The 119,244-nt window shown below is 38.9% G+C and overlaps 4 protein-coding genes across 6 annotated transcripts; 2 read left to right on the plus strand and 2 right to left on the minus strand.

Moving 5' to 3' along the window:
- Window positions 1-3,082: 3,082 nt before the first annotated feature.
- LOC145987170 (uncharacterized) lies at window positions 3,083-9,944 on the minus strand. The gene is made up of 4 exons (XM_083121680.1): window positions 9,865-9,944; window positions 8,677-8,711; window positions 7,337-7,502; window positions 3,083-4,301 (listed from the first exon to the last, which is right to left on the minus strand). Exons 1-4 carry the CDS (start codon window positions 9,886-9,888, stop codon window positions 3,564-3,566), a joined length of 963 nt encoding a protein of 320 aa, XP_082977806.1. The 5' UTR covers window positions 9,889-9,944; the 3' UTR covers window positions 3,083-3,563.
- Window positions 9,945-31,494: 21,550 nt separating this feature from the next.
- On the plus strand, window positions 31,495-34,347 carry LOC145987171 (uncharacterized). The gene is made up of 2 exons (XM_083121681.1): window positions 31,495-31,579; window positions 33,510-34,347. The coding sequence occupies exons 1-2, from the start codon at window positions 31,541-31,543 to the stop codon at window positions 34,074-34,076; spliced, it is 606 nt and encodes a 201-aa protein (XP_082977807.1). The 5' UTR covers window positions 31,495-31,540; the 3' UTR covers window positions 34,077-34,347.
- Window positions 34,348-54,866: 20,519 nt separating this feature from the next.
- LOC145986493 (cationic amino acid transporter 4) lies at window positions 54,867-101,385 on the minus strand. Of its 2 annotated transcripts, none has more exons than XM_083120567.1 (7): window positions 101,125-101,385; window positions 96,968-97,139; window positions 95,329-95,577; window positions 92,368-93,296; window positions 62,609-62,828; window positions 59,281-59,442; window positions 54,867-57,154 (listed from the first exon to the last, which is right to left on the minus strand). In XM_083120567.1, exons 2-7 carry the CDS (start codon window positions 97,107-97,109, stop codon window positions 56,925-56,927), a joined length of 1,932 nt encoding a protein of 643 aa, XP_082976693.1. In that variant the 5' UTR covers window positions 97,110-97,139; window positions 101,125-101,385; the 3' UTR covers window positions 54,867-56,924. The 2 variants fall into 2 exon arrangements, with proteins under 2 accessions (XP_082976693.1, XP_082976694.1); XM_083120568.1 differs by lacking the exon at window positions 101,125-101,385 and adding an exon at window positions 100,941-100,964.
- Window positions 101,166-118,575, plus strand: Pym (partner of Y14 and mago). Of its 2 annotated transcripts, none has more exons than XM_083120569.1 (4): window positions 101,166-101,434; window positions 107,875-107,971; window positions 114,833-114,975; window positions 118,240-118,575. In XM_083120569.1, the coding sequence occupies exons 1-4, from the start codon at window positions 101,353-101,355 to the stop codon at window positions 118,560-118,562; spliced, it is 645 nt and encodes a 214-aa protein (XP_082976695.1). In that variant the 5' UTR covers window positions 101,166-101,352; the 3' UTR covers window positions 118,563-118,575. The 2 variants fall into 2 exon arrangements, with proteins under 2 accessions (XP_082976695.1, XP_082976696.1); XM_083120570.1 differs by lacking the exon at window positions 101,166-101,434 and adding an exon at window positions 107,436-107,472.
- The last annotated feature ends 669 nt before the right edge of the window (window positions 118,576-119,244 follow it).

Raw genomic sequence — 119,244 nt, forward strand, 5'->3', positions numbered from 1 at the left:
AAGAGTGACTGAACAATTTTAGATACAAGAAAAAAAAATTGGATAATTCTATAAAAATTACACTGACCTTAGATCCAAACATACTTCACACATAAAAAAAAATCACTATACTAAGGAAATTTATGACAATACTGAGTAGTGCCAACTTCTATTTGTAGGTTAGCTTCGCCTTTGAAATATCATATGGTGAAATTTTTGTGGAGTAAGTTGGCAACACTGCGAGCCCCTCCCACTGTGGGCACCCTCCAAAAGTAGTAGTGGGGGCATTGAACCAAGGCCGCGACATACATCGTGAAAAGGGGGCGTAGCCGTTTACGCTGAGGGCCCGTAGGCGTTTACGTTGAGGGCCCCCACCACCTTACAAAAAAGGTCCCAAAATAAGATTGAGCAAAAAATAGGGCTAGAACATCGTCAAATGCTATAAAATTCTTAAAAAAAATCATCAAAATCATCAAAATATGTCACAACTGAGGTTAAATACTAGGTCCACCTACAAGGGTTGCGTAGAAACAATCATTTTACACTTTGTAGGTTATTTTAACCCGTAAAAGGCAGTAAAAAAAGTGAATAGGTTAAGTTATATCACGTAAGATCATGGCATACCTACAAAGAAGAGGCTCCAAAAATGAGATTGAGCAAAAAATAGGGCTAGAACATCGTCGAACGCAATAAAATCCATAAAAAAATCATCAAAATATGTCACAACTGAGGCTAAATACTAGGCATACCTACAAGGAGGGTCGGTGAAACAATAGGTTTCCACTACTTTTTATATTTTACATATCTGTCATTTTCAAATATCTACATGGTATACAAAATAAAAACTTTGTATTCGTTCTACTAATAAATACTAATTGTTCCAGAACTACTTTCTAATAGTCTGGAGTGGAGTATTTTTGTTTATATACATCATCCTGTTGTGTACCTTGTTACATTTGTACTTGGTACAGAGTTTGAAGAAGACCTTGCTAGAAGGTTGTTTAGTTTATGTTATATTTTATAATTAAATAAATTTCTGCCTTGGTCAGCATATTGAGTTTTTCATAAATTGGGAGTATTTGAATTTTAGATCCTTAGGAAAATATTTGGACCTGAAAGGGATGAGGAAACAGGTGAGTGGAGAAGGTTACATAATGTAGAACTACATAATTTGTATTCATGTCTAGATATTATTAGAATGATTAAATCAAGAAGACTTAGGTGGGCAGGCCATGTAGCATGAATGGGAGAGGAAAGAAGAGTTTACAGGATTCTTGTTGGAAAACCTGGTGGAAAGAGACCTATAGGAAGGCCAAGACGAAGATGGAGGGATAACGTTGAGATGGACCTAAAGGAAATCGGTAGGGATGGAAAAGAGTATATAGATCTTGCTCAGAATAGGGACAGATGGAAGGCCTGTGTTGCTGCAGCCATGAACCTTCGGGTTTAAGAAGGCTAGAGAGTTAGTTAGTTAAAATTGAAACTACCATCTCAACTTTCGAAGTGGTATGAACTAATAAAACTCCACTTTTGAAAAAGTAAGTTGTTGCTGATTGGACTGATTTGTTTTATGTGAAGTCATTTTTCTGCTAGTCGTGGCTAATGACGACAATGAGGTTCAATTGTGATTAGATGAATGCGACGAAGGGGGGAAAACAAATGCACGCAGAGATTGAAAATCCCCCCCACAAATTATTATTTTGACTGTGATTCCAGGCGGCAGAGACTCGTTCGCCTGCAAGATTAAAGTTTGCAGGCTATACTGCGCAGGGTAGATGTTGACATTTGAGCCCTTTCGAAAAGGTTACGCCATACAACCCAAGTCGTCCGTGAAAAAGGGATGAATTACCGGGTATAGTGATAAATTTCGATGAATTACTTGTGTCCAAATTCACATTCTACAAAATGTAAATTATTTGTTACATTTGTTACCTCAGTGCATGTGTTAATCATACGTGTATCACATCTCCCGCATGAGTAACGAAGACTTACTTCAGAAAACGAATAACAACTTAGCTAACAGATTTTTCAATGTTACTTGATTATTACTTTTGGGCGATATTTTGTCAAAATTGCCTTTCATAAGCCTGGGGATGCTTTATGCAGAATGAACAAAGAATTTGTTTTTCCGTGTGTGTGTGTTTACATTCCCAACAAGACATTAATTTTTATCCAACTTTCCAGTGGCGATGATTAGGAGGAGTGAGGAAGGAGCTACCTCCCGCCACATTTTGCCACTTGTTCCACCCGCACTATGGCCTCTTAATACAAAGACTTTTCTACCAAAAAAGTAAACTGTCCTTGCCCCCAAGTTTTGGCACCCGATAGCCGTTACTGCAAACGTTCAGATACATTTGTCAGTTGTATAGAGCGACCACCAATAAACCTTGGGCGAAAAGTCCCCGTGCAGCTTTCCCTTCTTCCGTTCAGCTCGGGTCATAAAGAAGCATGCTCCACTTTCCCCTTCCCCTCCTCGCGGGAATACGGTGCACAGGAGTTGCGGGTCTGCGCAGGTTTCTTTGCTTATGGTTCCACAAGTGGAACAAGATGCGAGAATAGATTAGAAAATGAAGAGGAAAGACACCAACACACACAGACATACATGGGATGTGTGTGTGCATGGCAGTTAAGAGAAACATTTGAAGAATGGATCGAGAGAAAGTGGTAACAAGCTGAGAAAGAAAGATATAAGATGGCATTAGGGAGAAAAGATGAAAAGGAAAAGGAAATTGTAATAATAAATTTAAGTAGGTTAGGCTAGCTAGTACGGTTTGGTGCTCTTATGACTCTCACTGTCACGTGATAGATGGAAGGACTGGGATAACAAAATTTGGCTAAGTGTGTGTAAAAAGTCAGATTTACTGAAATCTTCTGTCTGTTATTTTCTCGTGTGAAGATCCTGAAATAAAACTTCCGGAACAATGAAGCGGACGATGCTGTTGATTAGAATATATGAAGTATCATACACAAACTTTAAGTTCAGACACATAAGCATAACAGGTACTTTTTAAATAAAAAATTATTCAAAACTTGTTTTATTTACTTTATTCTATTTGTTTAAGTGATGGTAAAACAATACAATAAAACTTTCTCTTCATTCTATAATTCGGTGTTCGTTTTTAAAACAATCTCGCTAATATTATCAACATACGGAATCTTATAAACGCTTTATAAAATTTGATATCCAAACAAAGCGAACTATATTTTTATCTATATCTATTAGAACCATGAAAGTATAGTACATTTAAGTTATGAAGTCGAATAATAAGTAGATAATAAAGCCTTTATCAGAGTGATTCTAAGCTCCAATCAGGATTACATGATTCTAATTCGACGCTATGAAACCCCTGCAATTTGATTTGATTTACAATAAAATGGTGAACTAGATCTGGTTGAGAAGTAAGGTGATCAATTAGATGTCGATTCAAAGGATTTTTCTAATTCTATGTACAAAGAGGTCAATTTCGTTCCTGCTAAACTTGCCAGATAGGTACGAGGCTATATTGCAGACTATGATTCTGATTATGAAGTGATCTTTGATCTAATAATGGGTGCTTGACATATTTTCTTATCAGTATTTTTTTTTAATCTTCTCCGCCGGAGGAGGGGGTGGTGCTGGATGTGGAGGTGGAGGTGGAAGTGGAGGTGGAGGTGGAGGTGGAAGTGGGGGTGGAGGTGGGATTGGGGGTGGTGCTGGAGGTGGAGGTGGAGGTGGGATTGGGGGTGGAGGTGGAGATGGAGGTGGGATTGGGGGTGGTGCCATCAGCACATCCATTACCAGCAGTGTATACTTGACCATCCGGGCAGTGATACAGATTTGGGCAAAGAGTGTAACCACTCTGAACGCATATGTAGTAGATGTTGGCGTTTTCATTTAATGGGGCGTTATCCGTTATACTTGTACAGTATGGAACCGGATAATTCGTACACTTGGCTTGTCTGCCGCAGAGTAGGGTAGCTGGATTGAACACACCTCCGTTCTCACATCTGTCTGTCACCTTGCTACCGTTACTGCTGCAAAAGTGATGAACGTGGCAGTCGTTCAAATCGGGGAAATGTCCCGAACCTTTACACGCGAATTCGCAATAAGTGCATACACTACTACAAGTGTAACCATTGTCGTTGCAGTGCGTTGACCCACTGCAAGTCTGGATTGGAATTTCAGCGAGGCCACTGCCTGTCTGTACGCAGTCTACCACGGTGCTGCAGTCCTTGCATATGTAGCCAGGCTCCACGCAGGTTCTCGCTCTTAGGGAAATGTCTCTTTTCTTCTGATTTCTCTTATGTTCAATCCACTCCTCTTCGCTCCAACACGACTTTACCTAGTGGCAAAATAAGAATATGCATAATTATAGATATTGCAAACATATTAATAAAGCTGCAAATTACAGTTAAAGTGGTGTGTTGAGAGTAGAATTTTGCCACTCTGCTATTTTATTCCTTTGCATTAAACCTTAGGCTTTAATTTTAAAAATCTCAATGCTCGATAAATCATCATAAGTTATAGACTTTGTAACCACAATTTAACAAATTTCAGTGAATTGATTGGTCCAAAAATAAACATTGAAGTTTATGCCAGGGACAGGTCTTGTTATATGAATGGACTAGCAGCATAAAAGGGTAAATGCTGCTAGTAGTCGTTCAGAGTAATACATGTTTGGTTCGTGCAGACACTTTTTTGTACATCTTATAGAGAGTGATCGTCGCTCTCCAATATTTGGAAAGCTAGTAATAACTCCCCTGGTGGATATCCCAGAATAATCTATATAATATATATAGTATATATAATATAATAATATCTATCACGAAAACGTGAAGACGTAAGTACCCTATTCTTGTGATGAAAATCAGTTATGAGGTGTGTCAATCAATAAATCCGGGTTCGATACCCGGTGGAGGCACAAGTGGTTCGGATCCCACTTTGAACTGTAGGTCCAGTCCCGATTAGCTTTACTGTGCATAAAGTGGACTTAAAACACCAAATCAATCAATCAAGTCAATCAATAAATGAATAATGAGTAGATCCACATGAAATGAGCACATGTTATGTTTTTGTAGAAGCTTCTCGTGTGAGCGGCTTCTCAGTTTGGTCAACGAAACCGGAGGGAGCAGACTCAAGTCCCCCAAATTATGTTTGGACCTCCTTATAATGACCATAATGTAATGTATAACTCTCAACATTATTTCATGTTGCAACAAAATATTAATTGTGCGATGAAAATTTCATCAAATAATTGAATATTCTGTATTAGAACATTTTAGGCCCTTATTTTTCGTCAAAATTATAAATCGAATTATTTATTTTATTTAAAATTACACAGGAACTTTGCATACAAAGACGAGGTAAATCACACAGAATTCTCTTCTGAAATGGGTATATCAACAATGTGGAATCTATCACCAAGTTGAGTCTTTACAGTGTCCACCTTTCTGTGCGTTTAACCTACTTCAGTATTTCTTCTTTCGAACACACAGTGAATTAAGAATTAAGAAAAACGCATAGTAGAACTTTAACTAGAGGATATATAATCCTCTTCTTGTTTTGACCCTCCTTCTAATATTAAACCTCTTTGCCCAGTAAGATATCTGGCTCTAGTCTCACCAATGTAATTGACAGTACAGCTTTTTCCCCCTGCTTTTGAACTTATGAAGTAGAAGACAGGAGAGCCTATGAAAATGTTTCACAAAAGGAAATACTGTTCTTGGCCTGCAAATTGCTTTTGAGGTTTTCAGGGCTTTGGGAAATCTTAACCGGAGTCTGCAAAGTAAGCAGCAAAGCAACGCAGATGCATTTTCAGCTATTGAAGCTGTACAGTTATTGTTTCAAGATAAAGAAAAAGATAATTTTGAGCACATCTTTCATGAAGCTGAGAGATGTTGAAGCGATATCATCTCCTCGAAAAAAAAGAACTATGAAAGAGATCTACAGGTAATGCTGACTGTTTCTTTCAAAAAGAGTGTTTCTTTTATTGTGCCACGTAGTTCAGTTCTATTATACAATTACAACCGAATTTTAATTGAGGGTAATATTTTTGCACTTGTGCCAAAATGGTAATACACACACAAACAATATATATATATATATATATATATATATATATATATATATATATATATATATATATATATATATATATATATATGAGAAGGAAGGGTAAAGTGGCCACTCTAAGGTTTGATGAATTCTTATCATACCTTTTTAATCAGCACAGTTATAGAAACATAGACCAATAGTAAGTATAATAACTTTACTTCCAATTTCTATTTTATTTTTTAATTCTTGTTATTTAGAAATGTACACGTTACATTTCTTTTAAAAAAAGTGGCCACTTTGTCCGCCTAGGTTGGGTAAAGTGGCCAGTAAATGAACAAATCACATTGATTCAGAGTGTGTATTTAATCAACACAAGCTGAAGTAATACACATTAAGAATAAGTATTATGCTTTTTAAGTGTTATCTTAAGTATGAAATCTTTACAAGATAAAGTAAATAGTAATTCGTAATCAATAGTCTATCAATAAAGGATTAGGTGTAGGCCTATTTGCAAAATTCGCACTGAAACTAATCATCTTCTTCGTCACAACCGGTGCACTCTTCATATGCCCACTTCTTACATTTTAAACATCTAATCTATCCTTCATTGCCTTTCGAGTCTGTCTGTTTCGTGGCCAATTTGCCCGGAATGACGCCATTACAAAAACTGTGGTTTGATCTTACACTTGTAATAGAAAAACTAAAACCCATTGATTTAATAACTTCGATGTTCCAACCATTCCTGATCATACACCGAAAATTAAATATATTGTACCAGTATCTTTGTGTACCCTACATGACTTAGCGTTTTCAAACACATCATTTAAAAGGTTATTTCACGCTGATCAAACAGCACAAGAGCATATAATTATAACACTTACTATTATTTAGCTATAATCAACAATTTGTACCACTTAGCTAAAATCAGACTTGCGAAAAAACAATAAAATGAGTTCACATCTAGAAAAGTGAAGCCTCCCGCTTCAAAGTCACGGACAACACTGACAGCATCCGTGGCGACTGTTTTGCCCGGCTCCCGCGTAGCGGAAGCGCAATACAGCGAAGCAAACTCACATGGCCACTTTGCCCGCACTGGCCACTTTACCCTTCCTCCCCTATATATATATATATATGGTGTGTGTGACAGTGTGTATGTATAATATCTTGCATATGTCGAATATAAAAGAATATAACACAGTTTGTTTTACGCTTTCTGTATGATAAGTTATCTTATTTTTACCTTTTATTGCGTACAAGCCTAATAAAACTATTTCTGAAATAACTGAGGTAATAATATCGGAAAATTATCACAAAAAGACTCACGTATTCCTTTCCCAAACACCGTTTCTCGGATTCCAGGAACCCTTCGGCTTCTCCACAGGGAAGAATCACCTTCTTCATTTCACCTTGAGCATCTGTACAGAGAATAAATTTCCCACAGTCTGTTGGGTGAGCAAACAATCCAGGGCTCTTACATGTGAACTCGTCACTATAAAGAATCCATTATACACATTGCAATTTATATTTTTTTAAGTAAGTCAAGCACAATTATATATTAAAGTTATAAATTACACTAAAAACTAATGCACAGAAGAAATATAATTAATCGATAAGAATAGAAAGTTCCACTACACAAATTTATTCTTTTGGGAAGACACTAACGAAAAACATGTGAAGTAATTGGAGAGAGATTGAAGTTATAGTACCAGTGGCGGCGATTACGGCAGCGGGGGGCATTTGCTCCCCACTTTTTGCCACCTTTGTTCCCACAGTATGGTGATTCTTATCTACCAAGGAAAAGTAAACTGTCCTTGCCCCCCAAATTTGGAACCCTATCACCGCTACTGTATAGTATATGTCATGAAAGTAAGTTTGTTGTGTCAGGTAGCTATGGGAATAAGTAACCAATATTTCCTCCTACTTCCCATGTGATTATATGATTACTGTTAAGGTATTACATCCAGAATTAACGAACAATTAAGTGAATTTATCAAATTTAATTGGAATATGGTAAAAAAAGATATCTTAGGGTTAGCTGTTGCTTGATATGCAGCGGCATGTTGTGGTAAATATAATTTAGTTCCACTACCGAAGATTTGGCGTTCTATAGTTCCGTGTATTCACATCAAATGACTTAATTTTCATTCCACTGCCATGTATTGAACGATCGGGTAGGTACAATGTAAGTGCACGAAGTAAAACCTGCTAGCCGCGAGAAAGAATGGAGGGAGGAGGAAAATGAACGTCATGCAGTCATTTTGGAGTCCAGCACTCAAGAAATAAATGAATAAGGATTAAGGAATGTTTCTAAAGATTAATAGTGATGAAAGATGATATTTGCAATTGGAAGGCGTGATAGTTCCATTGCGAAGTTGATGGGAAGGACGTTAACGAAAAATGGTGGTGCCCTGTACTTTTTTTTGGTGCCCAGGCGGTTGCATTTCTCACCCGGCCCTTCCATCGCCCTGAGAAGGAAGGGTCAGCCCTTTGAGGGTGTTTGTCGTCTACTTTCTTGGTTCCCGGGTCGATATCCGGGTACTCGGTGCTTTGCCGAGTTAGGGTACCGACAAACTTGGCTGGCGAGACGAGTACTAAACATTAACTTTGTAACACTGTGATAAAGTCACATCTCTATAAACTAGAAACTGTGCATATATTCTTACCTCGCTCTTGCTGTGGTTAGGCACAAGAATGCCGCCTGCAATGAAACAATAAAGAAATATCAGCACAAATAGTTACTATTCATTCGCAGATAAGAGTATGATCATCTTGCTAGACCACATTATTGAACAACATTAAAAATTCCACGGACAAAACACTAAAAGGACCCAATTTCGCAACTTGAAAATTTACAAAACTTCACCTGACGCAATGGATTAGCAAGTGGTGCCTGATAACGTGGCATGTGATTAGCAGTGAGCCAATGGATCTTGATTTATATATATCTTTTCCTAACTTTAGAGTAGGAGTATATCATTTTTCGGTTGTTGTATTTATGTGCTGTTCTTTTGTAATCTCAGAATATATTCCCCAAAATTTTCTTTTAAACTGTGGTTTACTAAGTTCACTAACGTAAACATATGTATTACTTCTTCAGCCTCCTCGGTGGCCTAGCAGTTGAGTGGTCGCTTTCAATCTCGATACCGAAGCTTTCAGCTTCGAGTCTAGACCTGGGTATGCTCTCTTGCCTCACGTTCCATTCCAGTATGCCCCTGGCCTACTGTATTTCACGGCTGCTGCTACATATTGTTGGAATTCGCTCTTTTACTGCATACAGCAACTTTAAAAGGCAATGACAAAAGTTGCCTACATCTGAATGCCAGGGACAGAGTGTCAGCATGCGTGACTAAATTCGAAATGCTTGCATCGGGATATTGAATAAATGAAACAAAATTCATTAGCAGTTTGGATTAGTAACAAATATTTTTCGAATTTTGTGCGACTACTGTCTGTAGAATTTTTGTATAAATAACTTTGGAATATTTAGGAATAGTACGAACATATAATTGAGCACTTCTATATCTAACATTGCAGTATTTTAGTGTAAGGTTCTGTGTTTTGTAAGGTAAGTGGTGAAACAATCACATTCTGAACTTCGGCCAAGAATAAAAACATTTTTGATAATAGTGTTCTATATCTTATTTTCGAAACAAAGGAAACGTAATCAAATTGAATTCGTAGGATACATTTTTTGAAAAATTTCAGTTGTTTTTGACCATCTCTGTTTTTGGTCGTCTATTAATTTTAATAATTACAGAAAACACACTATCATACACATGAAGTATATATGTTAGAACGATAACTATTAACAATATTATACCGATATTTTGAATATATTAACATGGACTTACTATTGCAAATGCAGAGATGTTCATATTGATTAGAACCAAAACAAGGTGGATACTTAATGCACTCTTGTCCAATTTATCATCTCTTACCAACAATTGTTCTTTTATACATGGTACATACTGTACGCATTTCTCTCACATCAATCGCACAAGGTTATCTTATCTGACAGATTGGCAATTGTTAGCTCTCTTATCATATGGGTCACTATATTTTTGAAGATATTTTCAAAGAATTGCTGTCCATGCTCTTCACAGGAAGGCGAGGATGAAGAAATACTTGAATTTATCTGACTGTGTGGTAGTTTTTTGTTCTTATCTAACAAATCTGATACGTAGAAGTGAAAGTAACTTTGTTAAACCTGTTCAAAATCGAAGTTCTGTATTGTATTGGTCAATATTAAATTGAAAGTAACATATACTTTTACTGTGTCTCTACCCGTCTATGGACCAACGGCACGCATAACGGTAGAGAAGGGGCGAAACTAAGTGAGTAGTGTAAGCAGCCCGGTTCAACGCCCTCTTTTTGGGCACAGTGGGCTCGCAGTGTTGCCAACCCACAAAAATTTCACCATATGATATTTCACAACTGCAACTAGTGAGTTGGCAACACTGATACGACTATACTGTGTTCTCCATATGATATTTCACAGGCGACCTGCAACTAGTGAGTTGGCAACACTGATACGACTATACTGTGTTGACGGGTATGCAGTTTTATGTTTTTTTTCTCTTTGACCCCTGGCGACCACGATCATGTTAAGCAAACTTGAGTCCCGGGCAGAGCACTTCTATTCTGTTCCATGTTAATTAAATTTTTTTTTTTTATTCCAGTACAATTTTTCAAACTCATCATAAGTATGAAGGACGATGTATTTTTTCATGTTCTCGATGTTTAAACATCTCTTCCAATCTCTTGTGTTAAGCTAATTATATATTTTTTTAGAAAATCCCTGGCCCCCTCCAAAGAAAAAAAATATTATCCCGCCAGGGGTGCGTGGTGCCCAACACAGTTCTATTGGCCATGGCTATCCAAGCCATGCCTCTGTAGAGTTTCATGGGTTCTTTTTTTTAAAAAAAAAACCACGACTCCCAACAGAGGACCTCCGTTTGTGTGTGTTTTGCATGCAATGTGTGTAGCTAACGACTCTAGTGTGATGGATGTTTTTTTGTTACAGGTAATGGTAATATGGAAAAAATAGAACCTATCTTAATGAAAAATTGGTATTGGTAGTTGTATGTGTGATTTCGACACCTGTAAAAATAAGAGAAAATTACAATTAAAAAAAATCATAAACATGATATTGGTACAATTTTTTTTGAAGGTGTCAAAAATGCTACTTGTATTTTAGTGCAAATTTACAATTTTCTTGATTGATATGAACAAAATCTTGTCACTAGTATTTTTTTATGAATGGTGCAAGATGTTACTTGTATTATTTTTTTGTGTGGATGGTGCAAGATAAAGAAAATTTTGTTACTTTTTTTTGTTTAGAACTGTTCCGTCATCCTTTCGTTCTTCACATCTTGTACGAAGGACTTCTAGGCGACCAGGATGACGCTGCACACAGTGTCCTCGGGCAATGGACTGTGGAACTCGCAGACGATCTTGATGTTGGTGCGATCGTTGATCACCACCTGCTTCCTCTTCGACGAGTTGATCACGAACATGGGTCTGTGTGCTTTGAATTCGCTGGGTGTGTAGTATATGTCCTCGTTTCCCTCGGTCACGCGCTTGTAAGCGGAGTAAGCTTCGTACAATTTGAGAGAATCGTCGTCGAGGTTGTAATTCTCGCGCGGGAACACTTCGTTCCTGCCGTTCTTCAGATAAACATTTTTGATCTTGCAGTCATCGAACTTGCTGGAATCTTTTTCCTGATCGTTATCGCGTCCGGTCTGAAAGAGTACTACGACGAAATCTGGCAAGTCGAACTGTATGTTGTTGAATTGCGTCGTGACGTCGAATTCGTAATGGTTGCCGGAAGCTGCTTTCTGCACGCACTGGTAAGTGTAAAATTGAATGTGTACTTGTGGATTTTTCAAAATGTCCCCCTTGTACTTGAGAGCGTAGTTGGTTTCGTATTCCACCACCGGAATTCTCAGCTCCATGCTGCGGATTATGCATTTTGCTGCTTCGGGCAGAGTGTTTGGTAATGTCGTGATCCCGTCCGGACCCAAGTTGCTGTATCGCATCAAAACGTTGTTGTCGTTCGAGGCTCTGCGAAAGGTGATTCTCAGTCCCCCCTTCCACATGATCTCCTTATAGTCGGAGAAGAAACCCGGAGGCAGACGCATGGGATAGAGCACCGTGTGACTTTTCGTCGATATTTTCGTTCCCGCTTCTAATCCTCCCACCTGTTAGTATGCTGCGTCCGTCTTCGATATTTTCAATGTTCCTACTGCCGTTGACGTAATACCTGGATAATCGATTCTGTCGATGACCGTTCCATGTTTCCTGACTTCGACCTGCTAGAACAGGTGAGGCACGAAGTTGTCTACGAGTTTTAAATTTGCTAAGGTTGGGAAAACTTCTCCGCTATTTTTTTCACCACGTCGAATTGAAAGTAAAGGTCCGCTCTGTGAGGAAGAACGAATCCGTCGCCTACGTCCACGTCGTACTCGATTTCCCGGTTCGCTTCGTTGAGATTGGCGAACGTGCGACGGTTGGGAGGGAAAGATTGCAACTCGTAACTTTCAATCTGTTCCATGATGTATGGTTATTTATTATATGTTGATCTCGACGATGGCCGTAGTTGTGGAACCTGCAAGATCCACCGTCTCTTTTCTCGTTCGTGACCACTAACTCTAACTGATCTATCCTGTTGCGACATACTGGAAAATAAATCGGCGAAGAGGGTGTGTAGATGATCGGTTCCATGAACTCGGAACTGGGTTTGAACGTGGCGATGATTCCCGTCTGCTTGTGACTTCCTAACAACCCTTCAGATTTCGTGATCATGCCTTCAGCAACGTTGCAGTGAATGTGTTAACGTCTGGATGACTAGAAATTTAGGAATGTTTGCTCCTGTGTGCTTGATGCCAGCTTCGAGTTTGGTGTTGTTCTCGAAACCGAATAGTTCTCCTATCGTGCGCAGATCCACGGTCTCCGTCGCGGACACAATTTCAACTCTATGCGTGACGGAATTTTGAGAAAGGAATGTGCCTCAAGGTAACTCAGCTTGCAAAGTAGAAAGATTGTACTGACCTGGTGTGATGATATTTTCACTTCCGATGCTAATTTTGTTATTGTGCTCTGTGACGTTAGGTATGAGGTACATGCTGTAGAATGAGCGCAAAGCTATGGATTTAGGATAGACGATGTCGTCGTGCAACGTGAGTTTCAAGACCGAAGTCTCACTCGTGAGATGGAACACGCCCATGTTTCAGGTTCCACAGTGCTTTCTGGAAATTTTCGATCGTAGGGTTATTTATTTTAGACAGAAACATGAGCATGGAGAGACAGAGATGACCGCAGTTCACTTCGTCGAAACCTTGAATTCTCTCGTCGTTGTAGAAGACGTTGGAAGCTTTGAAATATTTTACTAAAGTCGACGGTGGAACGCCTCCGAATGAATCGAAAACGAAAGTGTTTGCATTTTTGAGATAGCATATCCAGTGCGTGCCTGGATTTTCGTAATTGTCCAAGTTGACGACCCCACACTCTTTTTTCGTTACGGTGGAGGGTAAAGAATCTGACATGAAAACGCCTCTGAAGTGTTTGATTTGTAATAATTTGATTAAAGATTCCATGTCGCGATTACTGAGCGCTTCTTCTTTTTTTTTAACTTGCTCATGACGCCCTTCCCTTTTTCTCCATGGCCAGATTGTGACGTTTCTGTTCTTCCAATTCCGCCTTGTTCTTTTTCGAGTCGATGACGGTTTTCGCGACTTCCACTTCCACCCGCCAAACTTCCCACAGCACCCAAAGCCGCTAAAATTACCGGAATGCTGAATATGAAACCACCAACGTGGTGTGTCTTTTTCCTAGAACGCTGCAATCTTTTTAATTGAGTAGTGCTGAGCAGCAATTTCATTCCGTGATCTTTCGTCAAGCAAGAACGTTTCTTCTCGCGTTGTTTTCTGGTGAGTAATCCATCCAGGGCACCCAGATTTTTTAGATTCCAGTACGGTACTTGGTACACGACACCCTTGGGCTTCATCGTGGGGAAAAGAAATTGTCTCTCGTAGAGAGACGGTTTTTCACGGTATGTATATATATATATATACATATTTATATACAGGGTGTTGCAAAATACCTGTTACAACGCTTGGGAGGTGATTCGACAAGTAAAAACAAGGAAAAAATGCCATGTGAAGGAATGTCGAAATCGGCACCGTTTTCGAGTGACAGGCGTGCGAAAATCGCCTCACACCATGTTTATGGCACAATAACTCAAGAAGGAAGAAAGATATCAATGTCGGAATAAAATAATACAAACAAAATCGTACCTGGCGAATACAATGGTGCATCAATTGAGGCCCAGTGTAAATTGCGCAAGGGGACTCTCAAAGAAAGTGGAGAATCCCCTGATTGAAAATACAAGAAATTTACTACTATCTTCAACATAATGTTGAGATCGGAATATAGACAGTAAAAAATGACGACGTATGTCCACATGTCCCACCACTGCTGGGACACCGTCCCACACCCGGGAAATAGGAAAATAACCGCAAATCTCCTGTTGTACACGGTCCACATTGCGGTACGAAGAAGAAAAGAAACCAATTTGTCGCATGTCTCACTACTGCTGGGACACCATCCCAAATGGAAAAAAATACGGGAAAATCATAAAAAAACGTTTTCAATCCCTTAATGTTGACACACTACTTTGCAGTACGAAAAACAAAAGTTAAACAATGGCCACATGTCGTCAGGCTGTACATACGTATACTACAAGAGAGCTCCCCAATGAAAGTGGGTAATCCTCGAAGGAATGAAGACGGAGAATGGCGAGAAAACGCACACAATGGCATGTAACATTTCCAGCCACAGCACATCTGGAAGGGATTACACTGAGAAGCGCACAACCTCCGCACATGCAGATCGACGGTATGACGTACAGCGATATCCAGCATCTTCACTCGCACCTTTCACTAAAGGACACTATGCGGTGCTGATACGGGCTCACAAACACCGGTATACTCAGAGACTTTGTTGAAAATGTCCACCATTGACTTCAAGACAAAGATGACATCGGCGAAGCACTGATTGCCGCGCAAATTCCTCTTTCATGTCCTTATTTCTATTTTGATCATTAGCACATGAAACATTTGCTACTCTAGCCTTATTCTTTGGATTATAATTATTTCTGTTCATGTCAACAATTGTCCCAGCAGCGGCACTAACACGAGCAACGAGATCCTCAGCACTTTCCAAGGGGGTTTCATACACTAGCCTTTTCATTTCTCCCTACACTAAGAAATCCAGTGGTGTGAGGTCGGGGGAACGAGGTGGCCACTGTAAGGGTCCACCCCTGCCAATCCAACGATCGCCGAAAATATCGTTGAGTAAGGCCCTGACTACCCTGTCGAAATGTGCGGGGTCGCCGTCGTGTTGAAACCAGATACGTTGTCTACCTGCCAGAGGCACGTTTTCCAAAAGTTCAGGCAATACGTCATGTAGAAACACCCGATAATTCCCACCACACAAAGTAGAGGGCAAAATGTACGGGCCTATCAAGTGGTCACCTACTATGCCACACCACACATTCACTGCGAACCTATGTTGATGATGGCGCACAATGATTGCATGCGGATTGTCCATATCCCAGACGTGGCTGTTGTGGCTATTGGACATGCCGTCCCTGGTGAATATTGCCTCATCGGTCCACAAAACTCTTGTTGGGAAATCTGGAATGGCAAGAGTTTGTTGCACGTACCATTGGCAGAAATCCAAGCGTAGGGGAAAGTCCGTGGGCAGTATGTGGTGCACCTTATGCAATTTGTATGGGTGCAATCCCTCCTCCTGAAGAACGCGGAACACATTGCTATGGTGGGTTTGTTGAGTACGAGCAATGGCACGTGCGCTGGAGTCAGGACGGTCTCGTATCGCGTCCAACACGTCCTCTTCAAATTGCATAGTGCGCACAGTGTGGGGTCTTCCACAATCCCACCTACGGGGTAGTAGAGATCCAGTTTCACGCAGTCGAGCATCAAGTCTTTGAAAGAGTGCATGTGCTGGTAACCGCCTATTGGGAAAACGTTCGTGATACGAACGCCGTGCTTCACGGCTGTTTCGGTTTGCCTCTCCATAAACGAGAGGCTCGTGGGTAGAGTACTCCACCATTGTCCTGTTCGAGAACTGCCCAGCAATAGGGGCACTGTCCCTCCGAGTGACGGATCACAACTACCGTGATTAGCATCCACGTAATGTCACACAGGTATCCACGCAGTTGTTGCAAACCGAGAAAGAACACGAGAATACGTACTCTACGTACAATATTCCTTGGCGCAATTCAACCATACACACACGCCAGACTAAACTCCACGCTGCGAGACGAAGAACAAGACAGGAAAAACAACGGTCGACTACACTCTCTACGTAGCATCCACCAACACTAATACGTAACAGGTGACCTACACTCTAGTGGGGCTTTCTCTATGAATTAGCTGAAATCAATCTGAGCGTAATTTGATGGCATAGCGTCATTTTCGAGTGAATTTCCTATTTCTCGAGTGTGGGACGGTGTCCCAGCAGTAGTGGGACATGTGGACATACGTCGTCATTTTTTACTGTCTATATTCCGATCTCAACATTATGTAGAAAATAGTAGTAAATTTCTTGTATTTTCCATCAGGGGATTCCCCACTTTCTTTGAGAGTCCCCTTGCGCAATTTACACTGGGCCTCAATTGATGCACCATTGTATTCGTCAGGCACGACTTTCTTTGTATTCTTTTAATCCGACATTGATATCTTTCTTCCTTCTTGAGTTATTGTACTTTACACATGGTGTGAGGCGATTTTCGCACGCCTGTCACTCGCAAACGGTGCCGATTTCGACATTTTTTCACATGGCATTTTTTACTTGTTTTTACTTGTCGAATCACCTCCCAAGCGTTGTAACAGGTATTTTGCAACACCCTGTATATATGTTCTGAGATTTTTTGTTTTTGTCTCGTATATGTTTTCTCCTTTCTATGATTTTTTTACTGCAGCTGTTAAACAAATTCTATTACGTGCTTCGTTTTGTTACCAGGAAGTTCCTTTGTCCCCTTGTACACGATTCGAGTTTTGTTCTCGATTTAAAAAAATAGCTTCTGGTCAGATAACATGTTAGCGTATCGATCTGGTAAAAATAGGTTGTATTGACCGTCGAGCAACAAACGTACTTTGGGACCATACTGGGTTCTGGCAATTTCACCGGAAGTTATCGTGTAAGGTTTATACACTTCCAATTCCTGAATTTTCATGTACTCGACTGACAAATTTAGCATTTGTTTTAATGCTCGAGCTTCATCCATTTTTTTTCACGGTGTGTTATTTATATATCGAAAATTTTTTATTTGTTTCGTAGATTTTTTTCCAGGGTGTTATTTATATATCGAGATTTTTTTGTCTCGTAGATTTTTTTCAGGGTATGTTATTTATATATCGAAGAAATTTTTATTTTGTCTGGTAGATCTTTTTTGCGTCGTAGATTTTTTCACGGTGTGTTATTTATATATATCGAGTTTTTTTGTCTCGTAGATTTTTTCACGGTGTGTTATTTATATATCGAGAATTCTTTTTTTGTCTCGTAGATATTTTCACGGTGTTATTTACATATCGAAGATTTTTTGTCTTGTAACTTTTCTTCGACATGTATATTTTTTTGTCTCGTAGATTTTTTCCAGGGTGTTATTTATATATCGAGATTTTTTTGTCTCGTAGATTTTTTCAGGGTATGTTATTTATATATCGAAGAAATTTTTATTTTGTATGGTAGATCTTTTTTGGGTCGTAGATTTTTTCACGGTGTGTTATTTATATATCGAGTTTTTTTGTCTCGTAAATTTTTTCACGGTGTGTTATTTATATATCGAGAATTCTATTTTTGTCTCGTAGATATTTTCACGGTGTTATTTACATATCGAAGATTTTTTGTCTTGTAACTTTTCTTTGACATGTATATTTTTTTGTCTCATACATTTTTTTTGACATGTACATTTTTTTGACACGTATTTTCTTTTGACACTTACATTTTTTTGACATGTACATTTTTTGACACGCATTTTTTTGACACGTACATTTTTTTGACACATTATTTTTTGACGATGTAAATTTTTCCGACTTTTTTTTGACGATGCAAATTTTTCCACGATTTTTTTGACGATACATCATTATTTAACGATACAAATTTTTTACGATAAGGAAACTTTTTTTGACGTAAATTTTTCCAACGACAACTTTTTTTGACGATGCAAATTTTTCCACGACTTTTTTTTGACGATACATCATTTTTTAACGATGCAAATTTTTTACGTTAAGGCAACTATTTCTGACGTAAATTTTTCCGACCTTTTTTTGGACGATGAAAATTTTTCCAAGACTTTTTTTGACGATACATCATTTTTTAACGATGCAATTTTTTTACGATAAGGTAACTTTTTTCTGACGATGTCCACAACGTTTTTTGACGATGCAAATTTTTCCGATAACTTTTTTTGACGATACATCTTTGTTAACGATGCAATTTTTTACCATAAGGCAACTTTTTTCTGACGATGACCACGACAACTTTTTTGACGATGTCCACGACAACATTTTTTTGACGATACATCATTTTTTAACGATGCAATTTATTTTACGATAAGAATTTTTTTCTCCAGTTATTTTTTTTATAGACCCCATCCCAATTTTCTTTTCGTGTTCATGGTGATGGTCGTACCCAAAGCTGCGACCCGTTCTCCCGAAGAAGCATCCCTGCTGATGAATCTCCCGAAGGCTGCATGTTCCAATTTTTATCTGCTTTGTGACGTTCTAGATCGGTGTGTACGTTGTAAGCGATGTCGTGATCTTTGCATGCTGCATCCAACGGATTCACTCCCTTGTTTCCTTTTTCCAAACGTCGCTTGAGTTTGGTACCGGGACCGCAGTACTGATAACCTGGGATGTGCATTTCGAAAGGTAATTTATTGATGATGTCGTTCACTAGTCCCTTGCTCTCGGCCACGTTCCAAAATTTCGGCGGAAGCGTGTTGATAATTTTGAACAGGTAACCTATTCCTTTGCTGTCGTTCACGATGAAGTTGGAGAGTTTCGTGCTGATCATGTCGACAATTCCTATTTTCTCGTTGTAAAAATTACGATTGCCTGCATTCTCTTCGCCTGCGATGACGAGTAAACGATCCACGATTTTCCTAACGTCGTCCACCCAAACGAATTCTTTCGGTAAAGTGTTGTAGCGTTTGACACCGCTTCCACTTATGATATCGTGCCAAATGGGTTTGATGAGATTCCTGTATTTCTCTCCGCTTCTAGATTTCACCCTATTCTGTGTGGCATCATTGTTTTGGTACATGGCATCCGTCATGATTATAATTTCCCTGTAACTCTGGTAATCTTCATCGGTGTAATCTTTTGGATATTTTTTGGCAACGAGATCCCACAATTCCACTGCACCTGGATACCTGGACCAACTATGTTTTTCACCTAAATTAACATTAATGTCGTTGCCTTTTAAAGTAACTTTCGATTTTCCAATTTTCCACACGACACCTTCGTTGGTTTCCATGCTCGGGTACAATCCGAACACCTCGTCCTTGTCGAATTTCTCCGTGGTCAGGTAGTTTTGTGCCAACGGACCCAACTCGATCTTCTCCGAAGAAGTGCTGCCTATGGCTTGACGTCTTGGCGGTTTTCTAAGTTCCTGAGGAGTGTGAATGCTGGAGAGACGCGTCGGAGGAAGATCTTCATAATTTCGAGCGGCAAGAGGTACGAGTTCCGTGCTCAGATCCTTGTTCTGTTCCGTGACATTTTTAATTTCCTTGCTGAGACCGCTGATGGCGTCGATGATAGGTTGACCTTCGCGCTTGTTCTCTTCGTAGAATCAGCGATTCTCGGATTTCCAACCTTTGAAGCGTTTCGCGAGGTAATCGCGCAGCTTAAGATTGTCGTATTCGATTTTTCGTTTCTTCATCACGTTATTTATACGTTTAAAAAGCCGTTGATTTTGTTTCTGTATTTTCCGTCGTTGGGTTTCCTCGTCATGTCGATCGTCGCGAATCCGAAATCGTCACTGTTCCAGGAAGAAGAGCAGCATTCCGAAAATTGATTGTAGTTCATGTCTCCGCCTACGTAGTCATCGTACGCGTGCTTGAGGTTGGTGTGATCTTGACGAAACAAAGAAATGAAATTAGCGTTGTCGCGTAGTAACTGTTTTGGAATTTTGAAAAACGTTTGAGCTAGGTAAAAGCAATCTATTCCTTTGTGACGACCTTGAGTGAAAAAGTTGCGAATTGCATCCTGGTTTTCCAGGATGACGTCGTCAAACACCACGACAGAATTTTCGTGACAATCGCCGAGTGGTTTTATTTCCGAAGCGAACGTTGCAATGTCCAGTCCATCATACAGTTTCATCAGTTGCTGGTATTTAGTATGCTCCAAACTTTTTTGAGAACACGTACAGGTGCCTGTTCTTCCAATCTAACCAATTCGGCGCGAGGAGAAAATTGTCCACCAGCATCGTGGTTTTCCCACAATCAGAAGGACCTACGATTAGACAACGGATGCTGTCGGGGAGCAACTCGCCGTTTCTTTTAGTTTGACGTTCCGAATCGGGTAGACGCTTCACCACGTTCCACGTACTCACAAGATCACTTCGTTCGCGTCGATCCAACTCTTTTCCGGAAGTCCCAGCCATTTGACAAACAGTTTGTTATCTTTCCTACCCAATACTTTCTCGATGAGGTACGTGTCGGCGTGTTTCGTTTTAGAGAGTTCCTCTTGGTAAAACCTTCCTTTCAAAATTACACCGCTACTATCTTTTATTATATACGTGTGACGGTTTCCGGGTAAAACTCGAATCACGGTAAAAAGTTCCGTGCTCCAATTTTTGGTGAATCCTTTCTCGAAGGTGCGTTTGAATTTGCTGATCCTCACCTGATCTCCAACTTTGAATTTTGATTTCTTGGTCGTGGGACTGTATTTTGGACAATAAACCGTAGAAATTAATCGCTGTTCGTCGGATTGTTTAACGTCCGCTGGTTTTATGCGTATCGTACTGTGAACGGTGTGATTGTAATCGTCAACGAGTTCCGGCAGGATGTCGACCCACTTGTAATTTCCCCGAAGCGTGAATCGTTTCCACATGTGCGTTTTCAAGGTTCAATTAAATCTGTCCACGATGCTGGCTTTGATGTGACTGAAGGTCGAATAATGTCGAATGTCATGTTTTTGAATGAACTGCCTGAACGTCGAATTGTAGAATTCTTTTCCGTTGTCCGTTTGGAGAAATGGAGGACATCTGTCATCGAAAATGGTTTTGAATGCTTTCACCACGCATGTTCCCGTTTTGGCTTTCAACGGCAGAGCCCATGCGAATTTTGAAAACGTGTCTATGACGGTGAGGAGATACTTGCGACCGTTGTTCAATTTATGTACATTTTTCAAATTACCGCTGCTCATTTCCATGAGGTCCGCCTGCCATAGGTCGTCGATACCCTTTGTTACTACAGCTAAACGTTCGTAGTTGCGACGTGTAGGTTTGTACAACTCTTCAACTATTGCTTGCCTAGACATTGAGTGCGAGATTTCGCTTGAAGAGAATAACCAACATGATGGGATTCAAAGAGGGTGGTACCTCACTTGTGTTTTGAATGATAAGTTTATCACCTGCACTCACATCGAACACAGTAAGATCTTCGTCTTGGTGTATTTCATATATGATGTGTGTTTCGTTCCAATGTGCCAAAGGAATGTTTCCTGCTTTCTGGACACCACGATTCGATATTAAGGTCAAGGTGGGAACACTAGCTTTTCTGCCGTGAGACCAATACGAAAATTCGTGTATCTGAATAGTGCCATCGATGAGAAACTTGTAATACGGATGATAAGGATGCAACATGTAAAGTTTGTTACCTACAACGAACGTGGAAATTCTCTGCTGATTCTGTACGCTGTTGATTTCGATGGAATCCAGAGAATGCAGTTTGGCAAATTTAGTATCGACACTAACGAGGTTAGTGAAGCTGTCCCAGTGTACTTTGTATGGGCAACAAATGTTCGACGATGGTATCCATGACGGAAGAAAACAACGGTTTAATTTTTACTTCGACGTTCAACTGTTTGTAGTTTTTGTTCAGTTCTTGCAACTTTACACCGAAAGCGGCCAGCGTCGATTCCCGAGTGGCGGCATTGGTCTCGAGAGCGCCAACTTGTTCTCTGACTCCGACGACGATCTGCTGAAGATTTTCCAGCAGATGAAATTTGGAACTTTTCTCGCTAAGATCGTTTATGATGCTTCTCATATCGGTGAACTGAGCATGGAAATCGTTCACACTCTGCGATGTCGGCAACGTGGACACCATGTCTCGAAGCGAAGCAATTTCATCTCGAATCTGTTCCGTGTTCGTCTCTTCGCTTTCTAATCGTTTCAGTATGCGCGAAATGCTTCTTTTAACGGCGTGAAGTTCTTTCGACGTGGGAAGATTGCCTACCGTGTTTTCGAGTGCTGTCAAAGAATTTTTTATGTCGCTAGATTCGGACAACGTGGACACCGCCGTTTTAAATTTGTCCAAATCTTATTTCGAAGGCACGCTCGTCTGCAAAGTTTCGAGATCACGCTGTATATTGTCCAGTATGTGATGAAAATGATTGAGATTTGATTCGACGTTCAAATTTTCTAAATAATCGATCTTATGCTGAACCGTGGTTAACGTGTCTTAAATGCTTGTCAATGCGCTTGCATGAGCGTGAATCTCTTCGTTGATCAACTCCAAAGACGCCTGGAGCGTAGCGATTGTAGTTTGAATGTGTTCGAAATCTTGGTACACTTCCAATTGAATCTTGATGTTCGCTACGCTCTTGCTGATCACTTGCAATTCTTCGGAGGAAGGTAAATTCGTGATGGTGTCTTCCAAAATCTGCAATTTATTTTTAATTTCTTCGAGCGTCTTGTGAATTTCTTCCTCTTCGATCGCGTAATTTGGAGATGGCATCGATCGAGTTTTGAAGTTCGGACAATTTTTTTCTATGTTGGAAGTTCGCTCTTCGATTTCAAGTTTTAATTTTTCCAAATCTTTAGTTTGAAACTGTTGCAATTTAGCTAAATCGTTCTGAAGCGAATCCAAGCTCAACTGTATATTTTGAACGTTATCAAATGAAGAAAAGTCGATGTAATTGTAAATGTAACAGAGATTTCAGTTCGGAATCGATTTTGAGAATGGGATCCAAACATTGTGACTGAAGACTGGCTATTTCCGACTGCAGACTGGTGTTGAGTGTATTTTGCAAAGCAACCAGGTTGCTTCTCAACTTTTTAACTCGAACGTCCAGCATGAGAATTTCGTCTGCATGGTCCACTCGCTTCGTGTGTCCGAAAATGTCCTTAGGCATTATGGTTATTTATTATCGAATACTGATGTTCAATTCCACGAACAGAGGAATGAGGTTGTCGTAATCTCCCAGAAGTTCAACGTAAAGATAATCTCCTGCAGAAACATCGTACGTGGTTGCGGAATCCATCTTGATTCGATACATATTACTCCCTGGTGAAATTTTGATTTCGCCTGCATTCTTCGGATTCACGTTGATCCGAAGTTTCCCGCTAATCGGAATTTCGTAGAAATTTAAATTGTTGTTGAAGACATAAAAAGTTTTGCTGACGTCGTCGTCGAATTTCGTCCAAATGCTGTTCAGGTGAATGATCAACAGACCGTTGAGTTTAGGTAACATTGAAGGTAAGAGGTTATTGGAATTTGGTGGTGCAGTTTCCATGATGGTCTGCTTTCTGTATTCGAACAAATTCATAGGCATGGTTATTTATTTTTTGTACGTGCAAAATTTTTTTGTCATTTCCAAATTTTTGGTTTGATGTTAGGTTTACTTTTTTCAAATTTGTAATTTTCAATTTATTTTTTTTGGTTTGATGTTAGGTTTTTTTTTGCTTATGGACATTTTTAACATTTTTTTGCATCTCTCAAACGGTTGTGTCCCCATGGGAGTTTGTGGATTCCATATTGGAGAACGCACCTCTTGTCGTCGTTGGGATCCAAGGCGATCTTTCTCACCTCGTTGGTGGTCAACACATGGTCGACGCTCTGGATGCGCTGTTCTGCTCTTAGAACCGACAACCTGGTCTTGAGGCAATCGACGAAGTCCTCGAATGTGAGATGCTCCCGGACCACCTGTCTGCCGACACCCTTGGCCTTCTTGGTAACGCTGCCCTCGGCTTTGATGGCATAGGCCTTGGCGCGAAGACCTGCAAACTCAAGAATCACGTCTCCGTCCTTCTCATCTTTGAGTTTGCCAGGCACCTTCTTGTTGCGGGCCAGGATTCCGTACTTGTTTTGCTGGGGATAGCCCGAGGTGTCGAAGAGGTTAACCAAAGATGAAACTCTGGCTATATCCCTGTATGTATCGGCTGTGCGGACGTGGTACACCAAGCTGTCCATGTCTGTGTAGAGGAGCGAGATATTGTGGCTGTAGTGTGGACGTAATATGTCGTAGTACGTCTCGAACATGTGTAGCTTGCTCAGATCCAGAACCATGGCTCCAACGTAGATGGGCTTGGTGAGCCTCACCTCACCTTGCTTCATGTGAATCAGAGCCAGCTGCTCGTTGTAGATTGTTCGAGACTTGAACAATGGACTCGCGACAAGCTGACGACATCGCTCTTTCCTCGTCACCAATTTTATGTCCACACGATTCCGCACATTCTCCATGGTCTTGACAAACACCGCATTATTCATGAGCTTGAAGAAATCCTTATCAAGCTCGGACGTGGCTGCGGTGCGGTGTTTAGTGTTGACTTCAATATATGGACGCAACCATGGAGAATGGTTGAACTTGAGGATGCGGTGAACTGTGTGGACCGTGACCCCTCGCTGCATCAACCACCGGAGATTCTGGTAGTGCAGGACGAAATCCATGACGAGCTTCGTCTGGTTCGAATCGGGTGGACACTTGAACTCAGGTACTGGGGGAAGATCGCAAAATACATGTTGTAGCTTCTCGGAGAATTGCAGTTCAACCTCGGCGAAGAACCCATGTTCCGAATCGTCGAAGCAGTAGAGCTTGTGGCGAGCGAACTTCTTGGCAGCGATGTTGGAGCCTCGAACATGTTGGTAACTGCGTTGATCCCGTCCGTCGAACATTGACAAGCACCTGCGACACACCTCGACGTGGTGACTATCACTGCTCCGTTGGCTCGAAACAAGTCGGGAGAGAGAGCGAATAAGAGTGTAGTGATGGTGAACTTCATCCTTGATGAGTAGGAGATGGATTTCTCGAGCATCATTGGTGTCTACGTCGCTTACCCGAATAGGGTATACTTTGTTTTTCTCCTCTGTGAGGCCATAAACATTGAAAGCCAACTGCGGGTTGTGTGTACGGGCCTCGAACTTGCGAACATCCGAGACCTCCACAGGGTAGTCGATCCCAACCATCGCATCTTTCAGCTCCGACTCGTACTGCTTGTAGTGGCCAACACGGCGTGGATGGTCTCTACTGTTCACAGGGTGCAATGCTGCAAGCACCGACCAGAGGAAGCACTTGGTGTCTCTGTTCTGAATATTCAGAACAGCCTTTTTTGCCACAATCTTGAATGGCAGGGGAACATAGCTGGACCCCGAGAGTGGCATGAACTTGGTAAGTTTGACGCAGAGTTTGTGCGGGGTGCCACACAGCGAGCCACCTGAGCCTTTAGCCTCGTGCTCCTCCTGTTTGGCCAGCAGCTCTTCGACAAACATGTCGTAAATATTTGTAAGGCTGTCGCCATCCGCCAGATGCAGCGTCTTCGCCTTGGTGTTGTGGCAGAAGCTGTACGTTTCATTGGTTGGTTTCTTATACTGGCAACATAGCGAGGCATAGAACTTAGTAGAATGCGTGGCAAATGCATCGCGAAGGATGGAAATTATCCTGGCCTGTTCGCAATCTAAAAAGCTTCGCACGTTGCATGAGCTATCCGAAGTGAGAACAAAGTCTTCCAATATACTCTCGAAAGCGGTTTGATCTGCTTTTGCCACAGGCTTCATGCGTTTGGCAGATAGTGCGTTGATGGGAGCTGCTTCTGATTTCCTCTTGGTCGAGGTGGACGATTGTGGAACTGGGGCTCCGTCTTCCAAGTCGATGCCTTTTTATGTTATTTATAGTAATGTGTCTGCCACATCCGGAACACTGTTCGGTAGCAGCCACATGTTTACCAGGCACACAGGTACGACAATGTTGTGTGTAATATTTACTTGAAATATTTTTCTCGCACACAGAGCAAGTCTTCATGGAGCGCATGTCGGTGAAATATTTTTTACGGTATGTTATTTTATATGTGTTGTTTGGTTGGTGAAGTGTGTATGTTCACAAAAAAAATCCTTACAAAACAAAATGTTGTGAGGCTAATTCGCAATACTGCTAGTTTGGTTTTTTTTATTTATGTATATGTTATTGTTGGGTGATGTTGTCTTCCACAAATATGCTTCTTAATTAACCCTGTAAATAAATTTTAAAAATATATATATATAAGAAAATTTGTTTGCGGATCGAATGTGTACATAATTCTATTTAACTTGTTCTACCAAACAATCTGTTTCTAACCCTCAATCCTCTTGGCGTATGAAATATAAATTATAATTCCAGAAAACAGTTATTCCCAGTAGCTATTTTTTAAAAAATCAAACAATAAGCATTACACTAGATTCTCGCTAATTCAGCACTTTCGCGAATTCGGAATGGCCAGATTAGCGAGAGGGTCAATAGCAATGGCTTTCTGCGAAGAGCCTCGGTTCAACTTATCTAAAATTTCGAATTTCTGCTTGAGGTCAAGCGTATAGAAGCCATAGTATGTACTGAACTTTACTGTAAGAAAGTCACAATTTCAAATACTGTACCTATGTATAGCATTGTTTAACATTCTTTTTAACTAACAACATTGTTGAACACAATAATTTATTGTTGCGCGCTTGAGTAACTACAGGTCGGATGTGGTTCGGACTACTGAGAGGGGCAGACTATTGAGGGCCAGATTAGCGAGAGTCTAGTGTATTTATGTTTATACTATTTGTCGAGCAATATCAGATAAAACAAGAATGGGTTTTCTACAACCCATAGTTTATGAATTACAAAACATCTTGGAAATTACATCTTGAAATTTTAATCCAAAATAACTCGAAAACAGCAAGCACTAATCATCATCTCTCCAATAGGTTGTAGAATACTTCTAATTTTTTTTATCGAATGCTATTAAAATTTTCGAATTAGAGTAGAAACTAAGCCAGCAAATCAACTTTCTCAAAAAAAAAATGTCTGTATTTCCGAAACTTGAGGGGGTAGATTCGATTTTATTTGCTAGTCGAATAGTTCTCGTCGAATCCTATCCAACAAACCTAAAATCATCATCCTAGCTCAATTAGGAGCCAACAAAATCAATGTCTTGGAAAACGTCTTAAGATATTTGTCTTAAGAAAATTTTCTTGACAAACCGGAAGTCAACTTTCTTAAGGATTAAGATATTTTTCTTAAGACATTTTACAAGACTTTGATTATCTCGACTCCTATGGGACCTAGAACCATGTAACTTTGGTCTATGTATATACTAGTGCTTGGCCTTCCCGATGGCGCAGTGGTAGCGTCTAATCAAGGGGTCCCGGGTTCGATAGTGGCTGGGATCCTACTGTAGGTCCAGTACCGATTAGCCTTACTGTGCATAAAGTGGACTTAAAACACCAACTCAAAAACAAATATACTAGTGCTTCTCCCACCTTAGAACCTTCACAGACAAAAAAAAGGTTAATTGTCCCCTTGTGCACATGTATAATTTAAGACTCCAACCCAGAGTTCCCGGCGGAGGTGGTTCGAATCCCACTGTAGGTCCAGTCCCGATTAGCCTTACTGTACATAAAGTAGACTTAAAACAACAAATCCAACCCAGAGTACACGCGTCAATACCATCCACCATGAGTAAACTAACATGATCATAATCATCGTCCCTCCGATTGTTACCTCGCTTTTATGTTATTCGCTATAATGTGTTTTTTCGAGCGCACGTTATCTATGCTCATATTTTGTTTAGATGTTTAAGCAAAATACTTCGTGTTCACTAACACCACTCGCAATTATTAGTATTAACACACACGCAAGAGAAATAACAAGAAAAAAAACTTACCTACAAAAGCTGCTAGCAATTTAACACACACAAACGGTATCGCATATATAACTTTTAAGCACAGTTGCAAAATAAGAACTGGTTCGACAGCCACAAATACACAAAACTATGTTGGCACAAACGGTATCGCGTATATAACTTTTAAGCACAGTTGCAAAAACGTTACTCTTCTGTACAGAAGCTTTCACACTACTGTGTTTGATCTGACCTACATCGACACCACAAAACGAAAGTCATCTCCCCCACCCGTCGATTGCGATGTAAGCAAACTAGGTCGTATCAGTGTTGCCAACTCACTAGGTCGTATCAGTGTTGCCAACTCACTAGTTGCAGCAGTGAAATATCATATGGTGAAATATTCGTGGGTTGGCAACACTGCGATCCCACTGTGGCCAAAAAGAGGGCGTTGAACCGGGCTGCTTAAACTACTAAAGTGTGCGAAGCAAATCAGTGCGCGCTTCTGCAAACGGCTGTCAGCCATGTAATCCTTTACCTCTCGCGCGTTCATTGGTTGAGCTCTCTCTTGCGCAGAGGACTTGTTTTCGTTCGCTTCCCCCACAACAGAATCCTGGTTCAGAATATTTATTAACACAGTTAGTTTTTTTTTTTTCAAGTAATGGGGCAGAAAAGCCAATTTTGAAGTTGCCGTCATTTTGTTATGCGAGTTATTTCACATTCTTTTTCCTGTGTTATTTCTTACGGTTTTATGATGAGGCTGAATAATACTTATATTCGGGTTTTAAAAAATATTTTTGGCAAATTATGCAAACAGACCCTATGAAGCATATAGACTCTATAAAATCTTACATTATGGAAATTTAAGGATTTACAAATACGAAAATAAAATATATGTAAGTGTATGTGTGTGGGGGTGCAATGTTTCATTACAGTCAGCATAAAAACTGTTTCTATGAACTTTAAATCTACTGTATTCACAGGTGAGCTAATCGGGACTGGACGTACAGCTTAAAGTGGGATCCGAACTACTAAGTGCCTCCATTGGGTATCAAACCACTCTAATTACATGAGTATAGTTAGTATTTTATAATATATATTTAAAGGAAATACTGGATTTTTACAAATTTTGATAATAACTAGCTGCGAGTAAAAAACCAAAACTTTGGTGTCGGAACAAGAAAAATATTTCATCCCTATCCTGACTTCCGAAAAAAATTGCTTCATTTTCGAAATTTCCGAACAGTCAGTATAATGTTCGAATGCTTGTGAAGTCAGAACTCAGGAAACGGTTAGACAATACAACGGTGCCTGGGGCATGATATTTTATTATTTGAACATAAAATGACTGTGTGCTAATTAGTCTGACAAAGACGCATAAACTATGGTTTAAATATTAGACCTACCTATGTTTAGAAATAATTCCACACAAACCATTTCTAGTTGATCTACTCGCGCAATAATGCATTTGAAGTTGACAGTTTCAATAATTTATAATTAGTCTATATTTTTTTTTATTTTTAAAAGTGAGGTTTTACATGAACACAAATAGTTTTTTACTTCTCTACATATCATAATGAAAAAATAAATATGCTGACCAAGGCAGTAATTTATTTTTATTAAAAACATAAACTAAACGTAACGTTTCAACCTTCTAGCAAGGTCTTCTTCAGACTCTGTATCAAGTACAAAAGTAACAAGATACAAAAACCGGGCATTATATATACACAAACATTACTCTCTCCAGACTATTAGAAAGTTGTTATGGAACTTTCTAGCAGGTGGCTTCCCTTGTCAACTGTACTTTCACCTAAAAGGCTAAACATATTTACTTCCATATAGAATGTGGTTGGGCTTTATATCTCACGCTCTTTTTCCTTTATTTTTCTTCCTTCTCCTTTCCTCTCCTCTTTCTCTCTTGTCCTTTTCACTCTGTCTAACACCTTCTTCCATTCTTTGTTTAACTTCAGTCCCCCATTCCAGTTCATTGTGTCTTCTTCACCTTTCTTCTCTATTTCCTTGGCTTCCTTCCATTTTCTCACTAGCATTCTCTTCTCCCTTCCTATCTGCTTAGCCTCATCCCACTCTATGTCATGTCCTGTTTCTCTCGTGTGTTTAAATATCGCATTTCTCTCTCTCTTAAGTCGTACATCATCCCTATGTTGTTTCAACCTGTCTTTCAGTCTCTTTTTCGTTTCTCCTATGTACACACTCTGACATTCTTTACATTTTACTTCGTAGATACTTCGAAGAAGGTGTCAGAAAGAGTGGAAAGGACAAGAGAGAAAGAGGAGACACCGTCAACTCTCAGATTTAACACTACTCTTCAGAATCATTAATGGACAACTTTTCACCAGCGAACTCTTGCCACTTCTTAATATCAGAATCCCACGTCCCAACAGTAAATGCAACAACTTCTTTTACATTAAATCTTCAAGGCTATCCTTAGAACAAAGATCACTTCTCTACAGGCTACAAACCATTTACAACTCATTAAAAGACGCTCCGGGCTTCCATTTATCAAAGCAGACTTACAGAACGGCGTGCATAAAGCAGCTGAAGTATAAATAATATTATTTTTGATCTAGTTGTTATTATTCTTGTTATATATGTATATGTGTGTGTATGTGTCCATCTTATTATTTTGTTTATTTCTTTTCCGGTTGATATCCTGATGTAAAAGGGATTTTTCTGTATTCAGGACTTTTCAAATAAATAAATAAATAAATAAATATAGGTAATTATACGTATTTGTCCGATGTCCGGCGATTACCCGAGCTACACTAATATTTCGATATTTTTAAAGGTCTATTCAGTTATGTCGAATCTTTGAAACTGTCAATTATTTCGACCGTGAATTTCGTTATAACCTCCCACATAACAAATATCGAAATTAGACACTAAAAATTGATAGCAGATATGACTATATTTTCCTGTTTCGTGTCTCACTATTCCATCATGACTTACGTGACTTTAGTTCACTATGACTTTGTTAAAATTAAACATGAGTACATCTCTACATGCAATTACTCAATACCAAGTTCCTACCTGCAATGTTTACTTGACATTCGTCACTCACTTTCTGTTGACTTCTCTAATTCCGAATACCTGAATTTCTCTTATCATTGAACCGTCAACACAATAATCATCTTAATCTTCTAAGTGCGTACAACCACTACATGGTTCCGTATAATCTTTCCCCCTGGGCTATTAGCTCTAATGGAGTATTTATCAAACACGCCGTTTATGCAAACGTATTAATGGAAAACCATTAATTGTGTAAATAAAGGCAGAACCTTTACGATAAAGGTGGGTATCGATTGGTGTGAGTGCTTGCCTATTGTATAAATAGAAGCGGATACTAAATTCTGAAGTTTCTGGCTATCATTTTTCATCGGGAACTTTTCGATACAGCTTTAGTTACCAAGGATGAAGCTAGTAGTGTTTCTTTTCGTCTTGGCTGCTTCAGTAAGTAGAGAATCTGGTTTATTTTAAGCGTCAAATTGGTTTATAAAGTTTATTTTCTCTATTCACAATGCATGTTTGAAATTTAATTTATTAATTTTAATGATACTTTTTCGGTATTTCACTATTTCCATTTCAAAATCGCTGGGTTTTTTCGTAACCCTGAATTTCTATATTATACACCAGAAACGAATAGTGAAAGATAATATCAAAATGCTAATAGCCGATCGTCTAACATTGACAAGGCAGTCGCAATAACCTTGATGTACTTAACACCAATACATTTCTGCCACTTTTGCCTAATTATGACGATAAGAATGAATGATGATGGGATGAAATGGATGAAGGGACATTCATGCCAAAACTGACACTCTAACAGGAACTTTCGGTGACGAGAACGTGAGGCAATCACTCGAACTTTGCAGAATACAGGAGTGTGAAAGTTTGGCCGAAACTGGATTCAATGACCATGAGCTGATGCTGATGCTGCTGCTTGTGACTTCGGAAACTCAAGTTTGGTCCGTTTCCTAGACCTGAACGCTACCCAGTATCTTACCATAACACTGAGGTACTGATCACACCATGTCTACACCCTGTTCCGGGAATCTCTGGAGCAGGCGAACGAAAGCAATTCTCTGCGCAAGTAGTGACTCGAGAGAGCTCTGCCAGTGAACTCGTGAGAGGGGAAGTGAGTGCGGTTATCAGCCATTTGCAGAAGCGCGAACTGTTTCGCTCGGCCCACTCGAAGTCTCCCCTTCTCTGCCAATATGCGACGGCCTTGCTCCATAGATTTCCGGGACAAAATATAGTCAAACGCCGCGTATATGTGGTTGGACACACCCATTTAGCTCGTTCTCGGAGTCTTGAAGGAAGCCACGTTGCCATGCCAACGGCAGCCACGTTACAAACTCCTTAGAAATCAGGTTGCTACCTCAAGAATCACGACTATCTCCATTTGAAATTAACAATTTTATTCGCAATTTCTTATCAATTTTTCTTCTGTATTTAAGTCTCTGGACTTCAGTCTTCACAGATTGACTAGCTATCCTAGAACATACGCTACCTATACTTATGTATAGTAATAGTGAAGAATATCTATCGTGCAGGCACGTATCTAGAAAAATATATTTCGGGGGGGGGGGGGTGTCCGAACCAAGTGTCCCAGAAATAATAATAATAATGTTTAAATTAAAATCATTAAATTATCCTTAAATATTAATTAAAATATGTAAATTTATTGATATTGCATTTTTATTACTACATGAATACTTAAAAAGATGGTATAAGAATATAAATATAACAACTTATATTTATTATCTACATTGCGGGCCTCCCCGATGGCGCAGTGGTAGCGTCCTCGCCTTGTAATCAAGGGGTCCCGGGTTCGATACCCGGTGGAGGCACAAGTGGTTCGGATTCTACTTTAAACTGTAGGTCCAGTCCCGATTAGCCTTACTGTGCATAAAGTGGACTTAAAACACCAACTCAAACCAACTCAACTCTACATTGCGGGTCCTTAAGATCGCCAAATTTGTATAAAAACAAGAAAATTAATTCAATTTACAATAATGAATGAATGTAGGTAATGAATTGAATATTTATTGAATAATAAAAAAGGATGTTCGTGATTAATATTTTATATAAGTAGTAGCGTGCATAAATCTTCTTTGGTACTGTCCTTCAAAGCAGTATGATACCAATATAATAATCCTTGACTTCCAAGTTCATATGTAATAAATAACCATCGATTTTAGTACAACTAATGCCAAAAAGTACCTTTTACATTATTTTATTTTAGTACTCTGTAAGGATCTGGGGGGGGGGGGGGGTTCCGGACTACTTGGACACCTCCCCCTAAATAAATCCTTGCTATCACGACACTATTTTATGGTGATGTAATTCTACTTTTAAGTATGACCAACTTTCGTTTCAGGTGGCAGTCGCCTTGGGAAGAGAGGGCTTTTGCGAGAACATCCGGCTGCCTGACAGGAGACAGTGCTACAAGCAGGGATACATCTGCACCGACTGCAACACCCTGGTGCACTGCACCCACCTAGGGGACGGCACCTTCCGGGAAGAGCCTGTGGCCAGCTGCAACGTCAACGGACAGCGCTGCTTCGACAACGGCACCTTGGCCCAATGCGTCAGCGACAAACCGTGCAACTTCGCGACGTTCACCTGCGAGGACTCCGGTTTGTATCCCGACCCCATCGACTGCAAGACTTACCACTACTGCCAGTGTTCAGGGGCTACCCCCATAAGCTCTACTTGCAACGAGGGGTACGCCTTCGACTCCACGACGCGAACTTGTAGCCTCAAGATTACCAACGGAATTTGCCCCGGCCTTCCGGTCCCGCTCTGCAGGGAGAGTCGCCAAACAGGAGCGGTTGGAAGCAACATTTTCTACTTGTGCTTGGAAAAGAACAAGCGTCTGGTTTCTACTATGCACCATTGTTCCAATGGAGCGAACTTTGATGAGGCAACCTTGTCTTGCAAGTAATGAAGATACACCTTACGTTATATAAACCAATCACTTACGGTTGTTATTACTATAAAGATTATAATATACTTATTAATAATATTACAATTGCATAAAAATAACATCACCGATTTAGTTCTCCTGACTGACCTAGTCGAATTCGAACAATAATCGCCAACCTCCGTGTCAGAGTAATTATCACTAGAGAACGGATTTTAAGGTGCAACACCTTTCCTGTTTTCATACCGATCGTTTGAGATATGTATTTTGAGCATCAAAATAAACACACTTTGTAGCACCTTTTTGCATCTTTTCCTGAATTAGAACAATTATCCCCTCCCCCCTCCATCCCTCTTTGATGCTTCAGCACATTTTCCGTTCCTTTTCTTTCATATTTTGTTAAAAAATTGGACAGCAAAATAAATTATTTTCACTCTCCCTGAGCAGCTGTATAAAATCCTACAGTCTCATTTCATTTTGTAGAGCAGAACGAGAACTATAAAATGCTATAATATAATCATTGCAGCCCCAGTAGTTCCCAATATAATGTAGCAAAACCCGCGAGAGAAAACACAAACTTCAACAAAACCTATTCGGCAGAACCGCAGTTCTCTATGCGGTCCGCGCGCATTATATACAGAAGCCGCAGAAAAAACATTGAATGAAAGCATTTTATCAGCACCTTTATTTTCACCTTTTCGAAAACATTGTCAGAACATTTTTTCCCTTTCTCGACCATAATTTTGCACCTTAAAATCCTTTCCCTAGTTATCACAGCGTGCTACGACGCCATGGGCTCAGGTCTCGAACCCCGGCTTGGGCAAGGATGTACTTTGTGAGGTCCCTTCATCAATTTCATCATACCATCACCCATCCTTATCTTCGCTATTACTCAAAAGTGGCAGAAAACAAAGTAAAGTCAATCAAATCGCTTAATACAATAATAATAATTGACTATGTTACTATTACAGTCCAAAATTATTCTCTCGCTTCGTGATTTTCCAAGATATTTTTTGATTTGAATATTTATACAAAAGACAACCATACGCAGGCCGTAGCTGCAGTCCAAATACCTACTCTTATATCATCAAGTGCCTTAAAGAAAATTTGGCCAGCTTGTACAGTCACGGACACTTCTGGGTTGTAGCAAACCCATTGACTCTCAATGGAATCATTAGAACACAGAACTATCCGTAACTGTACATGTTCATATATGCATGTGTACGTGTGTGTGTTTGCTGTCTTAAAAGACAGAAAACAGCGACGACGGAACTCGATTTGCTGACCAAGGGGCACTCAATGAAAAAGCCGCTAGTTAAGTCCTTGCCTACAGAGGGCTGTTCCGTCTGTGAGAGAAAGAGAGAGTAAAATATGTGTGTGTGTGTGTCAATGTTTAGAGGTAACTAAAGTACGGACGCGATAAGAAGCGGCGTGCAATCAGAACGCAGAACGGCAGAACGTGACCAAATTTTGTCTCCTCGTTGGCTGCCATGTGGCTGGGCGTTTCTACGTTGCCACGTTCGCACAAACACACGGAAAGGCGTCAGCTGTTGGTAAGCTCGGGAAAAAAGCGTCACGCGAAATTAAGCACGTAGTACGTATCAGTACGCTAATATATGTTATTTCCGTCGTAAAGTGATAATTTAACGAATCTAGAAGTTTGAATCTGAAGTTTCTTGTAGGTTGACTAACTTCCCGTGCGAATTTTACATTCTGGCAAGCATGAAACATTTTATCTTCCTGCTCTACACAGCAACCGAAAACCTTCACTGAAAGAACCTTTGTTGTGTTTTTATTATGGTGCATTGCAAGCATCAGCTACCGGCATCTTTTTACTTATGTTGTATCGCATCACAATTACCAACAAAAGAAAATGCGTCTTGTGTTATGAACAACACTGTGGCAAATCGTTCTCCTTTGATTTCATGCCGCCTCTCTTTGCCTTCTTTGTCACGCCGCGATTGTTGAAGCTTCAGAACGTACAAATGAAATGCATTTCTTGAAAATTAGGGCAAATTACGTATAAACAAATTACGTACAACTTCGTTTCGTTAACACGTTTTTAAATTATATTTTGAGGAACCTACAAAAATTCACCTCTAAAACAGAATTTTACAGAACTGAGTTACTGTATTACGGAGAAGAATTTATCAAGAACAAATCAATTGTGTGTGAATTGATTGATTGAGTTGGTGTTTTAAAGTCCACTTTATGCACACTACGGCTAATCTGGAATGGACCTACAGTTCGAAGTGGGATCCGAACCACTATGTGCCTCGACAGGGTATCAAACCCAGGACTACTTGATTACAAGGCGACAACACTTACCCTACCACTGTGCCATCGGGGAGGCACATGTGAGTGTGTGAAGTGAGATAATTTGGGAAGCTATATGAGAATACAGGCTCTGGCAATACAGAGTTCAATAAATTACAACGAAACGCTTGGCAATTGCTCGATTTCCTTAACATTGATGATACATTTGGTACATGTGTTATTAATGCTTTGAGCTACCTGTATGTAAAAACATAAAAAATGTACAGAACAGAAGTAGCAGTTAAAGAATCAGTTGTTTTTGCTTACCGGCTACCATTGCAGTGGCGCTATCCCAAGATCATCTTCATTGTTGGTTGGTAAAGAAACATCTTCATCTGAGCTACTACTGTCACTGCTGTCTTCCTGCCCAAGTGAAATTACAAAATCCTCCATTTGCTGCTCTTCAACTCCCTCCTTTTCCCATGCTTCGGAAATAATCTTCTTTGTGTGTTCTATAGCCGAACGCCACCTATCTGCTGTCACATCCCCGATAGCCTGTTCTGTCAATTGCAAAATTTTAGACGGTGTAAAAGGTGGCAAAGTGTTCCTCTGTGCTACCAGCCCTTTGACCTGTGCCCAAATACGTTCGATTGCATTGTACATACAATGATAAGGCGGGAGACGGACCACCGTATGTCCCGCTTCTTCTGCAAGCTTGTCTATTCGATATATGGGGAATTGGGGTTTGTGTAACATAAGGAGCTGCAGTAGTTTAGCCTTCCTCATGTTTCTGTGGGCTCGCGAAAATCCTGAAGTAGGTCAATCCGGCAACAGCGCGTCGCTACCAGAGTGGGTGGTTCCACGCCACTTGCTAGCGCGTCTCGACTTTAGTTACTTGTAATTAAGTTACAAGTAACAGTTACGTTTTGAGAAATTATAACTGTAACTAGCTACTTTCAAAAGTAAGTATCTATAACTGCAACAGAGTTACTTCTTGCACTACATCATCAACAGTTACTTTACGACACTTAAATTGTTAACTTGAAAACTTATAACGTGAAAGAACAGCTAAATTTGGCATCTGTCTCCAACTTTGTATCTTCTATGGATGCTTAGGTGAAATGGTTTTCGTAGAACCATCGATGAAAGTAAGCATGAGTGGTATTTGCGGATGATAATGAATAGATGCGTACATGCAGTGAGTATAAGACAAGCAAGTGACAATATATTAATAGACTCATATTTCAAACATCAAAGAGCTTCAGAAAAGAAAGGGTGTTGTCGCAATCAGGCTATAAAAACTCAAGATAATACCAACGTAACATATTTCCCAATGAATGTCGTTAGCGCAATCTTCTTGAACTTCGGAGATCGATAAGATAGTTTGCATAGACAATACTTTTGGTTTACATAACTAATAATTATGTTTTTATAACTAGTATTTACTGAACTCCTCGAGCAATCAAATTATTTCACCATCGTGATTTTAAATACTTATTTCCCATTGTGATATCATGGGTTTTGTTATGAAACAAGTAGATACGTAAAAAGAAACACGTGTAATGAATCAACAAATTTTATTTCACACAAGCTTATGAACAACCGTCAAACTCACAAGAAGATAAGCGTAGTACATGTTTGATTAACATATCACGAACAACATACCATTTTAATATATCTCTTTAAATAACATACAATAAAGTTACCTATTTTCATTCGGTACATAGAAACATATTCAACATTAATACTTCAGTGCATTGTCACGGTATCTAGTGACATGTGAAACGCAGTTCGAGATAAATTATTTTTGTTTATTGATTCAGGTTATGTTCAGATATAAAAGTGTAAGGTATCTTATTTTGTGGATAAACTTGTATCCGAGCCAGACGTCGGATGTTGGGAAAAGGGTTTTTCTTGAGTGACAGCGGAACTGTCTTTTCGGCTTAGGACATGACATATTTGCACCGACACGGAGATACGAAAGGAATATTTTCGTCGAGACCGGGCTTCAAGTCAGCGGGCGGTCGAGCCCATGTTCACGGATGACCAGGAAAAACCAGCTGGAGCTCAAGCTTGCAAGGATCGACGACGCGCACTTGACCGCGTTTCAAGACAATGGAGAGAGGTCATTTTCCACCCCTCAGAAAGAGAAGCGAAGCCACCTTAGCGTCATTCCCAACGGACGAATTTGAATCTCTCTTAAATACGCGGTGCTACCATCCCAGACACTGTTTTTACCCGGATTTCACAGAGAGAGCATCTCCGCGCTACACTCTCGCGTGATCATTGTTTTGTGTCCGTGGACTTTGTTTCCTTACGTACCGTGAGTGAATCGCAGATAGAGCGTTACCAGTGTGCGCCTTATTTTGGTGAAGATTACGCGGTGATTTGTTTTTGCCAAGCGTGGACTACATAATGATGGAGGGCTAGAGAAGATAGAGAAGGGAGCCGTCGCTCCCCCTGACGCCTGCAACGACGCAGAAGCCAGCCAGACGACGCCAAAGCCAAACACTGCCCAAAGCCCGAAGGACGTTTTCAGAACGACGCCGATCGAACCCGAGAGAGAGATTGAAGGACGACTCCAGAACGACGCTTCCAGAACGACGCCGAATCGAAGCCAGTCACCAGAGAGATTCCGAACCGGCGCGTGACCACGTACATCCGACGCTAGTGACAAGAGGAACGCCCGAAGTTCTGAGGAGGTGCAAGTACACCAGATCGTCGCAATTATTCTTCGTCGCGATCGACCTCGGAGGACAATTTCGCCACAAAGGAACCGTGTGCAAGTCCCGCGTCCAGGAGAGATGAATGACCACGCCATGTAGCAGAGTCTGGTACAGTATACTTCAGAGGGTCTCATGTACATGTAAACGTGCGTCGTTAGTACCAACACCGTACAGTTAACGCCGAAGTCTCACTTATTCGCAAAGTTACTCAGGAAAAACCTAAACCTAACCCCGCGTCTGATAATTTTTGGTATTGTTGTAAAAAAGGGTTATTTCATGTTCTGATATTCTAATTTAATTGTCTGCATTCAGCGTTACAAGCTCCATTTCATTTCTTTAATGTTTAGTGTAAATTGTCAAAAGGTGTGCTCCAATTTTTGTGTAACCAACCGCCCCGTCGCGCCATTCAATTTGTCAATACTTGACTGATGAGTTTTTTTTTAAGTGTGGAAAGCGTAGTTGTTTTTATTTCAAGGTCGTGTGCGTGAAATAGTATTATTTGTTGCATAGTGGTTTTTAAGGTAATTTTTGCTCGCGCCGACGATTGATTAGTGTATTCCGGCAGCTGGAGCCAATTAAGTTTTTGCATCACTATGTAATTGAGTAGTTGTTCTCATGGGACGAGAGAGGCTTGTGTGTAATACCCCCGTCCGAGAAACGATGCATACGTTCATTCGAACGAAAGATTTAACCACGCCGACCCAATTGTCTTTGTTAACCGCTTTCCCAGGGCTGGCACTTAAGTTAATTTAAAAGAGCACAGGAGCTGGCAGACAAATGCCTTAAATTCACATAAAGGTTTAAAAATTAAAAGGAATGATATGTTAATGAGATCCATGATTTGTATCCATACTTCACATGTAAAAATACCTCATGTGTGTGAAAGAGAGATAGCGTGAATGTTGTGAGAGTGAGGAGGTTTTGTAAACAGTTGTTGATTGCAATATTTTATTTGTTGTTACAATATATATTCACTTTTTTACCGTTCGTCAGTGTTGTTATTTTGACGTTTTCAGGTACCGGATATTATGCTATTAGTGTTTTATGATTGTTCGAATCTACATCTCAAAGGTAAACCAAACAGTGTAACATTTCAAGGTATTAATCTCCGCCTCGCAATAGTATGACAATAAACGACCGTCTCAGTACCGAACTTGATAACTGGACCGTGAGTCACGACCGGTTTCCCGTACACATAACGACGTTTGGCCCCGTGCCGGGGTATGATTGACACGTCATTTCGGGGGCCGTGAGTGCACTCGTTACATTTGGCGCCGCGAACATGGGACGGCAACTTTTGTCATGTCTTTCCAGGAAAGCCAGGTTGCGAGAGCGGTAGAAATTTCATTGTTGTATACGTCATGCATAAAATTCTTGTGTTAGGTTCCTGATGGTGTGTTTTTCGTTTCGTATGTCGAGGGTTATTTTCTTGTATTTGTCGTATGTTCACGTGTAAGGACACGTTTTTGGGCGTAATTGGTAACAATAGGGCAGATATTTTTTCGGCGAAAGCAGCAAGGGCAGCTGCATAGGGCATTTTTTTTATGTACTTTTTGTGTATTTTTGGTTTTTGGCGTAATTTATGGCTTCAGGCTGAGTTGCGGGATAAGGGATTCCCGACGGACCTCCTTTTTCTTTTTATGTATCGATTTGTAATTCACATTTTTTTTGAGCTCGCGTAAGTTTGCGTAACTGTTCCAAAGTGCGACAGAAGATTGAGCAGATAATTAAGGAAAGGCCTTCATGAGATTAAGAAATCGTCGCATAGACTGTTTGAACAAGAGTGACGTCATGATGGTTTGCAAGGTTTGTGGACAGGAATTTTATGATTTCGAAGTCGACAGCGAGGGAGATTCCGGACCGGTTTGTCTCCAGTGCAAGAGCCCGCCAGGAATGGAAAGGGAGATACCAAGTGCCCAGGGGGGTACATCACGTGCGGACGATGAACACAGCAAGGAACAAGGAGATGACGTAGGAAGTGGCAGTGTTGCCAACCAATTCCAGCTGGTCCTCCAGATGCTCCAAGGAATGGAAACCAGGATGCAAGCCAGCATGCAAAGAATTCGGACCAACATGCAAGAAATGAGAACCAAGGTACAAACCATCAGCCAGGAGCTGCAGACCGAGACTCAGACCAACATCCAGGGGTTGGAAACCGGGATGCAGAAAGACGTACGAGGGATGGGAGAACGCCTCCAAGGAACAGTTCGCGCCTCCGGAGAAGAAATGACGCAACAACTCCTCCCAACGATCCAAGAATCCGAGGCTCAAATCAAACCCAGGACCGCCGAGACGGACGCTCGCATCAAGGACAAAGGACCCAAGGTGGCAACACTGGCGCAGAGCGTACGTGAACAAGAAGGAGCCTTGCAACACATCGGCCAGCAAAGTGCACAGCTGGAGTTCCTTTGCAATCGGAGCAACGATGCCCTCGAGCGACAAGTGCGGCGAGCAGCGAACCCAGCGGAAGGGAATTCCGAGAAGATAAAGGGAATCCAGGAAAAACTACAACAATTGAACGTAGCCGACGTTCCGGGATCACCGCGAGAGCCGACAGCTAGGACGTCATCGCAGCCAGCTGAAGTTCCTTCGCCTTCAACGAGCACGAGTGACGTAAGACCGACTAAATGTGTCAGCCGAGGAAGCGAAGTGGAATCGGGACTACATCTTCCATCGCCGCGACCGTTCGAAGCCCAAACTTCAAGCCAGGACGACATACGGCCTGAACCACCGTCGGCGATGAGAGCTTTGTACCCGCCCGAATATGAGAAAAACTTCAAGAAGTTCTCCGGGGACGACAGGATATCGCCGTCTGCCCTCGTCGAGGAATTCGAAGCAACAGCCCGGGAGTTAGGACTGGCGGATGGAGAGCGATTGCTTGTACTGAAAGGCTGGGTGCAAGATCGAGCACAGAACAGGCTGGATCAGAATGAAAGACACTTTCATTCGTACTCGGCGTTTAGGGAAGCCTTCCTGACACACTTTCCACACTCTATGCAAGTGAGGGGAAAGATAAAGAAGCTGTTTTTTATGTACGACGGGCCGTATTTCTGTAAGAGCAAGCTAGCCACTAACATACTTGAACTGGTAGATTGCACCACCGGAAAAACGCTAGCGCCGCAACATGCAGAGAACTGCAAAAGGTGGAACTGCTCCGACGAAAAGCGCCAAGAGTGGTTAGCGCGATATAAAAGCACAAGCGAGTCTTGGGATTGAATCCTGATTAGGATGTGAGGTTTCAAGACAATGGAGAGAGGTCATTTTCCACCCCTCAGAAAGAGAAGCGAAGCCACCTTAGCGTCATTCCCAACGGACGAATTTGAATCTCTCTTAAATACGCGGTGCTACCATCCCAGACACTGTTTTTACCCGGATTTCACAGAGAGAGCATCTCCGCGCTACACTCTCGCGTGATCATTGTTTTGTGTCCGTGGACTTTGTTTCCTTACGTACCGTGAGTGAATCGCAGATAGAGCGTTACCAGTGTGCGCCTTATTTTGGTGAAGATTACGCGGTGATTTGTTTTTGCCAAGCGTGGACTACATAATGATGGAGGGCTAGAGAAGATAGAGAAGGGAGCCGTCGCTCCCCCTGACGCCTGCAACGACGCAGAAGCCAGCCAGACGACGCCAAAGCCAAACACTGCCCAAAGCCCGAAGGACGTTTTCAGAACGACGCCGATCGAACCCGAGAGAGAGATTGAAGGACGACTCCAGAACGACGCTTCCAGAACGACGCCGAATCGAAGCCAGTCACCAGAGAGATTCCGAACCGGCGCGTGACCACGTACATCCGACGCTAGTGACAAGAGGAACGCCCGAAGTTCTGAGGAGGTGCAAGTACACCAGATCGTCGCAATTATTCTTCGTCGCGATCGACCTCGGAGGACAATTTCGCCACAAAGGAACCGTGTGCAAGTCCCGCGTCCAGGAGAGATGAATGACCACGCCATGTAGCAGAGTCTGGTACAGTATACTTCAGAGGGTCTCATGTACATGTAAACGTGCGTCGTTAGTACCAACACCGTACAGTTAACGCCGAAGTCTCACTTATTCGCAAAGTTACTCAGGAAAAACCTAAACCTAACCCCGCGTCTGATAATTTTTGGTATTGTTGTAAAAAAGGGTTATTTCATGTTCTGATATTCTAATTTAATTGTCTGCATTCAGCGTTACAAGCTCCATTTCATTTCTTTAATGTTTAGTGTAAATTGTCAAAAGGTGTGCTCCAATTTTTGTGTAACCAACCGCCCCGTCGCGCCATTCAATTTGTCAATACTTGACTGATGAGTTTTTTTTTAAGTGTGGAAAGCGTAGTTGTTTTTATTTCAAGGTCGTGTGCGTGAAATAGTATTATTTGTTGCATAGTGGTTTTTAAGGTAATTTTTGCTCGCGCCGACGATTGATTAGTGTATTCCGGCAGCTGGAGCCAATTAAGTTTTTGCATCACTATGTAATTGAGTAGTTGTTCTCATGGGACGAGAGAGGCTTGTGTGTAATACCCCCGTCCGAGAAACGATGCATACGTTCATTCGAACGAAAGATTTAACCACGCCGACCCAATTGTCTTTGTTAACCGCTTTCCCAGGGCTGGCACTTAAGTTAATTTAAAAGAGCACAGGAGCTGGCAGACAAATGCCTTAAATTCACATAAAGGTTTAAAAATTAAAAGGAATGATATGTTAATGAGATCCATGATTTGTATCCATACTTCACATGTAAAAATACCTCATGTGTGTGAAAGAGAGATAGCGTGAATGTTGTGAGAGTGAGGAGGTTTTGTAAACAGTTGTTGATTGCAATATTTTATTTGTTGTTACAATATATATTCACTTTTTTACCGTTCGTCAGTGTTGTTATTTTGACGTTTTCAGGTACCGGATATTATGCTATTAGTGTTTTATGATTGTTCGAATCTACATCTCAAAGGTAAACCAAACAGTGTAACATTTCAAGGTATTAATCTCCGCCTCGCAATAGTATGACAATAAACGACCGTCTCAGTACCGAACTTGATAACTGGACCGTGAGTCACGACCGGTTTCCCGTACACATAACGACGTTTGGCCCCGTGCCGGGGTATGATTGACACGTCATTTCGGGGGCCGTGAGTGCACTCGTTACAGCATTTTGTACCTCTATACAAACATTTAAACCATAAAAAATATAGATATATATTTGTTATATGATTAAATATGTATGATATATCAAACATTCAACAATCATATATTTTTTCAAAACACAAACATTTGGCATACGCCATTGACAAAAGTACGTACAATATATATGTTTCAATAGTTACTAAAAAGCTATACAACAGATTCTTGTAGAAGAGGATCAGTACATTATACATATCTATTGAAGTTTAACATTCGTAAAATTTCGTGCATAATTATAATGAAGGACCTTAACTTCTCGCGAGTTCTGTGCGATAGCTATGTGCTAACACTATCAAGGGATCCCGGGTTTGATCCCCAGCCGAGGCCCAGTGGTATTTGGATCCCACTTTGAACTGTAGATACAGTCCCAATTAGCCTATCTGCTCATCAAATGGACTTGAAACAAACTTTGACTTTTTACTCTGACTTTTCGCGTTCGAAATAACTTAGAAACGTCTATTTTTGCCAGAATGTGAATAAGATAATGTGCTAAACACAAAAATATTTGTGGATAGTAGCTAAGTCTCGAAATAACGCGAATTTTACAACTTTTTATGTGTAAATAGCGAAAAATACAGCGAAAATCTGAAATTTTCTGCTAACAACGAGAATAGCCATGAAACTTGCAGAACAGGACGATAATAGGACCAAAGTAACAAGTTCGCAGTGTAATATTTCGCAACTGGCCGGAACGTCTTGAACTTGTTCAATAGATTTAGTGGGTGCTTCTAAAATGCGCCAACCACATATAGACATAGATAATTGCCAGAAAATTTATGCAGACAGAAAATTTATGCAGGCCAGCCAAATATGAACAGAGATATATTGTAGCATAGAATAGATATGTACACGAGGATAAGTCTACATGTTTGTCACGTGGCATGTACTCACGTCATTCAACACACTGTACTGTGAGAAGACAGTTCTGCAAACACAGATGATTTTCGCACCAGGGTAATGATAGCACTCGCATTACAGTCAGCAACATTGCTAACGTTACGCTATGTAAAATTTATTTCCAACATCATATTACGGAACTACGGTAGCCTGTTCTTCGAGGCATATTCCATTATGCAGCATAGATTGATGTTGTGGTCCACTCAGCTGATTGTATATAAAAGAATGCAACTTGAAAATAAGATTCTATCTTGTTGGTTAACGCCATGCTCCTCATTATATCGCATGTACTCTTCCATGCTCCATGCAAGCAGTTTGTTTTGGGAAAAGAAGCAGACATCAAGATGCTGGTACTTAGTTATTTGTGGCTTCAGGTGGTATGGTCCTTATATGGAAATCAACATTCCTGTTTCCAAATATCAAATTTCTGTCAGAGACGCAAGGGATAGTCCTGTTATGTCCGGTTCCAGTACTTCATGCATCCAGCACAGTACAAGCGTTGTGGTCGCTGAAGTGATATTCTGTTGTTTGGGGGCTTCCTGTGTTCCATTGCTTCGGAAACACGTTTCCAAAAATCTCCATCTGCTTCTTAAGAGCATATGCTTCGCTGGTGATTGTGTTTGTCTAAATGTGGTTGCATGCGTTATAGGCGCGCCCCAAAGTTCAAAGGGCGAACTGTCGCACTGTTCACATAACTTTGGTTCCATTATTGTCCTACGTAGTATTCTGAACGTTTCGCAGCGATTTTGGACTTTTGCTGGGGTTTATTTATTGATTCGTTTTTGGGAAATAATCATATTTATCATATTTGGTAGGGTATTGTTATTAATGTCTGTGACAGAGTATTCTGTGCTCCGATAAAGTCTGGAAATATATAACATTTTTTTGTTAAAAGACATCAATGTTCTTAAATTTCCTAACAGTTATGTTATTTTTTTTAAATTCTGGCAATCACAAACGTTCAGACTAAGAGGGGATTAAAATATTTGACCATTCCAAGTGCTGAGTACAGCGTATTTTTTGAATACGCGAACTTTAACGAAAAATGAGAAAATAACACGAATTATGACAAAATAAATAAACGAGAAAATTGAGGTCCGAGATTATAATACATAAATTCTAGGAATGTTTATTTTTTAATTGTCCTTTATCTTTTAGTCTTATATGTACTATGCAGAAAATGTCACATTTTGAACGTTAAATGGAATCAGTTCGTTTGTCATTCATAGCTTCATGAAATTCGAACTTATGTTATGCTACCATAGTTCACTCAAGATTTTTAGTTTATATCACAAGTCGAGGAGTTTTTGCGAATCACTACGGACACATTTCATAATATATTACACAATATCATAACTATTTCACAAATATAAAAACTCAAATCTAAGCAATTTTTAAGATTAATTTCACAGAATGTATAAGAGTAATACGAGTATTACGTAGTCACCGAGAAAAGTATCGTTATTTCAATCTTGAAATGTAATATGAGAAATGCAAGATTGCACACGTGTTGGTGAAAAAAGCAGTAAACATGTATTACATAAGATTTAACGATTTAGTTATTAATTATGCAGTAAGTCCAAAACAATGCATGTTTTATAAAAACTGCAATTTGGAATACAAAATAATCGTAAGCATCTAGTTCAACAGTTGAAGAGCCTAAACTATGATAAGTGTGATCCTATTGCACTTCTGTAACATCAAAAAATATAGAGGGCATTGAAATGTTGTCCTTTCATCTTAAGAAAAATATCAAATAAAGTTCCAAATTTAATGCTTCCACCCAAGAGGTTTTTAACACCGTTATTTAAATCGTAGACATGCATTTCAGATAACGATGTATTTACCCCACATGATTAAGACAGGTACAAATAGTCAGAGTGCTGACGTGATCGTAAACTTTTAATAATGCATTCTTACACTTCAAACGTTATGGATAGGTGTGTACGTTACACAGTATATGTTTGTGCGTTCATATCTATCGATGAAGGATTTCAATGAATGTTACTCTATTGATAAACCATAAACATGAAGTACGAAATTTATTCCCATTGTTAATTGTTCTCAGTACATAATTAGACTGCAAAAGTCGCTTTCACTCTTGAATACTGGATATTAGATATGCCAACGCACATAGGCCATTGTATCTGTACTTCCACATAGTGCCAAATTGCATTCATATAATTTGTTACATCTGTTTTAAAAATATCGGCGATCGATTATAAATCATAACCTTCTTCTACATCTTCTGCTCGTATTTATCAAACACAAATGTTAATAATATGCATAGCTAATAAGTTAAACTTTATGTAAATATTACGGAAAAGATCATACGATTTTATTGAGGATTCATGACGGGAAAAGAATAAAAATATCGAAAAAATTGTGATCAGCCATAAGTAATTCGAAAAGGAAAACAATTTCCAGGGTATTCCAAACGGCAGTAATTATATGCCGTCAAATTTAATACTTATATATTTTAATAATTTACCAATCATATTCTATTGTAATATTGCTTCTTCATTGCATAATGGCATTCCATTTCCACAATTCCAAGTCTGCAATCATACCTTGTCGAAATTTTGTAATAGAAACTTACACCATTTATAAGCATGAAACTTCCAAATGTGTGAATATATTCAAACGGGTGTGAATTATTTGTTCTTTACCCATAATCCATCGCACCTATACTTGCCACGCAATGGCGTGTGTTAAACTTTTCTAAATAACTTTATTTTTGTGTTTATTAGTTTATATTTGCATAAAAATATATATTTACCATACAGAGCACCTCTGGATAATCATAGTTATGTTTGTAAATACAAACATAATGTGGTATATTTTGTGAAATAATATGATGGCGTGATATGGTAATGTAAATCAAATACGAAAAGTGGTCGAAAATGTTTAAAAAGAACTTAGGATCGTTGATATAATGAACATTTCTTTATTGCTTCTCTAAGTGAATACGGCATCTTTAAGGTGACCGGAGACGTCAGACCAACATTATGAGATGTGTGTGTAATGCAAGTACATTAGAAAGCGTGCATAATAAGGAACAGCCACTTTAGTAATATTACTACCAACATGCTTATTTCCACTTGGAATACTTTTCTGGTTGTCGACGACATCACCTCCATATACTCGACAGCAATCAAGTTATAAGAATAGATTCGAATTTTTAGATTTCTTGAGAGTTCTAGCAACCCCTGGTTAAGTAAATTATCGGTATAGGGGTACATTTACAATCATTCGAAACCTGAAGAAAACTAGAAAAATATTTGGGCCGCCCGTAGCGCGCAAAGAGCGAGAAAAAGTTTAGATATATAGAGAGATATTGAAAGAGTCAGGAGGTGAGAAGAAAATAGAGAGACAGAGAGAGAGAGAGAGAGAGAGAGAGAGATAAAAACTATCATAATGTAAAGTGCAGATATAACTTTTTTCAGTATTCAGTGTTTTATATCTAATTGTGACTTCTGTTCTTAACATCAAACTTCTTTAATCTTCAATTAATTAATATTTCTTATAATAATTATAATATTGAACATTTTCCGGATGACTACAGGGCTGAAAAATTCAATTTGAAAAGATTCACATTTACAGTTGTGTGACAGTATAATTTGTGTTAATTTTATTGTCATTAGGAAACTGCAGTTACAGCTACAGTCACTTCTTATATAATATTGGCACATTAGGAGATGAATTATAAAGATGAAGGAAAATAGAATATTATAAAAACTCTATTACACAAATTTGCAGAATGTATTGCTCTATTTTCCTGCACTATTCCAACCGGTATCTTAAGATGTTATCCTATACGATGTAAATATCTTATATTTACAGTAATTATAACGATCCATGTAGATTTTAAATAACTCTGATTATATATATCATATCGTTTTCAAAAACATTCTAATTGTATGCAATCTATACTTTTCAATATTAATTATTGTCACTGTCTGCGTGCATGCTCTACAATCTGTACTGTTAATACTTTATCTCACACATTATGCAAAATATTTTGTTAATTAAAATCCTACAGTGACATCATACGTGCAAATGTAAATTAGATAGCGAATGTCTGTTCTATAATGAGGCCAAATTTTCAAAGCTGCCTCCGTTTGAGCCAGATATAAATGAGTGAAATGAAATTAGATCAAATAGTAAAATAAAGTGTGTTGCACGTTTCCGAAAACAGGAATCCTTAATTCGAACCTAGAACATGTTCCATGTATGTTATCACATTAAAAAAGGTATTAATAACTTTCTTTTTTTTAAAAAAACATGTAGTGTTAATTGATTTCGTTAATAAAATTCAAACAGTTTAAGATAATATTATTGTTCACGAGCGGAGCACTCGGTTCGGTTCTAAAGTAAAGTAAAATTGAATTAAATTACATCAAATTAAAATGAAAACTAGTGAACATTATCCAAAAGTAAATGTATTCTCGAGCGTCATTGTGTATTTATCATATACCAATAGTAAGTACATATATGCAGAGTCCTAAATACATGTTGCCCCTCAAAACAGTTCACGTTAATACACATTTGATGAAGATGAATAATAAAAAAACAAGATTCGATAAGCTAAATTCAAGTATTACTCAATCGTTTTTGAGTGCAGCCATAAGAAACCTCGACAATTGATTTTTTTAAGATAGTGGTCCAATTACTCTTCAATTGTGGTCCGCAATTCAAGGTGAAGTATCAATCAGAGGATGAGAGGCTTGTTTTCCAGAAATCTGGACCTGATAACATCCACTCGTTATATCGAGTTTTGTAGATCACATGGCAAAATTTCTTAAGATAATGATTGCATCATCTAAACATAAGTACTCTTCGTTTCATTCAGAAAATTTCTTTACATTGTTTGTAAGAGATATATCTATTTTATTTTTGTAATATCTAAGGCTTTGTTTTGTACCGGAAATTGTATGAAAAATTTAATTTCGAAATTCATTTTTACCTTGACTTTATCGTGGAAATTGAATTAGGAAAGGTTTCACTTGATCAGAGGCGTCTCGTGGGCTGCACATGCGTCAATTGTGGGGAAATGCAGGGGGTGCTCGTTGCTATGTGAAGTACGTATGCATTACGTCATCTGGGAGGATCGGGTTTGACGGTGCTCGTTGCTATGTGCAGTAAGTTTGGTGCGGGGTACATTTAGCCAAGGTTATTAGAAGTATCCAATAGAAAGATATATGGATGGTTCTCAGAAACAATTAGTGACCCTCGTTTCACTAGCATAGGAATTCCTCAAGGTGCACCTTTAAGTCCTTTATTATTTAATATTTACACAAATGAAATTCACTCCTTACCTCTTTATCCGTTCCAGTTAGTACAATACGCAGATGATTTCTGTTTTTACTGTACTACAGATGATGCAACCCAAGGTATAATTAAAACACAGAGATTAATTAACACCATTAGAGAATGGTTTCATAATGCAGGATTAACCCTTAGTGAAAATAAATCCAAAATCATTTGCTTTAATAACAAACGCACAGATAGTTATCCCAATAATATTTTACAAATTTCTGACATCCCAGTGACAGATTCTCACAAATATTTAGGTGTACATTTTGATAGACGTTTTACATGGAATACACACATTTTATATTTATTAAACAAAGGTCAAAAGTTTTTAAACATAATTCGTAGCATGACAACAACAAAATGGGGAGGCCACCCAAAAATTTTACTTCTCTTTTATAGAAATTGCTTTCGCTCATTTTTCGACTATGCAGCTTTCAGCTACGGGGGAGCAAAATCCAATCTACTCGACAAAATAGATATATTACAAAGAAAAGCATTGAGAATTTGTCTAGGTCTTATGCAATCAAGCCCCAATGTAAGTGTTTATATGGAGAGTAAAGAGACTTCTTTGAGTCACAGGCGGATTCAATTAACAATAAAATTCCTCCTTAAATCATGGGAAAATCATCCTCATCCATTTAATAAATTGTTTGAAATACAAAAACAATGGGCTGAAGCCGATGTAATAAATCCTCATACCACCTCATATTTCTTTGTATACTGTCATTACTTATTTCCAGAACTTCGATCTAATACTTTCACTCTCTTACATCCTTTGATCTATCAACTAGATATTCCATTATATACTCAATGTTCAATCCACTTCAGAGATCTAGGTTTACATGCATTGTACAGAGAAAAATGGCCAATGCATGTAATGATTTACACCGATGGTTCTAAGAATAACAATAGTGTAGGATGTGCCTATTACATCCCAGAGAAAAACATTTATCAACAATTTAGATTACCTATAGATTCATCTATTTTTACTGCGGAAAGTTACGCCTTATACAAAGCCTTACAATATGGAATAGCGGAAGACTTTAAAAAAATTCTTCTCCTTACAGATTCGCTGAGTTTTCTTCAAGCATTATCTACATCCTATCCCAAATTATGTCACCAATCATATCTTATTATTTTAATTATTCAACAAATTCAACTTGCTTGCAAAAGAAACATTGACATACAATTCAGTTATGTCAAAGCACATGATATTAATGTAGGAAATGATAGAGTGGACATATACGCTAAACAGGCCAGAGATTTACAACTCATAAGTTTCAATAGGTTAATGTATACTGATTTATTACCACGAGTAAAAATCAAACTTATGGAACAATGGAATGAATGGTGCAAAGATCAATTTACGTTTGTGGGCAACACATATAGATGGATTGCAGAATTTAAATCTAAAGTCCCTTGGTTCAATTCATACACACTCCCACGGCAAGTCATAGTTTTTATTAATAGATTAAGAACAGGACACGTACGTACACCAGCACAATTAGCAAAAATAAAAATTAAAACTCAAGAAAATTGTAAATGTGGCAATAATAATCCTGATGCTCAACACTTAATTCTAGAATGTCCAATCTATTCAGATCAACAAATCATACTCTACAAAGGTTTTCAACGTTTAAAAATTCCATTTCCAATATCACTATCATCCATTTTAACAGATTTATCTCCTTCATTAATATGGATGCTGTATGCATATTCTCGAAAATGTAGACTTGAAATATAAAGTGATTTTTAAGAAACAGCAAAATGGACAAAAAAAGTGAATTATTTATAATAATTGTTATATATTTGTGATTCCGATTAATTTGTGAGACTAACTGCCAACTTTAGAAGAAAACATTAAAAGAAATAAAAAAAACAACAATAACGATGTCCAAAGTCGACAAGATAATGCTGACAGGGACAAAAAAAAGAAGAAGAAGAAGAATTAGAAGTATCATTTAGCTACTAACACGTCGCAAAAATCGGAACAAAGCAGGTTGTTGATTTTGTCGCATTCGATATATTTTTATTGTATTATTTCTCTTGAAATGAGATTGTTTTGTTCATTCCACCTATAATCATGCCTAATTGTGCAGTAACAAGCTGTGAGAATTATAACCAAAAAACTAAAGGAAGTGATATAAAATATCATAGATTTCCAGCTGATAATCGTGTAAGTAAACAGTGGATTCGTGCTTGTGATCGAGAACATAATATTAATATTAAAAATGCGAGAGTGTGCAGTGCCCATTTTTGTAAAGAAGACTATGTACGAGATCTAAGAGCAGAACTTCTGTGTTTGCCAACAAAGAAAGTACTGAAGCCAACTGCAGTGCCATCACTAAAATTACACCCTATTACTTCAGTGCAAAATAATAGAGAATGTGGTGTAGCAAATTCTCCTGATCCTTCCTCTTCAAAACATGAATCATTTTTCGGATGTGCTGATAAAGACTGTGGAGATGTACGCTACGAAAGGTATGAAATAAGGAAACGTTCCTTAAATAAGCTAAATACTATGCCGCCGAAAAAAAGAAAAATAGACATAGGTACAGAAACTGCTAGCAATGTTTCGTTGTTGGAAAACACTATTCATCGCTTACAGAAGAACAACACACGTTTACATAAAGAAATTAATAAGTTAAAGATTAAGAACAAGCTCTTGCAACTTGCTTTAACCAAAAAAACTAAACAAGTTCAAAATCTTCAACATAACCTAACAGACAATGTAACAAGAAAACTCACGAATATCTTGGGGAAAGTGCTGAGTGACACTTAAATACAATACTTAGGCTCGGAAATGGCAGGCTTCACACGTTATGGCAACCGATTTAAAATAAATATGTGTGAACTCTCTCTAATTGTATATCACATTACATTAATGATTTGTTTAAAAGTTTGTTTTATTTAATTTCGTATAATGCCTTTGAGGATAGGGCGTGAGATGTAGAAATTTCATGAAGTTCCTAACATGACAAAGGCAATCTACTTCTGGCATACATGCAGTCATATAGTACACATGTACCGAAATCTTGTCATGCGATTTTGTGTGTAATGAAGAGATTATCACCCTGCAATCTAAACTTGGGCCAAATTACGAATTCAAAGGACATAATTAATTCTTCAGAGAATAGTTTTTCTATTAACTCTGTCCATTTAATTGATAATCATTAATTAGGTTTAACTTGATGTTCACTGACATTAGGTTAATAATGTTGATAATTATATTTCTCCCTTGTACATGTGACATTTAGAACAGGTTAAGATAATATATCTGAAGCATAAATGAAATATAGCAAATAAGTTACAAGAAATCACAATGAAGGACTGTACAAGGGTATGAACCGTTAAATAGTAAAATTTCATTTTTGGACTTTGTCTTGGATTTTCCTATTACATTTCCAAATACATTTTAGTTGTCTATAACCAGGAAAAAACTATTCTATATGCCGAGCTTGTGGCACAAGTATATAGTTCGTCAACTACACCACAAAGATCTTACTGTTTTAAAGAAAATTTTCCACGAAAGGAGAGTATGACATCCATTGTTTACACTGAGTAGAACAGTACAAAATCATCAACATTATATTTGTGAAATATTAAATTGAACGAAGTAGTAAAACTTCATTAATGGGCATTATATTTATTTCATACAATGCTCAATATCGTGTACATAATGTTATAAAACCGGAATATACATTTTATTCAAGTAGTGTAATTCCCTTTACTGTCGTTAGAAGGCAATTACGTGACATTTTACTATCTTGTCTTTGCGATTAGCCCAAAGTTGCAGAAAAGCGGAGTGAAACAAATAAACAAAATAAATCTATGAAACGATCATTTCCTTTTTAACTATTTCATTCATGCAATTCTTCTTTAGCATGTTAAAATTATAGTATACTATGATTATAGAATGAAGACATGGTAATTGAGAACATGCGCAACTATCTTTGTAACACATCGATCAGAAAGTTTTCACAATACGTTTGCGAGTTTTCAATTATGTTACTACTAGTGCCTCCCCGATGGCGCAATGGTAGCGGCGTTGCCTTGTAATCAAGGAATCCCGGGTTCCATACCCGGTGGAGGGACATAGTAGTTCGGATCGTACTTTAGACTGTAGATCCAGTCCCGATTAGCCTTTCTGTGTATAAAGTGGACTTGTTGAAACACCAACTCAATCAATCAGTCATGTTACTAATCATTAAAGGAATGCCTCAATACCATCCCGCAGTTTCGATAATTAACAATTCCCCCTCCTCAAAGTAATAAAACACTTTCTCTCTCTGAACCTTGCATAGAAATTATAGCGGCCGTTTGCTTCGGCCAAGCCCTGAACGAACATAACCGAAGGGGCACCGAGCATAACCGATCCTCCCATAAGACGTCACGCGCTCGTGCATGATCGGCAATTTTCGGATGGTGCTACCTTATATATTAAGTTACCTTGGGAAAAAGGACAGCTTGCTTTGCGACGACATTAATGAGCATTTCTACATTCTAATTTCTTCATATAGGAGAAGAATTTATTTTACACGAGTGCGCTCAACTAAGCTTATATTACATTTCTTGGATCTGAAGTGAAAGAAAGTAATATTTATTTTCCCACGATTGACGCATGCGTCACTTCAGATCCAAAAAATGTATTTTGTTAAATTGCACTCTACTCTCTAGAATAATAGCGGAAATGTATGATGATTTGATGAAACAAATGAAGAAGAACATTCATGTCTTGGCCAATATTCGAAAGAAGGGCTCTAGTTTCGTAACACTAAAACTCCTCCATGTAGAGTGGAGAAGATATCAGAAACGTTATCGTAGCCATTTGCCCAACGTTTCTAAATGAATGATATCTCAGTTCTGCAGAGTTAAGGAAATTATAGTTCTCTGTCGTTTTGGCTCATTTGTGGCAATTTTAGTCTACACACATCTGTATATATGACTATATGTTGCTTAACTGAGTTATGTAGTTTTTCTTTTCTGTCTTCCTACTTTAAGTGGTTAACTTCACCGATAAAGATGTGATGAACTGAAATCTTACCACGCTTCAAACTGTAGGTTCAGTCCCGATTAGATAATCTGTGCATAAAGTGGAGTTAAAAACTCAAACTTTCTGTATGGCTAACTTGAAAATCTTCATCTTATTTTAAATCTATCTTGTCGATTTTTGCTGTTGTAGTACAATCATCTGCATCACTATTTGTATTTTTCATTTCACTTTTCGATGATCAAAGTTGCATGCATTAGAGCCTACCTAATGGCCAAATACCAATAGTGGTAACGTCGTCGCCTTGTAATCAAGGGATCCTAGTTCGATACCCGCTGAAGGCGCATATGTCGCATCCTACTTTAAACAGTAGGTCCAGTTCCGATTAGTCTTTCTGTGCACAAAGTTGACTTTAAAAACTCAAAAGATGATCATCGTTGCCTTACCTGAAACTACTATTGTTCTGGAGTATAGGTTGAAGTTTTAGCAACTGACTTTTGTGTGTTCTCTTACTAGATATATTGATTTGAAGGTATACGGTGAGTTTTCCAGGTAGCGTAGTCTGTGTAATGTTGAACAATATAAAAGTCATAACAGATCAATTCTTCTCCAGGCAATTTCTACATGGGGACACGAAGGAAAAACAATGCAAAAGCTTTGAGTTGTGCAAAACAGAACAAGAAGGATTATGCCTTAGGACACGAGCAACAAGCTGAAAACCTAATACTTTTTTTTTCTTTGCTTCATATGTAATGCTACAACCTTATAATGAAGGGTTCAAGGTTCAATCCAAGATACAGGTACATTTTGATGATTCGGATTCCGCTTCGAACTGTAAATTTAGTTCCGATTAACCTCAGAGTATCAAATGCACTTGAAACAAATTTTAGATATTTTCCACCAATGTCTTTAATCCGAAATCAAAGGTCTACCATGTAATTTCAATATGTCAAATCGTATCTAAGATAAACATAATATACCACTTCTAGTATGTATCACGTTGCAACTTTCATTTAACTTTAAACAAAGACGACGACTATACGTCAATGAAAGTTGGAACGAGTACATAGAAAGGAATAGCAGACCAAACCAGTAATACAATAATTGTTAGCATGAGATACAAACACGTTTGTGCTTACTCTTGTTCCAGAGCTGCATATATTATTCACTGTTATTCCCTTAATGAATATTTATGTGCGCAGCGTTGCGTTGTTAACGCACATCTCCATTAATAAAAGAATTATAGAATCTTAGTTGTTGCTCAATATTGTTAATTACAAAAAATCTCTCGGAAACGTATTACATGACCCTTCCATTGTTGCTTTATGAGTTATAAAACGTATAAATTATGCCAATGTTGAAGAATGTTTCAAACTTTTCTACTGATTGGGCAGTTGTAAGTTACAATATTCTTCAGGTAACCTCGAAATTGGCTTCGCCCAACCTCGAAATCGGTTGCCTGAGCCACGAGCGGCCACGTGAGCGCCAGAATAAATATGGCTTGATAACATTGAACATTTTGGTGCTTACTCGGGGACTTCCTCCTCCTCCACGATGGGCTTCTTGTCGTCGGTGCTCACCGAGTGCGTCGACGGCGGCGCCTTCTCCTGGATCTGCGTCAGAGACGACCGGCTGCTTTCGACGGACCCCCACTGGCCTTTCGCGGCTTCAGATGACGTCATCAAGATGGCGTACGCGCTCACAGGCTCCGATTCCTTGCTATGATGGATGCCGTAGAGGAAGTACAACAGGAGACCTGCTCAAAGAGAGGAATTAGTGCATGAAATGTGAATATTGTTTCATTTTTAGAGAGATCTCTTGCAAACTACCGAAGTGTGGCATTGGATGCCTACACAAGAAATTTTCTGAACATTTTTTTAAAGAATCCTACATAAGTACAGTCACGGGCAATAAAAATGAGACACCTAGATCCTGAAATACTAGCTTCCCTGCAAGGCGTTATGTGTGTTGCCTAACTATAAGGCGATAAAAGGTTCTTAATAGCAAAGTTTCATTTGCAACTTCTACTACCGCCGTAGAGGTAGACAACGCACATAACGCCTTACAGGGAAGGGTATATTTCAGGATGTATGTGTCCCATTTTTATTGCCGGTGACTGTACACAAAAACTCTCAGAGGGGTGTAAGAGACTTACTAGTAGTTGAGTCTGCATTCTTGCAGACTAACAAGGGTCTGGCGCCTGGGCCCACGGCCAGTATGTGGGCTGTGGGTGTTTGTGATTGTCCCTTCGTCCATATCATATTATTATAACTCAGGATCATGGTAGCGATTAGTTAAAAGTGGACGAAGAGCGAAGTAATTAAACAAAATTAATAAATTCGCAGAGATAGGCAGAGAAGGGTACTAATGTGCTTAGGACTCTCTTTTCTGGGAGCGGTTGGAATTGCAAAGATTGATATTATCTTATTACAGAGCTGCGATCTAGGCAGGGCGGATTACACACTGTATATTGTAATTATCATTTTTACCTTCCTTTTAAAAGTTGTTCAAAGGCAAAAATGGTGTTCGAGGGTAATTTTGAGAAGGGATTGCATTTACCACTTCGGTTCTTTACTGCTTTCGATTTGAAAATTTTGATTTACTCAAATTCTTGGAGGTGCTGTAGCCCCATTAGCTTCTCATCTCCGTACGCTAGTGGAGAAAGGGATAAAAAGAGTCGGAAATGTAAAGGAAGAGGTAGAAAGAGATACTAAAACACAAGGGAAGAATGAGTCAAACTATAGAAACAAGGAGATAGTGACAAAGATAAAAAAAGACAGACGGAAAGAAACAGAGAGAGGGGGGAGATTGAGGTGGAAAGAAAGAAGTTGATAGAAAGAGAAACGGGTGGAAAGAAAAGATAGAAGTAGTAAGAGATAGATAAACGGTAGAAATGGAAATAAGGAAACAACTAGTGAAACAGAACAAGACAGAAAGAGAACAGAGAAGTAAGTTAAAGAAAATGACAGAGAATGAGAGAAAGAAAGAAATATAGAAAGAGAGTTTAAGATAAACTAAGACTACGGATCACTAGGGCTCAGATAATTATGCATTTTGAATATTGCATATGCAAATGCCTATTTAAGGATTTTTAACTAAAATGCATATTTCATATGCAGGTGCATATTTGTATAAAATAAGTTGATGTTGTGCATATTTCTCTTGCCTGAAAGATTCCATTCGTCGATTAGAAAACAAAGGGTTACAACTTCAAACAAGCGTCAAAATTATAGATGACGTTAAAGAGGCCCTCGCCCAGGTTGAAGATTCTGTGTATGTACAGTATTGAAAAAGAACAGTGGGTATGCAACATTGGTGAAAGTTTGCAAAATTCTGCATACAAATGGACAACATGTGGATGATTGGAACTTGATATGTCGGACTTTGTTGTCCTAAAATACAGTCCACTTGTATCTTGCGAACGTGTGTTTTCTGAATATAAGACTATTCTAGCTGAAAACAGAAGGAGTTTCAAGTTCGAAAACTTGAGACATCATGTTGTTATCAAATGCAATCATGATCTTGATCTGTAATGTATTGTGTTTCATTTAACGCAGAACCATATTAATTGAAAAAAATCTGTGTAGCGAATGAGCATTCAGAATAATGCATATTCATTGCCAGGCATGTAATGTTTCATAGTTTGTAATATACAGCATTTATAAATTAAACGGGTTTTTAAAGTGCATATTTTACACTTTTTTAGTGCACACTTCCATGCATATTTTGCATCTTTTTAGTGCATAACTATCCGAGCCCTATTGATCACAGAAGCAAAATCAATTTGAAAACAATTTCGTCCACCGTTGAACCTAACTGTTCTAAATTCTCTAGCAACGCTACTGCTACTCACCAGAGGATATCAATCAGTTCAAATCTTACCTAAGGCCATCCACACGACAAATCGTATCCACGTTAGATAGTTGAGGTTCACCATCAACTCCACGTTGCAGAAAATACTCAGAGCTGGCAGGAAAGGCACAAACGGCACTTTGAATCTAAGACTTGTTGTGCTCTGGCTGTGAGCGAATATCACAAGTAAACCTGAAAGAAGAGAAAACTTTTCAGTTTGATTCTAGATCAGAATGTTACTCACAAAGGGCTGTTGCCCCACAAATATTATTTTATGTGTTTTTGCTAGAATAATACTCCCTCTGTCCCATAATTATTGTCCGGTACACTTTTTTTTTGTTGTCCCATAATAATTGTCCGATATGCAAACCGTGACATTGGTGTATACAGAAGAAGAGAATTAAACACGGGAATGAGTCATACAACGTTGTACTCAAGGATCAGTACCAATTGGCCGATCAAGTATCCAAAAGAACATAAATAAAAAGTTACAATTTTGGCATACCAGACTATAATTATGGGACAGAGGGAGTAAAACAATTATTCAGAAGGCGCCGACAGAATTACTGCTTTCACACTTAAGCTTGGAAATTTAGAAATAAATTTTAGATAATAAGAAAGTGATCAACAATTTATTATTTTCCTATTAATGTTATGTTAAGCTGTCCTGCACCGTGGCCGTGGGTCTAAGGCGTCAGATTTTCGGCTCAAGATACGGGACGCGCGCTCGTTCGAGTCTCCTGCGGGAAGCGTAACAACTTTTCTTCTAATGTTTTTTTACACATTTTGCATTCTTTCCTTCCATGAATTTTTATACAGAGCATTTTGGAGACTCTATGCAAGAGTCGTTTGGCTAAACATTGGTTACTGATATTACCTTAGCTTTACTTACAATTCTTACAAAATGTATTAAATCTTGTTATTCCAATTTTTACTAACTTATACCCCTCAAACCATGTAAAACTAACAGAAATTATTATTTAACATAAAAGCACAATGAATGTGGAACTGCTGCTCATTTAGGTATATTCTTAGTTTTAGTGGTTGCATAATTTTAGATGTCATGTGAAGCCACCCTTGTACTCTTATTCTAGTTGACAATTCATAGTTGAGAACGCATCACACTGAACTGGATTTCCAGTAGGTATGCCCAAGTTGGCGCTGGACTTGCTATCAATTTGCTAGTTTTCGCCTCACGATACTTATCAGCGTACTTGTCGATAGACTTTTGTTCCCATACGAGGGAAGTTGTAATGGCGGCCGCGTGAGAACTAAACAATGTATCACTTCACATTTTTAAAAGCCGACAACTATTCAACCGAAAGGAATAACGTTTCGTATAAAACATTATTAGATACAAAACAATGGCGTTGCTTAAATACATACTTTACGACGTTTACTGTACACGTATGGAAGAATATTTTAGTTGTTTCAAATGTTAACACCGTGCACTCGGCATAGATGGTGTAACTCAACGCGCCTTTCATGCTGTATACGTTATAAATTGCTGGAGTAACACTCGGAAACCACAGACAAAAACGCTCCTTTGCACACTCACAGATTATCTTCACATGGCGAAACTTTGCTCTGATTGGCTGTTCCACAGAATCCAGTCGAGGAAAGCAAGTAGCAATTAGAACATGTCCTATTCCTCCAAACCAGTCAAGCAGTCAGCCAGGCGGCCATGATTGCTACCTAGAAAGTTAGTTCAGCGCCAACTAGGGCATTCCAACTAGAAATCCAGTTCCGTGTGATAGGGGCTTTAGTTTAGAGCCTCAGTGGATGGGGGAGGGCAATAAATTAATTTTAATTATCAGGGGTGTCAATGTCCCGTACCGTGGCTGTGCGGTCTCATGCTTTGGACTCCGGCCACGGAACGCGCGCAGGTTCGAGTCTCCTGTGGTTGGTTGGTTGATTTAGTGTTTTAAGTCCACTTTATGCACAGTAAGGCTAATCGGGACTGGACCTACAGTTTAAAGTGGAATCCGAACCACTATGTGCCTCCACCGGGTATCGAACCCGTGACCCCTTGATTACAAGGCGACGACGCTACCACTGCGCCATTTGGGAGGCCCGAGTCTCCTGTGGAAAGCGTAACAACTTTTCTCCTGAGGTTTCGGCAATTATATGGAACCAGTGGCCACCCACCATCATGAGAAAATTGGGAAGCTACGATTGAGTAGCGAAGCCTGGTAATGGAAATTTACAACACCGACTGGGGGGTTCGTCGTGCTGACCACATATGTCACTCCGTAACTGGTTGAATGATCTCTCACTTATGTGGGAGTGACGCAGGCAGTCGGTAGGTAGGCCCTGGCGCTCAAGGGCTTTTACGTCACTGGGTATGTTATGTTAGCTGAGTTAAGCAATCGTATCTCAATATTTCCTCTCACACCGTCACCACTGCCTGTTAAGGATTCTTGTAAAGCGGGATTTTTTTTATCTACTAACGTTTTTTTATTATAGGGCTCAAAGCCAATCGGCCCTTCAGGGTGCGAATTAAGGGAAGGAAGCAAAGGATCCATCCACTCCACTAGACACACATCTCTCGGAGGGGTGATTTTATCCTCCTTTTATCTTAGTAGTCATTGCCGCCGAATCAAAGACCTACCTCAAAATATTTATTTTACCCGTGGGGTTAATAATAATCTGATGAAGCAACGTCTTAAATCTTGCGTCCATTTCGAATTATATAGGTAATATAGGCTTCTTTAATCGATATTACTTGTGTTGGCTAAGACCAAAGAAACTGGTATTTGAAAAATAATTTGTTTGTTGTTTCTGTCCGCTTTATGATAATCAGGACTGGATCTGGGCCTAAATTTAAAGTGGAATCCGAATCAATAAGTGCCTCCACTGGCTGTGTATCCTGCCCGGACCTGCTGATAAAAATGTGGGGGGAAACTATTGTATGATCTCACATTTTTGTACAAATGTCAAAATTGTATTCATATGATCTATTGTTACCAAGCACGTATTTAGAGGGAGGGTCCGGACCCCCTCCCAAAAAAATTAGCGAGGACATAAGTTAAATAATGAAAATGTACTTGTTTTTTGTATAATAATGCTTTTCTATTCCCTCTTAACTTACTGGAAGGCAAAGATTCTATTGGGATCATATGGCTTTGAAGGACAGTACCAAAGAAGATTTGTGCGTACTACTACTTATGATAATATGCAAAACAATATTAATTAATGCAATTCTTCATTAATATTTTAATTATAATTTCATTATTTTAATTCAAACACATTTATTATTATTATTATTTCTGAGACATTGGTTCGGACCCCTACGAAATATATTTCTAGACACTTGCCTGATTGTTACTAATTACATGCGCTTTTGAACGAGACTTACATCCCATGAGGCAGACGATGAGGAACGTTGCTAGGAACGCCGTCCACCAAATGCCCCGTCTCAGCTCCGACATCAAGTACTGAAGCACCAGACAGAGAGCAGCACTGCAGCAAGTGTAGACGAGAACAGCTCCTGACACAGCGCCGCCTGGCTCGTAGCGGCCGACGATAGAAGTTAGCCATCGAAATCCAGGTTTCAATCTTCCAGTGTCTTCAATCAGCTGGAAAGAAGATGATAATCATGTTTGATTACTTTATGTGGATTTTCTAAATCTGCATGGAAAAGAAAAAAAAATAAGAAGGCGGGTGGTTTCTGAATGTAAAATTTGCACAAAAATTCACGTAGCAAATGAACTATCATATTCCGCTTACACAGGCGGCTCCGGATGGGGGGGGGGGGGGGTACGATGGTACAACCGTATCCCCTGTTGTTTCGCGGACGGCAGGGCGACATGAAGGGAGAACGTAGCCCCCGGATTTTATTTACTGAATGCATCCTTTGGGGTAAACTTGTTCTTGTTCTTGTGCACATTTGTTTCTATGCAACTTCCACGTTGCAAAGTTCCGACTGAAACACTTTGGAGATATGTAAGAGGAAAAAATGCCAAAACATCGTTCCTTTTGTTTGCTGCTTCAATCAACTGTCAACAATCGCGCGGAACTTGTCATCTAACGTCAACAATCCCTTATAAGATCCATTCTTACTTTTACGAATTCAAATGTCGGTGTTTCTCTTTCATTTCACTGCTTCAGAACGCGGCAGGCGGTTGTTCGGAAAGGCTACTGGACGTTTTTGAACAATTTAATAATCCGCAACAATAAGCGGCACGATAAGCATTTTTAAAAAAATAGTTCGTAGTATTACTTCCCTTTGGATACTCAGTTGTGGTCAAAGAGAATAGGATTTTTGGTTGTGGTCTGGTAGTGAGTGAATCCCATGCATCAGCAAAAGGTTGAAAAATACCACAAACTCCAACCCTATTGGGGCCCCTATGAATTGGAATATATCCTAAAATTCTACGCTCAAACAAAGTAAAAAAAGCAACTCTAACCAAAACACATACAACCAGAATAATAAAAGAAATAATTCCAATAAATAAATCTAATAATATTTACTATAAAAAGGATAATTTATCTTCATTTTTGAATCCTAAATTCCTTGCGGATCCGAAATCCGGAAATGGTTGGTTGCGGATCCTAAAATTTTTCGGATCCGGATTCGTGGATGCGGAATTTTCGGATCCGGATCCGTTTGGCCATCCCACATGAGAACTTCTTTGAAAAGTAAGAATGTGTTTATAACATATTGTTACCTGCTAATATACATATATATATAATATACATACATTATATATATATATTTATATTTATATATATATATATATATATATATATATATATATATATATATATATATATATAGTGTGCGCGCGCGTGCGCGATTTGTAAGTAACGCACTTACAAGGGAAGTTATCTAAGTGTCCGCCTCCGATTGCCATGAAACTTGGCAGGTGTATCGAGGTTCCCAAAGGAAGAAATACGTGTTTTTTTGTTTCGGCTAAAAGACAGTTTTAGGGGGCAACCCCCCCCCCCCTCAAATGTCAAGATGACAAATTGAAGTGGGAATCTGACCCCTGTGTCCCCCTCCGATTTCCATGAAACTTGGCAGGTGTATAGAGGGGCCCAAAGGAAGAAGTACGTGTTTTTTCCATGGAAATCGGAAGGGGACACACGGGTCAGATCCCCACGTCAATTTGTCCTCATCTTGACAGTTGAGGCGGGTTTTGCCCCCTAAAACAGTTTTTTAGCCTAAACAAAAAACACGTATTTCTTCCTTTGGGCCCCTCTATACACCTGCCAAGTTTCATGGAAATCGGAGGGGGACACACGGGTCAAATGCCCACTTCAATTTGTCTTCATTTTGACATTTGAGGGGGGGGGGGGTTGCCCCCTAGAACAGTTTTTAAGCTGAAACAAAAAACACGTATTTCTTCCTTTGGGCAACTTTTTCAACTATACACCTGCCAAGTTTCGTGGAAATCTGAGGGGAACACTTATATAACCTCCCTTGTTAGTCTTACACTCCGTTTACAACGCAGAGGAGGTGAATCGCCAAGTGAAATGAAGACGAAAATGTAAATAGAATTTTGTCGAATGACGCACCGTGTCAGAGCTAGAGGATGCCAAAATCGTGTGAAAATAGACTTCACACTTCCATATGCCGACAAATAGTACTCATAAAGAAGATGCGGCACGATATCCCCAAAGAAAACACACCTGGGCTAGCGAATGTTGCACAAATCGCGTGTCAAAAATGAATGCGGCAGGGATTCCCCACAAGAAGTGAGGGATTCCCGGGAATATGTCCGACATGGAACGCAAGTATCGAATGGGGGTACAAAGGCAAGTGACGGAGGTCACAGCACATGAAGAACATTTCGCCAGGAAGTGCCCGAAAAGCAGGCTGCAGAAGGGAATTCCCCAGAGAAGAGGGGACACAGACAACATGTGCAAGAGGTGTACTATGATGACACACACGTACACAAGTAGTATCCAAGGCTGTACGTGGAAATAAAATACGTACGTACTTACCTAAACTTTCGCTTTTTAGTTCTCGTTAAGGAGATTAATTCTAGTGTGTGTGTACAGTAGCGCACGAAGGGGGGGGGGGGGGTTACGTGGATACATTATACCCCAGTAAATTTGGGGAGTACAATAGTACCCTCTAAACGGCAGACCCAAGTTGTACCCCTTGTACCCCCCTCAAATAATTTGACAGATACAAGGTGCTGCTGTTGAAGAAACCTATTTTCTAATAACTCAACACAAAAAGTTTGTATTGTTTACAAACATGATTTTCCTTTATAAAATAATTTAAATCACTGGAAACCTATTGTACTCGTATTGATATTTGCTCTTGGTAACCTTTTAAATGAAATGAAAATTGTTTTAAATTAGTGTGAAACAATGGAATCAGATGAAATTTACTTTCAGAAAATCACGCTGCAGGCTAATGCTCCTTTGTGTGTCGGGGAGGGATTACACTTTTCTAAGAATTAGGCGATTGAATGATAAGGTATAAATCTGCTTACGTCTGCTCTTCCGAATTTTTCAAATGGAATTTTCCCAAATTAAATACTTCCACAATTGTCACCAAAAGAAATTGTAGGAATAAATCACTACAAGCAGAATTTATTTTTATATTTTCCCCATTTTATACTTGCGTAAATTAATTGAAAATGACATAATTTTATCAGAGCGCAAGAAATAAATTAGCTGAATAGACTAGATGAATGGGACTATTCCTGTATCTGATGTCTCTCCAGTTGCTTTGCCAAGGCTTCTGTGATGCTTAGACATGATCCATTTTGTTGCAGATTTTTCAGCATGGAAGCACTGGATTGGAGGTCCATTATTGAAAGAAAAATAAAGTTTGAAAGTGTTGCAAGTTCTAGATGATTTCTCTGATCAGTTCAGGTTAGATTCTTATCCTGAATACGATTTCAGATTCAACTGTTGATATTGGTAAAATTTCGATTTGATACGCAAGGTTTTTGAATGAGGTAACAATATGTTTTGTACTTTCTTTGTGCATGTGAGAAATTTTAACTAGTGGCCTGCTTCCGTTTACATTAAAGTTCATCTTTTCACATAAGCGAGGAAAATATACGATATTCATCTGAAGGTCATGTATCTGCATTTAATACGAATATACCTGGAAATGAAACTAAGTCTTGAAAAAGGCTATTCACATTGTGTAACAAAGATTGAAAGAAAATGCTAAAATGTCAGGTAAATGTAAAAATCATCCTTCTAACTTCAGAACTACAGTCCTTATACACGGTGAATCAATTGTTTTCAATGTTTCAAGAGTTCTAATCATGGCAAGTTCTTATTTTGCTCTAAGAACCGAAGGCATAGGCGCCGACTCCATGAGGCGGGGGTGGGCTCGAGCCCCCTCCCCAATGTTAATGATGTTGGGGCAGAGCCCCTCAAATAATTTTGCTTAAGAGGATCTAATGTATTATTCTGCTTCTCTTGTAAAGTTTACTCTGTATTGTGCCACATGAACTTAACTTTAAATACACATTTGAAATGTTCTAGACCATCAACTTTGGGGGGCTGAGACCGCTAAACCATCAACTTTGGGGGGCTATGACCGGAGACAGCAAAACACACGACTTATTACTATATACTAAGTATATAATTATGAGTATTGTTAACATTTTTACTAAAAAGAGTTTCAAAATAACGAGGTGATATGACAATTATACCAGCATGTTGTTTAGTAAGTTCTGAACAATTTGAGGTCCTAAACACGACTTTCAGGCAATATTGACATGTACGATATTTAGTTATCCTCAAATTATCTTCCTTTAATACAAAGAATAAGGGAAAAATAATTCTAAAGTCTTTCAATTTATTTAACACTGGCTTGCAGTAAAGTACGCAAGGAAAGCTTATGAAAAGTCTGGGAACGGCTATGATCAAATGCATTATTGCTAATGCACGGCGTGCTATGTGCTTTTTTAATTATTGCAAAATTAAATTTAAAAAGTGAAAATTTGAATCAAGAACAAAACACTAAAACTATTTTCCTGCGATTTGTGTTAGCATTTATGTAAATAATTAAATAAAATTGTTAAATATTCGTTATATTTATGGGTACGTCAACACTAAGGTTATTTGCACTTGTCACATGTCCTTTCTTTACAAGTCTGTTGCAGACATTAACCTTCCGTAACCCGCGGGGCGGAACTCTGCTGCCTTTTGTAAAATTTTGATTTATTCTCCTTATCAGTGCAAGAATGGTCTGGAAAGCACTAGGAAACTTATCTACACAATTCCCACGAAAACATAGAGGCGTTCCAACCTTTTTTCTGCCGTTTTTCAGTTGTTTACATGCCTCAAAAGTGACCGGTCCCCCTTAGGTGGCACTCAGTACCGCGTGCTGGAACGTTTCCTATCTTAAATCATAACACTCCAGCCATGAATTTGGCGGATATAAGAAAAATAAAACGACGGTACGTTGTTCGGAATACAAATTAATTGAATGCAGAAACCATTGCAGCACCCATACGAAATGTCGGAGTTGTCAAAATGTATTGAAAAGTGACAATATTGGGTCTGTTTTATTTCAGTTTGTATATCTCTTTTCACGTATATCTTGTAAAACAAGAAGAAACATATTGAGATTTGAAAATTTTAATATCTTGTATCTTCGAGTTGTATTTTACTCATTTGTTTGCTTTTTCAGCGAGTCAGCAAGATTTTGACTGAGAATTTTGGAACAAATTGTTCCTTTCTAAGCCCATATAAGTTGTATGATTTCAATTCGTTTTGAAAAATATGTTGAACGTTTTTGAAAACTAAGTTGAAAATTTTGTGAATGATGAGTTCATTTTTTAGTTCCTTTATTATATGGCAAAATTTTAATTACGTCTATTTTGGGAATAATATTTCGGTGCATTTGCTTCAAGACTCGAAGCGTGTACTTCTGTGTCATTTCCTCTAATGTTTTTAGCTTATATAGTTTTAGTTTTAGTTTAGCTAATAAAAATGTCCGAAATGTACTGTTTGCGTTCATATATATATATCGTCTGATTTCCAGTAAGCGCTAGGGTAATTCAACATCAATTTGCATCAATAGTTCATCTAAATAAAGTTGGTTTTGATGGGGCGGCACTGAGTGCCGCGCGCGGGACATTTGTGCTACAATGAGGGCGCGGATCAAGGAATATAGAGATTAGGCAAAGCCATCCGAAGATTGCCGATCTTGCACGAACGCGTGACGTCACCGGAGAAGCGGTGAGCTCGGCTGAAGCAGACGGCCCCTAGCATTTATATGGGAGATTCAGAGAGCGAAAGTATATTATTACTTTTAGGAGGGGGAAAATAATAATTGTCATCCTCCAAGATGGTATTGAGGCATCCTTTTAATGATTAGTAACATAATTGAAAACGCGCTACTTTTAAAAGGGGGCAAAGTACATGTGAAAAAATGTATTTCGAAAATCCATATTCCTGAAACTTTCTGACCGATGCGCTACAAAGAAAGTTGCGTGTTCTCCTTTAGAATTTCGTCATTTCACAAATCGTAATATAATTTTAACAAAAACGTGGCATGCTAAAGAAGAATTAAAGAGTTTAAAAAAATAATTGATTAATAGACTTAGTTTAATTTACTTCGCTTATCTGTCACATATGGCTAATCGCAAAGATGAGGATGCGTGATGATATGATGAAATTGAAGAAAGGAAAGTAGACCCATGCCCGGGCGGGGATTCGAACCTGGGGGCACTTGGCATCGTAAAGCGTTGTGCTAACCACGTCGCCACGGAGGTCAGCATTACAAGGAAATAAACAGAAATTGGCATCTATGTTTTAATATGCGAGAAACATTTGCGAGGAGGTTATTGAAGTAACAAATAATTATTACAAGACGTTGTGATGAAAATTATTAATATATCTGAAATATCGAGAGTTGACCTTGCAGTCTCTAAATGTACTTTTAGGGTTACGCAAAACCTTTACTCAAAATTGCTAGTGTAAATTTATAAGCTATTAAAATTTAAAACTTATTCCTGTTCGAAAAGAGAAACTGCCAAGTCAAATTAATATTTCGTAGAAATACATATATTTGTCTTTCATGAGGCCAAGAGAGTATTTGGAGGGAACGCTGGCTTGGGAAGGCTATAGACCCCGGATCTCGATCTGCGAAGGGGCTTCCAGTGGGAAAACATTCCTATGAAATAGTCCAGAAGAAGGGGCGAAATGATTTTTTTTAAATGGCTCAAGAATACAAAGATATAAGTGGATATTTGACAAGCTTAGTCTAAAACTTACAACTGAAGTCTTACGTGTGTGTGTGGGGGGGGGGGGGGTGGCTACGTGAGGTAACACAGTGGAATATGATTCACAATACTAAAATTAAAATAAATATGTGGGAACAATACAAATCAAAATATGTTGTAGCTAGTGACAGCGCAATAGTAAAGATGGAGGTGTAAATCATATTTTCCCGGGGCAATCATTTTTATTATTCCGTTACATACGACACAAAAATGCATATTTTGGCTAAAAGAGCATTCATTCATTTATTTATTTTGTCGTTTTACTGGGGGCAGATAAGAGAGAGAGATAAATTGTCGAACGAGAATTGGGGGGCGTTCCTGCCCCCCCCCCCCCCCCGTAGTGTGGTCACTGCCTATGGCTATGCTGGAGAAGAATGCACCAATTAATACGCTATTAAATAAAACAGATACTTTTAAAACTTTTAATCAAATTATTTGTGAACTATGATTTAAATTTAGAGAGAGCACATACCTGTTTAATTTAATTTGGATGAATTAACTTCTGAAGCCTGCCATTTCCGAGCCTTCTTCCGGTGTAACTACACTGCCCTTTGAGCCGTAGCTGCTGCGTTCAGGTGGCGGAACGAGCAGAATACTAATTAAAACAAATATGTGACAAATATATATATAAAAAACAACGTGTTGAAGCTATTGACGGCGCCAAAGAAAAGACAGAAGAAGAAGAACGTGGAGAGTGCAGTGATATTTTACGGGAAGCAGCAGGCACGTATCCAGGAATTCCTTTTTGGGCGGCGGCTGAACACCATTTTTTAAAGGGGTATCACAATTGTATGTTTAAGGCCAGTGGTGGCAATTGGGTTCCAAAATGTGGGGAGGGGGGTGGACAAGGAGACAAGCATTAAGAGGCCATAGTGTGATAGTGTGGAGGCAAAAGAATGGGGAGCAACTATCTCCTAAATCGTCGCCACTGTTTAAGGCTGTCATTTTAATCAGAACGTGAAATGGGGACATTTTCTACCACTCAACTCCTCTGTTTCCATGCATTAATATTGTGTGCCGGAACCATCTCAGTATGTATGTTTGTCCATTTCTTCTCATCAGGCATCAAAACATCTATGTACCAGAAGTGTTTTTACGAAGGTGTTACACATGCACGGAATGCACAATCCACTCGACAACACAAGATTGTGCTGGGAACTGGGAACTGGAATCAGACAGTTCACTAATATTTCTCTCTCATTCGAGCCTGAACACCACTAATGTGTCTTGTCCTCCCATGTTTGCAGCTCTTATAAAAGCCGAAACCCACCAAATTGTTCATATTCATGCCTAAGCACTCGCAAGTGTCCAAAATTGTCTGTTGAGTGTGTGTCGAACCCAGTAGCCTTAAACAAAAGTATTTTTATGCCATGAAATTCTCGGACTGCATACACAAAATTTGGTCCTGGCACAACCAAATCATCACTCAAAACTTTGATTTTCAGTTGATCTGTGCAGCTTATTTCTTTTTTAATAAATCGCTCCAATGCCCAGCCCGATACTGCCGAAATATTCACTTTAGAGAGAGAGAGACTTCGATATCTTCGTCTTTCGACCCGAACTACTCGTAGCACTACTCGAAGTTCTGCTGTCGTCAATGTCTTTAGCTTTGGGACCGAACTGGAACTAGTGGTAGACTTCGTCACTTTACGGTATTTAGTCCATTTCATTTTCGAATCACTAGATCTTATAAAGCAACCAATGGACACTGACTGATCACTAATCGACTGTATGAATTGTCACACTTACCTCTGAAGTCTCCACCTATTCTGTTGTACAGATCAATTCTAGAACGTTTCGCAGATAAAACGATTCGTAAATATTGCCAGTAGTTCGACTCCTTCTCTTTTTCAAGAACGTTCCCTCTCGCGCTTTCCAGAGATTAAAAAATTACAATGAATCCGAATCGCCCTACCTGCGGCGCTACCTTTGTTGTGCACCTTCCAAATGCTGACAAGTCTCTTCTACATAGTGTTCAAGTTCGCTACGACAACACCGAAAGGGTAAGAAAAGTTTACGTGCAATATTATCAACAACAAGGTTATAGAACATTCTCCGTCTTGCCTTGATAAGTATTTCTCTCCTAAAATTATCGTCACATTATTCAAGAAGTCAAAAACCTAATTTTATCAGTGTAAACTGAAAAATTTCCTTGGGGAGCGGGGGGGGGGGGCCTCGAACCACCTGATCCCTACCTTGGATACGCGCTATTAACAATAACAGGCTTATAGAACATTCTCCGTCTTGCCTAGATAATTATCTCTCTCAAATTATCACCATATTATTCAAGAAGCCAAAAATCTAATTTTATCTAGCGTAAACTGAAAATTTTCTGAAGGGGGGCTTGAGCCCCCTGATCCCCACCTTGGATACGAGCTGTTACCAATAACAGGGTTATAGAATATTCTCCGTCTTTCCTCGATAATTATTTCTCTCCTTAAATTAACGTCACATTATTTTATTTGACACGACAAGAAACAAAAAATCTCATTTTGTCTATTGTAAACCGAAAACTTTCGGGGGGATTGAGCCCCCTAAGCCCCCCCCTTGGGCTTATTACACCCTTACATTTACATACAATATTATAAAGTTCTGCTTTTAGATCTCGCACAATGCCTTTTTTCACAAAAATGGGCAATCTCGCATTTTTTTTATATCAATCAAGCTGTGATATTTTAGATTTCTTCCGTTAGTTTTCTGATAATAGTTTTCACAGCTTTCCATAGCATTTAGGCATGATTTCAGTTGACAAGAACAAAATAATCTTATTTCAAAACATAGAGCAAAAAGAAATCCAACGCGCTTAAGTTAAAACTCCCTTTCATTGGAAGCCTGGAGAGAACAAAACAAGGGTTCCTTCGTAACACGATTTCTTGAAAACCATTTTACACATTTGAATCAACTTTGTGATAAATTGATTAGAAAGGATGAATCTTAACAGTAAAAGTTGTAACTTTTCAATTGCTACTATATTTTAGAAGATATTCGTTGTCAAATTTCTCAATATTTGCGTAAGGAACCAGCCTTTTCCGTGCCGAGTGTTTCGATGATGACGTCATGCATCCACGGACAACTGCGCATACGATCTGCGCCGCCGAACGAGCACTCCCTGGGCGCGGATGACGGAGGGTTATGTAACGAACTTGAGAGTTTAAGGTTTTATATTTGTAAGACGTTAAGATTTTTAAAATGTTTGTTACTTCAAATAATGTTCAAGTTGTCACAGATAATTATAGTTAGATTGATACAGTTGTGTTTGGAACTTGTGTAGATGTTTATAAATACGTCATAATCTGTTCGTGTTGACGTCGCTTTCTCATCTCAGCAGAGGAAGTGAACACACCTGAATGTTTCTCACCTGACGACAGACTGAGTTTAAAAAACAGGTGAAGGTGAAGAATCAAGAAGAACGTGGTAACAGTTAATGCCGGAAAAATGTAATGGTAACTATTTCGTTTCATTCTGGCTATACTCGAAATAATAATTAAGTACAGAAACTTTCGTGTATTTATGATTGTCTTGTCCAACGTTAATTCTATATGCAAGTGTCTGTAGTGATTGTGACGTGATTTAATATGATATAGAATTGTTCCTCTTCAGGCAGAAACGTAAGCAAATCTGTGCCTTGCTTGTAAGTACACATACGATAGGAAATATAAGTGCTTATAAAAACTACGTTTAACTTTGAATACTGTGTTGTGTTTCTTTTCTGCCCAGCAAGCCCTGATGATTTGCAAAGATTCTCATGTTCCCGACTAAAGGAGTAGCTGAGTAACTTATAGACGACTGGTGTCCAACTGGAGTACGTTGCATAGTTATTTTGGCTTACCAACGTGGGGCTCGAGTGCATAGTTATTTTGGCATACCAACGCGGGGCCCGAGTGCATAGTTATTTTGGTACAATCGTGGGGGCTTGAGTGCAAAGTTATTTTAGCAATTAAGACGTGATACCCGGTTTAGTGCATACTTAAAGTGTTCGTCCATAGAATTCACGAAGGTGATATTGAAAGTCCTTGGAATTCACGAAGGTAAAAGTGTGATAGTGAAGTGAAGGTATTAACTGGTAAGAGCCATAGACGGTGTTGTAGAATGGAGAAAGACGCGACAGGAATGAATCTGCGAAGCAGAGGAAGAACGACAATGGATGCAGAAACAAAGTTTGGATGCTGTGATGATCTTACCAATGACAGGGAATTCTTCCAGTGTTGCCAATGTTTGCAGAGGTTTCATAGTAGTTGTGATGGGCAGGAAGTAACGTTGGCATAAAATAAAGAGATGCGATGCACATCATGCTTGTCAGCACCAGAAACAGAACCAGAACCGAGCGTTCCTACCAAACCCTCATCAGATCACTGGCTACTTGATTGGTTGATGAAAGATAAAGCAGAGCGAAACCAGAAAGAAAAGAAGGATGAAGACCGTAGACAGAAGGATGAGGAGCGTAGACAGAAGGAAAGGATAGAGGAGGAGAAACAGCGTAAGAAAGAGATGGCTCAGATAGAGAAAGTTCGAAAGAAGGAGATGATGGATTTTAAACTCATAGTTGAGTCTATAGAAGAAAAGAGAAGGAAAGAGAAAGAAGAGGAAGAGGAAAGGAGAAAGAAGGAAAAAGAAGAGGAAGAAGAAAAGAGAAGGAAAGAGAAAGAGGATGAAGAAGAAAAGAGAAGGAAAGAGAAAGAGGAGGAAGACGAAAGAAGAAAAAAGAAGAGGAAGAAGGAAAGAGAAAGAGGAGGAAGAGAGAAAGAGAAAAGACGTTCATTGATTGAAAACCAGGAAGAAAGGAGGATACAGGAAGATATAAAACTAAGGTCAAAGTTACAGGCTCTATTCTCTCAACATAAACTTGAACAGGTAGAGAGCATAAGAGGAGAGATAGAAAAGCTTAGTATTAAAGTCACTGAAAAGGTGGACGAAAGGGTAAAGGAAATTGTGGAAGAGCAGCTAGAGTTCTTAACAGTTCGGCAAGGACGGATAGAGAAGGAACAGGATCAATTTAAGAAGAATATGGAAACCTGCCTTGAAATTGTCCAGTCTGGAAGAGAATCTGAATGTGACCCTCCAGAGAGAGTTCAAGAATTAAAGAGTTCTGTAGAGTCATTTAATGTAGCACTAAAAACCTTTGGTGAACGAACAGAACTCATAGAAAATATAGTGCAAGAACAGAAAGTTGAAATAAAGGCAGCTGGAGAAAAGGTTAATTTTCTCCATGAGAAGGCTAAAAAGATGGAAGTATCTCTTCGCCAAGAAATTCAGGAACAGACCGTTACAATTATAAGTAGGGTCAGTGAACTGCAGGAAATGATTCATAATTTACAGATTCGACCAGAAACCTCTTCCGATATAATGCCTGATCCAACATTCTTCCCCGGTAATACCACAACTTCTGATAGATGCAAGAGGCCTAGAGAAAAGGATAGTAATGACGATTTTTCTCCTCGACGCGGAAGAGAGTTTAAGATGCCCAGAATGGCTGATATCGCGAACATTCGAAGCTCAATCTGCCGAAAGATATCTGCGGGAATTAAATGTCAGTTTCGACTTAATGCAAGTGCCCGAGCACTATAGATTGGAATTATTACCTCGGGTTTTCACCGGCAAGGCTGAGCATTGGTTAGCTGGTAATATGGACAACTTTGTGAATTATGCTGATTTCTGCGCACGCTTTAAGGATGAATTTGCATCAGAAAAGGCAAAACAAAGACAACTAGCGGCTGTGAGGAACCGAAGGTATTCTCGCCTGGTCCACGACAACTTAGAAAGTTTTGCCTGGAGTGTCTACGCAGCGTATAGAAACCTGGCTGACAATTTTAATGAGAGTGAAGTACTTAATTTGATCATTGGACAGTTGCCGTATCGCATTCGGAATCTTTGTCTGGCGCATGCTCCACGAAGTGTGGATGAATTGACACACTTCTTAAAGGACTTCGATATTTATGATGACCCTGATTCCTGGAAGAATAAAGAAGACTCCAAGAATAAAGATGATGCAGGCAATAAAAGTTTTAAGATCCGGAATATCCAGACGGATTCAGAGAGTCGAGGAGGAAATTTCTCACGACCTCGAAGATTCAACAGAGGATTAGGCAGGAGAGGTTTCAACCGAGATCAGAACGAAAGACAGAGAAACTCCTACAGGCCTCGTCCAGAACAAAGGCAAAGTTCTCCAGACAGATGGCATTACCAAGAACGACGTAATCCTACTTCGTCAAGAAGGTACTCTCCACCACGTAGAGGTGGCAATTGTGGTTCTTTCTCCCCAAGACATGACGTTGCCTCAGAGCAGGAGTTTCTGCACAACCAGCGATCCCAATCATGTCAAACAAAAGTCGACCTTTTCTAAGTGTCTCCTCTTCGTTTAGGCAAGTGAAATCGACGGGACGTAAAATACAAGAATAATATGTAAATTCTTTTTGCTGACCGAAATTTGTATCTTCAGGCAGTCAAGTGCAAAAGGTTCCAAATACAAAACTGGTATATATTTTCCGGAAGCCTTAAGAAGATAGTGCTAGGTGGTAGACAAGTAGAACATGATATTAGTGGCGTGAATATTAGCACCAAAGTATTCATTTAAGAAGGTTTTGGTTCTGACTTCCTCTGGCGAATGCTTTTTCTAAAAATTGCACCAGGCAGAAATGAGTATTAAGAAAAATGCAGTTGATGTGTTGTTTGTTACCACTCCTGATCAAATGAAGGAGGATTTTCCAGATATATATTTAGTGCGGTACATCCGAAAGGTCCAGAATGAAGATAGAATCGGGATGTATAAATCCGTAAACCTCTTAGAGAAGGTCCATATAGTAAATATTTGGATTGATTCCTATAAGAAGGAGTTATTATATTGCTGGTGTTGAATTTAAAGGCATTATTCTAGAAGCACAGAAGCAAGAAGAGTGTTGAATTTGATGTGCTATAGGAAAGTACTGATTCAGTTCATTGCTTATCGAACCCTATACCGTTTTCTACAAAGTCTTTCTGGAGAAGAAACTAGATATATGGAAGCCTACTGTTCTATTAAACCATCATGGAATCAATCATTGTCTGAATTCACTGTTTATTGGTTGTTTAACTACCATCGATTACATTCTGTTTTTGATACTGTAAACTACGTTCCTTCTGAGCTGTTGTCAAATGAAGAGAAGCCAAGATTGAGTCATTCAATTGTGCAGATAAACTCTATATTATAATGATCTTTATGTACTCAAAATTTATTTCAGAACTTGTAAATTACAATTTCTTCAAAAATTTTCCCTGACGAGGGGCAATTGTAACGAACCTGAGAGTTTAAGGTTTTATATTTGTAAGACGTTAAGATTTTTAAAATGTTTGTTACTTCAAATAATGTTCAAGTTGTCACAGATAATTATAGTTAGATTGATACAGTTGTGTTTGGAACTTGTGTAGATGTTTATAAATACGTCATAATCTGTTCGTGTTGACGTCGCTTTCTCATCTCAGCAGAGGAAGTGAACACACCTGAATGTTTCTCACCTGACGACAGACTGAGTTTAAAAAACAGGTGAAGGTGAAGAATCAAGAAGAACGTGGTAACAGTTAATGCCGGAAAAATGTAATGGTAACTATTTCGTTTCATTCTGGCTATACTCGAAATAATAATTAAGTACAGAAACTTTCGTGTATTTATGATTGTCTTGTCCAACGTTAATTCTATATGCAAGTGTCTGTAGTGATTGTGACGTGATTTAATATGATATAGAATTGTTCCTCTTCAGGCAGAAACGTAAGCAAATCTGTGCCTTGCTTGTAAGTACACATACGATAGGAAATATAAGTGCTTATAAAAACTACGTTTAACTTTGAATACTGTGTTGTGTTTCTTTTCTGCCCAGCAAGCCCTGATGATTTGCAAAGATTCTCATGTTCCCGACTAAAGGAGTAGCTGAGTAACTTATAGACGACTGGTGTCCAACTGGAGTACGTTGCAGTTAAAACACACCCATGCCCTCGTCGGGACTCGAACCCGAGACCTCCGGATCAAAGAGAGTTGAGTCGACCACCCAACACGCTCGGCTACCGAGGCCGGCATAAAACTGTTAGGTTGGCCTCTTAATGTAAATACATAGCCTACTTTTCAATAAAAATGTTAATTGTTTTCTAAAAAAAACAAATGAGCAGATACAAAAGACATAAAAAGACTTCCAAACATTTTCTAAACGTTTTTCATGTTACATTTCATTTGCATGAGGAATATAATAGCTGCTTAAAAACTGCTATACGAAGACGTAATTTTTATTTTTTAAAAAGGGAGGGAGGGAGTCATTCATTAATTTATTTCAGTGATCAGAGCCCCCCCCCCCCCCAATAATTTTGACAAGTCGGCGCCACTGACCGACATTACTACATAATGATAGTACTTTCCGTGCTTGTAGTGCAGCCAACTCCATTATAAATTACCACTTTGTCAAGTGTTTTACCAATCCATCGAATTTGGATATTTTGTGAGTCGATCGGGAACTATTTCGAGTTTCGACTCAGTTTTTTAAAAAGCCGCAACAAAATACTACAGGTCTCACAACACGCGCTCGAACAGCATTAATGGACGAAAGCGACCCAAGGTACAAGAGCTGTTAAAAATGAAACTGAGCTCTTACAAAATTAAGGAAATGGTAATATTCACCAGGTATTTGGGCCTGTCTCCTTCAAAGTAACAAGTATCGTGTGAGGCAATAACTAGCAGATGGGTAGCCAGTCCAGCGTCAACTAAAGCCCTAATCACATGGAACTGGACATCCTGTAGGAATGCCCTGGACGGACTGGCTACCCATCTGCTAGTTTTCGCCTCACACTTTACTTGTTACCGTACTTGTCGGTATACTGTTGTTCCCACAAGATATTGCGCAGACCAGTCAATCTAAAAAGATGGACGAGCAATTTGAAAAACGTTGTAGGAGAAATACTGAAAATTAAAATAGAAAAGTGTGGACTAAAAATTTGCTAGAAAGAAAATATGGTAATCAATGCGTACTGAAAAAGCTTTTTAATGAACTCGGGTATGCATATTCATACACGAGATTCGAGGCATTAATTCATTAAAAAGATAGTTTTTCAACTAAATACCTATATCGAACATTCAATGCACTTGTTATAATAAGGATTTCATTATCGGCTAATCATATTTGCCACGTATAAATCTTATCGCTTTGCATAAATTAAATACCTAACGAACTGAAGCGAAGGAAACAAGCCAACACTCGAAAAACACATACAAAAGACTCTCCGTCGGCAAACTCACAGATTATCTTCACTAGGCCAAACTTCACTCTGATTGGCTGTTCCACAGAATCTAGTCGAGGAAAGCCAGTTGCAATTAGAACATCACTTGTTCCTCAAAACCAGTCAGGCAGCCATCACTTCCGGTCAGTTCAGCGCCAACTAACTGGATACACAGGTCCGTGTGATTCGGCCAACACAATAAGTTACTGGACTAGCAAAATTAAAGAAACGATCAAACGCATTGTTGGCACTGAATATAAAAGGAAAAACGTTGCCCAGCAATTAGAGCTGCGTACACGAGTTTTCGGGATAGACGTGTAAAAAACACTGAGAATAGAAAAAGTGCCAGAAACAATGGAAAACGCCAAGGATCTTGTGTCGCAACTGTTTAGACATATCCTCTCGGTCAAGACGAGGCCGGAAATTCTTAGTCGTGAAGCTGAAAGCAGATTTGATAACCCCATTCGAAAGAAGATTTTTTCAGTACTTTGCTTTAAGGTAATGAAAAATATAAATAAGGCTGAAACTTGCTTAGCAAAATTTTTATGTGACGATGACTACTCGTATGGTGTGTGTCAGATACAAACAAAACCATTCTTCAGTCTCTGGACATTCAAAGACTCTGTATACAGCTCTCCATTCCTCTTTCGACTTGTGTCTTATCAATCCTTGTCAGTGTTAAGATGCGTCGCTTTCATTCACGCCGACAGCCAAATAAGAGTTTTCATTTCTGTCAGTACAAGAGAAAATTATAGACAGGCAGACAACACGCTGCACGTGTTAGCTTTCGATGTATCGCTGCACGGGTTTCACAAAATAGAGCCCATTGCCGAAACTTCAGTGGCAAGTTGTTCAGTTGACAGCAAAACGGAATCTGATAACAAGGAAATCTCCATTAGAACAGATAGAACTTTACTCTATAAAGACTCAATGTTCCTGATGAAGGATTATAGTGAAAACATTACATGTAAAACGCTGACTGCTTCAGAAGAAAACAGAAGTCGACTTGTTTTTGAAGAAGACAAGAAATTACACCAAATATGTGGTCAGTAGATAAATTTGGCCCAAGGTGAAACACTGGTGATTACTTTTGCTCCTGCAACGAGTAGAAAATCGCCAGGCGCCAAGATATTATGTGACGAGTTTTGATATTGCATTGCTGCTGAGGAACCGAACATTTTTTAGGCGCTCAGTAAGGCCAAAGAACAGGAAGAGTACATTGCAAAAGAGAGTTCAACAGACTCACGCAGGCACCTTCTTCAAGGATTTCTCTTAAATGGTGGAAACACTTCAGGTAGGCGAAAGAAATAGAATGATGCAATTGGAAGCCACGACCCTGCCAGTGTCTTTTTTTTTTTTTTAAGTGCTTGGATATTCGTTAAAAAATATTAAATGATGCTTTGAGTGAAGCGCAGGGTGGACTGTGCTTAGGTAACGTCATTTAATGGAGTGTAGGTGTTGCTGTCTATGCAGGAAGAAATGACCGCTGGAAATGGATATATTATCGTAAACAAACACTCTCGTGCGTTGAAAGGAAATTAGACTAAAAGCATGTGTTTGTCGTCCCACTCAAAATTTGAACAAGACTGTCGAGTTTAAAATCAAGGAGTTTCAGGTTCGATTTCTAGTGCGCACATATCATGTGCGATTACTCTTCAAGAACAGTAAGATCACTTCTGACGAGTCGATTTTTAAATTGTAGGTATAGCTTATAATTGAAGTTATTCATTATAATTTATGCTGTATGAGATAATTGAGGCCAGTGATTCATGAACACATCCTTAACACCTTCGTAACAGTTTCTCATTCAAATGTCAAAATGATGGCTGTATATGGTAAAAATGTATATGTAACCCCCCCCCTTTCCCACTTTTCGAGGATAGTAGGCATGCCACTGGTTTCATATTACAGGAAAACAATCCACGAGCCGCGTCTGGACAATGTGAAATCTAATACACAGTGGTGGTTTAAAAGATTTTGTCTATTAGCAACGGCTTCATCAGATTTTTTTTAGGATTAATAATTTTTAATTCAACAGTCAGCTTCGTCAAAACTTTTCACAATAATGTATTTTCAATCGGCAATAGCCTCGTCACATAATACTAATGGCTTTCAATAAAACTTGATCACATACGATAGAGCTCTCAGGCAGCGAAGCAGGTCATCAGTTTTAGCATATTTTTCTAGAATGACTTCTATGCGTCTGTCTGTTGTAATGTAATTCCGTCTCCTCTTCCTGCTTTGGATTCCCAAGTCTTGAGCCATTATCCTGCCGCTTATCTCTTCCGCTTCTTCTTTCATTTTCTGGAGAAGTAGGTAAACGTTCGGATTCGGTGCTTCAACGATCCTGTTGAACTTGTTACACTTTTCAACCGGATTATTTGGCCGGTGTCTTTGGCCGGAAACATTCCATACGTCGATTGGTATATCCTCGTTGTTCAACCACGTCTCCACAAAATAGTCCTGAAATTTTGTTAATTTTAGATCCTGTTGCGCGCTCTCCGTAATCCCGAGCCAGACTTTGTCGACTTTTTCTGTCGGTATCAACGCCAAAGCAGCACACATCCTACATGTTTTCCTAATCTTCTCGTTTTCTCTGTACTCCCTTGATACCTAATTGCTGTAACTGCTTCCACAGGCACTGGCTCAAATGATAATTACAACCTGACACGAAAGTCTGTGGGAACAGATCTCTGATCGCCTGTATCACCGCTATCTCAAAGTTAAATTTATCGGTTTTCGGAGACCAACCCCAACGTTTTAACGCTGCAAAAAGTTGCACGTACGTCGATTTCTTCGTATCCTCCAGTAAGACGTACACCGCTGGAAAAATGTTTGTTTTCTTTTGCCGTTCCTTCACACACCGCCAGTGGATAATGTCCTCAGTTTGACGGCGACCACGGTACCGATATCCGGCGAGCAGAAAACTAGGTTTACTCTTGTAAGTGGTGATTACTTCCATTTGAAAAACTATACCAAAACAAAGCGGTCTGAACCACGACTTTCTCACTAATGCTTAGCTTGAGATATCAGCTGCTAAAACAAAGTATCTGATCGTCAAAGAAATAGAAATCCAACAATCAGAATATCAGGGAAATCTATACAGTGAGCAAATGCCGTAGAATATCTGGGAGTAACATTGGAAGATAAAAAGGTAAAGTGTTCCCCTGTGCTTAGCACCACGCCATGAAGGCGTATAGGGGGTGTGGGGGTAACGCCCCACACTTTCTTGATACGGTCGTGAGTGGGGGTGATGTGATCAGCACCACGCCCCTGACCGCCTTTACCCCCCCCCCCCGGGTTTCCCCCGGGTACCCATGTTATTCGACGCTGGGTGGACGCCGGGGCCGCTTCCAACGTTAGAAAAGTTCCCGGATTTGAACCGGCCGGGGATCGAACCCGGGACCTTTAGAATGGAGTCAGACTCATTACCGACTTTTTTTTTAGAATATAACTATTACATTCTACTACTTTTTAACAAGGTTTAAACATACTTCATTTGTAGTTACATTCACCAATATTACATTATTGTTAAGTCATACAGTGTGTGTTGAATATAGCTTGCATATAACCTTTTTTTCCTACTAGGTAAAATTTTCCCATATTCACTTAGGTAATAGTCCCTCATATTGTTTCCTGTTTGTCCATTGAAAAAAATATATATCATGTACGTATCTATAATCCATTGTATCGCACGATGCTTTGTAGCAGGAAAAAAATTAAATTCCGGAAAAATTATTAATTTCGGAGTAATACACTGAACTGATGATCGACTCATATGAGCTATCATTTTTTGGAGAACCGGCCAGTCTTGTTTTGCCTTTCCACAGTGCGTCATCCTGTGTGCTGTTGTATCTTCTACTAAACACTGCTCACAATTAGGGTCTGAACTAAACCCCAGCCGATGTCGTTTTGCTTTATTATCAATTAGTTCGTGAACAACTTGGTACCATTGACTGCATTGTCTATTGGATAAATGTTTTGCCGAAATATTGGTAAAAATTATTTTCCAATTATATTGTGGGTGTTTCTTCACTATGTGCGGCGTATCCATATTTTGAGTAAGGTATTGATTATACAAATATTTCACTGTTAGCTGATTATAGTCTATTTTCTTTATAAGTCCATATACATATTCCATTATAGCTTCTTGATATACTTTTTGGGAAGTGGGAATTTTGATCTCATCACTGGTGTTTCTAATGGAATATCTCTTATATATGTATACCCTGGAATGTCCTCGACATTTTCTTTAGATTGAATCATTGAAAAATACCGATGGTTAAACAAAGCTTTTGTTTTTTTACCAACATCCACCAAACTCATTCCTCCTTGCTGTTTTTGTGAGCTAAGTGTCTGCTGATTCACTCGGAAAACTTTTCCTGCCCAAAGGAACCGGTTTAAACTTTTCTTTATTCGTGCTACGTTACGATTATCACATGGCCAAATTTGGGCTCCATACCACAGTTTTGGTAAGATATTGTAGAGATATGGAGACCATTAAACCGAGAAAACCTCGTCATGTTAATATTCACACTTGTTTATTTCCTGAACTTGTCCGACCAGCGAGTGATCCCAAGAATGCGCTAACTTGTAACTTCCGTAAAAACCAGGAACTGGAAAGGCAAACGCGTGGATCTAAACAGGATCTACCGCGTTTGAAAGGTTTAACAACCTTTCGACGCCTAGAATGATAAAAGCAAGCTCCTACCCGGAGCTCGCTCTCTTTTGGATTCTGACACTCATCGACGCTACATGGATAACTAGTCCGATTACTTTACAACACGTTACACTGCTAACTACGACGATGGAACACGGAGTTACCGCTGCCTAGCATGCTACAAGGCGCAAGGGATCGCTTGGCTTGGTGAACTGAGGGTCGCTGGATAGAACCTTGGAACTATCACGATTCGGTCTGCGAGAAGCATTAGGACAAGACATCACACACATCTACCAGGTATGAACAAGCGTGAATAACCTTTTACACCAACTTTCCATATCTCTACCCTCCTACGGAGCAGGTTCAGCCATCAGATATTATTAAGCTCTACCTAAATGTTTAAATGAAACTTCCCTGTGACCTCAGAGCCCAGGTAAAACGGGCTTACAACAATATATACATTTGCTATTTTGACTCGCGTACATAAAGTGAAGGGTCGTTGTTTAAATTTGTGTATGGTATAATTAATATTCTGATATATATTATCATAACTAAGTTTTATGCTTTTTGTAGTGTCATTTGTAAAAAACACTCCTAGGATTTTAACTTGATCCACTTTTTTAAATGTCACGTCAGGTGGCTGTTCATGTTGTTTTCCTAATGTTAAGTAACACATTTTAGTCATATTCTCTAAGGTACCAGATTCTATTTCATATTGTCGTATACATTCCATTAAGTTCTTAATCGCTGCCTGATTTTGGCATATGACTGTGACATCGTCGATATAAGCTCCAATCGTAAATTCCGTTCCTGTATTCTTATCATTTACGGTCGTGCGACAGTGTTGAAGGAAAGGTGCCAAGGCCATTACAATAAGGGGTAAACTTAATGGGCTTCCTTGTTGAAGTCCTCTGTTGATTATGCATTTATTAGTTAAAAACCCATTGATTTTTGCCTTTAAGCTTATATTTGTCACTAATGTTTTAATATTTTCATACATTTGTCCATTAATACCCATCTTTTGTATTGTTTTTAACAAAAAAGCTGTGTCCCACTCTATCAAATGCCTGTGAATAATCAATCGCTACGAGGTATTTATTTGGTTGGGAGTCTTGAGATTTTATTATTTCATCTCGTAATAGTGTCAATAAATGGTATATTCTTTTTTCTCCAACTACTCCATATTGATATGGTGTAGCCAGTTTTGTCAAAATCAACTTTAATCGATTTGCTACACATCTAGTCAGTATTTTATAGTCTGTGTTAAATAATGTTATTGGTTTATAATCTTTCATCTCCTTGGGTTGACTATTTTTTGGTATTAAAATTATTATTCCTGTTGTCTCATAATTTACTAAATTATTTTTGTTTAATACTGTATTAACCCATTTTGTTAAAGTATTACCCATTGTTGGCCATAAAACTTTATATGCATTAGTCGCTATTCCATCTTCCCCAGGTGCTGTTCCCCGTACTCCCTGTACTATTGCTTTATACACTTCTTCATTTGTGTATGGTTGGTTTAATCCAACCATTTCTTCTGATTGGAGGATTGGTATGTATTTGTCTAAATATTGACTAGCCTTCTCATTATTTTGATATGCGTTTGAATATTTATTTTCCAAATATTTATACACTATTTGTTGTATTTTATTCCCCTCATTATGGCCTACTCCATGATTATCCTGCAGTTCTGTTATCAGACTCTGTTTTTGTCGCTGATATATATTTGTTACGTGAACTAAATTTATTTCTTCTTCAATATCTATGTTGGGGAGCGCACTGTGTATACGCATTCCTTCTACTTTTGTTGCCTGTAGGCGCAGTAGTTGTGCTTTTACTTTTTTAATTTTCGTTTGCGTGTCACTGTCGTTTTTCTTTTTCTTATGTAGCTCATGTAATACTGCATAATGGAAATTAAATTTATTATACCATTAGTGTTGTTTTTCAAAGGAATATTGCTTACAATATCTTTGGAAATTTGGTTTAAAAATTTCTGTCCACCATCTATTAATATTTTGTTCATATAATGATCTCTTAGTCCATTTTTCCCACTGTTTGTCAAAGCCAAATCTAAAATCTTCTTCAATTAAATGTGATGTATTCATTTTTCAAGTTCCCCTCCCTATTCTAGTTAACCTTACCGGTGATTTCATTGTTGTAATTACAGCATGGTGATCACTAAAAACCACCGGTTCCATATGAAATGAGGTAATATTTAATTTTAGTTCACTTGAAACATATCCCCTATCTATTCTCGAGGCACTGGTTGCAGTAACGTATGTGTATCCGAGTTCATTGCCTCTTTTTTCTTGCCACTCATCCTTTAACTGCAAATTGTGCACCAATTTTTGCAAAGCATTTGAAAAATTATAACCCGGTGTTTGATCCACATTACATAATACGCAATTAAAATCCCCTGCTAAATACATTGAACCTGCACTACCTGCAATGTATTGTGGTACTGTATATGTATAAAAAATACTTCTTTCGTTCTGGTATCTTGATCCCGACGGGGCATAAACGTTAATTAATGTCAAGGTTCCCAATTTCCCCATGATTAATCTTCCACTGGATTATTTTTGTACTTGGATAAATGATAGTCCTTTACGAACTAAAATTGCAGTTCCTGTACCACTTGAATTATAATTATTATATTCTATGTAATTTTGATTACATTCTAGAGAATTTCGGCCTACTTCTTGCAAAATCGCAACATCTATACTTTCTTGATGCAAGAAACTACGTAGTGATTTTAACTTTGTTTCATTTTGTATATTATTTATATTTATATTTGCAACTCGTGTTACTGATGTTTCCATATTTCTATATAATGCTATTAATAGTATTAAAATAATCCACACTTTTGTATAATACATATTTTCCATATAAATAAATTACTCTAAGTACTATGTTCTTGAGCTGCCTTTTCGCTTTCTTTACTTCAATTACCATTCCCCATCTTCACTACTGGAGAATTTAATCCAATAATTGGAGCACTATTTGAAAAGTTATTTCCTAATCGTCTGGTAGAACGCCGTTTTGCTAGAGAGCTTTTTGTTTTTGTTTTTCGTTTAAGCTTAGTTTCACTTACCTTCATTTGATTACTATTCTCACTCCCACAAGTGAAAATGAAATCACTGTCGTTTTCTGATTATTGTTTGTCACTCAGTGATTTAGTGGCGGATGCAGTTTCCTCTTGTGATAAGGTAGTGGGGGGAGGGATGTGTACATGAATTCTTCCTTTTTCTTCTCACTGTTCAATAATTCGCTTGATTATTTTTCTTCCTTCGAGTGTTTTTTATCCTGAGGTTCTGTCGTTTTTTCTTTGCTCCCTCCTCTTGTGTTCTTCCTATTTGTTTTCCCATCTCATTATTATTGGTTGGCTTCATTTGTGAGGTAACCTCATTTTTCTGCTGATTTGATGCACTAGCTAATCCCTCTGAGCTTACTATGGCGGTCTCATTGGGCAAAGCTGCCTTACTGTAGGTTGCCTTGACTTTCGGTGGGACCCGTAGGGTAGTCATTTGCCGCTAGTTACAACTGTATCTTAAATGTTCATTCGAACCACAGAACTCACACGTTGGAGTTTGTCCCGTATATATCACGTGTGCCTTATATTTGCCAATAGTTACAAATGATGGTATTGGCATCTTTAATGACATTTTTACCATACGTACGCCACTGGGCACAGGGTAACGAAACTTTTCACTCCACATTTCTTCTGTCACTTCATCCACTGTTCCATATTCAATGAATTTCCCGTTCACTTGTCTTAATTCAACTTCCATAGGTAAATTAAATACACGTACGTATTTCACTATTCGACTTGCGTCGATAATTTTTACTTTCACTACGTTCCCATTATCATACTTAAATTCTAATTCACCTGGGTACTGTTCTAGCAATTTTAACATAGTACGTTGTCGCACTAATTTCAAATAAACACCTCGCGCAGTTGTCGGTATTTGTATTGCTAAAATTGCATCAATACTAAGTTTAAACTGACTGTAAATGAACTCATGCACGTCCATTGCACTGGGTTTTCCTGCTCCATATGCGAAATTTATCAAAATGGTATTTTCACGTTCCATTTCTATCCTTTTTGTTCTTATTAAGTATTGTCAAATACTATTACCGATCAGAGTCCTATTTTCGACTTGGCTCAAAACTCGCACTCGGTTTTACGCGTCACGCGTTATCTAAGCCCGCACGACTGCTTAGCTTCGACCTGCCTCTCCCGTGGCCAAGCACGGACGACTGAGCCACCGCGGCCACATTGGAAGAGGGGTTAAAATTTGAAGCACATATACAATCTATTACAAGCAAAGGGGAACTAGCCACGAATAAACTGACGAGGCTGGCCTCCCAGAATTTCAATCTACATCCTAGCATTATACAAACTTACATTAAATCCATATAAGCACAAATAGTAACATATGCGGCTTCAACGTAGGTAGACGACCTAAACAAGAACAAACATTTAAGAACACTAAGAGCCTCACAAAGAAGGATACTTTTAAGAACGACAGGTGCCTCTGGTACAACATCGACGGTGTCACAGGACACCTGCCAATGGATCTGGAAGCGAGATGGAGAGCCACTAAATACCATTTCAATAAGGGCAATGAAAGAGACATAATAAGAACGATAGGGACCTTCCACCCGACACTCCAAGAAATTCACGACAAAATAACCACGGACTGGCAACGAGAATGAGAAGAAACGAAAAACGGGAGAAAAACATATGAATTCATCCCGAACATAAGAGCTAAAATTCATACTGGTGATCTCCCCATAAGATGACTTATTCACCTGCTGACAGGCCATGTTCATTATGGAGTTCACTTGCACCGAATTGGTAGGAGGCAAACAACAGTATGTGCCACATGTGGAGAGACAGAGCATACTCCAGAACACAAGGTCTACTTCTGCCGGGCAGCTGGGGACTACATTAAGAATCTGAGGAAGGAACTACCAACGACAAACATCAAAATCCTTCTCTGTCAGCAACAAATAGACAAATTGAAATGCTTGACAAACGCAGTTTCCTTGGAGAAAATGAAACGGTTCAACTCACAGCTGCATGCGCGACCTACTACACCTCTCAAGCCTCAAGATAGAAGGATGACGAGATCCCAAAATGCTCTCTCGACGTGGAGAGAGCACCCACAGTAGTTCCCGCGGAGAAGAGCGAGAAGGAGGACGCACCAATAAATGCCCCCAGAAGGAAATTCTTCGTGATGTCTACAGGCAGAAGTGAAGCAGCCGAAAGAAGAAGATTTCGTCCTATACGAATGCAAGGAGAAATACACAGGGACTACCTTCTGGGGGTGTCAGCCTCAAATCAACACAACCCAAACTTAAAAATATCAAATAAAACCCCTCTGCAGATACACGTACTGGTACGCCAGTATGAACATAGCACCGGAAGTCCGGAGCTTCAGTAAACTCTTGTTTTCATTATTAATACTCATAATAATATATTATCTTCTTTTCTTATTATCATTGTTATTTTCATTAATATTTTATTAAAAGTTATTTTACTTTACATTTACTAGTTATCTTATTGTAATCATACACGTCGCCATGAATTAGCTGAAGTGCACACATTTAGGCCTACACATATACAAACATGGCGACGATCTTTTCTTTTATTTTATCTACATCTTATCTTTTTTCTCACTACAAATTGCAATACTCCTAAAGGAAACGGGACGGGACACCGAGGCGGAACACCTAGCCTCTGGGGTGGAGCAGACGACGAAACAATACAACTAAAATTGTCTTCAACCATCAACTCACCCTCTCTCGGTTGCTGGTCCAGGAGCCTAATCATACCTTAAAAACCCACTATATTAAATAGAGCACTCGAGCCATACAAATCCTCAATTTCTTAGATTCTGGTACCACAGAATCCGGTACTTGCAAACACTTTCATACAGAATCTCCATCTCACGAAGAAACAATTGTGTACTGTAATACTGTGTCCATACACTATTTTATGTAATCATTTCATGTATGTAGTAATGTTATCTTCTTGTATACTTTCAAATATTGTAATGGGAAAATTTAATAAAGTGGTAGAGCAAAACAATAACGGGGGAACCGTAATTCGAGCAAAAGACGTCCCAGTTTATTCACAGAGGCACTGGGACAAAGCGTATGCCCTCGAATGCATACGGGTGGTGGTTTGGTAATATTCGGGGGTTCCTCCTTATTGTCTTTCAATACTTTGCAAAGAATGAACCCACTTTACAAATTTCAATCTCCTCCTTGCCTGCACCTTGGATTTGCTAGGGTGACTCAGTTATGTGACCTTCAAGTGAGCTCGATAAACGGCTTCTCTTCTGTGTGCGCTACAAATACCGTACTTCCGGTCGTCTTAATGATTCTAAAAGCAAAAAACAAATTATCTTTTATCGTCCCCCAAAGAAAATCATATATTAGGATTAGACATGTAATTATATTGTTCGGAACTCTGAAGTTCCCGATTTCTTCTTTGTGGCTTCTAGTTTTTTTTATGTTGGTATGTATACTTAGGACCAAAAATCTTAATTTTCAGGGTTAACACGGTAGCTAATGAGGAAGATGTTTGCAAAAATTATTATGCATTTCTTTAACTTTTCTTGTCAGAGGCAACAGCAACAGGTTACGTGTTTTGATTGTCTCTCAATAACTTAAGGATTAATAAATAATATTGTATGCGCATTTTGTATTTTGTTTAACTAGACACAAATTATTTGTGATAATATGTGTTATGTGAGAGAAATCGAGACGCGAGACCTTGACTTAGAATTTAGCATTTAAATGTCTGATTTTCTTATATTATTGTTGAAGCGAGCAAGTTAAATGCCCATTTTAATGAAACACACAATTGGACAGGGAGTATAATATATATTTAGTATAATACAATCTACTAGAAGAAAAATCCACGAGCAAATTTTATTTTACAAAATTATCAATGGATCAACGGAAAAGCAGGAAATTTTAAATTTATTGAAATTCACTCTGAACAAAAATGGGTTACGCACTTACGCAAAAATAGGTTTGGTTTTGCACTTGCCTCGCTTTTCCAGTAAATTGTACATTAGTCACGTAAACTGGTAAAGGTATTGTGATATATAAAAGACGGTGTGAAACTGTGTAATCGATTTTCATTCTGTATAAGTACAGGGGGGGAGCTGTTTTGCTTATCGCACCCCTTGTTCACGAATCATGCAACCGCCAGTCTTCAGTGTAGTATATACTTGGTGTTTCGTACGTCTTTAATGAGGAAATAGTGTGGTGAAACAGAAAAATAACACCAAACAAAACAGAAATACGAAATACGTACACACGTTTTCTCATACAAATTCTGTAGTGGAAATGTACCTCTGCATTAGTGATGGCCACTTTTTTTCGAAAAATTAAAAATCGAAAACTCAAATTTTCGAATACGAAAAAGGAAGTTCAAAAATATTTTCTAAAAACGGAAAATAAAGAATGAAAAACGAATTTCTTTCGAAAAACGAAAAAACGAAATGTTTTTCGCAGGTGGTAAATGAAATGTTATTCTAAATTATTAGGCATGCAGTTTTTAAATAATAATATAGCTTACCTATATGGTATGATTCAGCATGCTTGGAGGCTTACAGCCTTATCACCAAGATCGAGTGCTGCGGGCTAATAACCCGCACACCTAAAATTGACCTACACTGCTCTCCATAAATTAAGCAACAAATGGTGATCATCCAATAGAATCAAACACCAGGCCGGAGGGTGTACATATTTTATTTGTAACGAAAGAAACAAGTGTCCCACGCCTTACAGAACAGAAGAAACACAAAACAAGGTACACTCGTGGGCAAAAGAAATGAAATGTACACATGGAGCATCACAGGTGGTAAACGTTGGAGACGGAAAGTGACCGTTGTCTGACACTAATAAGGGATATGATCACCGTGCACGGCAATGCACGCCTCACAACGCCGCCGCATGCTGCCAATAAGGTTGTCCACCAACTCATTGGGTATGAGGGTCCATTGTTGGGAGAGAGACAGTTGAAGGTCTTCGAGTGTTTGTGGAGGGGGCACAAGGCCAGCGAGACGTCTCCCCAGAGCATCCCACATGTGTTCAATGGGGTTAAGGTCCAGGGAACGGGATGGCCACACCATGCGTTGAATATGGTGTTCGTCCAAGAACCAATCGACTAGTCCTGCCCTATGGGGACGGGCATTATCGTCCTGCAGAATGAAGCCCGGACCTCGTTCTCCAGCGAAGGGTTCCACATAACGTGCAAGGACCTCATCCCTATAGCACTGACCTGTCATGGTGCCACGTGGGAGGATATAGAGGTCAGTACGTCCACCAATAGAAATGCCACCCCATAGAAGCACACCTCCACCACCATATCTATCCCTTTCAACGAGGGATGGTAACGAGTTCCTGCCTCTCCTACTTTATGACTCACCTGTTTTCCCTAACGCATTCGTTGCTTTCTTTCAGCCTGCCCACCACTCTTCTTCTCTTTTCTCCAACTGTTTTCTCTTTTACCTCACATTTTCTTGTTGTTGCTTAATTTCTGGAGGGCAGTGTATTTTAGAATGTGAAGTGAAACATGGTATGATTTTTGGTTTATGTCCTTCTCTTGACAAAAATACAGGGTGGCAGAGCTTCTTGCAAGTTCACTTTGTGCTCAGATAGGCTAATCGGGACTGAACCACAGTTTAAAGTGGTATTTGCACTGGGAATTGAACCCAGAATCCCTTGATCACAAGACGACAGAGTTACCACAACGCTTTGGAGGTCTGAAGAAAGTTGCCTCACTTTCTCTCCCCTCTCGGCTGCCCTGTTTTCAACAATTACTCTGTGAGCGTTTTCGTTTAATATTGCGTGAAATAGATTTCAAGTACCTAGGTTGATTGATAGTTTGGGTCTACAGTTCTTTGTAGGGAACTGTATCTGGTACGGAACTGTAGGCAGGTCGTTTAAATTTGAAACTGAGTCCCGTGTGAAATAGGCTTCACAACTTACCTCGCAAGAGTCTCCCTCCCCCATGGACTGGGTGTCTTCGGCGGAAGTTAACACCTGCTCCGAAGGTGACGGTCGATACCGCAGGATCACGATGCAGGCGCTGACGATGGTGTAGGCCATCAGGGTCCCGATCGACATGAACTCCACCAGCTTTTCCAGATCAAACAGGAGCGCGATAATTGCACACGCCAGCCCGCACAGCATAAGATTGACGATGGGAACCTGCGTCTTGGCGTTCACCCGCGCGAAGAACTCGAACAGCAATCCGTCCGAGGCCATGGCGTAGAGACAACGCGGCAAGGAGAATAAGGAACCGAACAATGTGGTCGTCATTCCACATAGGGCGCCAATAGACACGATATACTTGGCCCAGTTCAGGCCGATCGCTGCAAAGGCTTCTGGGAGAGCCGCGTCGGGGTTTATGGTGTTGTAGGGTATCATGAGGGTCAACGCCGCGCTGACCAGAATGTACCCTAAGGTCACGACGGCCATGGAAGTGATGGTGGCCACAGGTATGGAGAATGTCGGGTTCTTGGCTTCCTCGCCGGAAGTGGCTATGCTGTCGAACCCCACGAAAGCGTAGAAGCAGGCGGCGGCCCCTGCCATCACTCCCGAGAATCCGAAAGGCAGGAACCCGCTGTTGGTCTCCCAGTTCTCGATCTTGGCGTACGTGAAGCCGACGACGACGACGAACGTCATGACGGCGAGATTGACGATGGTGAAGAAGCTGTTGAAGATGGAGGAGCCCTTGACTCCGATCGCTAGGAAGCTGGAGTAGCTGAGGCAGACGAAGAACGCCAGGAAGTCCGGGTAGCGGCCCAGAAGCTCCTCGCGCATCTCTCCAGTCACCGAGACGGTCGCGTTGCTGATGGCGAAGTTGAAGAGGGAGTCTATGTAGCCGCTCCACGCTCGTGCCACCGACGCTGCTCCTAAATGGGAAAAATAACTTTCATTGTTAGTTCACTCTAAAGTATGAATAAATGGATTAAAATGTTGGGTGCGTCGGCCACATGTAGCCATTTTGCACTCTTCAAAGTATAAAATCCTCCTTTCTAAAACCCTTACCTTAAAGTTTAAAAGAGCCCCTTGAGAAAGGTTGTAAAGTGACCTGCACAGGATAAACACAATACACTGAGAAAGTAAGAACAGACTAAAAACTTCCTTGGATACAGTGCAAGAGGCCAGATCTTCTCTAAAAGCTAAAATACTTTGTTAAAGTCATCATCATGATGGATGATGAATTGTTGGGAAGATTAAAACTTCACTCTAAAGCAAATCCTCAATTTACCCAGGAAAACTAGCCCCGTAACTAGAATCACTTGCAGGATTCGACACGAGACTTCAACCTTAACACCCAATTTCGCAACTAATGCATAACATTTAGGCACCAAAGCTGGAAAACTAGACGTCTAAATTGGACTCAACAGCAAAAGTGAAAATGTCCAAACCATGTTGCTTTGAACGTCCATCTCTGTGCCGACCTCAGTAGCCGAGTGATATCGGCCTCCGTGGCGGAGTGGTTAGCATGAAGCCAGGAGTCCCGGGTTCGAATCCCGGCTGGGACTTGGATGTTTGTGTTGTCCATAAAATGAGAAAAACCGATAAATTCCTTTTAAAAAAGAAGAAAATAAAGTGGTTAGCATAGCACGCTATGAAGCCAGGAGTCCCGCGTTCGAATTCCAACCTGGGCATGGATGTTCTTTGTGAGTGTCCATTCACCAATTTCATCATGCCATCACTCATCTTCATCTTCTCGATTAACGACAAGTGGCAGAAAACAAAGCAAAATAAACCAAAAATCAAACAGTAAATTACTTTATCTAGTGTCTTGTTTATTAAGCCAGATTACTAATTTCCATATCGTATTTAATAAGCCTATTGACTGATTGATCCGATCCATTTTCACTTTTCTGCCACTTTTCGCTAATCGCGGATGAATGATGATAAGAGGAAATGAATGAAGGAACAATCAAAAACACACACATAGACAGCAGACAAGTCTCACAGAGGATTATACTGACTGTTGGTCCAGGCACCATAGCGTCTTTGGCCTGCATGATTGCAGTTACTGGGTCTACTACGTGAAAGTGAGCATGACTTTTAGGTGCCTTCAGTGAAGTTCATATTATTAGAATGATTAAATCAAGAAGACATAGGCGGACAGGCCATGCGTCTCGAATGGGAGAGGAAAGAGGAGTAACAGGATTCTTGTTGGGAGGCCTGATGGTAAGATATCAGTAGGGAGACCAAGAAGAAAGATGGAGAGATAACGTTCAGATGGACCTAAAGGAAATCGGTAGGGATGGAAAAGAGTGGATAGATCTCCATCCATTACACCCCCAAACACTACTAACTGTATACAGAATTGTTTCCAGGATAATATACAGAGGTCTGGGGTTACTATTTGATGCAAACTCAATTTTGAATAAGAAGGAAAAAGTCTACTAATTCCACAATTTAATTTCACTTCTATCTTGTATGAATAGTGCTTACTAACTAGGAATTTTTGAGCCAAAAAATGATAACGTAGCCTAATATATTTTTTGGATTCCATACATTTTTAGCGAGAGCTCAATTCCGGAATTCCCCACTGTAATGTAGCAAGAAACAAAAAAATATATATATTATAGCGAGCACTTCATCCCATTATGACAGTGATAATAACAACTTTTCATACAAACACTAAATGAATGTAGACAATGTTACACGCTTTCTGTACTAGGTTTGTATACAGTTTAAGTTGCTGATTTGATTTGAGTTGCTGTTTTAAGTCCACTTTATGCACAGTAAGGCTAATCGGGACTGGACCTACAGTTTAAAGTGGGATCCGAACCACTTGTGCCTCCACCGGGTATCGAACCCAGGACTCCTTGATTACAAGGCAATGACGCTACCACTGCGCCATGGGGGAGGCCCTAGTTTAAGTTGCATATTCATGGTTTGGATATCAAAAAGTCGTACCTATAAGATGTTCCAAGATGATATTCCACCCGATGACAAACGCCCAGAATTCCCCAACGGTGACGTAGGTGTAAGCATATGCAGAACCAGCCTTCGGGACCCTGGTTCCAAACTCGGCGTAGCAGACGGCGGCCAGCAGCGACGTCACTCCGGCCACCAGGAAGGAGAGGATGATGCTTGGACCAGCCAAGTCCCTGGCCACTGTGCCCGTGAGAACGTAGATGCCAGCACCTACCATGTGACCGATGCCTGCAACAAACGTCACGTCCAGAGTTTAGTTCATGTATATTAGTCTGAAGAAGTGTAGGTTTAAGATAATAATTGTTAAAGCATGATCTCCTTAATTTTATTCTTTTTATCTTCTTCTACATTACTTTTCTACGACTTTAGGCTCATCGTGACAATAAGGATGAGATGAAATTGATAAACGGACACTCGCAAAGAATGCCTAAACCAAAACTCAAACCCGGAACCTTAGGTGGCAAGACCGACCGAGACGGCTCAAACTATTGTACAAACTTTTGGGGAGTATTGTCTAGAGGTTTTTTCAAATAGAGTAAAAATTTACCAATTTTTAATATTCATATCACAACAGGCCGTTCAGGCTCCATTTCTTAATTCATAGCGCTATGGCTATTTCATATGTACGTGTATCTTTTCAAACAGGCTACGTCGTGTAGCCGGTTGAGTTCAATGTTATCAAATACAGTGTTGCTATAACCTTTGCTAGGTAGAACGAATGAAAATGACACATGTTACACACACACACACACACACACACACACGCACACACACACACACACACAATATATACATGGAACTTATGAACAAATTTGCATTTGAAATTTTCTTATAGGATATACTAAGCTCAAGGTTAATCTCCCCCAAAAGAAAATCCCTGGATTTTACTTGAACAAATCCATTGTTTTTATTGTCATTTTTTTTAACTCAACACGCCGAATGCAGTAAGAAATTATTTTTGTTTCTGAAGCAAACGAAAAGATAATTTTGCTTACTAGTGAAGGGACATATTGCATAATGTACCAGGGATACGCAATACATTTGTATAATATGTTCCTGGAATACAAGGGGGGGACACGTTTTTCCCACCCCCTGCTTCTGACGTAAAAGCTACATAAATAAGAAGATAAATTTCAGTTAAGCAAAGAACTTCGACGAACCTGTATTGAGTCTCCAGGCCCAGCAATATTTGAAATGTGACGTTGTCGATACTCTCAAAAATTCAACGTCGGAGATTGTTCTAGTATTGCTCTGTTGCACTATGCACTTGGTCCTTCAGAAAACACCACGGAGAAAGTTTAGGGGTGGAAGATCTGGGGAATGAGGAGGCTAAACGCGTCCCATTCGACCGTCCGGAGAACCGCAAACATGACACTTTCGCACATTCTGTCCATGCACACCATACGAGCACCACCCTGTGGTATTTCTTATATATGACCACAGATGACGTCCAGTATGAAGCGAGCACAACGTAAGTTATACATGTTTATTTTATTGGACAGGCTGTATAGCTATAATAGATATATTACGCGTTAACTATTTTTTTGTTTTCTATTGTTATGCATGCTAAAGGGTTATTGCTTTGTATGAAAAGTAAAGTATGGATAAACTAAATTACCTAAAAGAGTAATGTCGAACGTGTTGAGGCATCTCTTCAAGGGAGTCTCCATCACATCCTCACTGATCTTCTTGGTCCTGTTCATCTTCGTGCAGAGATCATCCAAGCCTAAACCCATAATCTTTCGCTTGTTGGTCGCCATTTTGTCAGGTGTGGTCCCTTTCTTAACGACCTGTGGAGTAAATACAAAGATGGATAGTATAAGGCAAAGTAAATATTTATTGTTTGCTGCATCAGGCAGTTCTAGAGTTGGCTCGAATGTACAACTAAAATAGAGTTTCTTGCAAAGTTACTTTCTAAAAATAACTGAGTTAAAGTTACTTTATTCTAGATACGATCATACAACGAGTAGAACATGTCACATACCTGAAATGCATGTGCGATGTATTTTTCTTTGTTGTTTTTTTAATTACTGACCGTCTAAAATTAACGTTAATTTTTAGATGGTTACATCAGTAAAGTAAACACATCTACAAAAAAAATTTACGTAACTCATGGAACAAGTGTACTACATGTATGAAGATTAAAAATTTGTTTCTATTTTTTTTTACCTGTGAAACGTATATGAAAGTTACTTAATTCCACTACTCGTCACCTGAAAAAGTAACTAAGTTACAGTCACTCATTTTAAAAATGAACTAGTCAGAGTTACTCGAGAGCAGTAACTGTTAGGAAGATTTCACACCGAAGAGGCACGTGACACGCGACACGAGAGTTTCACACCGAAGAGACGAACTGCACGCGGCAAGCGACACTTCTTCCTTTGCTAAGTTCGCATGATGGTACCGATATAATTGCATTAATCGGTTTATTAGTCACCCGAAAAGAAAGTAACAAGAGACATTGTCATGTGTAAATATTAAAATGTGTGCAAGTTATTGAAACTCGGGAGAGGCATGTTGTGCATGATAAAACTGAGAAATCATATGCATTGACCTCAAACTGTACACGCTAGACTTTCCAGCCTGGATAAAGGGAAGACCTAAACACTGGAAAAATGGTTCTCACCCTTCGTGAAACCATGTCCCGGTATTTTTTTTTTTTTTAGGTCAGTGCCTAGAACCCAAGAATTTTCCTTGTAAATACCTTTCCAATATTTAAGATTTTAGACATGAATTAACACGTACCTATGAAAATATATATTGAAAATATTTTTTTTGGCATAATCAGAAAGAGTAATAATAGTTTGATTACGTGTACGATTGTTGACAAATATAAAAATATGGATGACGAAGCGGTAACGTCGTCTCCTTGTAATTAAGTGATCCTGCGTTCGATACCCGGTGGAGGCACATAGTGGAGCGGATCCCACTTTAAATTCAGGTCAGGTCCTGATTAGTCTTTTTGTGCATAAAATGGACTTAAAAAACGAAAACTCACAACTCAAATATGAAATTGGGATTATGTTAGTTGCCAAACCACTTTCAGCAGAACTTTTCGCAGCTCAGTATAGTTGATGCTAGGGCCCGGTACCGGGTCGCGGCCCGGCGGTTGAGAAACAATGCACTAGAGTACATTACCATGTTGACTGATCTACTTTCGGACTAACGTGCCTCCATGTGCTGGCTTTTTCAAATAAAAGCAGTTACGTCCTAAATGGCCAAAACATGGCCTCTTTGCACGATGTTGAAAGTTACAACTGATGACTGCACCAAAGAACTTAATAAAGCCAAAAGAACGTTGTGTTTAAATCTTAACACATTGTACATATCGATACTTATTATATCAACAAATTAGAGGTTCAAACATGTTGTAAGGTCTCCGGTTGGGCTCTCTTCTAGAGTTTAAATATAGCTCGTTGGAGTGAAGCATTCACTGCGCATACGCGAACAAAAAACTGAGGCGACGCGATGCACGGTATTGAGAAAACGGACCAGTTCGAGCGACACGTGCAGCTTGCCGTGTCGCTTCGGTTCGAAAGGTTGCACTGGTTACTGAGGGTTCGCTTCCAAGCGACACATGTCGCTTGCAGCTTGTCGCGTGTCTCTTCGGTGTGAAATCTCCCTTACAGTAACTAGTTACTTCAAAACATTGCTATTATCCTCGAATTTACTTCCAAAGCTGCACAGTGGAGAAATATGCCCTGTGCTCTATTGCGCAGACGAGTGGGAGGATCTTCCTACGTTACGTCAGGTCAAAGGTGCGCAGTGCACTTCTGCGCAGGGCCAGCTGGGAGAAATGCAGCGAGTGGGATTAGTATTCTATTCAATGCTAGGTAATGCATTCACACCAAAGCTGCATGTAAGATATGATCGGATTTTTGCAAAAATAAACCAGCTGTATATAATCTCCATTGTGAGGAAAGTTTATTTTTGACTGATCAAACAACTCTTCCTCATTATTAAAAGTGAACAAGTTGAATTCATCCCTAGACAGATTTGGGAGAACTAATGTGGAGATCGCCCTTTATTCCCAAGTTACTCTATTATTTAATAACAATTAATATAGTTGTGAATATTCATCCATGAAAGAAAACAGATATTTCAGTACAATGTTGATCTAAAGTTAAGTATTTGTTTTGAAGAACAAGTGATTTGAATTCCTCGTTGGAGAGGGGCAAAATTTTCATATGACCTTTGACATTTGGATTTCTCGTTACAAAGAAAACGTTAAAGGTAGTACAATTTTGAGATAAATATTGTTTTGCTGAGTTTCAAAACGAAAACTTAATTTTAAATCAGCACTGTAATGAAATATAGGACATTTTCTCTTTCGTGGATGACAGTAGAATAATTTGCAAAGCTCTCGAACTCCATTTAAGAACTATCGCTTTTCTATTGCAAGTGCTGCATACTTTTTTATTGTTGATATTCGGTAGTTTTAGTTCATCATTATTATTATTAGTATTATTATTATTATTATTTTATCTCTCTTGTACTTTTAAGTTTCTCAAACTTAACCTGAGTTTTCATTTTCAGGAAGTATTTTTATTTTACAGTTTTGCTATGCTTCTTGTTCTGAGTTACGTTATAGGCAGACAAGATTGATTGAGTGATTGATTTGGTTTCTTGTACTTCGCTTTTTGTGCCACTTTTAGCTAATTTGCGAAAATGAGGATGAGTGATGATATGAGGAAATTGATGAATGGGCACTCACAAACATCCATGCACAAGCCGGGATTCGAACCCGGGACCCCTGACGTCGTAGCGCAATGTGCTAACCACTCCGCCACGGAGGCCGGCATAGGCAGACAAGAGGTGTCCTAGACAAGTATTACACATGACTAGAGATAGCGAAATGAAAAGTTTTAAATGTCGAACCGGCATTCCTTAATGCTACTTTGAACTAACACAATAATTAAAGTGTCGCGTTCTACGTCAGCGGCAATTACTCTGTAATTAAGAGTAAGAAGGTAGAACTTATTTGCATAATTTATTACTTTTTTTTCATTTGTTGACAACAGTTTCTTACCGTTATATACAGTGTGATGTTTTAAAATTGTCCAGTACTACTGTTTTTACAGACATAGGTATTTTATGTATAGTACGTCCTCCGGGACTAAAAAATTGCAATAAGGGAGGGGGGTCCACATTCCCGTACAAAAGAAACACCCTGATTTTCTGTACAATAGAGAAAAAAAATTACCCTCACTCCATATGTTAACATGCAAACATATGTTAGAAAGCCCTGTATGAATGAAACAGCAATAATCGATGAAAACCTATACTAGACATGTTAAGCATGTCTTCGGCATATATGTGTGTATGCTATAAATATATAAATGTAGTTCACACGCGCGTACACACTTGGAGGAAACCGGCATGGGTATTCCCTAAAACATATGTTTCAGTGCAGAATTTTACTGTTTCAAAAATATGTGTTTCTGTTCATGTAATTCTCTTGATAAAATGTCACATGTAATTATTAAGGATAAGAAAAACAAAAATAATTTCTAAGATTCATATTCTACATATGATGTTTCGATTCATTTTTTTAAAATGTTTAAATAATATATCTGAAACAATATAGTTACAGTATTCCTCCAGCACTTTGTTAATGCAAATCTCGAAGTTTTTATGGTTTTGCATGCTTCGTAAAACACAATAGGCATCCGTACTTGGCGACCATATGGTAAAACAAGTTTATCGCATACCGATCTGAAATGAAGCAAGCGAATATTGCAACAACATGCAGTAAACATACAGCATAATACTCACAAATCGAACGCAGCTTGTCCTTGGTAGACGCTAGTTTGTTGTCGTCAGCGGAAATGCAGATTTAAGTGCGAAGCCTCGAAGCACTTCCTTCCAGCGTCCACTCCCGCCAACACAACCATGAATCGAAGATCCAGCTGTCTGCCCACGAAAACATAGTTTATCGATTTCCGAGTTTCCACTTTAGGCGGCAGAGGGCTTCGTACTTCCGCTGAAGTTCGCTCAAAAGAGATGCCGACGCATCGTGATCAACTGGTTTCCCGTTCGATTCTCAGCGGGAATAACTTCAGAAGTTCAGACCAGGTCTCCAACTGTGAGTACAGTCTCGATCTTATCCAGATACAGATTCCAATCCAGATATTTACATTTATTTTATATTTAAAATACTGTCATTCATCCTAAAACAAAAGAAACTTTAAAAAGTTGAATAAATTTATTTATTATTTCTTTACTTTGACCTGACAATCCATGCTGTATCTTTCCTTACATTTATTTAGTATATGTACAGTCAGGACAAAACTACTGTAACGGAATCGTTAGAGCACACCCAATAAGTTCTTTTAATTTAAATTCCTTTTTGCGGACGAGCCAGACCAGGTAATGGTAAACATTTAAAGGCCATTCACGATGCAAGTTTGTTTATAATGATAAGGTGTAAGTTGTGGGAATTTCCCCGTGTTTTTCAGAAAGTCCCTAACCTAACCGACAATTTACACTTGACTGTTCCAGTTAGATCATACCTACAATTTTACAATCACTTTCATTATATCTTAAAGGCCGCGCTGGACCATTGTCCCGCGGCCGCGTAGTCTTTTTCGAAAATTTCTCCCCTTCTTAAAGACCGTAATTATATCCCGAATTCTGAAAAAAAATATGTGAATCTGAAAACATTCAAACGAATTTTTGTGTGCTTTGCTCTCGATGTTGTGTAGATATTTGTGATAGAAAATAGGTTTACTGTGCCATGAAACTATCGCAAATAGGCTATCTTGGCCAGTGGTAGGGGGAGGGGTAATTGCACCCCTCAACCTTCGATGGAAACCAATTCTGGGGGGGGGGCAAACAATGAAGTAAAGAAAAAGCAAGGCTAAGCAGAATCTAAGAATAGCAGGACAAAATGATACTCAAGATGGAATTAGTTTTCAAATATTTCTTGCATTTTTCTTCAAGACGACCAAGAGCACCTGCAGGAGGGGCACAGAAGGGCAATTCCCCCCTCTCGAATTCAAATTTTATGCAAATAAAAATACGTTTCGTAAAATTTTCTTGCTCGCTTTGCTGTCTTACAGTCTTATCAAGTTTATAGCCGGTAGCTAGGGGCCGGCGGGAATCGGACCTGGGCACAGAATGATCTACATGTAAATGAAAAAAGTTGTAAAGGAGAAAATGCCATGGCGCCCCGTGAAATTATTTACGCCCTATTAAACCAATATGGTTTTCAGTTTGCAAAAATTAGATCTAAAAAAGTTCTTGCTCGCAATGCATTGTAAATTACAGAGAGAGAAGTAAGACCTTCAGACTGTTGCTGCTAAACAGTTTTAAATGCATGGACAATTGTTTTGAGGAAATGTAGCACACACATGTGAGAAAAAATGTACCTCATTTTTGCTGTTGGTCGGTTATGAGGTGGATGAATTGATTATATAATGTATTTAAATAGCACATATAGAGTGTATATTAAAGAATCATTGAATACGTTCACAATTTAGTGTTAACATGTTGCATGTGTATTCTCTTACTTTACGTTGCGTCATGTTGCATATGTGAAAAACATACGTTCTACATGAAAATGTACAAAAAGAATTATATTCGTCATTTTTGTCTTTCAAAAATACAGTTTGTGTGCTTGTTTTCCATTATTAGCTAATGTGAAATTGAAAGTATTGAAAAAATACCAGGAAAAATCCCAATAATAATAATAATAATAGTATATGCCATTAATAATGACAATCACGTTTATCCTCCTAGTACTTCACCCCCCCCCAAAAAAAAATCGTGGTTGCGCCTCTGATCTAGGTAACAGAAAGAGCAAATCACAAGGAGAATCGCTGGAATGCTATGCCCGCATTTTACTTTGAAATACACTTATTGTTCAGTGACGTGCACAGAGGAGTAGCGAGTCTAACAGTGATAGATCAATAAGTCTCACATCTCTAATTATTTTCAAATCGCAATGTTTATTGTCTTGTCGAAGCCACAGTTCATAAGCGACTTCTCACCCCTTGGTGCCCTCAGCAGGCAGGCTGGAAGGAGCTACTCTATCAGGCTTTTCGACCGCTTGATCAGTTTCAGGTAGAGACAGCCGCTGAAAGGAAAATGGAATATTTCCATCCCAGCCCCTCGCCTTCCACCCGCAGCTAGTCTTGGAACAGATAGAGGATTCATCTTCCTCGGTTTCCTTTTATTTCGTCCGAGATACTCGGGGGAGAAATTGCAATATTTACTTTCCACCATCAATTTTACACATTAGATTTATGTACAGTCACCGGCAATAAAAATGGGACACCTATATCCAGAAACCCTCGCTTCCCTACGGCTATAGCCAATTGTTAATGGCAACTTCTACCACCGCCGTAAAGTTAGGCAACACATGTATCGCCTTGCAGAGAAGCCAGTTTTTCGGGATCTTGTTGTCCCATTCTTATTGCCGGTGACTGTACAATAGCACGATACTCATGTGGCTTCAAGTCTGATTATTTATGAAATGAGAAAGTAAGTATTTTGTGTACGGACAAATTTCTGGAAAGAGTTTCTTCTTTTTGTAAGCATTACGTAAAAACGTGCATAGGCCGCAGCAGAATGTTTTTGACGGAGGTCAGGCTGCTGAAAAAGTATTTTTAATGTTAATATTGGCAGAAAAATGGTGAAATAAAAATATAATGACTTTCTTTTTTTTTTTAAAAAAAAAAAAGAGAATTAAGCCCGAATTTTGGTTATGACCCCTTGATATCCCTTTCGAGTTGGGATTTGTTAATTTAGCATCTCTGTTCTAGCTATTTAATTGCGAGAGTAAGAATTGATCTACAACAATACAAATGGATGCAAATTGTGACTAATTTTTTTAAGTGAAACTTTATAGAAGATTCAGTTACAGGAATTGCAGACATGGATACAGATAAATAAAATCAGTTCCATTGAAACAGCTAAATTATTTCGTATGTATTGAAACAACACTGCATTCTATGCATTTGTGTTTGGGGTTGGCGATTGCCCGCAATGCTTTAAAAATTACTCATTCCGTTGCTACCCCAAGCGCCGAGGTCACCGTATGTCACTGTTATAGCTAGAGTAAAAGCAGAAAGAATGAGTGGCAAAATAATAGACGTGGCATATATTTCCTTGGGGTAAAGTCACGAAAAAAAAAAATGCGAATTTGCGCTAAAACATAATTTCTTACTTGTTCACACGAGGCTGTAACGGTGCGATCGCCTCCTCTCCTCTTGGCGTCGACATTAAATTTTTATCATCTGAAACTTTGTCATGTGAGTTACTTAGGAAAGTTAGTAAATGGGATAAGTATTTTTAACGCTTTATTCATTCGTACAGAGTTTCTGTTGTTATTTTGTAATTTTATATGTTTAAAGGAAAGTACAATACAAAGTATTAAAAAGTATCAAGTGTTAGTATATAGAATAATAACATAGAAATATAAAATATTGTAATCCGAGGGAGAGAGCGTCAGCCCAACATGACAACAGCACACTGACTACCAGGGCCGGACTGGGACTGCCAAGAGGGCGGTGGCAATTTTTTTTAAGAGGGCGCCCGAAGAAATCGTTAATCGTAATGGCCGGCCTATCATTACACAGACCCGTAGATAGAATAAGCGGGACGTCACGGGTCGAAAATGCCGGCATCCCCGCGCCATGCCGCGCCGTCTGCAGTCACGCGCTTTCTCGAGCCAAATGAACGCACTGTAAATAACGGACATCTTTAGAAGTATTAATTGACTGCCACTGACCTTATCACTTACTACACAACAAATATGCACAATATTCAATCACATTGAATCTTCGGCCTAGAAAAGTTGTAGTCGGCGATTCTTCATTGATCGATTGATTTGATTTATTTTACAACTTTCCGCCTTCCCCCAATTAAAAGCATGACAATATTGTGTATTTATGGCGTTAATGACAAAACACAATGACCTTACTTTGAAAATACTTCAGTCTTACTGTTAAAGGATACTTTTATTGTAGGTATGTGTTTATTTAATACGTACATAATAACATCAAATTAACAGTAATCTCTTAACTTGAATTGCATCATGATTTTGCAATGTACTTAATTAGCAGCAGTAACTTCAATTAATCCAACTCTTTTAACGGCAGATGGAGGCACATAGAGGTTCGGATCCCATTATAAACTATTGGCTCAGTCCCGATTAGCTTTTCTGTGCATAAAGTGGACTTACAAATATTAACAGTTAACTCAAAGAAACAATGTAATCAGAAATAAGGTTTTGGAACTAATCAAAAGAGGATTTCCCGGTTTGGATACCCCCTACCACACAAGGCCGGAGCCCCGGTCAGTATCCCGGCCCTGAAGCCTGGTTTACATTGGCTGTGAAGACGAAAGAGTAGCTGGAGCGAGTATCTTAAAGCGAGCTACTCTCCTCGTGTAAACAACTGGGGAGAGTACTGGAGCCAGTACTCGCTCCAGTAGTCAGGACAATCGAGTGGACAGACTTGACAGGGTTGCTTCCTTCCCCATTGATTTGTTCACTCGCGCGTAAACTCGACAGATCACTCTATCAATGTAAACGCTTTCTGAGGAGAGTACAGAGTCTGTGCTGTCGTAGAGTGTTGTGAGTTTGCTTAAGTGTCCATGGAATTTGTGTCGATTATAGGAACAAACAAAACAAACTACGACCGTATGAGGCTATAAGTGCAGGAGATGGCACTTGATGTATTTGGCGTAGGAGAAGTAAAATTGCAAATAAAGAATGTACATTTTACGTACAACGGTACAACCAAGAACGATTGAAAATAGAAAAATTAAGGAAGTTAGTTTTCTTTCTAGACATGTTCTCTTCATTATTATATTCATTTCTCGTAAAAAAATGTATAAACCTTTTCAGAGTTGTTTTTTTTTTTTCTTAAACCGCCAACGACGTCGATGGGCACCAAACAGCACCAAACAGCTGCAGCCACTATCCCACGTTGGTAGAGTCGACTAGAAATCGTGTAAACAGCTACTCGCCATAGAAGGGTCGAGTCGAGAAACTACGGGTGACCGTGAGGCTCGCATTTTCGTGTTCTGCAGAAATTAACATGTGAATAGATTAGGCAGGTTATATTTAGTGCTGAGCGTAGCTTGTTCAGTAGACAATAAATATGTGACATCATAACATCACTGCTGAGTACTGACAGTCAGTGGCGTGCCCAAGGGCTGTTGGTGGACTCATAACTCACCCACCCCCTTTGACCCATCATTCCTAAGAAGATTGATTGGTTGATTGATTTGGTGTTTTAAGTCCACTTTATGCACAGTAAGACGAATCTGGACTGGACCTACAGTTTAAAGTGGGATCCGCTCACTATGCCAAGTGCCTCCACCGGGTATCCAACCCCAGAACCCCTTGATTAAAAGGTGACGACGCTACCACTGCGCCATCGGGGAGGCCCATTCCTAAGAAGAAGAACGTCAAAGGCAGGAAAATATAACAAAATGAGGACTGACTACTAAGGCTGTATCTAGATTCGGACAACTTCGATGACACTAGAAAGCGACGGGAAAGAACGTTATGGTTTAGATATCTTAGCATAAGTAGCATAAGATTGTTGGTGAAGGCTAGGGGTCTGCGGGATCCCAAAAAGTCGGGATATGGATTGGGAAAATAAATCCCGTCCCGATCTCGACTTCGGGAAATGACTTCCCGACTTTTCGGGATCCCGAGCAGTCAGGAAATACCGAATAGTCATTTTAAAAAAGTTGTTAATTCTCGACGTTATCTGCATTGCAAGTGTCTGGAATTTATCGAAAATTGTTTGTTTTTATTCCAGAAATGCAAAAAAATCACTTAAGTTGAAAATGACATGTAGCATTCGAGATTTTCAGAGCTTAGGGAAATTTCGAATTTTTCCTGTCCCGAATGTAGGGATTAAAAAACATTCCCGTCCCGACCAAAAAAATTATTTCCCGCACACCCTTACTCAAGCCCTGGAAAACTGCAGAGAAGGTGAAAAGCACGGATGTTGGATGCGGCTTGTGCGATAAGTGAAATCGTGTTTGCATCTCGATCAGGTGCTCACAGACTATTGTCCGCTATTATCGTCTGTGCTATGATATGATTCTATATGCTGTGTCTTGTCTTCAAGATGGCGTCTGCGTACGTGAAGGATGATTCGGGTTTGTTTATCATTGTATATTAAAAATAAATATTTAAGCCTTTTCGTCGTTATTTGCGATTTGAATAATGGCATCAAGTTGTTACGAAATCGTTAATCATAAATCCTATGTTAAATATTATTTATGATAATAACGTCATTTTTAGAAGTATACACACAAAATATTCAAGCCAAGGATTGCATAAAAATCAAAACAACACATCCTTTAATTCTAATTTCCATTGCATAAATATTGTGATTGTGTATAAGCTAGGAACGTTGATTCCAATAACAAAAGGGGGAAATTCCAGAAACAGGAAGGCCCATTATTTAAAAACAAAAATTCTGAATACCATTATTTTTACGTAATTTTGTTTGTGTAAGCTTGGAAATTTCCTTACTATATAATATGTTTTGTTTTTAGGTGCTACATTTATCCCTGCTAGTCAACGTCCTGATGGGTCATGGAGAAAACCTAGGCGTGTTAGGGATGGCTATGTACCCCAGGAAGAAGTTCCACTGTAAGTGCACTGTAAAAACTTTCATGAATAAGTAATTGGCTGCATCGTGAAATCCTCCACCCTCGATTTCTAGCACATTTCAAATTTTTTTGTCCAAAATGAAGTTTCTTCTAAGAAAGAGTGTTTTTAACTAGCGCGGAAGCACATTTGTGTAACAGTTTTATACATCGGAGACACATTTCTTCAATTTTACACAAGAAACTACTTACGAAAATGAGTTTCTCCAAGGTTTACAACGTTCGTCGAGGTATTTTCTTGGTAAAAATTTGCTATCCGTCGGACACCTAGAACTTCTTCGTTTCGTCAATTTTTGACACGTACTTATCTGCTTCACGGAACATTCCTTAATGTGTATTGACGTTTTTTTGATCAAAGTAATTGCAATTTTAAACATTACGAGTATTTCTCTCCCGTAGTATTTTCGCTTGACTGAGACACAATATAGTGCGTACACTTTCCTACATAATCACGCTTCGTGCTTGTCTTTTGTCGATTTTTATTCGTTATGCAGTGTTTCAACCTTCGGAACCCAAGAAATACCCGTGAACAAAGCTCATCTGATCCAATTTTTTTTTAAAACTTTTTCGCATTGTTTTATGAAGAAAATTGTAATGTTTCGTGGTGCTATCCGTGAATGGTTTTTGGGGCTATCCGTCCCGGAATCTGTGGGAAATTTAAATTAAAAAATGATTTTCGTTTGAAATTTTTGAGTCCAAATTTTCCACAGATTCCAGGCTCCGTCCCTGGGGTAATTGACCTACCGCCCCCTACCTCTGCTCCGTCTACCCAGCTATCTCCCTGTCAAATGCATGTTAGAAATTGGCCGGAGTCACCTGCCCTCAAATGAGCCCCAATCTTTTAAATTTGAAGAAATCCATTTCCAGGATACAGAAAACTTACCTGAATTTCACCATGCATCCACGACATGCCATATTAGGCATATACCCACAGTCAATTCCTTCTAACGAGTAGCTTACATTCACTGCCACATTCTCGACATTCCTTTCCTTTCTTCACGATCCCCTGTTCAATTAAATTAAAAAATCCACTGGATCTTCCACACCCGGTACGAATTTCACCACACATCTACGACATGTTTCTAACTTTCGTTGCAAACACTGGATACCCAATGAACATGAACAAAACACAATCACGACACGTGATGATGTATGAAGGTGTACGCGCCAAAGGCTATTGTCCATCGGAGAATTAATTTTCAACAAAGAACATGAATTTACGCTATGAAGCATTCCCACATCACACAAAACACCTTCCAGATGTTAGACATTGCTACAGGAAGTTATTACCGTAAGTAGTTTCTTGTGTAAAAATGAAGAAATCTGAATAGTAAATTAGTACCATTTTCTTTCATCGTGGAATATATTTGACCAGGAAATCATGTATTTTTCAAGAGAAATATCTCATTGACGCACAATTGCCATTGCTTTCATTTGCTTGCCCTACGACAACCGGATGTTGCGTATGTTTGATGACGTAAGCCGCTGTCAGTGTTTCAAACACCCCCCCCCTTTTTTTACTATGCTTGTCTAACGTAACCAAACCTAACCTAAAAAAAAAGGTAAAGTTTTCCCCTGTGCTAAGCACCATGACATGAAGGCGTATAGCGGGTGTGGGGGTAACGCCCCACACTTTCTTGATCCGGTCGTGAGTGGGGGTGATGTGATCAGCATCACGCCCCTGACTGCCTTTACCCCCCAGGGTTTCCCCCAGGTACCCATGTTATTCGACGCTGGGTGGGCGCCGGGGCCGCTTCCAACGTTAGAAAAGTTCCCGGATTTGAACCGGCCGGGGATCGAACCCGGGACCTAGAGCATGGTAGTCAGACGCGTTACCGACTGAGCCACCGCAGCCTAACCATATCAGAAATTGTTCATGGGGCTATCGGTCAGCTACCATAACGGTTTGTGGGGCTATCTGTGTATGGTTCATGAGGCTATCCATCAGTTACCCGTGCATAATGTACAATTTGCACAAGTGACGAACACGATAGTAGGTCTTTTTCGGTGAAGGATGTTGGAAACACTGCATGCCCACTACGGAAGTCAGATTTGCCCACCATATTCTGTGTTATGGAAGCGAAAAAAGGAGTCAAAGAAATTACTCTCTATGTGAAAAATTGTGTTTTTTTTGTGTGTAAAAAGCATTATGGCACCTTGAACTATGTTCCGCAATACACAATTGGTAAGTACGAGCCATGCGAAACACAAAATATCCGATTTTAATGTGTCTCCGATCTATGAAACTGGTACCGACATTTTTAGAGATCTGCGTGCTACGAAACTTACATTTTTGTAATATTAAAATTCCTTGCCTACATAATGTCATTACGATTTTTCAGGGCTTCCATAATGGATTCATGTCACAGGCGCACACCTACACATTTTTTTTTCTTATGAATGACTTGTGGAATGGGATAATTTGCAATATGTTATTTGTATGATGTATTGGCATGTAGGAGATTTTACAGATTGGAATTGATTTGTGTGACATCCAGTTCAGAAACGAAGCAGAACTAAAGATGAGGTTGACAGACATTCAGCGCATGAAGGATATAGAGGACATGCCTTTAAAGGGACTCGAGAGAAAAAGGCGGGTAGCCGGAGCGGAGCTAGGCGGGCCACGGTAGCGGTAGGTCAATTACCCCAGGGGCGGAGCCCAGAATCAGGGGGCAATTTTTATGAATTTTTTTGTTTAGCCCTGAAAAAGCGACTGTTATATATCCATCGGTACGGGTGGCTGCAAGTAGACTTCCACCTCGCAACTTTAAACGGCTGTATCTCCACTTTCAACAGCTCTACACTCGTAAATATTTGTTTCCGCGCTCGAGAATTTTGTTTTTCACAATTTGCAACACACAATCTTCCTTTCCAAAAAAATTCCCTCGCGAAATCGAGAATGGAGGATTTCACGATGGACCCAAGTATTTTTTTTTTCATACTGTTTTGAGTTCTTAGAAAACATCTGGATTATAGAAATAATTTGCAAATTCTGTAACTTTCCATGAATGTCTACAACAAAGGACATTTTGAATTCTACGTAAAAGGAAATAAAGTTAGTTCGGTAAAGGCTCCGATTCTTTAATGATTTTTTCAGTCTTCTAGGACAGAGACTGATTACCACGGAATGGTAATGATTGTCACACTAAATTTGAACCTTCTTGAAAGTAATTGGCACTGTTTGGATTTCCAAAAGCTGGTGTTTGTGGTCGAAAATAAAAACTTTAAATTTACCTTACACAAGTATCCGTGCTTTTCATGGACAAGGCATTATTCATTCATAGAAAAAAGAGGAAATATCGTAGACTAGTAGGAATGATTGTGGAAGTAAATTGGAAGCTTCATGAAAGTAATTAGTACAGTTTGCTGGTCGGAAAAATCCAATTTATAGAAAAGTGTTCTAAGAGGAATGTAGCGCAAATATCCCTGGCATGCATTGATGAGGCCTTCCACACACAAGCTACTAATGTTATTCCCTGGTTCCGGGGGTGGGGGGGGGGGTCTAAGCACACCTAAGTCAAGTGCCATGTTTCGTCTACTGATGTCAGGTTAAATGCTTTCGTTGTTAGGCTAAATGTATTGTTGTTTATGTTAAGAGATTTTGACATAACAAGCCTAACCTAACCACGAAAGCATTCCACGCTTGCGTCAGAAGGTGAAATATGGTATTTGACTTACATATGATGAGTCACATCCATAACAACTAAATACAGCAGTTAACGAATAGCTGGTAGCAAATACAAAATTGTATAGGAGTATATGGCAGTGGAAAACCATTCTCAAAAACATGCAGCAAGTAATTGCTAAAACTCCATAGTATTTACACTGACATAAATCGAAATTGAACCACATAAAAAATGTATTTGTAACATGATAAAATTGCAATTAAACAAATAAAACTTTGGCCATAAGTTTATGTAAATTAGCTTCCCTCATTATTATTATTATTAATATACTGATAGTATGTTATGAAAAGGCAAAGAGTCTGTGTTTCTCAGTAAGATTATGGTACAGAATAGCTTACATTCTTATATTGATTTTTTGTTACTTCATTGGCCAAAACGAGATGTCGTTGGCTTGATTCCTGGCAAGCGCACATTGCACAGTCATTCAAATTACAATTTAAACTATAGAACCAGTCCCGATTAGCCTATGTGATCATTAGAACTCTGATTTTTAGGTTCTAAAAAGTGTGCTTTTAGGTTCCTAAAATAGGTCCTAAAAATCTTAAGTTAGGCTCGAAAAATCTTGAAGTAAGTTAAAAAAACATAAAATAGTTCAAAATTCCTGAAAAATGCTGATTAGGCAATGAAAATGGGACACCTATATCCTGAAATCCGCATTATCTTGCATAACGTTATGTGTGTTTCCTAACCCTATGGCAATGGCAGAACTTACCATTGGAAATTTGCTATTAAAATCCACTCTTCGCCGTGTAGTTAGGCAAAAGTCTTCTATCATGTTATCCACAGTCAAACTCCGCAATTTTATCTGAGAGGATCATCTTATATGCTGAAAGTAACCGTTCAACAAAAACATAGTCAGTGGGTCAAACTTCAATGCTGAAATGTTAGTTTGCAAGGCGTGAATGCCTCAAAGCACGGATGTGATGTCAAAGTGAGCAAGACTACACAGATCAGACCACTTTGAATTGTACAGGTAACAGTGGCACCAGATATTTTGCTTTGTTTAGAGCTTTGAAAAATTGCCATGGACTTGGAGGAAGGGAAATGGACAGAGAGTACGTTTCAAACACGTTCGTCATTGAATTTTTTCGTGACCAAAGAAAGCAAATGCCCCTGTGAGACATAAAAATCCTGTAAAACCTTTAAAAATATATAAAAACCTAAAAAAAAGGCTTGATTTAGGTGCATAAACCTAAAATAGGTTCTAACAAGCCAAATAGGTTTTTTTAGGCACTATAAAACTTCATCAGCCGTAGCATTTTTTTTTTTAATTAACGCTGACATAACTTATTATTTCTTACATACCTGCAAAGGAAAAAAATAGGTTAAAAACCTAAACTCCGAGGTCTAGTGATCATTTAATAGCCTTAGAACAAACTTGACATACTTCTGGTGGCGAAGCTTGTTGAATGCCAACCCAAGGTCTCGCCACCAAATATTCTAACTTGAAGTCTTGATTTTTGTATGTGAGTGCCCCACCATGGGTTTCATCTAGTAGTCATTCATCCTCTTTATGATTATGATTAGCCAAAGAAGCAGAAAAGTTATGTAAAATAAGAAGAGAACAAATGCATTGAAAGTAGCTATCTTGAAGCTTAAATTCTCGGTGTAGGCTTGAAGTCTGGTTAATATCTTTGGAGTCCCATATCCAACTGTCAGCAGTTTACAGGATACACTCATTCATCTACAATTTTTTAAAATTTTTTATCATCATAATAAAAATCCATGGGAAAGGTGCGAAATATTTTTGTACAGCTTAATGTTGACAAAATATGCTTTAAAAAAATCTTTGTATGCATATTACACTGAGTATACATTTTCATTTTCATTTTCACAAAATGTCAAGCTTCATATTACATTTTCTTGAGACTATGTAGTAAGCATTCCATTTGGGAAATCCATTCACCTTGACAAAGGACGTATCCCCCTCGTCCCCCAAAAGACTTACTAAAAAAAACCTTCTAAAATTAAATAATGAAATAATAAAGTACTGAAGATATTCTTGTTGTTTAATCAAGGGTTATTTGTTTCTGCCAAATTTTGCCGACATTGACTACATGCAACCCAGATAATGAATACGTGCTGTTATATCATTACCCTTGTACCATCTTTTTACCTATTCATGTAATAAAAATACAATATTAATTAATAATACTATTTAGTATAATGATAATTATTTTAATTTAACATTATTATTATTTTGAGACATTTGGTTCAAACCCCTCCCCCCGAAATATATTTCTAAATACGTGCCTGACCTTGACAGATTTTTACGGTCTATCCCATGACATGCTGTTTTTACTCTCTGTTGATGCTCAATTAAATATTTCTTCTGAAGTAATTATGATATGCTTCTAGGTTAAGCTGGCAAGTTTGCAAAAGTAATAATACTGGTGATTTCTTTATTCTGTTACTGTAGTTATTGAAAACAGATCATGTGATGATTTACCTCTGTGTATGAGGTAAGAAGCATTTGTGCATACATAACATCTCAGACCTCACAAATATTTCCTTCCATGTAATGTAAAAGTTTTGTCGTCACTAATTCATTTATGTGCATTGTTTTGTTTCAAATATCTGGAGCCACCTCAGTGGCCAAGTTGTTAAGTTCTCAACTTGAACTTTCTTCACACCAAAGTTCCTGTTTTGAGTCCTGGCCAGACAAGGGTCATCAATTTTATCTAATGATCACTGATCCTCATATTTGCGATCAGCCAAGAGTGGCTGATGAAGTAAACTAAACACACAAAGGTATGTTATGAATATCTTCCCATTTGGTTCTCTTAAAATACTTTTTATTGCAAATAAGTTTCAGTGAGTGAAAAACATAGCATGTAGAACCACTCTTATCATTAAAAATGTGCATTTCTGTACCTTATAAATATTAGAATATGCCATAAAACATGTATTGAGGGTGGATGGATGTATCCTGCGTCCCTGCTAGGTGGTTGAATGCATCCACTCAAAATTGTGTATAAGATTTCTGTGTGATAGCCTCTAAATAAGATGTGTATATTGAGGCAAAGAGAGTTGCATATAACAAATTAATTAACAGTCATCTTTTATTAATAATGGCTTCATAAACATCTGTGTTTTACATTTAAATATAGACGATACTACTGTTTATGTGAAAGAGTTTTATTTATTTTTCCATCTAGATATGAAAGCAAGGGAAGGCAGTGGGCAAAAAATAAACCGCAATACCCTGTTGGATTGTCTCCAGAAGTGATTAATGCAGCTAAAGCTAAGAAAGAACAGCAGCAGAGGACAGTTATTCCTGGTTTAGTAGTGACAGAAGAAGGTGAGTTGCTTTTGAACATTATCATTTTTCTTTTTTCACTTAGGATGCAATATTGAAATCAATTTTGCAGTATTGAAATCAATCTAATAAAAGGGGAAATTTAAATGAAATTTTGTGTGCTAAAATTTACATGCAGACAAAATTTCAGTGTTCCCAAGATCGATTTATTTGGTTTGTTTTACTTTGCTTTGCTTCCACTTTTGGCCAATTGCATAGATGAGCATGAGTGCTATGATGAAACTGATGAAGGGACACACCCATGCGAAGGCAGGGATTTGAACCTGTCACCCCATGTTGTAGCGTGCTGTTCAAACCTTTCTAAGAAATATATGTGACTATTAAACTTTCGACGCCTCTCACCATTACAACTTTTTTTTTTTTTAATACGAGGTAAATGTGCCAGTGTTTGACCACTTAGTGACGCAAATCACTGTTTGTATTTTTTACATTGGACATTTAAATTACCTGACTTAAAAATAAAATGTTATCATAGAAATGAAACCTTCTTTTAACATTTCAAAGAATTTATTTCATTTGTTTCATTGCAAATTGTGGTCATAACTTGTGTTTTTCTAATGTGCAGAGAATGCACTGGTATTTGACACCCCCACAAGTGGACTGTGCTAGTAATCGATATACCATGTCCCAGTAATCGACACTATTTCTACTTTCTTGAAAAATAATACAAGCATTTTAAAAGTGAAGAAAAGCGTTGCTGCATGCATGAGGACATATAATAGCGACCATCCAAGTGCTAAAGGTTAGCTTCCACAATACACTCGATGGCCTTAAAATTTACCAAAGGAACGTTCTCTCATTTTCTGTAAACTCAGTTTTTGACGTGTAGTGTGGGGCGTTACCCCCACACCCCCTATACGCCTTCATGGCGTGGTGCTATGCACAGGGGAGCACTTTACTTTTTTTTTTTTTTAGTTAAGTACCCTGAGTCAGTGAACAACATCTAAACATGTTCACCAATCTTTGACAGATAATACACTAGTAATTGACAGGGAGTGGTCGAACACTGGATCCGAGTATTGTAGGAAGCTGAATTTTAGACCTGACTCATTTTCACTCCATTTATTTACCGTGTCCAGTATTTGACACGGGTGTTGAACTTTGGAGCCCTCATAATATGTATGTCCCAATGTTCGACATAGGGTTAAAAAACTTGTTAGTCAAAGTCTTTCATTTTAAACTCTCAAAAATATTAATGCATATACAAGCTCATTACATTGAAGTAATGGTGAAAACAAAAAAACCTGTCAAATACGTTGCACTTGCCTTCAATAAAATTGACAAAGAAAACAAGTTAAAATTTGTGCTACCAGCAATGTTAACTAGGTAGCAGAGGACACTGTCTTTGTAGTGTCCTCTGTTATCATGTCTATTGTTCACACAACAGAGGTCGGGAGTTGTACACTGTTGACAAATGTTTTCTTGTATTGCTAGACTTGTACATTGCCTTGTTTCTTGACTTTTAACAATGACTGGTCAATTACTAGTACATGGTCGAACACTGGGGCATTTACCATAATTGATGTTTGATTTCTTGACTTTTAACAATGATTGGTCAAATACTGGTATATGGTCGAACACTGGGGCATTTACCTTAATTGATGTTTAATTTCTTGACTTTTAACAATGACTGGTCAATTACTGGTACATGGTCAAGCACTGGGGCATTTACCTTTAATTGATGTTTAAATCTGGCCAGGGGGCAGCTAAGTTGTTTAACTTTTTTAATTTAATTGGATTCATTTTCGCTCACTATCCCTTTCACACACTGTCGGACACTTTCACTTCACTAAAAATACTGAACAATTAGACATACCAAGTTGAACCAGGAATTCTTACCTTGCGTTGTTTACAATTCCGCCACTCCAGTGTGGCACATCAAGAACCTCTGTTACCAACGCAACAACTAACATATAATTGGTGTTAAAACTCAAACAATATCTGATAAATGAATTGTGGATTTAAAAATTGTAAAATTCAATGCAACAAATTGAATTCTATCTCCAAGCAGAATTCATATGTAATTATAGATTTTCCACATGATTTTTAAGAAATATAAAAGTCAAAAATCCCCTGGTTATGTAAGTTGCCTTTGATATTTAGGCAATTTTAATTTTTACAAAAAAAAATTTCCAGAATATTTTATATGTCCATTTGCAATACTTGTGTGAATGGGGAGGAGTGGGTGAGAGAAAGGGATATATGTATATCTTTTCTTCAGGAAGAAAACTATAATGAAAAGTCTGGAGGGTCCTTTAGCCCTTTAGATGTATCTATTTACATAAATTTGGGAAGATGATATGTTCGTTCTTCTCAAGTAGGCAGAAAAGTATCTTTGTCATGAATTGCTTCTCCAACAGGTATTACAAATCGGTCAGAATTAGCGACGTCTCTCTTAAAGTTTTCAACTATGTCAACACAATGCAAAAGCTCCCATGTCGGGCCAAACAAAAATTGGCTCAACTAGTGTCTTATGACCACCATAGCTACACCCTACTGCCACCGAGATTTTTTCAAGCTTCTGCTCATATATCAATGTGGGCCACAATGTGCTTGGCTCGGAGCAAAAGTATGGAACAGCTGGGCATGCCGTGCAGTAATTAAGGTTGCCCTAAGCTTGAACTATTGAATCACCTTGTCCATAAATGTATTAATTTAACGATATTTTGGCGAAGCATGTGCTTTTTCTGAGGATAGAGGCATGTCAGGCTCTCCTCTTTGAGCTGCTACTGCTCTTAGTTTCACACCGATGCTTGAAAATTGTTCAAAATATTGATTAATATTAATGGGTGGGTATTCAACTCAAATTACAAGCATCAATTTATCAGAGCTGTGCCATAAAATATTCAAAAATTACATCAGAATATAAAAAATTCCTGTTATGTAATCACGAAATACATTTCTTTCATATTGCTACAGAGTCAATGTAAACTTCAAATTTTGCGTAACTTTAAAGATGATTTGAGTCCACAAGAGTGTTGCATGAACGATCAGAACGGCAGAAAGGTATCAGCCGAGGCCTACCCGATGGTGCAGTGGTAGCGTCATCACCTTGTAATCAAGGGGTCCCGGGTTTGATACCCGGTGGAGCCACATAGTGGTTCAGATCCACTTTAAACTGTAGGTTCTGTCCCGATTAGCCTTCCTGCACATAAAGTGGACTTAAATCAACAAGGTATCAGCCGAGATCGATACATCAGCATCGGTATCTGCTTATCCCTAGTTGTAAACTTTTCCATGTTTCAGGTTCATCTAAATCTTCAAAAAAGAAGAAAAAAAAGAAATCAAAGGCAAGTGGAGATGGCGATAACCTATCTGAAACATTAAACAAGGTGCAAATATCCCCTGAGCCAGACACAGACTCGAAGAAAGAACAGCAGCCAGTGGCGACAGACGCAGCTAAACGGTTGAGAAATTTGAGGAAAAGGCTAAAAGAAATAGAAGCATTAGAACAGAAGATTACATCGGGAGAGCTCAAGAATGCAGAGAAAGATCAATTAGAGAAGGTGAAGAGAAAAAGTGAGGTTGTGAGTGCAATTGAAGATCTTGAGTTTACTCTCGGAGAGTGAAATTTTGTGAAATGGACTGCAGCTGTCTTTTTAAGTACTGTAAAGAGAGGAGAGGAATGTGCAGCATCCCCCCTTGTGATTGTTGATCTCCCCCTAATGTAATTTATACACAGGTTATAGATGTATGTGTGTGTTGTAACTGCATTTACTGCAGTGTTAATCTTGTACTGTTTTATTTGGAAAATGTAAGTATGTGTTAATTCCTGCTATTTAGGCATCATGACTAATAATTATGAACTGAAGAGACTATATTGTGTAAATAGTTGATTTTTGTGTCTTACCCGTTTCTGTGGATTTTTCATAATTTTTACCATTAATTTTTGTGTGTGTATAATGTATATATATTTTGTAAATCATCATGCACTATATTTTATAAACATGACTTTGTGAATGTCTGAAAGGCATGGCATAATTATGAAAGAGAGAAAGTACTTAAAAAGTTCCAGGTTTTAACTTCTAATGTAAAAAATAAGAAAAGGAATGCTATATGTTATATATATATATATATATATATATATATATATATATATATATATATATATATATAACATAATTCAAGTAATGTGCTTTCCATGGCTACTGATTTATTTTCATTGTAAATTATCAGCTGAATGTACTTTACTTTCATTTATATTGCAGTGCATGCTGTTGCTGATAGCTTCGTAAGACAGCATAATTAATA

This window comes from Lepisma saccharinum, chromosome 4 (assembly GCF_977018435.1).
Source record: "Lepisma saccharinum chromosome 4, izLepSacc3.1, whole genome shotgun sequence".
Taxonomy (NCBI): Eukaryota; Metazoa; Arthropoda; class Insecta; order Zygentoma; family Lepismatidae; genus Lepisma; species Lepisma saccharinum.

Excerpts from the sequence above, each read along its gene's own strand:
- LOC145987170 (XM_083121680.1), bottom strand. The coding sequence starts at position 9,888 with ATGAACATCTCTGCATTTGCAATA. Across the intron at positions 8,712-9,864 it reads ACATCTCTGCATTTGCAATA|GCGGCATTCTTGTGCCTAAC; the intron begins GTAAGTCCATGT and ends GTTTCATTGCAG. Across the intron at positions 7,503-8,676 it reads CTAACCACAGCAAGAGCGAG|TGACGAGTTCACATGTAAGA; the intron begins GTAAGAATATAT and ends GATTCTTTATAG.
- LOC145987171 (XM_083121681.1), top strand. The coding sequence starts at position 31,541 with ATGAAGCTAGTAGTGTTTCTTTTCGTCTTGGCTGCTTCA. Across the intron at positions 31,580-33,509 it reads TTTTCGTCTTGGCTGCTTCA|GTGGCAGTCGCCTTGGGAAG; the intron begins GTAAGTAGAGAA and ends CTTTCGTTTCAG.
- LOC145986493 (XM_083120567.1), bottom strand. The coding sequence starts at position 97,109 with ATGGCGACCAACAAGCGAAAGATTATGGGTTTAGGCTTGGATGATCTC. Across the intron at positions 59,443-62,608 it reads CATCGTCTGCCTCATGGGAT|GTTTACTTGTGATATTCGCT; the intron begins GTAAGTCTCGTT and ends CTCTTCTTTCAG. Across the intron at positions 57,155-59,280 it reads TGTCGTGTGGATGGCCTTAG|GTCTCCTGTTGTACTTCCTC; the intron begins GTAAGATTTGAA and ends CTCTTTGAGCAG.
- Pym (XM_083120569.1), top strand. The coding sequence starts at position 101,353 with ATGCCGACGCATCGTGATCAACTGGTTTCCCGTTCGATTCTCAGCGGG. Across the intron at positions 107,972-114,832 it reads CCCCAGGAAGAAGTTCCACT|ATATGAAAGCAAGGGAAGGC; the intron begins GTAAGTGCACTG and ends TTTTCCATCTAG. Across the intron at positions 114,976-118,239 it reads TTTAGTAGTGACAGAAGAAG|GTTCATCTAAATCTTCAAAA; the intron begins GTGAGTTGCTTT and ends TCCATGTTTCAG.